Source organism: Pristis pectinata, chromosome 3 (assembly GCF_009764475.1).
Source record: "Pristis pectinata isolate sPriPec2 chromosome 3, sPriPec2.1.pri, whole genome shotgun sequence".
Classification (NCBI taxonomy): Eukaryota; Metazoa; Chordata; class Chondrichthyes; order Rhinopristiformes; family Pristidae; genus Pristis; species Pristis pectinata.
The window spans coordinates 8850544-8973379 of record NC_067407.1 but is presented as its reverse complement, the minus strand read 5'-3'; the positions used below and the strand labels follow the sequence as shown (position 1 = coordinate 8973379).

General features: G+C 42.6%; 2 protein-coding genes across 2 annotated transcripts in view; both read left to right on the top strand.

Annotated features, from left to right (window-relative positions):
• Positions 1-31445: 31445 nt before the first annotated feature.
• Positions 31446-89321, top strand: gipc2 (GIPC PDZ domain containing family, member 2). Its single transcript, XM_052012539.1, is given in 8 exon segments — positions 31446-31802; positions 64875-64955; positions 64957-64992; positions 64994-65062; positions 70386-70566; positions 82463-82572; positions 84585-84666; positions 86984-89321. Coding segments are annotated over 8 exon segments (996 nt in total). The 5' UTR covers positions 31446-31517; the 3' UTR covers positions 87136-89321.
• Positions 89322-98711: 9390 nt separating this feature from the next.
• The window catches only part of LOC127568913 (nucleoplasmin-like), a 24653-nt gene continuing 528 nt past the window's right edge, over positions 98712-122836 (top strand). The window contains exons 1-2 of the mRNA XM_052013168.1: positions 98712-98894; positions 108837-108881. Coding sequence (XP_051869128.1) covers positions 98712-98894; positions 108837-108881 — 228 coding nt within the window. The remainder of the gene's footprint in view (positions 98895-108836; positions 108882-122836) is intronic.

Here is a 122836-nt window from a genome sequence, read left to right as displayed (position 1 = left end):
AGGCCTTGATCTCCAAATACTCTTTTCCTTAATCAACCAGTGCCTGTGTAAGTGCTCTGAAGGTTGTGGCCCTACTCAAATAACACCACCTCAGGAGCAGAGGTACCTCTGAAATCTGCTGAGGATGGGTTAAGTCTTTGAAGGATCATTAGTGTAATCCACAGATTAAATTGCTTGATATAAAATAACATTTTTGCTGCAGTATTTTTAGAGATCAGAATATGAAAAATAAGTTTTCCTTGAAATTAAAGATGTTCCAAGTTGCTATACAGCCAACTGAGTGATTAGGAACCAGAAATATAGAGCAAGAGCAGATAATTTGGTTCCTTAACATTTCTGATAATCTGTGACCTGACTCTAATATCTGCCTTTTCCCTGCTTAGTGCTTATGGTTAAAAAAAATCTTAAATTTGAGTTTAAAATTGGCAATAGATGTAGCATCAATTGCACTTTGTAAGAGCGAGTTCCATATTTTTACCATGCTCCACATATAGAAGCAATAAAGTCAACCACTAATTAGAACATGCCCCTTCGTCTTAGATTCCTCATTGTTGCAACACAGAGAAACATAGCAGCAAATTGGTAAACTATGAAGTCCCCATAAATATCAATAGGGGAATGACCCAACCATCCCAACTTTGTAATGATATTCGCTAAAGAACAAATATTAAACACAACATTGGGTGGAACTTTACCGCTATTCTTTGAATAATGCCATGAGAAGTTTATAAAACAATTTTTCCATGAATATCAAATGAAACAAGGAATTGAACATGGTAATGAAAACAGAAAATGCTGGAAATAATTTGGTTCCTCAAAATTTCTTCCAGTCTGTGACCTGACTCCAATATCTGCCTTTTCCCTACTTAGTGCTTATGGTTTAAAAAAAATCTTAAATTTGAGTTTAAAATTGGCAATAGATTTAGCATCAATTGCAATCTGTAAGAGCGAGTTCCATATTTTTACCATGCTCCACATATAGAAGCAATAAAGTCAACCACTAATTAGAACATGCACCTTCAGCCCAGCTTGCATCTGTGGGAAGAGAAACAGAGTCAACGCTTCAGGTTGGAGACCCTTCGTCAGAACTGGGAAAAAGACAAGAGGCTTGTTAAGCTGCAGTGAGTGTGGAGGAGGAGGGATATCTCTCACTGGGTGACAGTATCTTCTTCCCAGTTCTGATGAAGAGTCTTTAACCCAAAACGTTAACTCTGTTTCTCTTCCCACAGATGCAGTCTGACCTACAGAGTATTTCCAGCATTTTCTGTTTTTATTTTAGATTTTCAGCATCTGTGGTTTTTTTGATATTCACTTATTGAATTCAACATGGTTTCCACTGTTCTGAATGCATGCCATCGAAAGATTGAATTTTTACAGAAGTACATGAGCAGAACTTGAGATGTATTAATCACGTACGGAACTTGACTTTCTTTAACTCCCTGACATAGTTAATGGAGGAATCACAGGGGGATCTTGATCAGTTGGGGAAGTGGGCTGAGGAGTGGCAAATGGATTTCAATACAGGCAAGTGTGAGGTGATGCATTTTGGGAAGTTAAACCAGCATAGGACTTACACTATGAATGGTAGGGCACGAGGGAGTGTAATGGAACAGAGGGACCTAGGAGTACGAGTGAAGCAAAGGACTGCAGATACTGGAATCTAGGTGAAACACAATGATGCTGGAGGAACTCAGCAGGCCAGGCAGCATCCGTACAAGTTCATAGTTTGTTGAAAGCGGCGTCACAGGTAGACAGGGTGGTGAAAAAGGTGTTTAGCATGCTGGCCTTCAGACAGGGCATTGAGTAAAGGATTTGGGACATTATGTGGCAGATGCATCAGTCATTGGTGAGGCAACACTTGGAGTACTGTGGAGAGTTTTGGTCACCCTGTTATAGGAAAGATGTAGTTAAAGTGGAAAGAGCGCAGAAAAGATTTACGAGGATTTTGCCAGGACCAGAGGGCCTGAGTTATAGGGAGAAGTTGGCCTTGGAACAAAGGAAACTGAGGGGCGACCGTATAGAAATGTTTAAAATTATGAAAGGTACAGATAAGGTGGAAGGTAACAGTCTTTTCCCCAGGGTAGAGGAGTCCAAAACTAGGGGGCATAGATTTAGGGTGAGAGGGGAAAGATTTAAAAGGGACCTGAGGGGCAACATTTTCATGCAGAAGGTGGTGAGTATATGGAACGAGCTGCCAGAGGAAGTGGTTGAGGCAGGTACAACACTATCACTTAAGAAGCACTTGGATAGGTACATGGAGGGGTGGGGCTCAGATGAATATGGGCCGAATGAGGAAATTGGGACTAGCTGGGTGGGCACCGTGGTCGGCATGGACTGGATGGGCCGAAGAGCCTGTATCTGTGCCGTATTGCTCTATGACTCTGTAGTTGTCAGTATATGCACATTAAATTCTGATTGTATTTTAAAATGACATTTTCTGACAATCAGCTCTGAAGAACTCAATGTAAAGTACTTCAGGATCTTTGGGACACTGTTGTGGGTCTGTGCCATGAAGTTAAAGATTGATATCAGACAATACACATACTCCCAAGCGTTTTTATCGAGGGGTGGAAATCTCTCTGTATCAGGCAGCTAACATGCTATTGCTGGCTCATGAACTTCACGTTGAGCAATTCCAAGTATAAATGGCAGGAGAGGTGGCTGCATTCTGCACAGGTCACTCTGCCTTGAAATCCAACCCTCCTCGTTGACAGCGATATGAAAGAGCAGAAGTTTCCCTGAATAAAAATTTAGGCCACAACATGCTATGATTAGTGTAAGGGGAATGATTGGCTGGTTAGCTCTCTTACCTTTTCAGTTCTGTTGAGTATCTGCCAGGTTTCCAGAAGATTAATTGTGACTCTTTTGCTATTTTCTGTATTAGATTATTTATCAAAATGCTGCTTTGAGAGTTTCCAACAAGTTCAACGGATAAGAAAATAAAGTGAAAGTGTGCTGCCCTTATAACCAGTGGCCAAGAATTTGCTAATATCTCACAACATGCAAATTTCACATGCCAACCCACAAATTCCCATTAACTTCAGGACTTCAACCACTCAGGCACTGGAAGTACCCAGGGATCAGCCTTAAATGGGCAGGTCAGTTTGGAGGCTAAATATTACAACCAAGCCTCAGACTTCCTGTGGATAACACCATGGGATATGAACATGCAGGGCAAGGCTGGCATTCATGGACCATCCCCAATTACCTGAACTGCGGGAGGCAGTTAAGAGTCAATAATGTTGGTGGGTCAGAGACGATCACCTAAAAATGTAAATTTGAAATACGATTACAATTTTATGTGCAGCTAATTGCATGTATTGACAACTAGGCAACCTAGACAACAGCAATACATACGTCAGGCTGCCATTTATCGATTACAGCTCGATGTTCAACACCATCAGCCCCTCAGTACTAATCAACAAGCTTCAAAACCTGGGCCTCTGTACCTCCCTCCGCAACTTAATCCTTGACTTCCTTATCGGGAGACCATAGTCAGCACATATTGGTAGTAACATCTCCTCCTCGCTGACAATCAACACAGGTTCACCTCAAGGATGCGTGCTTAGCCCACTGCTCTACTCTCTCTACACTCATGACTGTGTGGATAGGCACAGCTCAAATGCCATCAATAAATTCACTGATGACACCATTGTTGTTGACAGAACCTCAGATGGCGATGAGGAGGCGTACAGGAGTGAGATAGGTCAGCTGGCTGAGTGGTGCCACAACAACAACCTCGCACTCAACGTCAGCAAGACCAAGGGATTGATTGTGGACTTCAGGAAGGAGAAGTTGGGAGAACACACATCAGTCCTCATTGAGGGGTCAGCGGTGGAAAGGGTGAGCAGCTTCAAGTTCCTGGGTGTCAACATCTCAGAGGATTTATGCTGGGCCCAACACAATGATGTAATCATGAAGAAGGCATGCCAGTCGCTCTACTTCATTAAGAATTTGAGGAGATTTGGTATGTCACCAAAGACTCTTGCAACTTTCAACAGATGTACGGTGGAGAGCATTCTGACTGGTTGCATCCCAGCCTGGTATGGAGGCTCCAATGTGCAGGATCGAAAGAAGCTGCAGAGGGCTGAAGACTCAGCCAGCTCCATCACCGGCACAACCCTCCCTGCTATCGAGGACATCTTCAAGAGGTGGTGCCTGAAGAAGGTAGCATCCATCACTTTTAAGGACCCTCACCACCCAGAACATGTCCTCTTCATGTTTCTCCCATCGGGGAGGAGGTACAAGAGCTTGAAGACCTACGCTCAACATTTCAGGAACAGCTTCTTCCCCTCCGCCATCACATTTGTGAACGGTCCATGAACCGATGAACACTATCTCATTATTCCTCTTCTGCACTATTTATTTATTTTGTAACTTATAGTAATTTTTATGTCTTTATGTCTTGCACTGACCTGCTGCCACAAAACAACAAATTTCACAACATATGTCAGTGATTCTGATTCTAGGGAAGGGACTTAAAGTGAAGTAAATGTGCGTGTGTGTGTGTGTGTGTGTGCGTGCGTGCGTGCGTGTGTGTGTGTGTGTGTGTGTGTGTGTGTGTGGTCTGTATGTGTCAATGATGTGTGTTTTGATGATATAAGCATGCAGGTCTATTGTGTATGTGTAGGTGATGTGTGTGTGTGCTCTGTGAGTATATGTGTTGTGTTCATTGGAATTGGAAACATTGGTTTATTATTGTCTCACGTACCCAGATACACTGGAAAGCTTTTATTTACGTGCCATCCAGACAGATCAGTCCATACATAATTGAATGTGTGATATATGTGCGATATATGTGTTACATGTTTGAATGTTACTCTCCAGTTAATTGCATTGTAATATTATTATATCTGTCATGATTATTTTCTTTGGGTGAAAACGTTCATTTCCAGAAAAACCTCACTTTTTTATAGAGCCACAGAGAGTCCAGCATGGAAACAAGCCCTTCAGTCCACTGAATCCATACCAACCATCAAGTGTCATTCACAGATCCTACACTAATCCTACTTTATTCTCTCCACATTCCCATCAACCCCCCCCCCCCAGATTCTACCCCCCATCAAAACACTAGGGGCAATTTACAGCGACCAATTAACCAACCGAACGGCAGACCACTCGGCACACTGAGCCTGTGCCAACTCCCATCAATGCCATTGCCTCACTTATTTCCCTCTACCTATTCTATCTCACATTCCCATCAACTGAACCCTAATTCCTACCTACCTACAGTAAGGGTTACTTATTAATAGTGAGGGCTATTTACAGCAGCCAAATCACTTACCAACCAACATGCCTTTGGGATTGGGAGTAAACTGGGAGCACCTGGAAAAAATTCACGCAATCACAGGGAGAATTTGCAAGGTGCACACCAACAGTACTGGAGCTCAGGATTGAACGGGTCTCCGAAGATGTGAGGCAGCTGCCCTACCCGCTGCACCACCGTGCCACCAAAATATTTTGGAAGTACACCAGCAGGGTGGTTAAGTTACTGAATTAGCATTCAGATGCCTGGATTATGGTTCCAAGGACATGAAGTTGAATTCCACCATGGCAGCTGGGAAAATTTAAATTCAATTCCAAAAGCAAGGAGGTTGTGTCTCATATTTCCTTAGACCTTGAAGGAGGCTATGGTAACAAAACTGGTAACCATGAAACTAATGGATTGTTGTAAACATTGATCTGGTCTTTACTGTCTTTCAAGGAAGGGAATTTGGCATGTTGGCTGTTGACGTTGTCTGTCTTATGAGTGACTCCAGATCCATCACTGACTCTTTAATGCAGGGCCTCGACCCGAAATGTCGACTTTCCATTGCCCTCTACAGATGCTGCCTGACCCACTGAGTTCTTCCAGCATCTCGTTTGTTGTTCCAGATTCCAGCATCTGCAGTCTCTTGTGTCTCCAGTTCACTGTCAGCCTTACCCAGCATGTTCACATCCCATGATTAAAAAAATAAAAAATATATTTAATCAAGAAAAGCAGCTTGAAGAATTTAAACTCAATATTGTAAAATAAAGATGCTGTTTGAATTTTAAAGACCATTAAATTCTGTGGGGAAACAAAGTCTGAGAGAAGAAGCAGAAGAGGTTTACCAGGATGCTGCCTGGATTAGAGGGTGTGAGCTAGAAGGAAAGGTTGGACAAACTTGGGTTGTTCTCCCTAGAGCGTCGGAGGCTGAGGGGAGACCTGACAGAGGTTTTTAAAATTATGAGAGGCATAGATAGGGTAGATATCTACCCCAGGGTAGAAATATCAAACACCAGAGGCCATAAAAGCATAAAAGGTTAGAGGGGGTAAGTTTAAAGGTGATGTGAGGGGCAAGTTTTTTGTGCAGAGAGTGGAAAGTGCCTGGAATGGGTCACCAGGGGTAGTAATGGAAGTAGGCAGTTTGGTGGAGCTTAAGAGGCTTTTGGATAGACACATGAATATGAAGGGAACGGAGGGATACGGATGATACACAGGGAAAGGACATTTAGTATAGATTGACGTCAAGATTGGTGCAATATTGTGGGCTGAATGATCTTTCCAGTGCTGAATGGTTCTATGTTCTGTGTAAGCAGCTCCCTGATTTGGATTTTAAAAGCTCTGCCTGCAATTAAAGTACAAGGTTCTTGAGAACGTGCATGTACTCCTAGGGTTGGGTCTCTGCATTTAATTTAACAGGAAATCAAAGAAAGGTTGTGCATTTTATTGTGCTTTTTCATGACCTTAGGACTCCCAAAGTGTTTGCAGCCAATTAAGTACCTTTGAAGAGTGTTCACTTCAGGAGTAAACAGCCAATATACACACAGCAAGATCCCACATAAGACTGTGACATGGATGATTGCATCACTTCTTTTCAAGATGGATACATATTAACCAAGAAGCTGTGGCGAGCTGACAATGCCCTAACTTAGTAGGTCATCCATAACTCAATGCTCTTTCAGCAATCCATTGAAATATTCATCTGTACCTAGGGGTCATCCCTCTGGGGTAAGATGTGAAGGCATCAGAGCTAGGAGTGGTATCATTTGGCTCTTGCTAATATTTGTTGAAAGAGGCAGGTCTATTTAGGACTGAGTTGGCTCCCAAAGGCACAATTGGTAATGCCACCCTCCAGTGGCAAACTCAACAATCCAATATCCGAGCCAGACAGCCGTGCAGTAGCTGGTGGTGCTGTTGACGATTGATCTATTAGAGAGGATCGTTCATAGGACCAGGACTGTAGAGATCCCTTGAACCTCTGAGGTCTTATTGCTTGGATCTACGTTACCCTGCCATTAAAATCCTAATAGTCCAGGTGGTCCATTCTGATCAACCAATGGAAAGCTTAGTATAGTTAGGGCTGAGTTTGGATTCCTTTGTTCTTTGTAAAATGGCACCTCATGTCTGAGGAACGGAAACACAACAAATGCACACTCTTGGACATTAGTCTGGAGTTATGTACGAGAAGTAATGGATTTCCAAATGTGACAACAAACCAACAATTAAAAACAAGTAACACTCAATTCAATGGCTGAATTTCTTTCAAACAATGTTTTGATTCTGGAAAATTCTAAGTAGGTTTCCTTATATAACCCAGACTTGCCTGTGATATCTGTTTATAGACATGTCACAGATTATTATTATCGCGGGGTAGATCAATCTTTATATAAATAGTCCTTGAGTGTGTTTGAAGTAATTTGGAATCCAGTAATGTGATCTTGTTTTTTTCCAAACAGCTTTAGACTATTTTTGTTTTGTATTAATCAGTTATAGTTTTGAAAAAAGAAATATGGATCAGTATATTGCTTGTCCAACTGACAGAAGGGATTGCTAGATCAGACCTTGGGAAATAAAGTGAGTCAAGTGTGTAACATTGGGACCAGATTATCCAACTAGATGTCCACCTATGACACACTGCTGGCTCACGAGCACGATGTGCACCGCTTGCTCTCCACAACTGAACTCCCAACCGAGTCCAACAGGGCAAACCTGCAGCATGCTCAGCATCACTTGGCGATCATTAATGTGCGGGGAAGTCATATGACCAGCGCTCGTGAGCAGTGATGACATCACTTCCTTCGTTTCACAGGTGATTGACCTGGAAAGCCACGAGGAACTTTCTCGATTGCATCTTTCTAGGTGTGGGCGTGGCCTCATACATACCAACTCCTCACCCAAAAAGGACACAACTGAGACACAACAGTACAGGGTTTCATCTCAATCATCTGGGCAGGGAGGGGGGAAGAAGTTAATTATTTTTTTTTAAATAATTCAAACAAAATTAGGGCCAGCTTCTATCTCCATTTAATTATTTGCCTTGTTAGCTGATATTTTGGGCAAATGGTTAAATAGGCAAGGTTCGTCAAGATGACTTTCCCTACTCCCTCCCAGCACAGTGTCACTCCATGGAGACACAAGAGGCTGCAGATGTTGGAATCTGGAGCAACAAACAATCTGCTGGATGAACTCAGCGGATCGAGCAGCAGCCGTGGAGGGAAAAGGGTAGTCGACATTTTGGGTTAAGACCCCACATCCACTCTTTTATCCCACACTTACACTGCATATACAATAGTGCCAAATGCACTGCCTGTGCACCATAGATGAAAAACACATTGAGCTAGAGGGAAAACAATTTGTGTTGTCAAGTATCCATACAAATCAAGGGAGCCAGAGACAGTAATTACCTCCAAATGGATCTGTTAGAGAAAACAGTGAGCACACTGCTGGACACCAGCACATCTGCATCACTTGTGCCAGAGCACATATTTCATTATGATTGTCACTTGTACCGAGGTACAGTGAAAAACTTGTCTTGCAAACCGATCGTACAGGTCAATTCATTACATAGTGCATTGAGTTAGTACAGAGTGCATTGAGGTAGTACAGGGTAAAAACAATAACAGAATACAGAGTAAAGTGTCACAGCTACAGGGAAGTGCACTGCAGGTAGAAAAAAAGGTGCAAGGTCATAACAAGGTAGATTGTGAGGTCAAGTGTCCATCTCATCGAATAAGGGAACCGTTCAATAGTCTTATCACCGTGGGATAGAAACTGTTCTTGAGCCTGGTGGTATGTGTCCTCAGGCACCTGTATCTTCTGCCTGATGGGAGAGGAGAGATATTGACCCATGTGGTTGGGGTCTTTGATTATGCTGGCTGCTTCACCAAAGCAGCGAGAGGTATTGACAGTGTCCACAGAGGGGAGGCTGGTTTCCGTGATGTGCTGAGCTGTGTCCACAACTCTGCAGTTTCTTGCGGTCCCAGGCAGAGCATTTGCCATGCCGAGCCGTGATGCATCCAGATAGGATGCTTTCTATGGTGCATTGATAAAAATTGGTGAGGGTCAAAGGCGACATGCCAAATTTCTTTAGCCTCCTGAGGAAGTAGAGGCGCTGGTGAGCTTTCTTGGCCATGGCGTCTACGTGGTTGGACCAGGACAGTCTATTGGTGATGTTCACTCCTAGGAACATGAAGCTCTCAACCCTCTCGACCTCAGCAGTATTGATGTAGACAGGTGCATGTACACCGCCCCCTTTCCTGAAGTCAATGACCAGCTCTTTTGTTTTGTTGACATTGAGGGAAAGGTTGTTGTCATGACATCATGTCACTAAGCTCTCTATCTCCTTCCTGTACTCCGACTCATCGTTATTTGAGATACGGCCTACTGCGGTGGTATCATCTGCAAACTTGTAGATGGAGTTAGAGCAGAATCTGGCCACAGAGTCATGAGTATATAGGGAGTAGAGTAGAGGGCTGAGTATGCAGCCTTGTGGGGCACCAGTGCTGAGAATAATCAGGATGCTCCTTGCAGATATCTCTTCTCGTGTATTGGTCTTGGGAGCAGCTTGCAGAGAGTCTTCTGACACCATCTTGTACCCAGTATTATATACAGGAGCCAGAATTTCCGTGCAGTATGGCAGCAGTAGTTGGATCCTGCCCCTGGTGGGGGTGAAAGAGAATAGGCCTGTATTATTGGAGTGAAGCTGTCTGGAAAAGATCAAATGGGGAAAGATCTTCAGCTTACTTCGCAACGAGAATGTTCCATGACAGGTGCTGCAGGAAGTTTTGGATCGATATGCATCCACCTTAAGGAGGGATCTGGGAAAATACAGATTTCAGAATGAAGATCCCCGCGGAAGCAGAAGTTATTCCCATCTTCCATAACCCTCACGCTGTGCCCTATGCCTTGAAGGGAGTAGGATTTTAACCCGAAACATCGACAATTCCTTTCCTTCCACAGATGCTGCCTGAACTGCTCAGTTCTTCCGGCAGGAGACACAAGAGATTCTGCAGATACTGGAATCTGGAGCAACACACACAAAACGCTGGAGGAACTCAGCAGGTCAGGCAGCATCTATGGAGGGAAATGAACAGTAGAAGTTTCGGGTCGACCCTTCATCAGGACTGGAACGAAAGAGGGGAGAAGGCAGAATAAAAAGGTTGGGGCAGGGGAGGAGCACAGGCTGGCAGGTGATAGGTGAGTCCAGGTGAGGCGGGGAAGGTAGGTGGGTGGGTGGGGGAGGGTGGATGAAAGGGAGTGATGTGAGAAGCTGAGAGGTGATAGGTAGAAGAGGCAAAGGGCTGAAGATGGAGGAATCCCGTAGGAGAGGACAGTGGACCATGGAATAAAGGGAAGGAGGTGGGGAATAGGAGGGAGGTAGTGGGCAGATCATGAGGGCAGGGGAGGGGAAAGCGAAGGGGTGAAGGGGCCACAGGAATGAGATGCTGCCTGAACTGCTGTGTTCCTCCAGCGTTTTGTGTGAGTTTTCCCGGCAGATGTGCGTTGCTCCAGATTCCAGCATCTGCGGTCTCTTGTGTCTCCTGCAGTTGAGAAAGAACTGGATCACCTAGGATCAACCAGATTAGCAACTGAGCACTTAGCGCCCCCTGGAGAAGAGATTCATATTCTTCCGAAGGTAGGAATTTAGAACATAGAATGTAGAACATTACAGCACAGTACAGGCCCTTCGGCCCAAGATGTTGTACTGACATTTCATCCTGCTCTAACCCGTCCCTCCCACATAGCTCTCCATTTCTCTATCATTCATATCAGCAAACTTACTAACCCACCCATCCACATCCTCATCCAAGTCATTTATAAAAATCACAAAGAGCAGGGGTCCCAGAACAGATCCCTGTGGAACACCACTGGTCACCAACCTCCAGGCAGAATATGGTCCATCTACCACCACCCTCTGTCTTCTATAGGCAAGCCAATTCTGAATCCACACAGCCAAGTCTCCCTGGATCCCATGCCTCCTGACCTTCTGAATGAGCCTTCCATGAGGAACCTTATTAAACGCCTTACTAAAATCCATGTAGACCACATCCACTGCTCTACCTTCATCAATGTGCTTTGTCACATCCTCAAAGAATTCAATCAGGCTCGTGAGGCACGACCTGCCCCTCACAAAGCTATGCTGACTGTCCCTCATCAGCCTATGCTTCTCCAAATGCCCATAAATCCTGTCTCTAAGAATTTTCTCCAGTAATTTGCTCACCACTGAAGTAAGACTCACTGGTCTATAATTCCCAGGGTTACCCCTACTCCCTTTCTTGAACAAAGGAACAACATTTGCCACCCTCCAATTATCTGGCACTACTCCTGTGGCCAGTGAGGACGCAAAGATCATTGCCAAAGGTGCAGCAATCTTTTCCCTTGCTTCCCGTAATAACCTTGGGTATATCCCGTCTGGCCCCGGTGATTTATCTATCCTAATGTTTTTCAATAGTTCCAGCACATCCTCTTTCCTCACGTCGACGTGCCCTGGCATATCAACCTGTCGTACGCCATCCTCACAAACGTCCATGTCTCTCTCTCTCTGGTGAATACTGAAGCAAAGTATTCGTTAAGAACCTCCCCTACCTCTTCCGACTCCAGACACGTTTCCTCTTTTATCCCTGATCGGTCCTGCCGTAACTCTAGTCATCGTCCTATTCTTCACATACGTGTAGAATGCCTTGGGCTTTCCTTGATTCTATTCGCCAAGGACCTAATGCCCCCTTCTAGCTCTCCTAAGTCCATTCTTAAGCTCCCTCCTGGCTACCTTGTAACTCTCCAGAGCCCTGTCTGATCCATGCTTTCTAAATCTCAGGTAAGCTTCTTTCTTCCTCTTCGTAAGATATTCCACATCTCATGTCAACCATGGTTCCTTCACTCTACCATCCTTACCCTGCCTCAATGGGACAAACCTATCCAGAACCTCATGCAAGTACTCCCTAAACAGCCCTAAACAATCTCCTTGTCGCAGTCCTAACTGCCCTATCCTGAGACAATTCCCTCTGGTTGTAGATTCTCCAGCATGAGGAAACAACCTGTCAACTGCTTTCAGAAGCTAATTCATTTCAATGAAACTGGTTGTGACTTTTTTTTAATACACGTAGGGAGTTCTTGTACCTCAGTTAACATTCCTCCCTAACCAATATCATGTAAATAAAGCCAGTTGATTGGTGATTCACTTCAGTACTATCTGTGGGATGTTGTTGGCTGTCATGGCATTTGAAGAAAAAATTCTTGGGACATGAGCATCACAAACAAATGAGCACATAGTGCAAACCTCCAGTTGCCCTTGAGAAGGTGATGACAGATCTTCTGGAACCTCCAGAGCCCGTTTGATGAAGACGAACTCACAGTGCTGTTACATGGGGTATTCCAGAATCCTGACCCAGCATTGCGATATGTTTCCAAGTCAGGATGATGTTCAACTTAGAGGTGACCATTTTCCTTGCGCTATCCTACCCTTGCTGATGGGAGGGTTGGATTTGGTTGACACTGTCAAAGAAGCTTAAGTTTGTGCATTAGCACACAAAACTAGCTGTGTGAAATGCTTTGAAATGTTTCACAGCTTTGATAAAGTGCTTTGAAAAGATGAATTCTTTAATATATATACGTTTTAGGTGGGGCGGGGGGGAAGGAAAGCCATTCAATAAGGTTACCTCAGTAAAATCAGTGCAAGATTGACAGAAATATCCTGTAGATTACAACAGGATATTGACAGAATGCAGAGCTGGTCTGAGAAGTGGCAGATGGAGTTCAGCCCGGATAAGTGTGAAGTGATGCACTTTGGGAGAGCTAAGTTGAAGGCAGAATACACAAGGTTAATGGCAGGACTCTTAGCAGTGTGGAGGAACAGAGAGATCTTGGGGTCCACGTCCATAGATCCCTCAAGGTTGCCACGCAGGTTGATAGAGTTGTTAAGAAGGCGTATGGAGTGTTGGCCTTCATTAGTTGGGGTATTGAGTTCAAGAGCCGCGAGGTGATGTTGCAGCTCTATAGAACTTTGGTCAGACCACACTTGGAGTATTGTGTTCAGTTCTGGTCGCCTCATTATAGAAAGGATGTGGAAACTTTAGAGAGGGTGTAGAGGAGATTTACCAGGATGCTGCCTGGATTGGAGAGCATGTCTTATGAGGATAGGTTGAGTGAGCTGGGGCTCTTCCATTTGGAGAGAAGGAGGATGAGAGGTGACTTGATAGAGGTGTACAAGATGATAAGAGGCATACATCGAGTGGACAGTCAGAGACTTTTTCCCAGGGCGACAATGGCTAACACGAGGGGACATATGTTTAAGGTGATTGGAGGAAGGTATAAGGGGGATGTCAGGGGTAAGTTTTTTAGGCAGAGAGTGGCGGGTGCGTGGAACGCACTGTCAGCAGAGGTTGTGGGGGCAGGTACATTAGGGACATTTAAAAGACTCTTAGATAGACACATGAATGATTGAGACATGGGGGGGCTATGTGGGAGGGAAGGGTTAGATAGATCTTAGAGCAGGATAAAATGTCGGCACAACATTGTGGGCCGAAGGGCCTGTACTGTGCTGTAGTGTTCGATGTTCTACGTTCTATGTTCTAAATCTAATGAAGGGGCTTAAATGGCTATACGCCCCTTTACTCAAAGGTTTTCCCCAAAATAAACTTCACAGAAGTATAATCAGAAATTTGTAAGTATTAAGCCAACTAAAGAGGTATTAGTATAGGGTTAATCAGAAGTTTGGACATGGAGGTGGAAGATCTAAGTGCAAGAGAGGGAAGCAATACAAAGTGGAGGAAGATGTTTGGAAGGGAAGTACTGAAGGAGCTTAGGTGAATGAAGGTGTGGGTACCATTGAAGGACAGGAGCATCCACTAAAGCTGGAGGAATAAAGAGCTCATGCAGAGGGCTGAGGGAGCAGGGTGATGTAAGGCTGAGGAGGTACAGAATCAAGGAGATACAAAGCATCAAATGCGCAGGAACGTAAGAAGCTGCAGAGGGAAGTGGACCCTGGCCAAACATCACGGGCACATCCCTCCCCACTATCGGTAGTATCTACAGGAGGCGCTGCCTCAAGAAGGCAGCATCTATCATCAAAGATCCCCACCATCCGGGCCATGCCATCTTTTCGCTACTACCATCAGGCAGGAGGTACAGAAGCCTGAAGTCAAGAACAGCTACCTCCCTTCAACCATTTGGTTCTTGAACCAACCGGCACAACCCTTATCACTACAGTTTAGCAACACTATGACCACTTTGATCACTTTGCACTAAAGTGGATTTTTTTTATTCTAATTGTGTTCTTTCATGTAAAAATTGTGTATAATTTATGTTTAATTCATGCTTTTCTTGTGAATGCTGCTTATCTGATGCTGTGTGCCTGTGATACTGCTGCAGGTAAGTTTTACATTGCACCTGTGCACACATTTAATGCTGCATATGTCAATAAACTCGACTTTGACTTTGAAGGGAATTAATCACAAGGATAAGAATTTTAAATCAGAGGGCTTGTGGATCCAGGAGCTATAGATCAAAAAGCCCATGGTCGGTATCTTATTGCTGTTTCTGGGATTTTGGTGTGTCTTATTTTGGGGCTGTATTTCCTAAGCTACACCAGGTCTACTTCACATTTATGCTTTACTGGTTGTAAAGTGGTCCAGGATGTCCTCAGGTTGTGAATGACAACACATAATTTTTACTTCCTTGAAAGTATAACCCAAAGAATAACTTTTTCCAGTCTATAAATTACCATCCTGATTATAATAAAAAGAAACTGCAAGATTTCAAAACTCCAGGCAATATTGGATTATGTAGAACACCCAAGGGAAGTGAGTCTTGGCTCAGTAGTAGCATACCAGTCTCTGAGCCACAAACTCATTCCAGCTCAAGGCCCACTTCAAGCCACTCCAGCAAGCAGAGACACGAGTCTGGCCTCTCTACGTAATGTTGACCATCTGTAGGATATTTGCTTTGGGGACTCATTCAGCATAGACTAAGGAAATAGGTGCTTCCGCCCAACTGGTCCATGCCGACCAAGATGCCCATCCAAGCTAGTCCCACTTGCCTGCATTTGGCACGTTATCCTTCTAAACCTTTCCTTTCCATGTACCTGCCCAACTGTCTTTTAAAAGTTGTTATTTAGCATAATGCTGTTACAGTGCCAGCAACCCAGGTTCAATTCCTGCCGCTGTCTGTAAGGAGTTTGTACATTCTCCCCGTGTCTGCGTGGGTTTCCTTCGGGTGCTCCGGTTTTCTCCCACGTACCAAAGACGTACGGGTTAGAAAGTTGTGGGCGTGCTATGTTGGCGCCGGAAGAGTGGCGACACTTGTGGGCTGCCCCCAGCACGTTCTCAGTAATGTAAAAAGACGCATTTCACTGTGTGTTTCAATGTACATGTGACTAATAAATAAATATCTTAATATCTTATATCCCCTGGCAGCTCATTCCATATACATACCAGCCTCTGTGTAAAAAAGTTGCCCCTCAAGTCCCTCTCAAATCTTTCCCTCTCACCATAAACCTATGCCCTCTAGTTCTTTTTTCCTCCAACCCTGGGAAAAAGACCGAGTGCATTCACCACATCTATGCCCCTCATGATTTTATACACCTCTATTTCATCACCCCTGGGTCTTCTATGCTCCAAAGAAAAAGGTCCTAGCCTTCCAACCTCTCCCTATAACTCAGTACTGCTATTGCAGCTGTGGTATGTGAAGCCTATCTTTAAGAATTTGTTTGTATCAGGTAGAATCACTGTGAGGTACCATTGTAATGGAAACTGGTGGGTGTTAATGCCTTCAGTGAAGGGTATTTTATCTATAGTTCTATCTCTATTTATTTGCTTATGCAAGCAGCAACCGAAAGGAATGGCAAATGCTTGAGTCTGAGATGTTGCTATTTGAGTAGTAGGACAGTGATGTGTGAAGGGAATAGGGAAAAGGTTCTTTAATGGGACTATTGATGATGCAGATAGTGGACCTTGTATAGTGCATTGAGTTGTTCGTTAAGGTGAGCATTACTGAGGTCCATGGAGGGTATCTGGAACAGAGGAACACAATGATATTACTGCTGACAGGAGGATCCACGACATGGGAAACATCACAACATGGACTGTGGCTATGATATCTTTGGTGGACATAGTGCTGCCCTTGAAGGAACATTTGGAATGATCTGTATGGGATGAAATGATCTGTATGGATGGCATGCAAAACAAAGATTTTCACTGTACCTTCCATTGGGCAGAAGATACAAGAGCCTGAAAACACGTATCACCTGCCTCAAGGATATCTTCTAACCAGCTGAACAGACCTCTTGTACAATAAAGACGAACTCTTGACCTCACAATCCACCTCGTCATGGTCCTTGCACCTTATTGTCTACCTGCACTGCACTTTCTGTAACACTATATTCTGCATTCTGTTATTGCTTTCTCCTTGTACTACCTCGATATACTTATGTTTTGAAATGATCTGTGTAGATGGTGCGCAAAACAAAGTTTTTCACTGTACCTCAGTATATGTGACAATAGTAAATTAATGACCAATTTCAATCCCATGGTGTCAAATTGTTGAGAGGATTCAGGTGAAGAGGTTTGTTACAGGGTTTCGCTTTGGCAGACATCGGGACTTTGGAGCAGATAAGTTTTTCTTTTTTTTTAATAGGGTTTTTATTACAAGGTTTAGTTTTTATAAGGTTCTTTTTTATAAGTTGTTATATAAGTTTTAATCGGGAATAGCGGGGGCTGGACTGCACAGGCACTTGACGTCAGCAGGTAAGGCGCGGGCAGTTTAAAAAGCAAACCACCATATCCAGTAGGCAGCGTCAGAGCGGGCAGCGGAGTGAGAGGGAGCAGAGTGGTTGGGCTTTGGCTCAAGGGGCTTAGGTGTGAGGGGGCAAGGTGGGTGAGTAGCTGGTAAGTAGGTAAAGGTAAGCTTTTACCTGTTAACTGTTTATAAATTTTTAAGTAGGAAAGACTAAGGGGAAAAAAAAGAATTAGTTCAGATGGAGGACATGGTGGTGTGCTGCAGCTGCTTGATGTGGGAGCTCATGGACCTTGCTGTGGTCCACGATGGCCACATCTGCAGTAAGTGCTTGAGGCTGGAGGAACTTTGGCTCAAACTTGATGAGCTGGAGTTGCAGCTTCAAACACTGCGCAGCATCAGGGAGGGGGAGAGTTATGTAGATACTGTACATCAGGAGACAGTCACCACCCTTAGAGCAGGTACTTCTGGAGTCCAGGAAGTAGATCGAAGGGTGACTGTCAGGGGAGGGAAAAGAAAACGAACAGGCAGATAGAGCAGAGGACCCCGGAGGCTGTTCCCCTCAGTAACAGGTTTTCCGCTTTGGAGGCTGTTGAGGGAGATGACCTGCCGGAGCCTAGCAGCAGTAGCCAGGTCTATGGCACTGGGACCGGTCCTGCTGCTCAGAAGGGAAGGGAGGAGAAGAGGAAGGCAGTAGTGATAGGGGACTCGACAGTCAGGGAAACAGATAGGAGGTTCTGTGGCAGTGAACATGAATCCCGGATGGTATGTTGCCTCCCAGGTGCCGGGGTCCGGGATGTCACTGATCGGGTCCACGGGATTCTAGAGCGGGAGGGAGAACAGCCAGAAGTCGTGGTTCATGTTGGTACCAACGACGTAGGTAAGAAGAGGGATGAGGTCCTGAAAAGTGAGTTTAGCGAGCTAGGCAGAAGGCCGAAGAACAGGACCTCAAGGGAAGCGATCTCGGGATTGCTGCCAGTGCCACGCGATAGTGAAGGTGGGAATAGGAGGAGATGGCAAGTGAATGCATGGCTGAGAAGTTGGTGCAGGAAGGAGGGTTTTAGATTTTTGGATCAGTGGGATCTCTTCTGGGGAAGGTGGGACCTGTACAGAGAGGACGGGTTACACCCGAACCTGAGGGGGGCCAATATCCTTGCAGCCAGGTTTGCTAGGGTGGTTCAGGAGGGTTTAAACTAGATTGCGAGGGGAATGGGAACCAGAGGGGTAGGTCAGAGGGAGAAGGGAATGGGGAAAAGTCAGATCTGACAGGCAGAGAGGCTTTGAGGAAGGAGAAGCAGAGTACAGGCTATAAAAGTAGTAAGGTGGATGGGCTAAAGTGCATTTACTTAAATGCAAGAAGCATCAGGAATAAGGGAGATGAACTGAGAGCTTGGATAAGTACATGGGACTACGATATTGTGGCTATTACAGAGACATGGCTGACATCAGGGCAGGAATGAATATTGAATATTCCTGGTTTTCAGTGTTTTAAAAGGGATGGGGTGGGGAGGAGAGGAGGACGGGTGGCGATACTGGTCAGGGACACTGTTACAGCTGCAGAAAGGGTAGATAATGTAGAAGGATCCTCTCTAGAGTCAATATGGGTGGAAGTTAGTAACAAGAAAGGAGCAGTTACCCTCCTGGGAGTAGTCTATAGGCCCCCCGGTAGCAGTAGGGATACTGGGAGGCAGTTTTTGGAAAGATGCGAAAATAACAGGGTTATTATAATGGGAGACTTCAACTATCCAAATATTGATTGGCACCTACTTAGTGCCAAAGGTTTAGACGGGGCGGAGTTTGTTAAGTGTGTCCAGGACGGATTCCTGACACAGTATGTTGACAGGCTGACTAGAGGGAATGCCATATTAGATCTAGTTTTAGGTAATGAACTGGGACAGGTGACAGATCTATCGGTGGGTGAGCGTTTGGGGGACAGTGACCATTGCTCCCTAACCTTTAGAATTGTCATGGACAAGGATAGGAGCAAAGGGGATGGGAAGATATTTAATTGGGGAAAGGCAAATTATGAGGCTATAAGGCGAGAACTTGGGAGTGTAAATTGGGATGACATTTTTGAAGGGAAATGTACTATGGAGATGTGGTCGATGTTCAGGGATCTTTTGCAGGATGTTAGGGATAAATTTGTCCCGGTGAGGCAGAGAAGGAATGGCAGGGTGAAGGAACCGTGGGTGACAAGAGAGGTGGGACAGCTAGTTAGGAAGAAGAAGGCAGCATACATAAGGTGTAAGCAGCAAGGATCGGACAGGGCTCATGAGGAATATAGAGTAGCAAGGAAGGAACTTAAGAAAGGGCTGAGGAGAGTGAGAAGGAGACATGAAAAGGCTTTGGCGAGTAGGGTTAAGGAGAATCCCAAGGCTTTTTTCTCGTACGTGAAGAGCAAAAGGATGGCTAGAGTAAGGGTAGGTCCGATTAAAGACAAAGGTGGGAGGATGTGCCTGGAAGCTGTGGAAGTGGGTGAGGCTCTCAATGAATACTTCCCTTCAGTATTCACCAAGGAGGGGGGTCTTGATGACGCTGAGAACAGTGTAGGTGAGGGTAATGTTCTGGAGAGAGAGGATGTGTTGGAGTTGTTAGAAAATATTAGGACAGATAAGTCCCCGGGGCCTGACGGAATATTCCCCAGGCTGCTTCGTGAGGCAAGGGAGGAGATTGCTGAACCGTTGGTTAGGATTTTTGAGTCCTCGTTGTCCACGGGGATGGTACCAAAGGATTGGAGGGTGGTGAATGTTGTCCCCTTATTCAAAAAAGGTAGTAGGGATAGTCCAGAGAAGTACAGACCAGTGAGCCTTATGTCTGTGGTGGGTAAGCTGTTAGAAAGGATTCTAAGAGATAGGATCTATGAGCATTTAGAGACTCATGGACTGATTAGGGACAGCCAGCATGGCTTTGTGAAGGGAAGATCTTGCCTCACAAGCCTGATAGGGTTCTTTGAGGAGGTGACCAGGAAGATTGATGAGGGTAGTGCAGTGGATGTGGTCTACATGGATTTTAGTAAGGCATTTGGCAAGGTTCCACATGGTAGGCTTCTTCAGAAGGTCAGAGGCCAAGGCATTCAGGGAGGCTTGGCCGTGTGGATTCAGAATTGGCTTGCCTGCAGAAAGCAGAGGGTTGTGGTGGAGGGAGTGCATTCGGATTGGAGGGCAGTGACTAGTGGTGTCCCACAGGGATCAGTTCTGGGACCTCTACTTTTTGTGATATTTATTAATGACTTAGATGAGGGGGTGGAAGGGTGGGTTAGCAAGTTTGCAGATGACACAAAGATCGGTGGTGTTGTGGATAGTGTGGAGGGCTGTCGAAGCTTGCAGAGGGATATTGATAGGACGCAGAGCTGGGCTGACAAGTGGCAGATGGAGTTCAATCCAGAGAAGTGTGAGGTGGTACACTTTGGAAGGACAAACTCCAAGGCGGAGTACAAGGAAAATGGCAGGATTCTGGGCAGTGTGGAGGAGCAGAGGGATCTGGGGGTTCATATCCACAGATCACTGAAAGTTGCCACACAGGTGGATAGGGTAGTTAAGAAAGCTTATGGGATGTTAGCTTTCATAAATCTTGGGATCAGGTTTAAGAGCCGCGAAGTAATGATGCAGCTTTACAAAACTCTGGTTAGGCCACACTTAGAGTACTGTGTCCACTTCTGGTTGCCTCATTATAGGAAGGATGTGGAGACATTGGAAAGGGTGCAGAGGAGATTTACCAGGATGCTGCCTGGATTAGAAAGTATGGATTATGAAGAGAGACTAAAGGAACTAGGGCTTAACTCATTGGAGAGAAGGAGGATGAGGGGAGACATGATAGAGGTACACAAGATATTGAGAGGAATAGATAAAGTAGACAGCCAGCGCCTCTTTCCCAAGGCACCAATGCTCAAAACAAGAGGACATGGCTTCAAAGTAATGGGTGGGAAGTTCAAGGGAGATGTCAGAGGGAGGTTTTTCACCCAGAGAGTGGTTGGTGCATGGAATGCGCTGCCTGGGGTGGTGGTGGAGGCTGATACGTTGGACAAGTTCAAGAGATTGTTAGATAAGCATATGGAGGAATTTAAGATAGGGGGATATGTGGGAGGAAGGGGTTAGATAGTCTTAGGGTGGTTTGAAGGGCGGCACAACATGATGGGCTGAAGGGCCTGTATTGTGCAGTATTGTTCTATGGTTCTATGGAACCTAATAGTTAAGGAAGCATGCAGGATTGCCCTCGGTATGAACTCGAGAATGTTGATGTTGGGGATGGAATATAAGTATATCTGAGAGAGAAACACAAGGTGGCAGCATAGAGACTGATTTGACTAACGGCATAAATGTTGAGCTGCAGGACGTGATATTTTGCTTCTGTTATAGAATCAAAAATAATTTAACTGTCTGTTGATACTCTTTTGAGCAATATTCATTTTAAGGATCAAGATATTAGTCTTCTCAGTGAGACATAATTTTAAACTCTGCAGTGGAGTTCAGCATATTATCTAGGCTGGCATTTTGGTGGAATGCCACATCTGTGATGTCCTTTGAGAGTGACATGATATTGTTGTCTCATCTGCCTGTACACATGGACTGAAGGAATCCCATACACTTTTCAATGGAAGTGCAGCGAGTTCTTCTGGGGTCATGGTTAACATGGTCCTGACTCAGCAGCAACAGAAAGCAGATGATTCAGTTAATAAGCTAGTTATTGTCTGCAACTTGCATATATCATTTGTTAACATAACAAATAAAACTGGATGCCAAATGTGCTTCATTAATAATAAGGCACCTAGGCAAACCTTGATACTTCCTTTTGGAAATCTATATAAAGTGGATATTTCTTCTCATCTTTCAAACTGCAAGTAGAGGTTTCACTTTCCAGGAATGCGTAGAGAACAAAAAAAGTGTTAATATTGTAATGTTCAACTTCAGGATGTCCCATCTTCTTGTCAGTTATCTTTAACTTGTCTTCCCCCTTGTTCCATAGGCAAAAACAACAACCAATTTATACATGGCAAGGTTCCACAAACAGCCAATGTGACAAAATGATCAATTAATCTGCTTTTGTTGGCAATGGTTAAGGCATGAACGTTGCTAGGTCACAGGATGGATTCTCCAATTTCCTTTAAATACCGCCACAGGATTTTTGCTATTCCCGGAACGATGGTCAAATCAAAGGCTCAGCAGTGTAGTGAAGTATCAGCTGAGGTGATGTGCTCAGATAAATCGGTTTATTATTGTCACGTTTACCAAGGTATGGTGAAAAACTTTGTTTTGCATTCCATCCATAAAGAGCATTTCATCACATCAGTACATCAAGGTAGTACAAGGGAAAACAACAACAGAATGCAGAATAAAGTGTTACAGTTACAGAGAAAGTGGAGTGCGGGCAGACAGTAAGGTGCAAGGTCATAACAAGGTAGATTGTGAGGTCAAGAGTCAACCTTATCATTCTAGGGAACCGTTCAATAGTCTTATAACAGTGGAAGAGAAGATGTCCTTGAGACTGGTGGTACGGGCTTGCAGGCTTTTGTATCTTATGGGGCTTGAAAGAATTGTCGAAGTTTCAGGTCGAAACCCTACATCAGGACTGAGAGTGTGTTGGACCCATGACCTTTTGTTATAAAAACAGAAATAACTTAACGGTTGGATGATACTCCTTTGAGCAACAAATAAAATCAGATCTGCGTTAAAAGTAAAACCAGGGAAGAGCAAAGCTGACTTTAGAAAACAATGAATTGAAGCTGCAGCACATCCCTTGGGTTCGACACCTTACAAGCTTTAAGCCCACTGAGGTTGGACTTCTGCTTTGTGAGCTGAAACAGTTCAAAACGTATATTCTTTGTGAATCTGGATAATCATGCTTGGCAGGTCGTCCTGAATTTGTCAGCTGAAAATGAAGCTCAATGTGGGGACACAGCTGTGAAGGAACAGAGCCCTCTCATGGTAATCAGGGTGCAGATTTGATACCTTGGTTGTCTTGAGTTATAACTCTGATGCTCCCATTCCACTCTTTGCAATTACCAGTCTCAGAGTGATAAAGTGGCATGACCACAATTTTATAAATTTGGTAGAATATAGATGCGATAATATAAGGAATTAGTGTAGTTACCAAAAAACACTAGATATTTGGAGATAAAGAAACCAGATTCTGCTCTAACTCCATCTACAAGTTTGCAGATGATACCACCGTATCTTAAATAATGATGGAAGGAGATAGATAGCTTCATGACATGGCATCATGAGAACAACCTTTCCCTCAATGTCAGCAAAACAAAAGAGTTGGTCATTGACTTCAGGGAAGGGGGCAGTGTACATGCTCTGGTCTACATCAATGGTGCTGAGGTCGAGAGGGTTGAGAGCTTCAATTCCTAGGAGTGAACATCACCAATAGCCTGTCCTGATCCAACCATGTAGACACCACGGCCAAGAAAGCTCACCAGTGCCTCTACTTCCTCAGGAGGCTAAAGAAATTTGGCATGTCCCTTTTGATACTCACCAACTTTTATTGATACACCAAAGAAAGCATTTTATCTGGATGCATCACAGCTTGGTATGGCAACTGCTCTGCCCAGGACCGCAAGAAACTGCAGAGAGTTGTGGACATAGCTCAGCACATCACGGAAACCAGCCTCCCCTCCGTGGACTCTGTCTATACCTCTCGCTGCCTTGGTGAAGCAGCCAGCATCAAAGACCCCACCCACTTGGGCCATTCTCTCTTCTCCCCTCTCCCATCAGGCAGAAGATACAGGAGCCTGAGGGCACGTATCACCTGGCTCAAGGACAGCTTCTATCCCACTGTTATAAGACTATTGAATGGTTCCCCTATACAATAAGATGGACTCTGACCTTACAATCTACCTTGTTATGTCTTTGCACCTTATTGTCTATCTTCACTGCACTTACTCTGTAGTTGTGACACGTAAAGTTATTCTATTATTGTTTTTACCCTGTACCACCTCAATACACTGTGTAATGAATTGATCTGTATGAACGGTATGCAAGACAAGTTTTTCACTGTACCTCGATACAAGTGACAATAATAAACAAATTTCAATAAACAGCAGTAAAGATGAACAAAAGAATTTTGTTTATATCATACCATGTGCAAACATGCACTTTACTGCAAATGACAAAGCTTTTTGAAACACAGTTGCTGTTGGGTATTGGTATTGGTTTAATTATTGTCACTTGTACCGAGGTACAGTGAAAAACTTGTCTTACAAACCGATCGTACAGGTCAATTCATTACACAGTGCAGTTACATTGAGTTAGTACAGAGTGCATTGAGGTAGTACAGGTAAAAACAATAACAGTACAGAGGAAAGTGTCACAGCTACAGAGAAAGTGCAGTGCAATAAGGTGCAAGGTCACAACAAGGTAGATCGTGAGGTCATAGTCCATCTCACTGTATAAATAGTCTTATCACAGTGGGTAGAAGCTGTCCTTAAGTTTGGTGGTATGTGCCCTCAGGCTCCTGGATCTTCTAACCGATGGAAGAGGAGAGAAGAGAGAATGTCCTGGGTGGGTGGGGTCTTTGATTATGCTGGCTGCTACACCAAGCCAACGAGAAGTAAAGACAGAGTCCAAGGAGGGGAGGCTGGTGTCTGTGATGCGCTGGGCTGTGTCCACAACTCCCTGCAGCTTCTTGCGGTCCTGGGCAGAGCAGTTGCCGTACCAAGCCATGATACATCCAGATAGGATGCTTTCTATGGTGCATTGGTAAAAGTTGGTAAAAGTTGGTGAGAGTTAATTGTAAGAAACACAGTAGACAATTTGAACACAGCTGATTCCCACAAATTAATGAGATAAAAATAAGAGATCATATTTCTTAATTGGTTGAATAAAAATATTCCTTCTAAATAGTGGAATGTACAGATTTCAGGGCACGAGAGAGAGCGGACAAGGCTCTAATTCAACATATTTTCTGAGCCAAATAGCACTCTCTCAGTGCTATAATGGAGTGTCTGACTAGATTTTCTCCTCCAATCACAAGGATATCATCTGAACCCACAATCTATTGACACAGTGACATGAATCCTACCTGTTCATTGACACACAATTAGGTTTTACTGATGGTTCAGAGTGATTGTGTCTTCAGTAACCAGACCATACAGACTAGTCATAGCCCAGGGCTTATCCTGCAATTTGTGCAAAATTAACTGATCTTATTTCAACTGGTGATAAAAAAGGTCTAATTACACAGAATTTCCTTGGGCTAGGGAGGGGATAATTGACCAGTTTTCCTGCTCTTTGTTGTAATCCCGTGACCACTGCAAGTCACACGAGTAAAAAAAAAGCTTGGTTCCACTCTGATATCACTTTTAAAACCAAAACCTAACAATGAAATACATTTTGCTCCCATTTCAAGTCAAAAAGAATAAAGATAAAATGTTTTTCTCTTTGTTAACTTGATATGACAAATCTAGCAATTACTACAATAAGATTCTTATTCTGTGAAAGATTAATCCTACTCAGATTTGCTAAATACGTAATTTTATTAATAACATTTGAACTTTGAACAGTTAGGTTATAGAACGTTAGCATCACTGACAAAGCCAACAGTTATCGCCAATCGATAGTTGTCTTTGAGAAACTGGTGGTAATCATAGAACATAGAACAATTACAGCACAATTCAGGCCTTTTGGCCCACAAAGCTGTGCCGAGCATGTCCCTACCCTAGAAATTACTAGGCTTACCCTTAGCCCTCTATTTTACTCATGTATTTAAACTGGTTTGCTGAAGGTAGTTCCACAATGCTGTTCATTGGGCACTTCCAGGATTTTGAACCAGTGATTAAGAAGAATCAGCAATTTATTTCTAAATCAGGATGGTGTGTGACTTGGAGAACTTACAGTGGTAGCTCACCTGCTGTTATTGTTCTTGTAGGCACTAAAGCCATGGGGATAATGTGTTGGGTGGAAGAAGACTTGGCAAGTTTTTTTCATCTTACAGATCATACGACTTGCAGTCATAGTGCAATAGCTGAGGAGAAAGTGGATGCGACAGATGAAATATCATCCCCAATGCATGCTAGCCTCGGGACGGCTGCAGTGGGGAAGAGACGGTCAGCCACTTCTTTGTAGACTATGGATTTGCTAAGAGGGTGTGGAGAAGAATGCAAGGGTCCCAGGGGCACACACTGAGACAGACATCAAGTGCTGCCGGAAGATCACCAACTTGGTAAAAGACGCTCTTTCATCTGCCTGAAACTTGTTGGTCTCCCAGCACAGCGAGATGTCTGTGAGGGAATGCTGCTGACTGGCACATTCCAGGCTGCAGGAGTACGTGCTGAGGGACGCAATGAAGCTGGGTGCAGCCAATGCTAAGGCTCTGTGGGGAAGGGCCACAGTCGAGGCTCCTTCCGCTACCGCACATGGAGGGGCGGTGTTGGGTGGGGAAGCCCCTCAAACATTGCATCAAATGAGTGGCAATGGTGCTACGGTTTAAAAAAAGATAAGTTAACATTACTGAATGTATTGACCAAGAATGTAAAAAGTTTTGCACTGCTTTTTCTTTTTTATATACCTTTTATTATGAATAAAGATTGATCTTATTATGAATAAAGATGAATTTAGATCAACACAACATTGTGGGCCAAATGGCCTGTCCAGTGTTGTACTATTCTATGTTCTAAAGATTACTTCTTAAAAGAAAAAGAAAGTGAATGTCTAAGGTGACAGATGATGCACCAATATAGTGAGCTGCTTTATCCCAAGTAATATTGAGTTTCTTGAGTGATGTTCATACAAGTCAGGGAAATGCATTCTATTATGCTTGTGCACACTTGGGTTGTTAAGAGTGAGTGATTTGCCGTGGAATACCCAGCATTTGACCTTGCAAAGAAGATCAAAGGCAAGCTGTGATTAACACATGCTTCTTACTTTTCATGAACCTAATGGCAGAATTTTGCATTCAATTTCAGGAGGGACACAACTCAGAAAGAAACCAGAGTCCTGAATTAAAAAAGAAAATTACATCGGTAGGAGAGGCAAAAAGGAATAGAGTAAAAGCAGTTTGTTAGTAGATAAACAGTGGTAAATAGTAAAAAAAAAGTTCTCAATGAACAGATTCCTTTGAGGAGAAAACTCTAAGTGAAAAGCATTACATGCAGGCTAACAAATGAGGCTAAGGATGGTACTAGATTAAAAGAGCAGGCTTATAATGTTCTCAAGAATTGGAAGCAGTAATAGATTGTTCAAAACTCTGGAAAAAAAGGTAGAACATGAGAGTAAACAAACATAGCATAGACTGTAGGAGCCTACACAACTCTACGAAAAGAGGATAACGAAGGCAAATCTATGTCCCTTATAATTTTTCCTGTCTTTGATTTTAAGAGAAATAAAGAAAGGCCTGTGGCATTTTTCCTTTTGAGAGATTAAGTAAGATTGGCCTTTCTTCCATGATGTTTGGAAAATTGAGAAGTGATCCCATTGAGATGCGCAAGATTCTAAGAGGTTTTGAAAAGGCAGAGGAATGAGTTGTTTCCTCATTTGGGAACCCAGAACTAAGAGGCACAGTCTCGGGGTAAGAGGCTATTTCGGATGAGTTGAAAAAAATCTCTTTACTCAGAAGGCTGTAAATCTTTGGATTTCTCCATCTGAGGACTGTGAATGCCATTAGGCTCAAGGTCAAGACCAATGGATATGTGGGATCAAGCAGGAATTTAAACTTGAAAATGTATGATTATCCACAATTCACCCACATAAATGCTCTATGTGACAGACGTAAATCGAATGTGGCTTCTCTGACACATATGTTTTGGTCCTGTCCTCTTTTGGAAAGATATTTTTAACATTATCTTAACTGTATTGAATATTGATTTACAACCTCACCCTATCACTGCAATTTTTGGATTACCAAGGATAGAGTCTGGCCATTTATCTGCTTCCGCTAACCGTACGATTGCCTTTGTTACATTAATGGCCAAACGATCCATTTTGCTTAAATGGAAGGATCCAATACCCCCTACTACTTTTCAATGGTTCTCTCAAACTATATCATGTTTAAACTTGGAAAAAATTAGGAGTGGTACTGTTGATCCTTTGCTTAAATTTGAAGACATTTGGAGTCCATTTATTCAATATTTTCATACAATATAGATCCCTTTTCAATAACTTTTCAATTTAGAGGAACGGAGTTGACGACATAATATTGCTCTGTTTCTACTGAGAAATTTCAGTCCAGTCTTTTTTTTTCTTTTTTTTTGAATTTTTTTTGGAAATTTTTCTTTTTAGTTTGGTTTGAGATATTGTTTACATTTTTTTATTGATTTGTTTTTTTTTCCCTTTTCTTTTATATACACAATAAATCTTTCTCTTTCCTTTCTTTTATATTATATTCATTCACTAAGAGATCGTGAGATCTACAGATTTTTTTAATATTTTATCATTCTTTATGATTATCTATGTCATGATTGTTCTCTTGATCTCCTTCTATTACATGTACAAACATCGATGTTATATATTAATCTGTATTAATTTGGAAACTAATAAAAAGATTGAAAAAGAAAGAAAGAAAGAAAATTGGTTCAAATAGAGTGCACAGCAGAGGCTGGAGGTGTTGTACAGAAAAAAAACACAACAAGAATTCCCCATTATGTATCACCTTTAATGTAGAAAAGTAACCCAAGACCAATACCACTGACATCCAGAAGTAGATGATCAAAGGTTTGTTTACAGAGGTCACTTTTTTGGAGTCTCTTGAAGGAGAAAAGAGCAAAAGAAGCAGAGCAGCATTTGGGGAGGGGATTCTAGAAACTTGATTTTCACAGCTGAAGACGCTATGATCTATGATAGAGAGATAAATGTGGGAGAATTCGAGTGGCCAGAATTGAAGGAGTGAAGACATCTCCCAGGGCTATCAGGCTAGGGGAGATTACAGGATTAGAGGGGGTGAAGGTCATGCAAGGGTTTGAATACAAGGATTAGAATTTTAAATACAGACACTCCTTAACTCATTACAGAGGAAATTGGCTCATGTCCTCCAGTAGTTGGATGGTGGTGGAGAAGATAGTTACCAGATGAGTGAACCCGAGACTTGGATTAACAATCGAGAGATGCAAATTCATTTCTCACCAAGGCAGCTGTGGAATTCAAACTGAAACAAAAGTAATCAACATGAGGGATAACCTTGCATGACCTTGTCCTCACAATCCACCTACCCATGAGAACAATAGGACTAGTTATCACTGCATAGTTCTGAGGAGACAAAGTTCTGTCCCCACACCAAAGACCCTCCTCATCATGCTGTGAAGCAATACAATTGTGCTAAATGGAATGGATTCAGCTCAAAATTGGCAGTCTATGAGGTGCCGTTGATTATCCATAGCAACAGCAGAAATTTGCATCACCACAACTTGTAATCTCATGACTCAGCATATCCCCCACTCAATGGTGATTACCAAACCAATGCTGGTTCAAAGAGGAATGCAGAGAGGCTTGCCAGGAGCAGCACTGGGCATACTTACTATGGAGATATCAATCTGAGGTCTACAATATAAGCTAAACAATAAGTTACAGATAAAGCTCAATGATCCCACAGTTAATAGGTCAGATCAAAGCTGTGCAATTCTGCCTCATCTATATATGAATGGTGGTAGGTGGTTAATCAGGTAACAGGAGGAAGCAGAGACTCTAAGAACATTCCTATCTTCAATGAAGTCAGGAGCGTGATGGGATACTCTTCGTTCACCCGGATGAATGTTGCTCCACCAACCATCAAGAAGCTCAGCACCATCCAGGACAAAGCAGCCTGATTGATTGTCTCCCATCTCCAAGTCCAAACTTTTATTCCCTTCACAGTCAGCACACCATAACTGCAAAGGACAACTTCTACCCCACTGTGATAAGACTATTGAATGGTTGCCTTATGTGATGAGATGGACTATGACCTCACGATCTACCTTGTTGTGGCCTTGCACCTTATTGCACTGCACTTTCACTGTAGCTGTGACACTTTACTCTGTACTGTTATTGTCTTTACCTGTACTACCTCAATGCACTCTGTACTAACTCAATGTAACTGCACTGTGTAATGAATTGACCTGTACGATCCGTATGCAAGACAAGTTTTTCACTGTACCTCGGTACAAGTGACAATAATAAACCAATACCAATGTGTACTGTCTACAAACATAATGCAGGTGCTCACCTGCACTATTCCAACAGTAACTCCCAAAGCTGTGACTTTTACCACCAAGGTCAAGTGCAGCAAGTGCATGTGAACGGCAGCATTTGCAACTTCCTCTCCATGTTACAGATCATCCCAGTGTGCAAATATATCACCAGTTTTTAATTGTTGCTGGGTTTAAATCCTGAAATTCTCTACCAAAAAGCATTGTGGAAGTACCTTCACTATTAGGGTGGGTTGCAATGGTTCAGAAAGGTGGCTGATCATAAGCTTAGGGTCATAGAATCATAGAGTAACACAGCATGGCCCAACTCGTCCATGCCGACCATGATGCTCATCTAAGCTAGTCCCATTTGCCCATATTTGGCCCATATCCCTCTAAACTTTTCCTGTCCATGTACTTATCCAAATGTCGTTATTGTGCCTGTCTCAACTAGTTTCTCAACCACATTTAGGTAGGATAAGAATAGCTGGGCTTGCCAGCAATGCCCATATTCTGAAAAACAAAAAAAAAACTGTAAAGGAAGCGAAAGTAGCATAATTATTGTGTTACGCATCTTTGAAGTTTAGAATAAAACGAAAGGAAATCTGTAATCAATCTTCAGTCATCATTTTGTTCTAAATTAAATGTTCAACAACTTTCATTGGTAGGTCGAACATGTTTAACTGCCCGATTGTCCTGAAGCTCAGGACTAATTCAGAGGTTGTTAGGGGTGAAGAAAAGTTTCGGTATTTCAATTAGATATATACGTAAATAGAAGAGGTAACAAAAACACCCTTGTCCAGGTAGCAGCTTCCACGGAAGTTTCCCTTCACTGCTGGAGTTTCACTGTCCCTTCAACCTGTTCCGACGCCCCAGGTGCTCTCACCTGAGATACTATGTCCATGACGTCAGTGCCAACTGATACCTGGCTGTTCAACGCATGCGTCGTGAGTGGTCCACCGCCGGCGCTGTTGCGGCTTGCATAGATCGAGCATGCGTCGTTGCGGCTCGGTGCCGGCTTGCATGGATAGAGCATGCGCAATTTCGGCTTGGTGCCGGCTTGCATGCTGCGGCGGCTTGGTGCCGACTTGCATGGATAGAGCATGCGCCGTGGAGGCGGTGCCGGCTTGCCTGGAGGGAGCATGCGCCGTGGAGGCTTGGTGCCGGCTTGCCTGGAGGGAGCATGCGCCGTGGAGGCTTGGTGCCGGCTTGCCTGGAGGGAGCATGCGCCGTGGAGGCTTGGTGCCGGCTTGCATGGAGGGAGCATGCGCCGTTGAGGCTTGGTGCCGGCTTGCCTAGCCCGAACATGCGCGGTGGGGAGCCCCACCCCTTGAGGCTCCCCGCCCCACCCTCCGGCGTGACCGGTCGGACTGCGCAGGCGCGTTACCTGGGCGGTTGGAGGTATCGGTAACGGCCGAGGAGGCGCCGCCGCCGCTGCTGCTGCGCTGAGGGAAAATGCCGCTGGGTCTGAAGGGCAGGTGGAAGCACAAGTCGCGGGATAGCACCACCTTGGTGGAGAATGAAGGGGGCCCGGGTTGGAGGGGCGGCGGGACCGGGGCGTCCTCTCCCGGCGCGGCCGGCGGAGCCGGGCTGCCCGCGCCGCCGCCTCACGCCCGGCCCAAGCTGGTCTTCCACACGCAGCTGGCGCACGGCAGCCCCACCGGCCGCATCGAGGGCTTCTCCAACGTCCGGGAGCTCTACGCCAAGATCGCCGAGGTGTTCGCCATCCCCGCCTCCGAGGTGAGCGGCTGCTGGGCCAGCGGCGCTGCCCGGGCGCTGGGGGGGAGGAGGCCTCACCACCCCGACCCTATTCCCCCCTCTCCTCCCTCCCCCTCTCCCTCCCCCCCTCCCCCCCTCCCCTCTCCCTCCCCCCCTCCCCCCGCTTCCCTCTCCCTCCCCCCCCTCCCCCCCTCCCCCCCTCCCCCTCTCCCCCCTCTCCCCCCTCTCCCCCTCTCCCCCCTCCCCCTCTCTCCCCCCTCCCCCCCCTCCATCCCCCCTCCCCCCTCTCCCCCCTACCCCCCCCTCCCCCCCCCCCTCCCCCCTCCCTCCCCCCCTCCCTCCCCCCCTCCCTCCCTCCCTCCCTCCTCCCTCCCTCCTCCCCCCTCCCTCCCCCCTCCCTCCCCCCCTCCCTCCCCCTCCCTCCCCCCCTCTCCCCCCTCCCCTCCCCCCCCTCTCCCTCCCCCCCCTCTCCCTCCCCCCCTCCCCCCTCCCTCCCCCCTCCCCCTCCCTCTCCCTCCCCCCCCTCCCCCTCCCTCCCCCCCCGATTACCCTCCGCCCCATTGGCCGCCCCTTCATTGGCCCCCCACCACCCCACCTCTCCCCCTTTCAGATTGACTCCAACCTTTCTTTACACTGTGATGGGGTCCTTTTTATTTTATTCCACCCCTTCCTTTGCTCATTCCAAATGGAATCCTCCATCCCTTTGCCCCCTTTCCAATTGGACATCTACTTTTCCCCCTCTCAGGGCCACTCCTGCCTCCTTTCGTTTCCTCTTCCCATTAATTGCTGCTCTCCTTAACTTTCTCCCTCATCAATTAGCTCTGCTGTTATTGTTCCATCCGTCCCTGCTCATCCATTGCCTTCTCTTTCTCTTCCCAACCCCACTGCCCCTCATCACCCGGTATACAGGGGATTGGCAGTTACCTGACAAATTGTGTTTCTCCAAACATTGATGCTCCTGCTTTGATATTTTGATATTTCATTTGGTTTGTTGGAGAACTTCTATAGTTATCATGTGGGTTTGATGCCATTCGCTGTAATACATCTTTTTTTCACAGTAGAACATAGAACATTACAGCACAATACAGGCCCTTTGGCCCATGAAGTTGTGCCAACATTTTATCCTGCTCTATGGTAGATACACTTATGTTTGTTCCAGACACTGATTCATTCTTACAATTTTGGAATCAGTTTGTTATCCTGACATATGATATGACACTTATTGTTTTGTGGCTAGCAGTATAGGACAAAGACACAAAAATTACCACAAATTACAAAATAAATAATGCAAAAAGAAAAGGAATAATGAGGTAGTGTTCATGGGTTTGTGGACCGTTCAGAAATCTGATTGCAGAGGGGAAGAAACTGTTCCTAAATCATTGAGCGTGGGTCTTCAGGCTCCTGTACCTGCTCCCCGATGGTAGTAACGAGAAGAGGGCATGTCCCGGATGGTGAGGGTCCTTGATGATGGATGCTGCCACCTTGAGGCACTGCATCTTGAAGATGTCCTCGATGGTCGGGAGGATTATGCCTGCGATGGAGCTGGCTGAGTTTACAACCCTCTGCAGCCTCTTGCGATTCTGTGCATTGGAGCCTCCATACCAGGCGGTGATGCAACCAGTCAGAATGCTCTCCACTGTACATCTATAGAAATTTGGAAGAGTCTTTGGTGACATACCAAATCTCCTCAAGTCCTACCAAAGTAGAGCCACTAGCGTGCCTTCTTTGTGATTGCATCAAAATGTTGTGCCCAGGATAGATCTCTGAGATGTTGACGCCCAGGAACTTGAAGCTGCTGACCTGTCAATTAGGACTGGTGTGTGTTCTCCCGACTTCCCCTTCCTAAAGTCCACAATCATTTCCTTGGTCTTGCTAAGATTGTTGTTGCGATACCACTTAACCAACCAATCTGTCTCGTTCCTATATGCCTCTTTGTCGCCATCTGAGATTTTACCAGTAACCGTGATGTTATTTGTGAATTTATAGATGCTGTTTGAGTTGTGCTTAGCCACACAGTCATGAGAGTATAGAGAGTAGAGCAGTGGGCTAAGCACACATCCAATAATCACTTGTTTTTTTTACCTGAACAGTTGCCAGTAGAAAATTCAATAGTGACTTGTAAAAGAGACTATTATGGTATATTTCATGTCCCTTTAAGGGCATTACACACTTCAGAGCAAGTGAAGTAATCACTGCTGTAATAGAGGAAGTACAGCCGCAATTTTCCATGCAGCAAGCTCATAAACAGCAGTGTGATAATGACATGTAAATATTGACAAGGTCATTATGGATAATTACCTTGTTGTTCCTAGACGTTGTACCTAAAGGGCAGGCAGGGCCTAGAAATCTTATCAGGAAGTTGGGACCTTTGTGCAACACTCGCTCAGTACTACACAGGTGATACACTATATTTTTGTGCACATTATGGAATGTGATGCTTGGAATTGAATTTGATGAAGGCTTGAATGGGGACTAGTTAGAGCTTGAGAGAAAGAGCAGGCAGGCTAAATTTGCCAGCTAACTTGCAAAAAGATGTAAAGGCAAGATGAGCTGAAAACCTTTGGTGCTGAGACATTAATGTTAAGTTTATGGCTGACACAATTTACACTATCGCTGACATTCAGCAATAACTAGCGTTTGTATAATGGAGTGAAATAAAATGTTTGCTTTGATAGATAATCAAATACTTTTGAAATGTAATAGCCATTATACTTCAAATTCTCACGGCAATCATTAAAACTTGTACCTTTTAAGTGGCAGAAAATTGGAACACAAAGTGCAAATGCCGGCTATGTGAAACAAAAACAGAGTATTGGAAATGCCAACAGGTCAGGCAGCATCCATGGAGTAAACAGTTGACATTTTGGTTCATCAGAACTGGATGAATGAAAGGACGAGAATGTTTAAAGCTGCAGAGGGGGTTGGGTGAAGGGAAGAGGGGATGGCTAAAGTTGTCAAGGTAACGGTTAATTAAAGAACAAATAGAACACGAGTTGAAACAAAGGTATAGCTGTGGGTAAAAAGGTAGTTTACAAGAAATGGTTAAACTCTGTATTATGTCCAGAGGGTTGTAATGTCCCTAGTTGGGACATGAGATGCTGATCCTCGAGCTTACCTGGGCATCATTGGAGCGTGAAAACAGAAGTTAGAGTGGAAGTGAGATGGAGAATGTGACAGGTGATGGGAAACTCAGATGCCCTTATGGACTGAACTTGGTTGCAAAGAAGTCACCCAATCTGTGTTTGGTTTTTCTGATCTACAGATTACATTGTGAGTGTTAAATGCAATATGCTAAATTGGAGGAAGTATAAGTGAATTGCTTTTTCTTCTGAAAGGACTTTTTGAGCCCTGCATCATGGAAAGGGAAGTGGTAAAAAGGCAGGTGTTACATGAGAGAGTGCACTGAGAAGGGGGGTGGTTGGAGACGTAGCTTGGCACCATGCGCATTCCATTTCTACACCTTTGGCTTGGAGAGTGTGTGGAGTTGAAGGAGTTGTTCATTATAAGAACAAGTTCAGTCAGGCAGTGGAATGAGATAAAGCTTAATTCCTTCCACACCTCCTCCACACTCCAGGATGATCTGAGGTCCTTTCTGTCTATACAGAGATAAACAGAAAATGCTGGAAAGCAGATCTGGCTGCATCTATGGGAAGAGAAACAGAGTTAATATTTCAGGTTGAAGACCCTTCATCAGAATTTTTGACATGAATCATTAACTCTGTTTCTCCCTTCCCCCAACTTTTTATACCGGCTATCTCCCCTCTTTCTTTCTAGTACTGATGAAGGGTTTTGACCGGAAACGTGGACTGTCCATTTCCCTCTGTAAATGCTGCCTGACCTGCTGAGTTTCTTCAGCATTTTTTACATTGCTCTGTTTCTCTTCCCACAGATGTGGCTTGACCTGAGAATTTCCAGCATTTTCTGCTCATGTTTTAGATTTCCAGCATCTCCAGTCTTTTTGATTTTTCACAATGGGAAGAGATGATAGAAAGAGATTGTTTGGGTCAGTATTCAAGAGAGAAGGGACCTCAGGACTATCCTGGAGTGCGGTGGAGGTATGGAAGGATTTAATGTCATTGTGAAGATGAGCCTTTTGGACCTAGAAACTGGAAACTGTCTAAGTGGTGGAGGGTATCTGAGGTATCACGGAGGTAAATGGGTAGGGATGTAAAAAGATATAAGTTTTGTGGGTTTTTAAATGGCTTTGCTTGAGGAGTAACTATTCCATAGGATAGTGGAAAAATTTTCTGGTTCCTGTGCAGACTACTGTAATGGGATCTTTATATCCATCTTGAAGCATGAAAGGGACATCTTGCCTGAAAGACACCTTTTGGTCCATTGAGTCTGTCCCTATTGTATGAAAGAGCAATCCAACTGACCCCACTCCTCCATTGTCTCCCCATAACCCTGCAAATTTTTTCCTTTCAGATGTTTATCCAGCTCTCTCTTGAATGTTACAATTAAATACATCTCCACTGCTACCCTAGCAGTGCATTTCACATCTGAGCTACTCTGATTGTTGGTTTGATAGACGAGTTAGCAATAATGCCACCCAGCGACACTTACTCACTAATACTATATCTGGTCCAGGGTCTGAACTCAGTACAGCCATGATCTAGTCATGGACAGACGAGTTGAATGCCGAAGCAGAACTGAGTCTTTGGCCTTCTCCGATAAGTGTGGCATCAAGGAGACTCTGAAGGGCCCTAGATCTGAAATGTTAACCATTTATCTTATCACAGATACTGCCTGACCTGCAGAAATTTTATGGTATTTTCTGCTCTTTTATTCCAGTTTTCCAGCATTTGCAGGTTTTCTTTTGATTTCTTCGAGGAGACTTGTATGCTGAGTGTTAATGGTCACGTATGTTTTGTTAGAGATCGTCATTCCCCATGACATCAGTGATCTGTGGAGAATTCCATTGATCCAGCCATTTTCAGCTTCTAACCTCTGTAATGGTGCTGTTGCTAATGGTATTTGGCTCCATTGGACTTTTATTTTAGCTCTGGCAAGGACTGCAAGACAGGTATTTTAATGTAAATAATAAACTTGAACTTATGTACATAATATCTCAAAGTACTTTGCATCCAGTTGAAGTTGGAATCATTGTTTTGTAGGCAAATAAAAAACGCCAGTGGAATAAATTACGAGCTTATGATTTGATGGCATTATTTACAGAGAAATTAACCCATCAAGCTTAATGACCAAATGACCATACTGCTGCAAGTAATTGTAGTTGATTAAATACACTTAATTTATGTGTAACTATCCTCCACACAGATTTTTCTGGAGAAATTACCCTGCGTTTATTGGAAAAAGTTGCTCTAGGTTGTGTTCCCCAGCACTTTAAATAGATTAACTTTCTGAGTAATTTTGCTTGTCAGGCAAAAATGTATTTGTAATGCTCTTACTGCACACATTCACTGAAGCTGTTGTCGTCAATAAATTCTGTATGTTTTTACACTGGTTAAAGGAAGGATGTTCCCCAGGCATCTTAATTGGCATGGATGAGTTGGGCTGAAGGGCCTGTTTCTGTGCTGTACAACTATGAATCTGAAAATCAAGGTCAGTGGGAGAATGGTCATTTCTAATTAGTGGGCTAGAGTTCAGAGGCCAGTTCTCTTGATCCAGAGATGTGCCATTGTGAGAGCTAGAATACTTAAACTAAGTTCATTAAATTTGCAATAAATATTTATTAAAATGTTATTCATAAAACTACAGGATCACTGGAAAAATTTGGTTCACAGATTTACTGCCACCCTTACTTGGTCTGACTTGTATCTTACTCCAGACCTACCAATGTGGCAAGTTCAAGTGGCAATTAAGGATGGACAGTAAATGTTGGTTTTAACGTGGATGCTTGCACCCCATGAGGGAATAAAGGAGAGAGTGCCATGAAATTGTTTATGACGTGTTCAACAGGAGCCAGAGACTGATTTAGGATCTCATTTGAAACATCCATGTTCAATAATTATTGCTGCAGTAGTTCAATGAAGTATTGGTAAAATTAGCCTTGTAATGGGCTTGATTCCACAGTCCACTCTTGCAGTTAGTGAAGTGCTGTGAGAGGTGTCAACTTTCAGTTAAGATGTTAAAGTGAGACGGTGGGATCTCTTAAGAGGATGTATAAAATTTCATAGCGCTATTTAAACAGAAGCTATCCTGTTGAATATTAATCTCTCAATGCAAGTCTTTAACGTAGTCCCTTATCTCCTTATTTTTTTGGCACTTTGTGTGTAAGCTGGTTGGTACACTTCCTACATTACAGCAGTGACTTCACTTCCAAAGTACTGTATCACCTGTTAGCTTTGTAAAATGTGTTAAATGTACAAATTTGTTCCTGTAGATTTGAGCTCTTGAAATAGGTCCTGATAATCTTCACTGCTTAAAAATGTCCCTTTAAGTTATTTGGTCACTATCCCTTTGAGGATACTGATATACGCACTTCCTGCATTTCTCTACCACATGATACACTTGAAGAGCAGGCTGTGGGTGTATCTCATATCCTGTCTGGATCTGTAATTTGATCTGGCACATCCAGCCAATAGTACTGTCAATCCTTTTTTCCCTTTTTTGTTTAATTCAAAAGTTTGGATGTAATTATTTACACTGGAGAATTTACTGTGAATAATTATGGTGTTTGTAAAAGCTCTCTCCTGGCTTTATCTGTTAATGAGTTTCTTGAACTTGTCACCATTGAAGAAATGTTCGTGATTGAAACACATTTGGTCTTTAAAATCTGTAATCGTATTGAATTGGAAAGCATACATTGTATTCTAGTCCTCACGGTAGTGATTAGTGTAATTGTGAACTAGCAAGGAGATCTTGGGTGCCATGACAAGCTGTCAGGTGCATGATGAGGGAAATCCTCTACATCCTGTTTCTAAGGAAAATGATTTGGTGCTTGAAGCTTGGACTTGAAGCCTGTGGAAGTTTTTCCTGTATTTGAAATCTATCCACAGAACAACTATAAATGAGTAGTTTCAGACTGCCTTTATTGATGATCTTGTTTCTCAGTACTTTTTAAACTAACACAAGGTATTAAATATTGTTTGATTCACATATGCACTTAACATTCAGGCTTGCTTGTGATTTCCAGTTAAATATGTTTGAGGAGATGGGGAGCAGAAATGCAAATACTGAGGTGAATAAAGCTAATTCACTTTATAAATTCTGATGCCCAGAACGATTATGAAGTAATATTTGAAATAAAAGTGCATTCAACTTTAAATTGTTCATTTTTGCACAATCATCACTCGTAATTTTTTAATGAAAATTTGAATTTGTGTCCCTTTCTGGAAAAGCATTACATAGTGAATAAAAGTTGCACCTGACCAGTGCACAATTTGTGGATCATTTTCGGCTGCATGCCTCAGTTGTGGGCACTTATTGCTGAAGTTTGCATTGTATAATTGGCCATTGATCATATATGAAATTGAATACTGAAAGTGAGAGAGTTATTGGCCATAGCTGAGACAGCTCCCATTCCTTCCCAAGTATTTCGACATTTTCCAGGACTGTAAATGAAAGTGAGAATGGAAGCTGCTGTTTCCTCCTGATTTTTTCCATGGGGGAAGGACAGCTGAAGCCAGCCCATCATCAGTTTACTTTTGTCCTGAACAAACTTTTTAGGGGCTGATGTTTCAAAGCTTCTCCTTTGAGTGAACCATCTGGATAGTGCCTGTAATGCTATAATCCTAAATCTGTTGGGGGTGACAGCTGGTTAACTGGTTCTCTTTCAAGTTCTCAGTACTCTAATTAAATTAATGTGGTCAGGGTGCCTTTTCAAGCCCTATCTTGTGCATGACCTCTGTGAACTAGATGTGGAATTGTTATCTAACAATGAGGTTATTTATGGGTATTTGCCAAGAGTGGCACAACATGAAGGACCTGTTAAGATTAAAAATTATGAATATTGCATACATGGAATGTCATCTTGTTTTGAATGTAAACATGTTTTTAGTTTGTTTTTTAATTGGCATAGTAATAGGCATTGACCCCAGTATATAACTGGATGGAAATGTTTGCACCTGTTTGCTGAGCTGGTTATTTAGTACATCAGTATATTGAAAACTGGGTAAAATTTTCGTTTGGAACCAGCATTTAAACTGGGTGGTTTGCATGTCATTGTTTTTGTATTCCCTTGATTCTGAGAAAATTCAATCATTGTGTTTAAAATAGAGCCTGTCTGCCTGAGCCAAGCCTGTTGGAACCTGTCTATATACAGTACATAGGGTTTGAAATGAGTGAGGGACATGTTCTTATAAAAACATTTGAGTTTGGCTTTAGCTGTGAAGTGCGATCTGGCTCAGTACTTTACCCCATCAGGATGATTTGCTTAGTAATATTGCAAATGTCTGTTCTTGATCAGTATTTGTTTTTTCCATCTCTGACATCTGTTTGATTATTATACTCGTGGCAAAAGTTAAGACAGTTACAGAGAAAAAAAGTGTCTTGACTCTAGTTCGGATAGCCCGTGATCAGGTCGAGTTTTAATTTTATTTCTGAGTCATTTCAAATGATTAGAAGCTGTTCTCTTGTGGGGTTTAATCCAGAGTGAGGGGCCGCAACTAAAAGTCATAAATGGAAGTGAGATCAGGAAGTTTCTGGAGAACTCTTCCCTCTAAAGACAGTTGGTGCTGGGACTGTTGTAGCTTTTAAGACTGAGATCATCCACATAAGTGGCAATGGTGCTATGGTTTTAAAATATAAATTAACACTACTGAATGTATTGACCATGAATGTAAAATTTTGCTCTATTCCTTTTTTTGGTATATATTTTTTGTTATGAATAAAGTTTACTTCTGAAATATAAATAAAATTTGATATTATTAGGCAAAGGTATTTAAGAGTTGAGGTACAACGTGACCAGCCATGATTTAAGTGAACAGTGAGTTAGTCCTAAGAAGGTAAATGGCCACCTCTGCTATATTCCTCAGTTTCATGAGCAGCTGAGCTACTGTCCCAACTGCAGAGGACTAACTGTAGCTGTAATTATGTTGGTGCACATTGACCTGTTAACAAAAACAAACTCTATCTGTAGGTATGCCAGTGCACATTGTCCCTATCTCTTGTTTGAGAAACAGACCTACCAGTCATAGTGCCATACCAGCTTAAAGTGCTCTCCTGGCATAATCTAAACCTATAAACATAGTCTTCCATTGTGTAGCCTGATGTTGGTCACAGTTCCTATGCATGTTGTGTAAATTTTGTGCATACATGGTTCACCTCTTCTGGAATCCCAGTGACATCACTGTGAAGATTGAGTGTGACCAATCTGATTCTGCAATTTTAATTTTAGCAGTTTTACATTATTTCTTCCTCTTGCCACACCCCACACTATCTGCCCTAATGTTATTGCACCATCTCCGTGGAGACCTATTCACTTCGGATGTCACTGAAGTTCAGTTCATATGGCTCCAATTCAGGTTATTGAAGGGAAGGTTTGGAGGGGAAGGGAGAAGAACCTATTTAAAGTTATACAATATTAAGTTGAATAACTGTAGGGCATGAAAAAGGCAGAACTTGTGGATACAATGAAAAAACTAGCTTTGGATTCATTGGAAAATATCTGTCAATTCAAAACTGACACAATCCTCTTCAGTAACCATACTAATCCCTTCCATTTCCCATTAATTACTGAATAAAGATATCTTATCTAGATCATCTATCTATTTATTTATTAGTCACATGTACATCAAAACACAGTGAAATGCATCTTTTGTGTAGAGTGTTCTGGGGGCAGCCCACAAGTGTCGCCATGCTTCCGGCGCCAACATAGCAGCATCCCACAACTTCCTAACCTGTACGTCTTTGGAATATGGGAGGAAACCGGAGCACCTGGAGGAAGCCCATGCAGACACGGGGAGAACGTACAAACTCCTTCAGAGAGTGGCTGGAATTGAACCCGGATTGCTGGCGCTGTAATAGCATTACGCTAACTGCTTTACTACTTGTTCCCTCCATTAGTTCCTTGTATAGCATATCCTTGGATATGCAATCATCTTCCAGTGTTCTCAAATGGCCAAATCATCTTTCTTTAATGTTGGACAGCAAATGTTTGGTAGGAAAACTGCTCAAGTGGATAATCTGATGTAGGGCTGCTTTCATCAGAAAAAAACATTTGGCTACTGGGTTTGGAGAGGACATAGAATAGTAGAAAAACAAGGATCAATTGGATAGATGTTTTTCTTTTGACTTTTGTTTGCTTGTCATGGTGAGATAAGTAAATTGTTTTGTTCATGTGCAGTTAAACGTAAACTGGTTGAACACTTTCTCAGTTTTGATGTAACATCGAATTGGCAGAGTGATTGTCCAGTAAATCAAGGCCATTCTGTGTCCTGGAATTAGTCTCCTGATATCTCTGACCCTTCTTCTGAATCAGAATCAGGTTTATTATCACTGACAGTACGTCGATAAAATTTGTTGTTTTGTGGCAGCGGTACAGTGGCAAGATAGAAAAATTACTATAAGTTACCAAAAAATAAATAAATAGTGCGAAAGAGGAAATAAGGAAGTAGAGTTCATGGACCATTCAGAATCTGATGAGTGAGGGACGAAACTGTTCCTGAAATGTGAGTGTGGGTCTCAGGCTCCTGAACCTCCTCCATGATGGTAGTAATGAGAAGAGGGCATATCCTGGATGGTGAGGGTCCTTGAAGCTGCTCACCCTTTCCACCGCTGGCCCCTCAATGAGGACTGGTGTACTTTCTCCTGACTTCCCTTCCTGAAGTCCACAATCAATCCTTGGTCTCGCTGACACTGAGTGCGAGGTGGTTGTTGTGAACCAGTCAACCAGCTAATCTATCCTGTACACCTTGTTGCAATCTGAGATTCTGCCAACAACAGTGGTGTTATTGGTGAATTTATAGATAGCGTTTGAGCTGTGCATAGCCACACAGTCATGAGTGTAGAGAGAGTAGAAGCAGTGGGCTAAGCACGCATCCTGAGGTGAACCTGTGTTGTCTGTTCAGCAAGGAGGAGATATTATTACTGATCTACACTGACTGTGATCTCCCGATAAGGAAGTCAAGGATCCAGTTGCAGAGGGAGGTACAGAGGTCCAGGTTTTGAAGCTTGTTGATTAGTACTGAGGGGATGATGGTGTTGAACGTCGAGGCTGTAATCGATAACAGTATGTCTGACGTATGTATTGCTGTTGTCTAGGTGCTCCAGAGCCGAGGGAAGAGCTAGTGAGATTGCATCTGCTGTAGACCTGTTGTGGTCGGCAGATTGGCAACGGGTCCAGGTCCTTGCTCAGGCAGGGAGTTAATTCTAGCCATGATCAACCTCTCAAAACACCTCATCAGGAATTTTTATCCTTATTTTCCCCTTAATTATGTGTTAAATTGGCCCTGCTTAGTGCCAATGAACTGGCTTAAGCAGCACATATACATGTTCAGTATTGGCATCAGTAGTTGGTACTGATGGGAATATTTTTAAAATCATTTCTGGGCTGACAGTTTGACGGTGGTGGATTCGGAAGTCTTTTATGTCTTATAGTATCATTGTAGACTATTTATTGTTAACACTTGGTGGCCCTCTGGAGGATTTTGTTGCCTCTGGGTCTTTTGGCATTAGATCCAACCCAGTTAGGACTCTCTGGAAAGTGGTGGATGACATCTGCTTTTCATATATTGGACCTGTGTATTCAATTCACCTATTCAGGCTGCTTCTGGTACTGGAAGTGTTTTCGAGAGATGTTATCTGTGAACTTGACTAGAGTCCTTTCAGAAAGTGCCTTCATAATGTTGAATTGAACCTTTTTGACCAGTTTATTCTGTCTTGGGTAGTAGCCACTTAAGTAAATTACCTTGTTAATTCACACAGTGCAAGAGAAGAGCACCTAGCCTACTGTGTCCCCACCTCATTTAGAGTTGTAGAATCATTTAGCACAGAAACAGGCCCTTTTGGCCCAATGTGTCTGTGCTGGCTGTTAGATACCAATCAATCCTAATCTCATTTTCTAGCACTCTAGTCTGTACCCTTCTATGCCATGAAACTTCAAGTGTTCATCTAAATTCTTATTAAATGTTGTGAGCAAGTCTGCCTCACCACTCCCTCCAGCAGTGTATTCCAGATTTCAACCCTCCTGAATATATTCAAGTCCCCTCTAAATCTTTTTATCTGTTTTCTTAAACTATATCCTCTGCTGAGGGGAAAAGTTTTTTCACTGTCTAGCCTATTTATGCCTCTCATAATTTTGCATACCTCAATTAGGTTCCCCTTCACCCTTCTCTGTTCCAAGGAAAACAAACACTACGCAATGCAGTCTTCCCTCTTCAATACTCCATCCCAGACAATGTCCTGATGAATCAGCTCTGCATTCTCTCCAGTACAATAGTGTGGTGACCAGAACTTGGACACTGTACTCTTGCTGTGGGCCGAACCAATGTTTCATGTAGTTGTGCTACAACATCCCTGCTCTTATATTCTGTGCAGGTTAATGAAGGCAAATATCCTTTGTCTTGGTCACCTTTCTAACTGTGTTGCTACCTTCGGGGATTCTTGGACGTACACCCAGATCCCCTCTGTTTCTCAGTACTTTCTAGGGTCCTATCATTCATTGTCAGCTTATTAGTGCTCCCAATATGTATCATCTCACATTTTTTCAGGATTAAATTCCATCTGCCACTGCTCTCTCCATCTCACCAACTCCTCAGTATCATTATGTAGCCAAAGACTACCCTCTATCAATAACAACTCCAATTTCATGTCAACAAAATCATACCTCCTACGTTCGCATGCAGATCCTTGATTTATATAACAAACAGCAAGGATCCCGGCCATAATCCTTGCTTGTGGATCTTTGGTCACAAGCTTCCAATCACAAAAACAACCCTCTGCTTCCTTTTTTTGTTCCAATTTGCCCTGGCTGTCATGGGCTCTAATCTTTTGGACCAGTCTCCCATATGGGACCTTATCAAAGGCTTTATTGAAGTTCACTCCATCATCTGGACTAACCTCATTGACATACTTGGGTACTCTTTGAAAACTTCAATCAAGTTAGTCAGATAGGATCTCCCATTAACAAAACCATGTTGACAATTTTAGATTAATCCCTGACTGTAGGTGCAGATTAATCATTTTTTCCCAATAATTTCCCTACCATTTAGCATTTTTGTTGGTGTATCACTGTTCTTCATGGTTCTGCATTTGGCGATTGGCAATTCCCACGTCCTAAAAATTAACAATTTAAAAGCCCCACCCAGTAATAGCTTCTGGACCTGAAAAAAGAATGGATGTGAGTTAGAGGAGCTCTTCAGCTAAACATGCCTCGAACTATGGTGGTTTCTTGGTTTGCCTATGTTTGCATACACATGCTAAATATTCTAGCAGATTGTGGCATTGGTAATGTACTCAATGCTGGTAGAGCGGTTTTATCGTGTGGTCCTGCAGAAATGGCAGATGGAAAATGGGTGGTTTGGATTTGCATTGCTATTATTTTGAACTTGCATGCATTTCAATTTGAACTGCTATGTACTGTAACCTCCAACAAGGAATCAATTTAATTGAGTGAAGCTAGATCTCAACGTGAAATAGAGGTGTACATTCAGATCAATTGGTCCTGCCCTGTAAGAATTCTATTACACATGCATTGAAATAAATCAATATATTGCACTTCAGAACTGGTTTGCGCTTTTTAAAAGAAAAATTATTGCTTGGAATGTAATCAGTTTGAGGGTGATGTAGTTGTTGTTCCTGTGGGCTCTGTAAGAGGAATTTAGAGGTCTGGGTTTTTTAATTTCGTTGCAAGGAACCAAATGAGGGAGGGAATGTTTGGTTTGGGGATAGGACATGAGCAACCAGTGCTTTTGAACAAGTTGATGTTTCTGCCAGGTGAAAGGCCAGCAAGGTGTACGTTACAAATTAATAATGATAAAATTAATAATGTATCTCTTCAGCTTTCACTACATCAACCACCTGTGACCGATTCTTAACCACCACAGTATTTGCAGTAGCCCAGTTAGATGGACAGAAGGCCATTGTTTTGCAGTTGGACAGGAATGGTAAATTTATCTACCTTGCAGTTCTCAAGCTGTACTTTAAATTGCTTCTGTTTTCTTTGTACATGTCTGTTTGTATTAAGAGTATAGGAGCAAAAAGGTTGCTGGATATCTTGTTGTTTGATTATGATTTATCCCTAATTGGTCTATGCCATTACTTGGGCAAAAAACTAAAACAGCAGGAGGTTCAAACTGATTTATTTTCTGACCTTTAGTTTCTTCCAGGATCCAATTTGCTGAGATGCATTTTAGATTTGAATTATTTTATTGAATTGACTATGTGAATTGAACAAATTGATCCACTGGGGAAAGGGTAGCAGAGATGCATTGTATAGAATGGTCCACTTGTGGTGCTAATTCTGATATGGAGATTGCATCACCTCATCCAATTTCATTTAGTTTTCAGACCATTGTAGCCCTTCTGCTGAAGGCTCTTGGACCTGAAACATTGACTCTGTTTCTCTTCCCATAGGTGCTGCCTGACGTGGTGAGTATTTACAGCATTTTCTGTTTTTGTTTTAAATTTCTAGCATCTGTAGTTTTTTTTATTGATTTTCATGTAGCTGATTAATTAGTTATTTTCTTCAGTGCAGGAAAACAGTATGTTGCCTGAAGCCTTTTTATGCAGCTATGATTTTAGCCTTATTTTTATAAACCAGTACATGTTTTAAATGGTCTCAATGAAAGGAAATACCGAAGGTTCGATGTAATTGCATAGATTTTCAATCCTGAGTGATTTGTTTCAGCCTGCATAACTAAAATAGCAAGCCGCTGCAGGAGACTGATACAATGTGAAAAATTACAGTTTGCACTCGGATGTGTGAAATTGTTAACAATTGCCATGAAATTGAACCGGTGCAGCTTTGATGGTTGTTTGGTTGTTAGGCATACTGAAGGGACATTGGATCCTGTCACCATCCTCTGGTTAAGAAGCTCGTTTGTCATTTTTCCAGAAACTAATAACAAGTGCAGTTAATGAGTGCACTAAGCTGTACATATCATTTACTTCATGTAATAATACGTGTAGGTTATAGGTTAGCCTCGGTATTTAATACCTGTACATGTCCCTAATTTTCTTGGAACTGAATTTGCTCAGTCCTCCAGAGAGGCAGCTTAAAAAAAATAAGCATGTTTCTGTGTGCTTCACTTCAAAGATGGGCCAGACCACATGAAGTCAGTAGGTTTTGTTATGTGAAGGATATTGATGGGCCTCCTAATGCTCGTGGTTTTTAACTCGGAGCTTTATCCTGGTAAACCATCCATTCCTTTGGAGATAATAAGGAAAGGCACGTTCCTGTCAGCCTTTTTGGAGTTCAGATTGTGGGATGAGCGAGAGCACGAAACTTCAGATTCTGGTTATAATGTTGGGTATCTCTGACTGGGTGAGGCCTATGGCATCAGCATTAAGGAGCAATAAAATGAAGTTGAGCTGCTGCTTATTTTGTAATTGTGAGGAATTGGGAATTTAATATATTTCTCATTTGTAGTGTTCCAAAAGCAAACATCCAGTAGAGTAAGGATAAAGGCATATCCTGGAATGGTAATTACATTAATATGTAGTGGAGATTTGCATAGGATGTTTACCATTGAGATATGGCATCAGAGGTGCTATAATTGTGACCATTTTGAAGAAAGGAAGCAAATCCAAATGCAATAACTATAGAGGGGGGCTGTGTGGTGTCTGCCACTGGGAAAGTTATTGCCAGGGGTGCTCCTCGGTAATCTCCTCCAGTGCCAAAGAACTGCTCTAAATCACAGGGTGGATTCTGCCATCTTGAGCACAGTGGATGTGATCTTCACTGCATGAAATACACTATACACGACTTTCTGTCATCTCACTAATGACTTTGGCTCCCTCAGTTGGGAGGAACTCACATTTGGTTTGCTCGCAGATGTTCATCTCAATCTTATTTTAGCTCCTTGACAGCATGCAAATTACAAACCAACAGGTCTACAACGTAACCTATCTCAGTAAATACTGATGTCAAACAAGGCAGCAGTATTGCCCCAACACTTCTCTCCAGTTCTTCTTGTTAATTGTTGCACCTCAACTCCAACAAACTTCCCATGGGAATGGAGCTGATCTTCAGAACTAATGGGAAACTGTCCAATCTTCTAATGTACTGTGACTACATTCCAGAAACAAGGTATGTGAACTGAAGCGGTCAAGTTGCAGTTTGCGGGTGAACTTGTGTTTGTGCTCGCTTAGAAAGCAAGCTCGAGTAAATTGCCAACTTGTTCACTGAAGTAAACATAGAGGATGGGCCTCAGATTGAATACTCGCAAACCAAGGTCCTCCACCTATCTGCCCCAGTTACACTGCACTGCCCTTTGGCACATCGGTTCATAGTGGAGACCCTGAAAATTGTGAACTACTGACCACATCTTGGGAGCCTTCTTTCGGTTAGGCAGACATCGATGACATAAATGTGCTAGCACAGCTTTTGTCTGAGTGAGGGAAAGACCAAGACCTCAGTCCTGGCACAAAACTTGAAGGTCTACTGGGCAGCAGTGATTCCGGCTCTTGTATATGCTTCTGATACAAGGATTACCTACACCAGGCATCTCCAGTACCACCAAAGCTGTCTCTGCAAAATCCTAATTCACTGGAAGTAAAAAGGAACACAAGTCGGCATCCTTTCCCAGGCCAACATCGAGGACCTAATTACTCTCGGTTGATCATGTATTTGCTTGCCTCACACCAGACCACCCAGAATACCATATTCCTCTCTGTGGGAGAAGTAACCAGGTGGATAGAGAAATTGTTTCAAGGATGTGCTCAAAGCTACTTTGAAGAAACATAACATCCCCACTGACTCCTGGGAACTTCTGGCCCGTAACTGGCCAGAGTGGAGAAGGAGCCTTCAGGACGGTATTGAGAACCTCAAGGCCATTGTGTTGGGAGCGCACAGAAGCCCTGCATAAACAACAGAAGAGGACCCACCCCACAAACTACTCATCAACCTGTCTTGTCAGCTATTTTCTGCCTCATCGGTGAAGGTCTGCGGTTTCCATGTTGGCCTCATTGGCCACCAAATCAGAGTCCTCCTTGATACCAAGCAACTGCTGAAGAAGAACTTCTAATTTCATCTAAGATGTTTAGTGAAGAAGGAAAGTTGCTTGTTATTTTTTTTTAGATTTGTTTTATCTTTTTTTTAGGAAAATGTTGCATCCAAATGACTCTTGACAGCTTATTTGATTGTTGTGGTGTGGCCGGCTCAATATCAGTTTGGTTTAAATGAAGTTTTAATATTACTTCACTGATTTCTATGGATAAATTAGTGGCAAAGAGTCGAAAGCAAATGGAGGAGGAAAAGATATAGATATAGCACAACTGAGTAACTTATTATTTGCACCACTGCTGGTATTGGCAATGCTTTAAGCTTTGTTTATAGTACAAGGTTAAGTGAGCTGGGTCCTAATGAAATAAAGTAGAAATGCTTTCTTTCTTTTGAAACACAAATACCAAATGTTGAGAAGACTGTAGAAAAGAGATTGACACAGTTAGTTTGATCTTACATAAAGTTGGTTTCCAGCAGAAACTCCCAAATGTTTTTGTGCACCAATCTTCAAAGGATTTGGGTTTTTTCCTCTGCCTTACCACTCCCATCCTCCACCAATTTCAGAACCAATTAGAAAGATTGAATAAAATCTTCTTAGCATTGTCTTTCACTTTCTAAACCTACCATGTCCTCACCCCCGACCCAAATTTGAAAATTTAGGTGCTATAGCACAATAGGTCCTAGTTGATGCTCCACTTGATAGTCCGATTAAGTTGGGTGAAGGACAATCAGTTTATGATTTTACTCTGTTCTTATTTCCTGTTGTGTTTCCAATATTACAGCAACAATTACACTTCAGAAGTGGTTCATTAAAGTGCTGTAGCAGAATCAGAGGTTGTTAAAAGCTGCACAAAAATCCCAAGAGTTCGTGCTTCTCCAGTTTCATCTTAAGTTAATTTTGTAAATTTCCCCCAAGTTCTCCTTGTGACCAGAAGTCCCACATTTTTGCGAGTCTTTTTGTAAAGAAGTTTCTTCTGGATTCCTTAATTGGTTTATTGGTGGTTTTAACTCTGGTTTTTGGTTTTCCTATCAGATGGAAATATTTCTATGTCCATTTCAAGGAACCCCTTTCAAATTTTAAAGAACTTGGCTGTTTAATTGAATTTGACCATAATGGCTGTTAGTTTTGTGTTTTAGCTTTGTTTACATTGGTGGAGCTGCACAATTCTCCTGCCGGGTCAGTGAACAAGTCAGAGTGAAGTTATCTTTGAATATTTAGAAATTCTGGAATGCTTGGCGTCACTTGTTTTAGGAGGCTGCCTTGATTATGGCTGACATTGGCTAAAATGTGTGAGTAGTTGTTTAATTTTCAAGGCATTGACAGCTCATTGGAAAGATAGCCTCTGTGGTAGTCTTAAATTTGTAACACATTCAAAATTTCATACCCAAGTTAATAAATTGCTTTCATTTTAGATGAATGCTTTTTGCTTGTTAAGCTGTAAAAGGTTTGCTTTAGAGAATGGAAGTTTTATCTGTGAGCAAGATAAGCACAGTAAAGCAAGCCTCCTGCTGATCTTCCCTGTGGCAGCACACTTTTTTTTAAGTTTCCACAGCACATTATGTGAAATGAGATAGAAAAATGTAAGCCGATTTAGTGCTGAGTTGGGGATAACTGTTGCTGGCTGTTGTTCAAATATCACCTGTGCACTGGATCACTAACTAACTCATGACTTAGCTGCTCCTTTGTGGTTGATTCCTGTCTTGTTTCGTCCTATAGATGGGCTATAGGAAAGTGGTTTGCAAGCAGTCAGCAAGGAGTGGTGAATTAATGACTGAAGTGTTGATGGGAAAGCAGGTGTTGTGGGGTAATCCAGAGTAAAATGAGCAGAGGCTGGTTTATAATTGTGTTCTTGCCAGTTCTTGACCAGAACAACCAACTAGTTCCTTCCCCCAACCTGGCCCTTTCTCCATTGCCTTGCAAATTCTTTATTTATCCAATTCCCTTTGAAAACCATAATGGAACATGCCTCCACCACATCTGCAGGCAGTGCTTTATGGATTTCAACAATATGCTGTGCTTTTTTTTAAAAAAAGCTTTTCTTTGTATCATTCTTAATTCTCTTCTCCTTTAAGTCTGTGATCTCTAGTCCTTGACCACTTCATTGAAGCAAACAGTCTCCTGCTGTCCACTCTGGACCACTCGTAATTTTATATACTTCTATCAACTCTCTCCTCAGCCTCTTTAAAGAAAACTGTTCCAGCTTCTATCCTCATAACTGTAGTTCCTCATCTAGAAAGTATTCTTGTAAGTTTTTTCTGGATCCTTGCAGCCTAGAATTGAACACATTAATTCCAGTTCCTATTTTTGTATGTTTCTATGTAATTTCCATTTTCCTGATGAAAACCTAACAACGTGGGTGTGGGGGCTGTATAGTTAGCAATGCACAAAACACTTTTAAACGTTTTTCATGAAATGAGTGTCTGGAGTGTACTGCCAGGGTTAATATTTGAGGCAGATTTAATTGTAGTGTTGTGAGATTTAATTGTTAGGTCGGTTGTAATTGCCTGCCAAACGTGCAATATGGTGAGTAATCACATACCACAGCTTGTAGCTTTATGCACATCAGTACACACAATTATATGTTACATCTACAGTCTTTACTCAGTTTGTGTTGATCTCTTATGAACTTGTGGTCGTTGCCCAAGCGCACCTGAGTGAGGGTGATAAACAAAATTACTCACCCCCTTAATCTGCTCGGTTCACTGGCCACTAATTGGGACCTTGCTATGGATCCTGCCAACTACATTAATTGTTGTGGTTAAAGAACTGGCGGTATTGTGGAACAAGTCTTTATTCTCTGTACAAATGTTTGCAGGGGAGATCAAGTGCATGAATCTCTCCAAATAACCAAATAGGTCAAAAGTTATACTTTGTAGATACAATGATAATACATTTCAGGTGATTGACTGCCCATTAGATGTGACCATAACTATTTTTGGTGAGGCTGTGTGGCCAGATAGCTCTCCAGGATCCCCCAGTGGTCCTATGGATGAGGTTAAGACAGAATGCATTTATGCTTCAATGGTGCCAAATACCTTAACTCTAAAATCTCTAATGAGCTCAATGCCTGGCACATTCATCTATTGTTTCCCTCTACACCAGATAGGGGCATGGATTCCCTGTGAATAACAAAAAAAGTGGATACTACCAAGGTCCTACCTCCCTTTGTATTTGATACATCTCCCAAACAACCATAAATATGCCCTAAAATGTTTTAAAAGCAATATCATGCATTAACACATTTAGATACCTGAAACAAAAATGATATTGGCTAACAATTTCCAATGAAACTTGCATGCAGAGAACTTTTGAAATCACAAGGTGTAGCTGTGTATGCAAATGCATAGCAGGGAGCCCACTTGGCACAAATGGTTTGGAAACTGATCGTGGTATTTACATAGAACAGTACAGCACAGGAACAGACCCTTCAGTCCATGATGTGCTAAGCTAATTAAAATGGTAATTAAATGCCTAACTAAACTAATCCTTTCTGCCTACACAATGTCCATATCCCTTCATTGTCTGCACATTCATATGCCTATCTAAGAGCTTCTTAGACACCTCTATCATATCTGCCTCTACTACCACCCCTGGCAGTGCATTGCAGACAATGATTGGTTCCTCAATATGTACATATGTATAGATATATCCAAAAAATTTTTGAGATGCGTGGATAGCAAATGAGCAGATAATGAGGACTGAATCTATTAATGGCTGTTCTCAGCCACCAGGTACATTTCACATTGTTCTCCCTTATCTCGATCTATCTGTGTTGTGGCTTTGAGTTTTAATGCGTCTCTCAAGGAGTTGATTGGAATTCCAGTTAATGTAGTCCTTTTGTCTTATTCAACATGCCCATTATGTTCCCGGTGTATTTGGTGCATCATCTTGGAACGCCTCATGGTGATGGCACACTTGCTTTGTTCCAAAAATGAACAAATATGTCTATGTACCTGTACACATCGAGGAACCAGTCACTGTCTGTATAAGCACTGTGGTTGGCTTCCAGAGCACCTGTGTCAAGTGGCTGCGTACTATATTATTTGTAGCTCCTTTTGTAATACAGAGTGCTTTTTATTTTCTAAACTGATCATTGCTTACAAGTATCAATACATCAATGAAAGTAGTTTGAAGGATGATTCATGCTTGTATCAGTGGTTCTAGTACATCCTCTGACACCAGCATTTGAACAGGAGCTTGATAAATATCTGAAAGGAAACAAAATTATGCAGGGAAAGAATTATGGTGTTGTGGGGAGATGGTGGGGAAGTTGGACTCAATGGATTGCTTGTGAAGCTGGTATGTTTTCGATGGGCTGAATGGTGGCCTTCTGTGATGTAACGATTCTTTCATTACACTTCTCAACTATGTCCCTTTTTGGGGTGTAGAGACCTGTGAGGCTGCACTCTACTCCCCAAAGTATGACACAGTTGAGAAACATCATTAAGATTTTCCATGTCAAATGAAAGAAGTGACATTATTAGTAGGAGGGCTATTTATGCGACCATTCCCAGTGCTGCAGTGAATGCCGAGTGGGTCAGGGTCAGTTGATGAACTCAGTTGGGAATTGGACAGCTCATCCTTTGTCAGCACAATGGTACACATTATGGCCTCCACCCTTTGGTGAGTCACAGGTGGACTCTAGACACCTGGCAAACAAAGTAGTTTTCTGCCTGAATCTTTAGATCTGGTAACCAGGATCTCACCAGAAATGCCTGCAACAAATAAATGAAGAATTGAGTATTTTGACTGCCGGTCGTCATCCTCATTCAGTGGACTCCTTCCACACCCAATGTCTGAATGTGTACTTTGACAGATTTCTTTGGATACTGATAAACAAAAATGCAGACAGAAGTTTTTCTTCCTGAATTGACATTGTCCAGGCACAACCCAACAGACCTGTTGAGCTCTCACCAACTGAAACGATAACTGTTTTGCTCTCTCCTCAGATGCTGCCAGACTTGCTGAGTATTTTCAGTATTTCCTGTTTTGATTTAGATTTATTGTACCTACAGTTTTTGCTTCTTTTACCTAATTCGGTACAGGCATACCTACTTTCTTTAGCTCTGTCAGCTAAGGGCACAACTAAAAGTATAGTATGGCTTTGCTTTCTTTATCATTTTGCTTGATCTAGCTGTTGGCTTTTGAAGGATTTTTTTCTGTAATTGGGCAAAGCACAATACAGGAGCAGCCAATGGATTGCAAATTATTCTGCAATCTAATGAAGTAAAACTCTGAAGCCTGTTTCATCATACCTGAATGATAAATAACTGAATCATGTGTTTAGATCCAATGTATGATTAAATATTATATTGCTGTATAGCAAACTTTCAAACAACTTATCACAGTACACTAAGTGCATGTTATTTGCAGTTTGGCTCTTTCATCTCAGGTGGACTGTTTATATTTGGGCTGGAGGTTGGAACACCCAGAAACTGATGTAGTACTGTTGGCTTTTTATCCTAGAAGTTAAGTGAACCCAACTGGTTTTGCATGAAGTGCAGAGGCTTGACAATAAATTGAATTGCTGAAGGAGTAACTGCAGTTTCAGAGCTACTTTTCGATGCGTCATTAAACTGAGGGCCTATCTGTCCTCTTGGAGGAATGTGAAAGTTTCATGGATGCTATTTCAAACACCAGAGGAGTTTTCCCCAATGTTTTAGCTAATGTTTATGCGTCAACCAACACCTGAAACCATCTCTTTGATCTGCAACGTTGCTTTTGTAGGACAAAGCAGAAAATTCTGTCGCATAGAATCTATGGGAACAGAAATAATTTTCTCCCTGCGTTGGCATTGCAGAGTCTAGTCACAAGCCTTGTTCCCAACACAAGTGATGAGATGTCATCAGCCTGTAATGTTAACTGATTTCCTCTCTAACGTTTCAGGCTGAAGACACTATCAGAGCTGGGAAAGTGAGAAAGAAAGTTTAGTTTTAAGTTGCAGAGAGAGGAGGAGTCCCTTCCACTCAACGGAGACCTGATTCCCATGATTATTCTGACTCGCTTATTCCTGTGCTCTCACTCAAACCACTGGGATTCCGGTTCCCGCACTTTTAACTGACCAGGATTCCATTTCCTGCACTTCCTCTAAACTTGCCACATTTACTGGGAAATTTATTATAATACTGTGTAACATCTAAAATGACTAAGTTAAGAATGTGTTGGAGTAGTAATATGAATATCATTCTATAGTCCGGAAAATTTGCCAATCTGGTTCTGCCGAAGTCTTGAGGTGCTGGATTACAGGAGTTTTACTGCACTTGGAAATGATGCTAAATCACATGTTATGTGTTATCATTGTGGACCATTCCTATGTTGGCCAGTTGTCCGGTGGTGTTTGGACTATTGAATTTGAGGATGGAAGACAGGGAATAAATGCAAGGTTTTTGACTGAAAGCATTGACGTACACCCTTTGCCTCCATGGATGTTGCTTGACCTGCTGAGTTCCTTTGTTTTTGTAAGGTTGTTGGTCCTGATTTTTATTCAGTAACACTGCTGGAAAATGTAAGGACATTGGATTGGAAAGTTTCTGCTACTCCTGAGGGTAGATAGCGAGCTGATCTTCCAGGGCTCTACATAAAGAGGCCTTTTGGGTGAAGTTCTTGAGGATACGGGGTATCTAGGACTACACTCCAATAAAGATGGGGTGGGTGCCTTTGTAAAATAATAGTGAGCGAATTCATCAGAGATCCAGGGGTCTCACCTACTGGATTCCTTTCCCAAAGATCTCCTCCTATGTCTCCCCTCTTTTAAGTTGCTTGTTAAGACCAACCTATTTGGCTCAGCCCACATATCCATTAGTTAATTCCATGCTAAGTTTTGTCTGACTACATTCCTTTGACCCTTTCTACTTGGCTAAAGAGTTGAAATTCTATTTCTTCTTGTTGAATTCTCAGTTGTGTGTGATGATCTATGTGGAAATTTTATGCCAAATTCAACAAATTATCTTGAATACATTTTACTGTAATAAGGCACTGATGGAACATGTATTGGACTTGTAAGTTTGGAACCTAGCAAACTGGATATTAAGTTATTCACAGACACCCATTTAATCGCACAATATTGCCTTTCATTACACATGCGCACTTGTTTTTAGAAGCAGTTGTGGCCAAGTTCACTGTTCTTTGGAGCTGTACCATCTGCAGGGGCTTGAGCATCTAGCATTAATGCATATTTAACTCACCAGGTTTTATGAGGTGACATTTCAAACTGATTTTTCTTGGCTGTTGGCTGTAGCAAACTCGGCAAGTTTTCTAAGGGTTGTGGATCTGAATAAGTTAACCTCCAAGTACTTTTTCTTTCTCTTGCCACAGCCTCCTACATTATGGAATGTTTTAAATTGTGTTGCAATGTTCTGGCATCCACATTATTTTGCGCTTTTATTTCCTTATCGTAAAGTGAATGAAATACAATGGTATGGAATTTATGCATCCTTTGTTCTTGTGAGACTTTAGAAAGAAATTACTATTGTTAAGCAGGCATCAGCAGTCAAATTGTGTGCAGCAAGTTCTTAAAAACAGCAGTGTAATGACCAGCTAACTTGTTTTTTGGCTGATGTCGAGTGATATTTAAGGTCCTGTGTATCTGAATGAATTCCTCCCCTTTTCACAAAAGGGCCATTGAATCTTTTTACATTCACTTGAAAGAGCAGATGTGGATTTAGTTTAAAGTGTCATTTAAAAAAAATTCTGGCACCACCACCACTGCAGCATACCCTCGTTACTGCACTGGAGTGTTTGAGGAAAGGGTACTGAAGTAAAAGAATACATCTGAGAGTACTGGATAGATTGAGAGAAATAAGTACAAATTGATAAGGAGCCCCAGAGTGCTGTACCATACACTGTTATGACAAACCAAAAAACGGTACAAAGAAATAATTGGTGAGAAAGCAAACAAGGGTTATAGGAAAAGTATTGCTGCAGGCTATCAAGTACTTGCAAAAAGAGGTCACATTATCCATGACTTAACTAGAAGGTGCTTTTTTTTAAAATGCAGTAGAAATGTAAATTTTAATGAAATACATACCATTTATGTCATTATATCACAATATCCATGCTGCTTGGGTAATTCAGTAAGTTTTTGCATCTGGCAAAAATGTGCTGTTAAGAATTTACTGGAGGAAATTGATACAGTAAAACTCCGATAACCCACCGTCTGACCATTTGAAAATTCTGATGGTTCAGTATTTGACTCACCAGTTGCTGATTCTTGTGCCCCCTTTCACACACCCTGCCCCTGGTTTCATACTTGCCTAGTTCTGTTTTCCATGCACCCTCGAAACTTAAGTGGTCCTTGTTTCTAGTGCTCCCTTTTAACTTACAAAGTTCACTGGAAAATATTATTCTACTATGTAACATCTAAAAAGAAAGTGAATAACATCCAATAGTCAGGAAAATCTAGTCTGGCATCACCATGGTCATGAGCTGCTGGTTTAACAGTACCTCCTGAAAGCTATTTACCATTTATTAGATTACAATCCTTAAACAGAGTTGTCTGAAGCTGCTTGGAGTCTCCATTTTCTGAGCCCTGCAATTGTTAAAGGATATGAATAGTTGATGGATATTTGAGGCAGCCACTTGCTGAGAACAGGAATTCTCTTGGCTTTCATTGAAAGAAATCATAAAACTGAATTCGATCAGTTTCACATAATGTAGTCCATGCCACACTATGACTGGTGAAGAGCTCCCATGTTCATGCCCTCTTCAAAACAAAGGCATTAAGGAGTCCAGAGGATTCCAGGAGCCACTGTGCTTAATGGACAAATTGTGCCTGCCATGAGTGGGGAATGGTCTGGAAGTCCCTCAGTCGGATTGTCTGCTGGATTCATCAAGTGCCTTCAGTGCGGTAAAATTCCTTAAAGCATGTGTTTGGCAATAAGCCACATAGGAATTATTAAAACAGACATCTAAGGGTTGTCCAAAGTGGTAAGTTTTCACGGTCTTATAGGAAGAAAGACTGGGAGGGGCTTAGAGGGGGAAATGTAGAAATTGGATCTTAATCAACTGAAGCACGGATGGCAATGAAGTCCTGAAAATCAGTAATGGACCGAAGAATGCAGATTTGGGAGAGTGTGAAGATGTTGGAAGGTTAAAGAGCAGGTGGAGATCACAGAGACAGGAAAGGGGCGAGACTGGGAGGGAATTAAACTTGAGAATGAGGTTTTGAGTAAAAAAAATTATGGAACTAGGAACCAATGTGAATTGGTGAACATGTGTGATGGTTTAGTCTCTAAGTTTGTGATAATGCAGAAATTGTGAATCCAGAATATTGGATCTTGGCTATTCTGGTGTGGCTTATTTGATCTTGTTCTGCTCAAGGGAATCCCTGATGTCCCTCCTGGGATTTTTGGTCTCCCACTTGGCTACTTCTCCAGCCTCCAACTTGTTTGCTCCTCGGGCCTCTTACCTTCCACTCAGTTGTGCCCAGGGATTGTGGTCTCCAGATTGCCTATTCCTGCAGTAGATGCTGTGAACCAAACCAATCACATCCCTGTATTGAAGCAGTGAACCTGCAGTGCACTAAAAGGCGTGTATTGGAAAACAATGTTAGTTACTAAGGTATAACATGCATGTGACTTAATGGCATGATTCAAATGTTTTAAAGAAATATTAAAAAGTGTTTATGAAGTTTTGATGAAGGATTCTGACCTGAAACGTTAACCTTGTTTCCCTTTTAACTGATGCTGCCCAACTTTCTAAGTGTTTCAAGCAATTTCTATTTTTAATGTAATTTAAATAGCTTTCATTCCCAGAAAACAGTATGCCAAATTGCTTCTGTTTGCATCCTGTGCCTGGACTTACGATTCTCATTCCATCCTGAATGCTCCTGCTTGGCATTAAGCAGTCATAAGCCAGAGATTCCTAGGAGCTGATGAGGAGGTTGCATTGTTACAAGGAGACTTTGAGAATGTCCTTGAATCTTGTCCTCTGCTCCTCCTGGCAATCTTTTCCTGTGACTGTGGCCAGCTCAACAGAACTGATGGAATGTAATTAGCACCTTACGGTGGAGAGATTGGGCTGGGAGGGAATGAAAGGGCCCCTACAATTTCTTCCTTTGCTTCCCACAACACCCTAGGACACACTTTTAGTTCCAGAACGCTCAAAGCAGCTATTTAAAACAGCTCAACAAAAGGATAAAATGCAATTTGGCCTAAGGCAATATATGGTCTATATCAGTATATATTGTAGGCTGCGGCATGTCCTGTTTATCCATTGACTGATACATGGTTGATTACTAGCCTCTTGGGAAGCAAATTATCCATCCACATGACTGGGCCACCGTGGATTTCTCGCAAACCGAGCTGTTGAATTTGCTGTTAAGATAGATATTTCCATTTCTTTGGAAATTGAAATTCCTTAATTTTGAAATGTTACATTGGAGAACACTTGATGTCTTCATGTGTAGGGCTTATTGTTGAGGTTCAGATATGGGAAGTGGGCAGAAATGTGGATATCTGGTGGAGAGTCAGTGGAGTAGGCCTCAAGGACTTTAAATTACATGCTTAGGCCAAAGGGGGGTTTTAATGTTTTGACTGAGGTTACATTACTGCTATCTAAACCAGAAGCCACTGATGTTGATTTTAGTGTTCTGTTTAGATTGAAAAATTGCAGGTGTGATTCCAAAATTTTGAGGAAGGTGGGAGACTCTGTCAGTGGTGGTCCAGTGCAGTGCTTTAGTTATTGGCCTAATAATTTGGAGGCCTGGACCAATAATACAGAGAACCCTGAGTTCAAATCCCTCTACCCACTTGGTACAATTTACATTTGATTAATAGCTGGAATTTGAAAGAGAAATTACCAGATTGTCATAATGTCGCTAATATCCTTCAGAGGAGGAAATCTGTTATCCTTGCAAGTTTGGTCTAAATGTGAGCTGGGCTACCATGTGATTGACTCTGAAGTATCCTCTGAAATGAGCAAGCCTTTCAATTGTATGATAGCTGCTACATTGAAGTGGAGAAAGAATAAAACTAAACAGACAACCTGCTGTCCACCTGGGAATCAATTGCAGATAAGGTGGTGTTGCAGCCAGCCCAGGTCACTTTGCAAAGTCCTCACATCCATTTGGTGTCTAACAAGGAGAACTGTCCCAAAGAGAGTCGAGCAGTAGCCTTACAGAGTTATACCTGACAGAAAATTGTGCCGTCATAATCTCTGTACGCCCTGTCTCATCAGGACTATCCAGCTGGAGTTCTTAGCACTGACTCCAGACCCCATGAAATCTTACATTTTCAGAGCAAACATGGACAAAGAATCCTCTTCCTGATTGCTACCAACCTTCCTCAGCTGGTATATAATGCTCCTATTTCTCAGTGTTTGGAAGAAGAACTGAAAATAGCAAAGGCACAGATTGTATTGTATGTGGGGGACTTCGGTGTCCATCACCAGGAATAGTTTGGAAACACCAAACTGGCTAAGTTCTGAAAGACAAAGCTGCCACATTACTAAGTGAGCCAACACAAAGGAGAACTTAATACTCACCAGTCTAGCTGTGGCAAATGCTTCTGCCCATGATAGAATGGTAGAAGTGACCACCTCACAGTTCTTCTGGAGAAAAAGCATGATCTTAATGCTGATCTTCCATTGTCTTGTTTGGCAGTACGAGGGGATAAACTCGGAGGTCGGACACTTCAAAACTGGACATCCATGTGATGGGCCATCAGCAACAGCAGCAGAAATGTACACCACTACAATTTGAAGTCTCTTGCCTTGATGCCTATATCATTATTACTATCAAGGCAATGGATTAATGAGGAATGCAGAAGGGTATGATAGGAGCAACAGCAGGCGTAGCTAAAACTGAGGTGCCAGCCTGGTGAAGCAGAAACACAGTGCCAAACAGCATGAAATTGTCAGTTAACCAGTTTTGCAACAGTGGATGAGATCAAAGATTTACAGTCCTATGACACCTAGTCATGAATGATGGTGGATAATTAAATAGCTAATGGAATGGGGAGTTTCCAAGAAAATTCCCGTTCACAACAGTTGCAAAGGCAAGGCTGAAGCATTTGCAACTACATTCAGCCAGAAGTGCTGAGTGGATGATCCATCTTGGCTTTCACCTGAGATTCTTACCACCACCGAAAGCCATCTTTAGTCGCTTTGGAGACATGACAGACTGCAGATACTGGAATTCTGGAGCAACACAAAAAGTGCTGGAGGAACTCAGCAGGTCAGGCACTATCAATGGAGGGAAATGAACAGTTGACATTTCGGACTGAGACCCTTCATCAGGACTGGGAAGGAAGAGGGCAGAAGCCAGAATAAAAAGGGAGGGGGAGGAGCATGAGCTGGCAGGTGATAGGCGAGTCAGGGTGAGAGGCGGAAGGTAGGTGGGGGAAGGGTGGGTGAAAGGGAATGATGAGAGAAGCTGGGAGGTGATAGGTGGAGGAGGCAAAGGGCTGAAGAAGAAGGAATCTGATTGGAGAGGACAGTAGATCATGGAATTAAGGAAAAATAGGCAGGTTGTGAGGGCGTGGGGGGGAAAAGAGAAGGGGTGAAAGAGACGGAATGAGGGAAAACGAAGGGAAAGCAAATTGTTTTGATTTGCTCCATGTGATAATGATGCAGGTAAGGCCAAGCAAACAGACAATGCAACTGGAGCACTGAAGACCTGAGCTCTAGATCGAGCCACACGTCTAGTCAAGCTGTTACTGTACAGCCAAGGTGCTGGCATCTACCCAGTGAGGTGGAAAATTGCCTGGGTCACAAAATGCAGAACACGTTTAGTCTAGTTAATTGCTGCCCAATCGGTCTACTCTTAATTATCAGCAAATTGATGGAAGATGTCACATCAATGGTACTGTTAAGTGGCAGTTACTCTACAGTAGCTTGCGTACCATTCGTCAGTTTGGATTTCTTCAGGACCAGTTGGCTCCAGCCCTTCTCGTAGTCTTGGTTCAAATGTGGACTCGAGCTGAATGAATTCCAGAGGTTTGGTGAGAATGATTGTCATTGATGTCAAGACAGCATTTGACTAAGTATGGCATCAAAGACCCCTGGTAAAGCTGGTCAGTTGATATCAAAGGGAAAATACTTTAGTGGTTGGAGTCGTGCCTTGCATGAAGATTGTTGTAGCTGTTGGAAGTCTAGTTTGCAGCTCACAGCAGCAGTTTGCCAGAGCAGTGCACTAGGTAAGCCTAGCCAGTTTCAGGTGTTCCAGCAATGACCTTCTATCATAAGGTCAGAACTGGGGTTGTTTGCTAATTATGCAATGAACAATTCCATTTGCAACTTCTCAGCAAAGCAGTCCACACCTACATGCAGCAAGGCCAAGGCAACATTCAGCGTGTGCTGATAAATGGCAAGTAATATTCATTCCATAAAAGTACCAGACAATGATTTCCCTCCAGCAAGAGGTAATCTATCTATCCTCCATATTCAATGGCATCATTCTGGTGGGTGGTGTCATCATCAATCAGAACTCAATTTGACCAGCTACAATAAGTATTGTGCCTGTAAAATCAGATCAGAGGCTTGCAGTGAATGACTCAACTATGACATCCCAAAACCTTTCCACCATCCACTTTATGTGAACCAGGAGCTTGATGGAATACTTTCTATTTGAGCAAATGAGCGCGGTTTCATTAGTGTCTGGGAAGCTCAACACTATCCAGGATAAAATGGCCCACTTGATCGGTACCCTATCCACCAACCTAAACATTCAGACCCTTTACTACACAAAATGAATTGTACCTACTCGTGTAAGCACTTTGAAAGCAGCTCCCAAACCTTTGACCTCTATCAGCAAGGAGAACCAGTTCTTTGGGTGTTCAGGAGTACCAATACCTGTAGGTTCTCCAAATCACATGACCATCCTGATTTGAAAGTCTTTTGTTGCTGGGTCCAAATCCTAGAACTCCTTGCCCATGAGAACTGAGAGAGAACCTTCACCAGTAGAACTGCAGCTGTTCAAGGAGGGGGTTTGTTGCCCTCTTTTAGGTCAATGAGGAATGAACATAAAATGCTGGTTTTGTTAGAAATGCCTAGATTTCAAAAAAAAATCCTAAGCTAACATATGGTGCAGGAAGATACTGGAATCCTTGCTAAGGATAGAATGACACGGCAGACAAATTTGAGCTGATTCAAGCAAGTTATCTCTCAAAAATATTTCTTGATGTAATCAAACAATAGTTTGTTGTATAACACCTATAATGTAGCCTAAGGGTTTGACAGAATAATGGTGAAATTGCTGGTATAGTAATCCAGAAGCCAGCGTTAATGATTTGGAAACAGTTGGAATCCTCCAGTTATTTAATCTAAAATAAGAAGCTAGTGTCAGTAATGGTGACTGTGAAAGTATTGTTTAAAAAAAATACCATCTAGTTCACTATGTATTTTGGGTCCTTGCCTGGTTTGGACTGTGTGGGCCTACAGAACCACATCAATAAGTTGACTTTTAACGTGCCCTCTAAAATTGTCTGCAAGCTATGCAGTTCAAGGGGCAATTAAGTACAGACAGTAACACTGGCTTTGCCAGTAACACATTCCTTGAAGGAATGGGGGAGATATTAAATGAAGAAACGCATTATTAAACGTGCAAGTTATAAACAAAGGAGTAAAGAGATAGAGGGGTTAAACTGTTTAGGAAGGAAATTCCAGAGGCTTGGACTTTGGTAACTGAAGGCACAGCTGCCAGTGGTAGAGTAATAAAATGTGGGAATAAGCAGTTGTCTGGAGACATCAATGTTTCTGAGGAGGACGAGATTGGGTGGACAATGTCTTGGAGCATTACAATACTGGTGGAGAATCAAGCACAATCAAAGCTGACCGCTCTTTAATGCAGGAATTGGGAATGCTACAATTTGGGGCTGGGGTACATTCGATGAGATACGAAACTAAAGCCTCCTCTGCAGCCTTGGATGGACATTAAAAGATCCTACAGCACTTTTGTGGAAGAGCCTAGAGCTGGCCCCTGGTATTTCCAGGAACCTCTTGAAGGGTCAGAGAATCACAGAATATTTCATGAATAGAAAGAAGACAGAATTGATGTAAGTAGTTTCTATGCTGGGTAGACTCGACAATCATTTTTATGGAAGTGACGTGTATTTTCATAATACATGCAGGAAGCCCATATGTGATGAACAATTGAAGTATTGGCTAGATGATCAGCTGTTTAAAAAAAATTTTATTAAAGAAATGTAGAAAACTACTTGGAAAATCATCCACTCCAGAGATTCGTGCACAAGATTCTATGCTGATATTCCAGTGCTGTGGCGAAGGAGTGTTGCATTGTCATAGGTGCCTATTCTTCAGAGGATGTCTAGGCACTCCCTGGGTTACATAAGCGTTCCATTCCTGAGAGCTGTGCGTAGCCAATTTCTCCATATGTCAGAACTCTCCGTTTTCTGTGGTAACCTATATCATATTGCTGTACATACACTTGCTATAATTCTGTCACTTCATTGAATAATCCTAACACTAACCATAATTAAACTAATGGAATATAGTATCCAGTCACTAATGAATACCAAGAAATATTTTTATTATTATTACTGGCCTGAAGAATGTTTTAAAAAATATATGGCAGAATTTAAGTAAAGTCGGTTTTCGGTAAGTCAGGTCATTCGTAACCTGGAGTGATCTGCATTAAAATGAGTCCCTGTTTGCTCTTTGAATGTGGAAGTAATTACTAAAATTACTGGAAACACTCAGCATCTGTGGAAAGAGAAACAGTCAACATTCGGGTCGAAGACACTACATCCCGACTGGGAAGGAGGAAATGAGTGAAATCTGATGTCTTGTCATTGAACCTCATTAAAAGCTTGGTCAGAAATTTTAAAAAGCACCTTCAAGCTGGAGAGGTTTAAAGTGGTGCTTCTAGAGCTTGAAGTCTCGACAGCCAATGGTGGAGGGAATGTAGTCAGGGAAAGCACATGAATTGAAAGAGCTGGATGAATGGGTTTGGATCTGTTTGGTAACTTCTAATGACGTAAGATGTTGGAAGTAGTTAGTTTGGATACTTCCTGTCATCCCCTAAGACCTCTGTTCTGTATTTACAATCAGTGTTTTTCCTTCCATACAGATTTTGTTCTGCACATTGAATACACACAGAATTGACATGGACAAACTCCTTGGAGGGCAGATTGGTCTGGAAGATTTTATTTTTTGCACACACGAAGGGTCTCAGGAAAGAAGTGGATTGTATTTAAGGCAGAGGAGGCTCTGGGATTAACCATTACCGATAATGGGGCAGGATTTGCTTTCATAAAGGTAGGTCTCGGTTCTGTATCTGAGTAAAGTGCAGAAAATAGCGCTGATTGAGGATTTTGGTTGCCTTTGAACATGAAAGTTTTACTCTTGTTGGTGAAAGTCCAAACTGGTGTTATATGTACCTGGTGTGCCTAGTTCCTTTCATATTGAGTAATTTTAGAACATTAACATTTTTAAACTTTTAATTTAAAATCCTCCAGTTGGTGTTCCTGACAGGCCATCATCAGTGATCCTTCACTGTAACTAAGTTGAAATCCCGAACAGGTTCAATATGGACCTTTTGTGAGGACAACTCGGGCAGATCATGTTACTAAAGTCAGCATTGCTGGCAACACCCACATCCCAAGAACTAATACAGTCAATTAGGTATAATTGCTTCAATCAGCAAGTGAACATGTAAGTGCTCTCTCATTCTGGAAATCCTATCACTTGTCTATGTTTAACCTGCTTTTGGTCTATGTCTTCAACCAAAAATCTTTATGCTTTTGGCTGCTGCTACTACTCTGGATAAAAATTTTGGTTACTTTTTGGGAGACCCTGTGAAGTGGTTTATGGCTAGATTTTGGGATTGACAGGAGTAAGATTTTGCAAGTATAGGCAGGCATAAGGCCACATTATCTGCCAACTGTTTTCTTGCTGTCTTTGCCTTTCCGTCTGTCATGTGTAACCCTGATGGTTTCAAATGGATGTTTATACATATGCAAGGATCAATTGTCTTTATATGGCTCAGTGGTAACCCAACAACAGGCAGTGTTTGTCTCATATGAATGTCAAGCCATTTTTGTTGCCTAGTGCTCAGGAGATGAAAGTGTTTTCTGTAGGTAGCTGCCTAAACCGTGGCTTCATACGGACCAGTGACTGCATTTCAGAAACTGAAATGATAAAATGACAAGAAAAAGGAAAAACCACTTGAGGTAAAAGAACAAAGGATGTTCTTTGAGCATTATTATAATCTGGATCCACCGCTGAAAGGGAAGTAGAAACTGAGTCAATAATTGCTCCCACTTGTAAAAGAATAAATTAGCAGGACTCTTGGGGGTGGGGGGAAGAGGGCCTGTTGGATAACTCTTTTAGGGAGATGGCATATTGGGCGTATTACCTCTGCACTGTAACATTTTGTGATTAATAACCCAAGATTGAAAGGTGAATGTTTTGCTTAATGTAAAATTTTTTAAATGCACTAATGGTTTTGAATGGGGTCTCATTTTTAAAAAAAAATCTATGTATGAAAGAAGGGAGTGGGAATGCAGTGTTAGTTTCCTGTAAGGGGAAGTGTCTGAAGGGGTGAGTATGGGTGTGTGTTTCCAGCAGGCAAATGAACCAGCCAGCTGATTATTGTTACTAAAGTAAACACTGCAAAATGTTGGCAAAGGGAAGGAAGTCATCATTGCTCTGTATTTGTCATGAGTAATGATCCATTTATTTCTGCATTTTTATCAGGAGTGGAAAGAAATCCAAATGGAAAGAAGGCTGTTTTAGTCCTGCAATAGAAAAGATTTATTCTTACATTGAAGAATGAATGTTACTCTATGGAGCAGGTTATTAATTTCACAGATTGGACTATGATAACTACTAGCGAGCAATAATTAAATATGCACTCAACAACAGCTCTTAATGGGCTTTTAAAACTTGAAAATAACTGTTTTGAAGTTGTATTTGCTCTAAAGCAGTTGTGATTATCACACTTGTGCTGGTTCAACATCTGCAGTTTATCAATGCTTTGCGAAGAGAATTTATCAGTTCCTGAGTGCACTATGATTTGAGGGATGGGGAATGGACTTTCTAGAAAGGCACTAGATGACCCAAAACAGCAACTACCTTAGTTCAACTTTCCTTGAAGTTGAGGAAAATCAAATTAGTGGGAGAAATACTGAGTCATTTGGAGCACTGATCAAGCCACTTTGGCCTAACAGTATGCAATGGTTCACTGATCATTGCATGGGGTTGCCTGTGTGGTTGGGTCTGAGACTGACACTGTGTACTGTGGCTATGGGCAATTTGTTTTTGTACATTGCTACCAAAGTGAATGTCACATGGAAATTTGAGTGCAATGTGGTGTAAGTTTGTGTATTTTATAAACTTAATCTCTGTGCTGTGTAACTCGAGCTATCTGTATAAAGCGTACTACAGTGCCATCTAATGGCAGTAAAGTGTCATTAAGGGGTAGTGGTAATTGAATGCTCATAGCTTGCTGACTATTTATTGAAAAACATTGACATTCCTCATGCATGGATCCCAACAATTGGTATTACCATTGCCACCTATGTCTGTAAGATGCTCTTATGACTAAGCCCAATCCTGAGTTTTCCTTTATCGATATTAACTAGTGATGATCAGTGGATTAGACTCAGGACTTGCATCTGGTTTGGTTCCTGCTCAGTCTGCCAGCACCGAGGATCAGAAATAGGCCATTCAACCTGCTTTATTTGCTCTTCCGTTCGGCTAAATCAAAGAATCAAGTTCTCAGAAGGTGGTACTGAGCCCATCAGACCATACCTTTGTTTGAACAGCTGGATTTGTTTTACTCTCCCTGTACTTCCCTCACAATGTATAGTAACTGTGTGATGGCTCTCTCCTTTTCCAGGTTATCGGATAGGGAATGATAGGATTGTGGAATGATGATACCTGGCTGCTGGAGAATTTCAATTTATTTCATGAAACAAACCTAGAATAGAAAGTTGCTATCAAAACTGGTGACCAAGAAAACCATTTACTGATCTGCCAATATAGAACAGGGAGAAAGAAACAGTCTGCTGTAAGACTCAGAGGGTCGAGTAGAATCAGTGGGGGAAAGGAATTGTCAATGTTTGGGGTTGAGACCCTGCATCAGAACTGAGAGTGGAGATGGAAGATAGTCAGTATAATGAGGAGAGGGGGAGGGGTGAGATGGGGCCAGTAGGTGATTTGGTGGACTGGCGGGGGGGGGGGGGGGGGGGGGGGGGGGGGGGGGGCGGGGGGGGGGGGGAGGGGGGGGGGGTGGGGGGGGGGGGCCGCGGGGGGGTAGTGAATGATGGCAGGCAGATGGAGCCAGATGGGAGAAGGGTGGAGTTGGGAGACAGAGGCATGTAGGTGATAGGTGAATATATAACTAAACATGCAACAATATGGTTGATCCTTACCCCTCTGTAATGGCCATTGCAAACCAGTCAGCTGAAAGGGGAATGGGGGAAGGGCAATAAATCCCAGAGGACATCCGTTTAGAGTGAGTGGAGGAAAGTTTAGGGGAAATATCAGAGGTAGGTTTTTTTTGCACAGTGGTGGGTGCCTGGAATGCACTGCCGGGGGTGGTGGTGGAGGCTGATACAATAGGAACATTTACAAGACTTGGAAAGGCACGTGGATGTAAGAAAAATGGAGAGTTATGGGCTGTGTGGGAGGGAAGGGTTAGATTGATCGTGGGGTAAGTTTATATAGTTGGCACAACATCGTGGGCCAAAGGGGCCTGTATTGTTATGCGCTGGCTTTGTCGGTGGTGGCAGATCCTAAGAATGAATTAAAAAGAAAATTCATAATTCCCCTTTAAAAGCTAAGATTGAATTTGCTTCTCCCACCTTTTTCAGGCAGTGCCTTTCTGATTTTGGCAACTCATTTTGTTGGAAGGGAAATGATTACAATTTTTAAAAATTGCTTTGGATGTACATGCTTTTACTCCACATCCTTAATAGATGATGCAACGAGCTCTTTTAATTTCCACTTTGAAATTTTCACTTGATCCAGCCTAGTTTGGGAGAATGAATTGTACCTCTACCTTTGTGTGACTGCTTTCTCAATCTCCCCACGCCCCCATGACCCCTGCCATGTCCTTTCCACTGGAACCAAGGAATTTTTAGATCATTGTAGTCTGAATCCTTTAAGTCTAAATTTGAGCTTTCCTACCCCATTGGGAAGGGCACTAAACGCCATTGCCTGTGTCCGAGGATAATGCACTGGCAGTGTTTTTGCCTCCTGGAACAATGGATAAAACCTAAAGGTCATCATTTACAGGAATAACTGAAAATCCCTGCTGGAGACCATTTGTTAAGCAATGGCTTCCCAGCCTGAAGATTTTGCACAATTTTTTTTTAGCTAAAACAAAATTCTTCTTAACAGTAAAATCTGTTTTGCTAGTAAGATACTTTTTGCCAATAAAACTTCATTGAAACATACAAAGTTCTTGACAAGGTAGATATTGGAAGAATGTTTCCTTTGGCTGAGGAGTCCAGAATTGGGGGTCACAGTCTCAAAATTTAGGGCAAAGATGGGGAAAAATCTCTTCATTCAGAGGAGAGTGAATCTTTGGAATCCTCCACCCCTGAGGCAGCTCAGTCATTGATCAAATGCAGTCTGGATGTTAAAGGTCTTGAAAGATATGGGGATAGGGCCGGAAAGTAGTTGTATAGAGTCATGGATGAATACAGCACAGATACAGGCCCTTCGGCCCAACCAGTCCATGCCGACCACAGTGCCCACCTAACTAGTCCCAATTTCCTGTGTTCGGCCCATATCCCTGCCCTGCCCTCCCCCTCCATCTTCCTATCCAAGTGCTGCTTAAATGATGCTATTGTACCTGTCCCCAAACATTTCTTCTGGCAGCTTGTTCCATATACTCACTACCCTCTGCGTGAAAAAGTTGCCCCTTGGGTCCCTTTTAAATCTTTCCCCTCTCACCCTAAACCTATACCCCCAGGTTTGGGCACCCCTACCCTGGGGAAAAGACTGTTACCATCCATCTTGTCTATGCCTCTCATAATTTTAACTATTTCTGTAAAGTTGCCCCACCTCCTCCTACGTTCCAAGGAATAAAGACCTAGCCTGGCCAACTTCTCCCTTTAACTTAGAAGATCTGTTAATGCAGAACATCAGCTATGATTTTGATGGATGATGGAAGAGACTTGAAGGTCTAAATGGCTACTCCTCCTATTTCTTATACTGTCTCTAATGTAGTAAAGCATTCCTGGATGATTCACAGAACCAAAATCAGGCACTGCACCACATAAGGAGATAGAACAGAAGGTGACCAACATCTGGGTGAAAGAACTGTCTGTAATTTGGAAGGTGGTAGAGGGATTTAGAGGGGGAATTCCAGAGCTTACAGACGAGACAGTTGATGGCATGACTGCTACTTACAGATTGATCAAATTCAGGGATGTGAAAAGGATCAGAACTGATGATGTTGCAGATCTCAGTGGGTCGTATTTCCCATGAAGTAATAGTAATAAGAATAGCTGTAAAAGATGTATCCGATCTGTCGGTGTCCATAAAAGTCATGTTATAGCGTCAGTTCTTTGTGGATCCAAACTCTTATTACTTTGTTCTAATGATGTTCACTCTTCTCTTCTCTTAGCGCATCAAAGAGGGTAGTATCATCGATCAAGTTAAAGTAATTCTTGTCGGTGACCACATCGAGTCAATCAACGGCAAGGGTGTGGTGGGTTGCCGGCACTATGAAGTGGCCAAGATGCTGAAAGAGTTGCCAAAAGGCAAAACCTTCACACTAAAACTGGTAGAAACCACAAAAGCATTTGGTAAGTTCCAAAGGCAACACTGATGCACCGCTGTACAGATCTCACACTTGTCTGCTCCCAACCTTCCTTCCTAGCTCTTATGCAGTGGACTGATTTGTTATCTGTAATGCATGTAAACACGGACCAATGTCATGCCTTTTCTCCAAGCTTGTTCCATTTCCTCTACCACGCTGAAGTAACCCTGAAATTGATTGATTGTCTTTAAAATGACAGTGTGATTGGTTCACTGATATCCTTTAAGTGAAGAAAATCTGCCACCTTTGACCGAATGATGAGTCCCAATTCCACACTGTAAGGAGCTACCCCCTAATGTGACTGAACACTCAGTTGTACGTAACCTATGTGCAGCTGTTAAAGGAGGCAATCCATCATTACCACCTTAAGGCAATAAACGCTGACCTTGCCCACACGTGAGATTATTATTATTCCAATTGGTTGGACTAAAATGAAAATTTGACCCAAAAGAAACTGAACGCATTGTCAAAAAACTCGGAGAGTAGGAAGAGTAAGTGCAAATATTTCTAAATTTAGTTAAATTGGTATATACGTCAAATACATCCATCAATAATTCTAGTAATTGAATTCCTATACTTGAGGTTGGTTGATGAGATTTTAAAAACGGAACTTGACTGTGTCCCTTCTCTTGGCCTGTCTTTAAATCAACTAAATGAACACATTTCAAGCTGCAACTAAATTTGTAACTCATTGTGATAGATAGATTCCTTAATCACTGGAGCTACTTCCTGACTAGGAACTGCGGTATTTGGACCTTACCTGGCTCGTCCACTCCGCTGTAATCTTATTGGTACTGGTTTATTATTGTCACTTGAACCGAGGTACAGTGGGAAAAACTCATCTTACAAACCGATCTTACAGGTCAATTCATTACACAGTGCAGTTACATCAAGTTAGTACAGAGTGCATTGATGTAGTACAAGTAAAAAAAACAATAACAGTACAGAGTAAAGTGTCTTTAAACCATATGCTGGTTTCATACTTGTGTACAAAAAAAAGTTTGTTTCTGATTTTTTTTTCTTGTGGATATTTTCATTATTCAATGGAATTTCAGCTGTAGAAAGTTGCTAGAACATTTGAAAAGAATTGCAACCATCAAATAGAAAAGCAATGGCCCAAACGTAAAATATTTCCAGATGCTGGAAATCTGAAATAAAAACAAATGCTGGAAATACTTGGGAGATCAGGTAGCAACTGTAAAGAGAAGAACTGAGTTAATGTTTCAGGCAAACTGAGTTAATAACAAAATTAATCCTAACCTCCTAATCCCTAACACTAATACTGTTTCTTCCTCCTTCAGTGCTATCTGTTGTCCTTCATATTTTCAGGACTTTCTGTTCTCATTTATCTCTGTACCACTAATATCCAGGTATATTGCAGATTAATTTCTAGTTTCCACTGTTAGAATAACTTGGTTGGAAGGGTGGTAAATACTTCCATTTAGTAATTTTCAGCAAATCTCAAGCATTTTAACTGGAAGAGAACAAGCTTGAATATTATGGGATTTATGATATTTGTAATCAGCCATGCAGTAAGCCTGCTATTATCAATACAGTGGGTGGACACAGGTGAAAACCTGAATTTGGGGAAAACTATTTGAATTATTCACACTAGGGTAAGCACAGAGACAGAATTCTGCATTCAGAAAGAAATAGATTTTCGAATGCTGTTGTAACTTCTCCTTTAACTTGATCTCTGGCAAACATTTTCATTTCTGCCAGTAACTGTAATCTGTTGTTTGGGGAGGTCTCTTGACACTGAGGTGGTTTAAGTAAACCCGTAAGGCATTTTCGTAAATTGCTAAAGTCAATTTGGCTGGTGTGTACAAGTGGTTTTCATTGTGCAACGTTTTGATAGCGACTCCTCCCTAGTAAGCTTGTATAATGACTATGTAACTTGCAACATAATAAACAAGGTGGTGCATGTGATTAGGAAGAAAAAGGAGGCAACATCCTTTTCAGAAAATAAGAGGCTAAGTTGGGTAGAAGAACAAAAATGTAGGGATACTGATTCAAAAATCACTAAGAGTGGAGTTGCAGGATAGTAATGCAGTTTTTAAAGAATAGGTAGAAAAGTTGAGATTCATTTGTAAAGATGTACATGAAAAGCAGAGAAGTTATTTTAAGTGTGTATCCCTCATTGGTCACACCAAGCATGATGTTCAGTTCCAGTCTATTTTATACGAGAGTTATACAGGGATTTGAGAAGGTGCAAGGAAAAAGATTCGCAAGGATGATACCAATGGATAAAACCGGCAGGAACGTCTGGATATGTTTGGGTCTCATTCCTGCAGAAAAGGGAAGACTAAGAGAGAAACTAATAGAAGTCTTTAAAAATTATGAAAAGCCTTGATGGGCTAAAGGTTTGACAAAACATTCCTACGTGCAAGGGAGATTGGAATTTTATGACCCAATGAGTCGTTAGAATGTAGAGCTTACTAACAAAATAGTTGGATTCAATAAATGAAGCTAAATAAACTTGAGGGAGAAAGAACCAGAAGGCTGAGCTGATTTGTCGGGAGGAACCTTGTGTGGAACATAAACACTGACGGGACCAAGATGGGCCATGTGGTTTGTTTCCGTGCCGCAGGCTGGATATGGCCTGATGTGGTTGAGTATGACTCTGCTGCCACTACAGGTATTGGAAGGAACTTGCATTTGCAGGCAAGATTCAGGTAACAGCATCTGAGGTGAACAAGAAGTGATGGGATTTGGGCAGGAAGACCGAGGCAGCAGCTTTGGGAGAGCTGGCACACAGTCATGATGGCTGACTATCTTGATGCTGGACGGGTTGAGAGACAGACGAGAAACGGTTCTGGGTCATAATCACTACCTTGATCTACACTTGTATTTTGAAATGCTGTAGCTGCTTGATGAGTCAGGCAGCACCTGTAGGGAGAGAAGCAGTTAATGGTTGCCCTTTCATCAGAATTAGAGATTGTTAGAGGTGTGACAGGTCTTAAGGAGTGTTTAAGAAGCATTTAGATAGACACATGAACAGGCAGGGAATTGAGGGACATAGACCGTGTGCAGGCAGATGTGCAGTTTAAATTGGCATCGTGGTCAGCACAGACATTGTGGGCCGAAGGGCCTGTTCCTGTGCTGTACTGTTCTATGTTCTAAGGAAGTGCAGGGGTAGGGGTAGTTGGAAGGAAAGGAAGTGGGTTGGAAGGTTTGCTCTTTTCTCCCTTCACCTGACTGTCTCCACTTCTGAGGCAGTCGTTTGGAATTAAGGCTGACTTCCAATCTGGTTTTGTGGGTTCTCAATTGACTGAGGCCAGTGTGGGAACCAGTGACTCTTCCACCATGTGGTTTGTGAGGTGGACTCCTCCTTTCTGTTTACACTGTTTCTGTGCTTCCAACTCATGGACACGGGTCTCTCAAAACCATCTCAAGTGCTCCTTATCAACATTAAGAGGTCATGAGCTAGTAATTCATAGGAGTCTCTGGGGTCTGATTTCCTGAGCTCCCTTTAAATACACCGGGGACTCGTTCACACACTGCCTTTAAACTCACTGGATTTTGTTTCCATGTTCTCTAATAAACTTTCCTGGTTCTCCAATAGTCTGGAAATTCTGTCAATTCACGGTAATTTCATCCTGTGACAGAGCTTGGAATAGACTGACTGATTGTACATGTTCCATCTCTAACATTTTCATGCTTTGACAAAAGGATGCAGACTACACCCACACTGCATGATCTTGTGAGTATTTCTGGCATTTTCTACATTTACATAGAGCCTTCAATGCAGTAAAAGCATCCTAGGGGAGAGTGATCAGGTGTACATTGGCACAGCAGGCTGCATTACCCTGTGAAATTCATCACTTAGTAACAACTCTGGATGGTGCTGCCTGCCTTCTGTTTGCCAAGAGGTCCACTGCTCTTCCCACTGTCAGTTTGCAGAAAGGACTCCCCACTTTATTCGCTGCTGCCGCCATCAACCCCCCCTCCCCCCCCCCCCCCCCCCCCCCCCCCCCCCCCCCCCCCCCCCCCCCCCAACTTTATTGCTGGACCATCCTCCCTTTCTCATTTGACAATGGACAACAGGAACCAAAATTGGCAGTAGATTGTGCAAAGCCCCACCATGTGGCCAAGTGTCACAGTGCAGCTGTTCTAACAACAAAATCCATTCATAGGGCAACAACACATTCTGTTACTGTTTTTTTTCTTTTTACCAACATCACCAGAAACGATTGGATCTTAATCTCATTTTCTGTAGGTGGGGCAAATTTCACAAATAACTCAGTGATAACAAACCTGATTCTAATCCTGAATTGTACGTGAAAATTGGCTGCAGTCTTTTGCATAATTGCCAGCACTTCGACTACTTCTCTTGCATTTTGAGACTTGCTGAGAAAACAAGACCTCCATGTAGCATAAGTTCATGACCTTAAAGGATGTTTCAAAGTGCCTTACAGCCAGTGATGTAGTTTACTGAAGGGTAGTCATTGTTGTGGAAAACTTGGCAGCCAGTTTGTGCACAGCAAGCTCCCATGGGTGTAATTGGGCAACACAGGCTCATTGGGCTGGAAGGGCCTGTTACCATGCTGTGTAAATAAAGTCTATGTTTAAAGTTTTAAAAAAAAATCGGTGATGTGATATTCTGTTCTTGTGATGTTGGTTGAGGGATAAATATTGCCGTGGACGTCAGGGTTAGTTCCCCTGCTGTTTCACATAGTATCAAAGGGTCTTTTGTTTCCGTGTGAGAGAGCAGATGGGGCCTCAGTTCAATGACTCATCCAGAAGTTGGCACCTCCGACAGTGTGCTTCACTGGAGCGTCAGTCTAGATTTTCTTTGTGCTCACTTCTCCGGAACAGAAATTTGAACCCACAACCTTCTGGGAAAACACAAGCACATAATAGGAAAAGTACAACTAATGGAGCTGACATTGTAATGAAGTCATAGCAACATCTGTATGATTGCAAGTTCTTTTCTCCTACTGTAATTGGGTAGAGTGCAGTGCAGCAGATGGTGGTGTAGGCCAGCATTGTGGGGTTGTAGGATGCTAATCAGTCCTCGTACCTGTTGTCATTTGTAAGCTACTTATTGGTGAGCGCTGTGTTCAGCTGATCCGAATCTGCTTTCTATAAAGCTTCACTGTGGAAGCTGATGCAAGCCTGAGGCTTGGAAAGCTGACAGTGGCCAGGTTCAGGCCAGAGTGACTCACGGTTAAAGCAAACCTGCCCAACTGGGATTGATTTGTTTGTTTGGCTATTCTCTATCAGATTTTGGCTCCATCTCTTGCTGCGGTACTGTCCTGGGATGAAATTGGTATCTGCTCCCTGCTTTATTGACATCATTGCACAAATCGCCAAGGAGTTAGATGACTTTTACTCAGTGGGTAATACTCTAGCCTTGAATTTCTAGGCTCGTATCCCATTCCAGAGACTTGAGTACAAACTCCTCTGAGTATAGACTGACTCGCCATCACTCTGAGGGATCATTAGTGGTGCAATTTTGCAGATGAAATGTTAAACTGAGACCTTGTCAACTCTCTTGGGTAAGGCGAGTGATCCCATGGTAATGTTTCAGACAGTTCTTCCACTGTCCAACATTTTATTTATCCCTCAACTTGTATCACTTAAAAAAAATTTATATTAAAATCAAGGTTGCGGTGGAGAGTCAGCCTGCAATATAGGATTTTGTGCTTAAGCCTCTGGCATGGGATATGAACCCACAAATCTGAGGCAAGAGTGTTACCCACTGAGTAAAAGAAGTCATTTATATACCAATCATTAATTGGTGATTTGTGCAGTTTGCAACAGTTATGTCACTTGCATTTCGAAATTGTACACTGGAACAGGCAAAACTGATCACTGATGCCCTCCCAGTTCTGGCTATATGGTGGGGATGTGCGCAATTTCTGCCAACCTCCTGTATCCATGTTCCAATATTTGAAAAAGCAGGAGTATGATTTAAGAAAAGGGAGTAACGAGAGGAACATCATTACCCAAGAACTTTAGTAGGTATTTTCGTGTAATAGTGTCGTAGTATGTCTGATCACATTCCTGTGTCCTGCCTTGAAATGTTTTACCATGTTGAAGTTGTTATACAACTGCAGGTTACTGTCTTATTGGAAGAACCACACAGTGGCTAATTATGTAGATAAATGGGAATGATTGTCTGGTTCTAATGAATGGTCATTTGCCTGAAGGATTTAATTCTGTTTCCCTATCTACCAATGTTGTTTGCCCTGCTCAGTGCAGCATTTTTAGTTTTTATTTCAGATTTCAAATGAGCATAGGTGGAGAAGTGATTGAACGTAGTACAGCAAAGGAACAGGCCCTTTGGCCCATGATGTCCATGCCAATTTAAATTGAACATTTGCTGCATGTGGTCTATATTGCTCAATTCCTAAATGCCGCTTATATGTTACTGTTGTATCTGCTTCTACCACTGCTGCTGGTGGTGCGTTCCAGGCACCTAACACTTTGCGTCAACAAAACAAAAAAACTTGCCTCGCACATCTCCTTTTAAACTTTCCCATCTCGCCACAAAGCTATGCCGTCTAGTATTTGATATTTCCATCCTGGGGAAAAACTCTGACCGTCTGCCTCTCATTAATTTTATTTACTTCTATCAAGTCACCCCTCAGCCTCCAATGCTCCAGAGGAAACAATCCAAGTTTGTCCAACCTCTCCTAGCTAATATCCATCCAGGCAACATCCTGGTGAGCCTTTTCTGCACCCTCTGAAAGCTTCCACATCCTTCCTGTAGTATGGTGACAGTGACCAGAACTACACACAAGTTCTGAACTACGCATTCCAAATGTGGCCTAACCAACATTTTATACAACTGCAACGTGACTTCCTGACTTTTATACTCAACACCACGATCCATGAAAGCAAGCATGCTGTACATCTTCTTTACCAGTCTATCGACTTGTATTGCCAATTTCAGAGAGTAATGGACTGGTAGCCCAACATGCCGCTGTACATCAATGCTCCTAAGGGTCCTGGTATTTACTGAATACTTGTTACATTTGACCTCCCAATAAAGCAACACCTCACACTTGTCCAGATTAAACTCTGCCCATATTTCCAATTGATCTATATCTTGCTGAATTCTTTGACAGCCTTCTTTGCTATCCACAACTCCTCCAATTCTTGTGTTGTTTGCAAACTTACTGATCAGCCCTAGTTTTTCATCCAAAAAAATCACAAACAAGAGATCCCAGCACTGATCCTTGCAGAACACCACTGATCACAGACCTCCAATCAGAATAACACCCCTTCACCACTGTCTTGTCTTCTGTGGCCAAGCCAGTTTTGAATCTAATCTACCAAGTCTCTGTGAATCCCGTGTGCCTTAATCTTCTGAATTGGCCAACCATGATGGATATTGTCTAAAATCCATTATACAACATCCACTTCCCTACCCTCAGCAATCACCTTCATCATCTGCTCAAAAAAATTCAGTCAAGTTTGTAACACGTGACCTGCCCTGCAGAAAGCCGTGCTGAATATCCCTAATAGGTCAATGCTTTTCCAGGTGAAAGTAGATCCTATCCCTAATCTCCAGTAATTTCCCTACCACTGACGTAAGGCTCATTGGTTTATAAATTCCTGGTTTGTCTCTACTGCCCTTCTGAAACAGAGGAAGAACATTTGGTTATTCTCTGGGACCTTGCCTATGACCAAAGAGGATACAAAGATCTCTGTCAAGGCCCCGGCACTCTCCTCTCTTGCCTCTCTCGCCTCTCTCAACAATCTGGGATGGATCCCATCGGCGATTTATTTACTTTATTGCTCTTCAATAGACCCAACCCCCCTCCTGGATATCAACATGCCCTAAATATAAGTATGCCCCTCCCTGTCCTCCGTGCCCTTTTTCTTACTGAATACTGAAGCAAATTACTCGTTTAATACCTCGCCCACTTGCTCTGGCTTGGGTATAAATTCCCTCCTTTGTCATGAGTGGTCCTACCTTATCCCTAGTTATCCTCTTGTGTTTAATATTTGTATAAAATGCCTTGGGATTTTCTTTAATTCTACATACCTAGGACACTTCATGTTCCCTATTAGCCCTACTGGTTCCCGGTTTAAGTTCTTTCCTGCTTCCTCCAAGGCCCTGTCTGATTTCAGCTTCCTAAACCTTGCATATGCGTCTTTTTTCTTTTTGATGATGAGATGTTGCCAATTTAATCAATGGTTCCCGAACCTTGCCATCCTGTCTGTCTTCCTCAGGAACATGTTAGTCCTGAACTCTAACCAGCTGGCCTTTTAAACAACTCCCACATGTCAGATGTGGACTTGCCCAATAACAGCCGCTTCCAATTTACTCTCCCAGCTCCTGTCTAATCCTGTTGCAATAGGATAACATTGCTGGTTTTGATTAGCCCCTCTCTCTGGTGAATTCTTTGGTCTATCACCAGAGTAGGAACATAGAACATCGGACAGCACAGGAACAGGCCCTTCGGCCCATGATGTCTGTGCTGACCATGATGCTAAATTAAACTAAATCCCATCTGCCTGTATGTTGTCCATCTGCTGCTGTTCCCTGCCTGTTCACATGTCTGTCTAAATGGCTCTTAAGCACCATTGTTCTGCCTGCTTCCGCCACCACCCCTGGCAGCACATTCCAGGTACCTACCACTCTCTGTGTAAAAATAATATATAAAAAAAACATCTTACCCCGCACATGTCCTTGAAACTTACCCTTTCTCACTTTAAAGCCATGTCCTCCACTATTTGACATTTCTACCCTGGGAAAAAGACTCTATCTACCCTATTTATGCCCCTTCATCCTTTTATAAATCTCTATTGGGTTGCACTTCAGCCTCCAACACTCCAGAGGGGAAAAAATCCAAGTTTGTCCAACCTCTCCTTATAGCTTGTACCCTCTAATCCAGTTAGTGTCCTGGTAAACTTCCTCTGCACCCTCTTCAAAGCCTCCACATCCTGTAATGGGGTGACCAGATCTGCCACCTCAAGCTTGCTGAGATAATGTGAAGTAAAATTTGAAGCAAGTCTTCTCAATATTTGCAGTGATCAGCTAATCAAGACACATTATCTACAGCAGAGAAGCAGGCCAGTTGGCTCACTGATCTCTGCACACCATCTTCCCACCCTTTTTTCATTCAACCCCATTAACACAACCTACCGAATGAAAATCAACAAACTGCAGAGGCCAGATATCTGAAATAGAATAGAGCCATAAAGTTACACAGTATGGAAACAGGCTTTTTGCCCCATTCATCCTTGCCAACCAAGGTGCCTAACTAAGCTAGTCCCATTTGCCTGCATTAAGCCCATATCCCTCTTAACCTTTCCTATCCATGTAGCTGTCTAAATGTCTTTTAAGTTAAAAACAGAAAATGCTAGAACCATTCAACAAGTTAAACAGCAGCTGTGCAGAAAGAAACTGCGTTAACCTTTCAGGTCAAAGACCGGTGATCAAATGTAATCCTGCTCATTTTTGTCTTGCATGCTCAACTAGCATCCCAACAAATGCATTTGTGCTAATTGTCTGAGCTACTCTTTGGTAGTGGTAAAACTGTTTCTAATGTAATCCTTATTCTATATATTAGTGACTAACTTCTGTTTATGGCTCTAGCTTTGGTCTCACTCATTGTGGAAACAGCTGTGCTTCTACCCTGTGGTCCATCAGATCACCTCTCAGCATTTTCTGTACGTTTCTTTCATTAGGCCAATGGCCCAATGAGTTTGGAAAAAGTTAAGTTTTAAGTTGTGCACTAAAATAGGAGCAACGCACACAATATGCTGGAGGAACTCATCAGGTCAGGCATCATCTATGGACGGAAATGAACAGTCAACATTTCAGATCCCGATGAAAGGTCTCGGCCCGAAACATTGACTGTTCATTTCCCTCCATAGATGCTGCCTGACCTGCTGAGTACCTCCAGCATTTTGTGTGCGTTGCTCCAGATTCCAGCATCTGCAGTCTCTCTCGTGTCTCCAAAGGAAGACTGTGTCATGTCAGTTGTTCATCCAGGAACTGCTGATTTTCTCACAGAGCAGTATTTGTTGCCTATCATCAAATTTTATAAGGGAAGTGGTTTAATAGAGGTGATCTAAAGCAGTGCTTAATGCAAAGTTTCAAATTATAGGAGTCAAGAAGTTGTGATGCATCTCTATAGAACGCTGGTCAGGCCACATTTAGAGTATTGCGTGCAATTCTGGTCACCTCACTCTAGGAAGGATGCCGAGGCTTTAGAGAGGGTGCAGAGGAGGTTTACTAGGATGCTGCCTGGATTAGAGGGCATGTGCTATCGGGAGAGGCTGGACAAACGTGGGCTCTTTTTCTCTGGAGTGGTGGAGGCTGAGGGATGATTTGTTGGAAGTGGTTAAAATTATGAGGGGCATAGATAGGGTGGACAAGCAATATCTTTTTCCCATTATTGAGCGATCCAATACCAGATGGCATTCATTTAAGGTGAGGGGGAGTAGTTTCAGAAGAGAAGTGAGGGGTACGTCTTTTTACTCAGAGTGGTGGATGCCTGGAATGTGTTGCCTGATAGGGTGGTGGAGGCAAATTCATTGGGGGCTTTTAAGAGGGGCTTGGATGGGTGCATGAATGAGAGGAAAATAGAGGGATATGGGCATTCTGTAGGTAGGAGGGATTAGCTATGTCGGCACAACATTGTGGGCCGAAGGGCCTGTTCTGTGCTGTACTGTTCTGTGGGCCTTTGTTCTGTGTAAATAGTCTGCATTTCAACAATGACTTCAAAACTATGAACTTGTTTTGTGAAGGATTTTGGGGTCTCTTGAGACAGTAAGTGTTTTATGTAGATGTGAGCAGACTGGGTCTCATTCTCCTTGAGAAAAGGCTGAGGTGTTAACTATTAGATGCATTTAAAATTATGAATGGTTTCTGTAGAGTAGATACAGAATATTTCTCTTGTGGGGAATAACTGATTCATTGTTATATGATGGTCACCAAGAAATCTAGTCGGGAATTCTGAAGAAACTTTTATTCTGAAAGAGTGATATGAATGTGAAATTCCCTTCTCCAGATGGGGTTGAAGCTAATAGTATGGCTATGTTTAAAGAAAGACATATGAGGGCCACACTGGATTTAGATGAGGAAAAGTGGGAGGAAGTTTAAACATAAATGCACGCATGCCAAATGGCCATACATCCTCAGTTATTCCATGCAGTCTGTTCATTCTCTCTATCAATGCCTTTCATTGTGACCAATCTCCCTTGACATCATATAGAGTATGAAGAGAAAATGAAGAGCGGTGACCTAAATTCACCATGGTCCTGTTGACTCTCACCAGTTTTTATAGATGTACCATAGAAAGCATCCTATTCAGATGCATCACAGTTTGATATGGCAACTACTCTGCCCAAAACTGAAAATTGCAGAGAGCTGTGAACATAGTTCAGTGCATCACGAAAACCAGCCTCCCCTCCATTGACTCCGTTTACATTTCCTCCTGCTTTGGGAAAGCACCCAACATAATCAAAGAACCCTCCCACCCTGGTCATTCTCTCTTCTGCCTCCTTCCTTCAGGCAAAAGATACAAAAGCTTGAAAATGTACCACCAGACTCGGACAGCTTCTATCTTGCCGTTATGAGACTTCAACAGACGTCTTATACAATAAAGATGAACTCTTGATCTCTCAATCTACCGTATCATGGCCCTTCACCTTATTTGTCTATCTACATTGCACTTTCTCTGTAACTGTAACATTATATTCTGCATTCTGTTATTGCTTTTCCCTTTGTACTACCTCAATTTGTGTTTGGAATGATCTGTATGGATGGTATGCAAAAGTTTTTCCATTGTATCTCGGTACATGTGACAATAATAAACCAATTACCAATTATTTGAGAACTCTTAGTTACCCTGTGAGTGGTGCTTCACCATTTTGTGGCATTATAAAATTAAAATTTCTTTTTTTTTCTTTGTCAGATGTAATTGAGCCCCGGTCACGAGGAAAGCCTGGTGGTGAGGGCAAGATTGGCACAGGAAGGGGCACACTACGATTACGTTCAAAGGGACCTGCAACTGTGGAAGAATTGGTAAGTGGAATAGAATGGAGTGAAGTTTTAAGTACTTTAGACCTTCAAGTTCACTTTGAATCAAAACTTTTGCATGTTGTTTTGGCTTGAAATGGAACTCGCAATGCTGCATTAAGCTGCCTGGTCATAGATTGCGAGACAAATGCAAAGCAAAGCTTCTGGTGTCTGTCCTTATTAAAGTAACCCAGCAAGAACCCTAGAGGAGCTTCTGTTTCTGCATCAGTCTGGTGTTTTTGTGTATCTTGTATCATTATCTATTAATGCTGACCAGGGAACAAATTTGAGGTTTAGTCCTGTTTCTGGGAAGAACGTAACTTCTTTGGGAAAAGGAGAGAATTTCACTGGAATATTGTAAACTTTAAGGTTTCCACAAAGTGGAGATGGGGAGCAAAAAACAAACTGCTGGAGGAACTCTGGGTCAAGCTGCATCTGTGGAAGGAAATGGACTGTTGAGATTTCGGGTTGAGACCCTTCATCTGGATTGAAAGACTAGAGGGGGATGTAACTGGTAAAAGAGGTGAGGGGGAGTGTTGGGGCAAGAGCTGGCAAGTGATAGGTGGATCCAGGTGAGGAGGGGTTGATTGGCAGATGGAGTCAGGTGGGGGAGGGAAGGGTGGAGATAGTAACAGGCTGGAAGGTGGAGGCAACAAAGGGCTGCAGATCATGGAGGTTATTTCAATGTGACTGAGTCTAGAACGAGCTGCAACTGAGATGGCCACTAACAAATCAGGTGAAGATTTGAGGAAGAATTTCTTTGCAAACTGAGTGGAACCTGCTGCTACGTGGAGTGCTTGAAGCGGAGAGCATTGATGCATCTCAGGAAGGGGTGATGCATGTGTGAGGGAGAAGTGTTAAAGGAGCAATAAAAACAGGAAGCACCGGAAATACTCAGAGACAAATTCTGCAGATGCTGGAATCTGGAGCAATACACAAAAAGCGCTGGAGGAACTCGGCAGGTCAGGCAGCATCTGTGGAGGGAAATGAACAGTCGAGGTTTTGGGCCAAGACCCTTCATCAGGACTGGAAAGGAAGAGGGCAGAAGCCAGAATAAGAAGGTGGGGGAGGAGTACACGCAGGCAGGGCACAAGTGAGTTCAGGTGATGGGGGGGAAGGTAGGTGGGTGGGGAAGAGGGAGAAGTAATAAGCTGAGAGTTGATCAGTAGAACAGGCAAAGGGCTGAAGAAGGAGGAATCCGGTAAGACAGGGCAGTGGACCATGGAATAAAGGATGGAGGAAGAGAGCAGATGAACAGGTCATCAAGGTGGAGGGAAGGGAGCCACTGGATAAACATGGTGGAGAAAGAAATAAAGATCTATGTTGATTAGTTGAAGGGTGGCGAGAAGAGGCTTGGTGCAGACTATAATGGAACAGCTGAAGAGAGTAATCTGCTGGTGCTGTTCTTAAAAATCCCTGGTTGTTCTTGTGAAGGACAACATTCAGGTTAGGTGTTGTTTTATCTCTCAACCAACACCCAAATTTCCTCAGCATCCCACCCCACTCAAGACCACAAGAAGATAGGAGCAGGAGTAGGACACTCAGCCCCTCGAGCCTATGCCACCTTTCAATGTGATCGTGGCTGGTCTGCCCCAGACCTCTTCTGAGCCAGTTCCCTATAATCCTCAACTCCTTGATCTTTTAAATATTTATCTATCTCCACCACTCAGATTATTGTCATGATTTTACTGGGAGACTTCCTGCACTCTAAAGTCTATGCTTCAAAGATAATTAATTGGCTGTAAAATGCTTTGAGATCTCCTGTGTTCTTGAGAGGTGCTAATGAGAGTAGTTTGTATTTTTGAAAGCACCGACAGAGTGGGTAGATACATCATTGTGGCAAATTTGTTGATTCTGGCTTCTAACCTCTTCCTTTCCAGTCCTGATGAAGGGTCTCGACCTGAAACATCGACAGTTCATTTCTCTCCATAGATGCTAGCTGACCTGCTGAGTTCCTCCAGCATTTTGTGTGTGTTGTTAATTTTCATTCTTGGATAAACTTTTTTTTAAATCAACAGCCTACTGAATTTGAAGAAAAAGCAATCAGTAAAGTTGATGACCTGTTGGAAAGTTATATGGGCATAAGGGACACAGAACTTGGTAAGTTAATTGGTATTTTTCATATCTAAGTGAATAATGATAATGGAGTCATACAGCACGGAAACAGGCCCTTTGGCCCAGGCTGACCGAGATGCCCATCCAAGCTGTTCCCATTTGCCTGTGTTTGGCCCATGACCTTCTAAACCCTTCCAATCCATGTATCTGTCCAGCTGTCTTTTAAAAGTTGTTAATTGTACTTGCCTCAGTCACTTCCTCTGGCAGCTTATTCCACATACATACCACCCATTGTGTAAACAAAAGTTGTCCTTCAAATTCCTATTAAATCTTTCCCCTCCCACCTTAAACCTATGCCCTCTAGTTCTCGATTCCCCAACCCTTGGGGGGAAAAAGACTGTGTGTGTGTGTATTCACCCTATCATGATTTTATACTTTTATACATTATGAAAATAAAAATTGGAAATATGAAATAAGTGCCAAAGTTGCTGATCATCTGAAATATCTGAACTCCTGTCCAGATGGCTGTTAGATGCCTCCTCAGAAGATGAAGTGCTCTTCCTTGAGCTATATTTGGAACAGTGTAGGAGGTGAAGGGACAGAGGTCGGCATGGGAATGAGACCACACATTAAAGTAAAAGATGATTAAAGGGGCAAGTTTGAAGAAAGAAAATTTTTTCCACAAAAAATACTCGAGCAATTCCATGCAATCTGCTTTTAGTCCCCTTGGTATGGAGGAGGTCACATTGTGAGCAGTGACTACTGTGTAGAGGATGGAAGTCTAACCACATTGTTTCTCATCAGCTGCCTACAAAATATTTTCAGACTCATTATCAGGATGCAAGTGTGAATTGTCACACGACAACCAATTAAAAAATAGGAAATGCATTGCAGTATAGATTTTCTAGTTGGCTAGGGGCTTTCGGAGCTGACTTAACACTAAGAGAATAATGTACAAATTCAAGAATATGACACAACATTGTAGCATTATTAGCTGATGCAGATAAAGGTGAGTAACCACTGTTTCTCAACTACAGAAGGATATGCTGAGTGGTCTGGTATCAGGGACAGCCTTAACGAGTGATTCAGTGCTTGGAGCAGACTCCAGGAACTACATGAATATTTTAACTGCTGGATGCGAGATGGCTGCAGAGAGGATCTGTAGGACTTTCAGAGTCATAGAGCCATACAGCACGGAAACAGGCCTTTTGGCCCATCGGGTTCGTGCTGAATGCCAACCACCCAGTTACACTAATCCAGCATTAATCCCTCTTTTCATTCTCCCCACAGTCTCATCAACTCCCCCTGACCCCCTCCCCCAGATTCTGACATTCACCTAGACATTTGGGGCAATTTAGTGGTCAATTAATTTACCACAATGCATGTCTTGGGATGTGGGAGGAAACTGGAGCACCTGGAGGAAACCCAGGGAGAATATGCAAGCTCCACACAAACAGCACTCGAGGTCAGGATTGAACCCAGGTCTCTGGTACTCTGAGGCAGCAGCTCTGCTGGAATGATTGAGCTAAATTGATTGCCTGCCCCCATGGCCATATCCTTTCTCTCTTCTACCTCTGGGACAAGATACAGGAGCTTGAAAGCTCGGATGGCAAGACTCAAGAACAGCTTCTTCCCCACTGCCATCAGACTTCTGAACCAATCAACTCTTTCACATCCCCTTCACAGTGGTGGTGCTGCCATATTCTCGAACCCTTAACTCTACTCCTCTTGGTTATTACAATATTGTCACATTAGCATTTCTTTTCGCACTACTTCAGATTGCACTACAATTTTTGCACCATTCTGTTATTTCGTGCTCATTGTTTTTATTGTTGTATTTATTATTACCATGTATACAGTTTAGTCTGTAAGCTTTACTTGAGCAAGGAATTTCATTGCACCCTGGTACATATGACGGTGAACTATCTGAATCTGGCCTCCATCTCCTCGTGAAGGGCCTGTTGAAGATGCCACACCATTTGATTCATCAGTTGATTCTCTGATATCTCTCTATCAAATGTTACTGGCTGCAACAGTAAATTTGCTTCATCAATCTCTATTGCTGGGTGGTTCAGATGCGCCATCGTAGGCTGAGTCCTGAAGGATCCAGCTGATAACAGACAGTGATGTAGTACAGGACCTTTTACTATGTTAAGGCTTTATACAAATGCATGCCATCAGATTTCTGAATGATCCATTAACACTATCTCATTTCCTTTTTGTTTGCAATATTTATTTTTGTAATTTATAGATTTTTGTCTTTGTGCTGTACTGCTGCTGCAAAACAACAAATTTCACATCACATGTCAGTGATAATAAATCTGGTTCTGATATTAAAACCTTATTTTCCCCCCTTTTTCAGCTGCAACCATGGTTGAGGTTGGAAAGGACAAGAAAAATCCCGATGAATTTGCAGTGGCACTCGATGAAGCCCTGGGTGACTTTGCATTTCCAGATGAGTTTGTTTTTGATATCTGGGGAGCCATAGGTGATGCAAAGAAGGGGAGACTTTAGTGCCAACATTTCAATAGGAATTAATAGGCAGTGTTTTGAAGCTCTTTGTTGATTCTTTTTTTTAAACATCAAATGGACTTTGTAGCCTGAGAGTGGAGTGAGCACATTTTTAATTGATGTGTTCAATTTGCCCTGTGACTTCTCAGGAACATAAGGCCATCGGAAGACTATCCAATAATACACAGAGCACTACCTTCCCATGTTGCAGTAGAGGGCAATCTTGCCTTTATTAATCACACCTTCTTTCTACAGGTCATGATAAATTATTGACGTATTTATCACCTCTGTTTCTCCCCGGTTTCCACTAGAGAGCAGTGCTAGATGCCAACATTAAGGGGGATGAGACACATACAAGCTCAGCCTTCCCAATATAAGGATCTGCAGAAGGCGCAGCACTTGGCACCTCAATAACTATCACTGGGTAAAGTGTAATAAAGGGATTTAAGAGAGGTTAATTTGATGTCTAATTAAATAACATGTACAGTTACAAACATTGCCCTTTCTGACTGGAACTGTGGAAAAATGAGAGTATTTAAAATTTACGACACCCAAGTTAATTTTGGCAAGAGCAGTCTGAGGTGATGAAATAAGAGTACTGTAATTAGTGTTACTCATATTGGCAGTTCCCATCAGAATCCTAAATAAGGCAAGCAACAACATTCATTACTAATTATAAATGGTATTGGACCAAAGATTTTGTAAGAATATTTGTACACTCCCTTAATCCAATGGGTTTTCGTATAATTTTAAACATTTGGACGTAATGTATTTTGGATCAAAATGCGAGGAATGACAAACGAGTAAGTGTTTTTATAACTACAGTCTGGTTTTATAATTTACAAAGCCTTAAATTGATTTACCATGGCGTGCCTAATAATGTTGCACTGTATTTTTATAACCAAATTGTTTGCTAATTTTGTCTGAATCTTTGGTACCAGGGCAGCTGATTAATCAGATATTTGGTAGGATTTCTATTTTAATAATAAATTTAGTACTTCCTGTTTTGGGTTCATTTAATCTGTAAATACACATTGCCTATTGACGTATCTGAATGTAGATTGGAGTTTAATTGTGGTGGTTTAGGTTGGCATTACTTGGGATGATGCCTTCTCTGGAACACCTGCCCCCAACACTCACTAATTCAACAGCACTTCCTTAATCCTCAGTGATGCAGAGAGGCTTGGTAACCAAGACTTCTCACCAGAATCATTTTTGTCTAATCCTTGTTTGAGTCACACTGTACAACTTTTTCCACCCACTGCTTGGAACAGGTTCACTTCACTTTTTAATGTGGTATGTACTGGATATAATTAATGAGATTGCATCATGCATTGGATGTCTATAATCTTCAACATATTTATTTAAGCTCTTTGTTCTACATCCAGATGGATTTGTTGATATTACTATATTTTTCAATGGGGTATTGGTTCTCAATCCATTTTATATAACTGTAACACTACATTTGCTTAAAATGAATCACTTACCTCAGAAACAGTTCTCAGAGAGCATCCAAATTTGGTCTCCATGGGTCCGTGCCACGTAATTTGGGTCTCAGGGGTGTGTGATTTTCTGGAGTGGCCCATGCTACATTACTGTGCCCCAGGCCACATATCTGGGTAGTATATGATCTGGTGTGGCCCACTCTAGTGGGCTGCAGATGTATATGATAGGCTGGGCATGTACCTAGGTCACGGGGATATGTGATGGTGCTACATTAAACCAGAGATATAATTGTATAAACATTCCTATATATGTACATACATCACAAGCGATTAATGCCTGCAAGTTTGTCCACCAATGAGACATCCACTCCACCAAAGCTCTTTCCAAATTTGGACCAAACAAATTAAGAAATGAGAATAGCAAGGAGGTGGGAGGTGATTCATGAATCTAAATCTGGATGCTTCATCTTTATGGGACCAGTTTTCTTTCGGAATACAACCAACTTTCTTCTGCACTTTCAACCAAAGGGAAAATAAATCCTCCCAGTTAAAAAAAAATGACTCTTTAAGCATTGGTTTATTAAGCATGGACAGTTATAACTGGGCTTCACAATGCCATAAAGATTATAATGACTACTTTGCCTAAAGCAATGCATCTGTATTGAACTACTGAAAACAAGAAATGATTTACACTACATGTTAAAATGCCTTCTGTAAAGATTTTTTTCTATTAAAGTTTTTTTCACAAAACCTTCGTCAAATTGTTTTTCTTGTTCTGTGTGAAAGATTTGAGTATTTTACACCAATAGTTAGCACAGCATTGTTTGGTCATACCCCCAAGCAGACTTTAATCCTTGGGAAAACAATCTCTCTGGTACTCTGAAAAATATTCCCTGAGGTACAAGTCGCAAGCCCTTTGTTGATTTTCTGCTGGATTGTGATATACAACCACTCAGAGCAGTACACACCATTGTGTTTTTTCATCCTCAATCAGTATTTGTTACCTCACAAGCAGTAGTTGCATCTCCTCATATCTGGCACTGTTGAGGTAGTTTATCCTGCCCGGGATTGTATCACCATGATGCACTTGTGTCTAAGAAGTTGTGAACTCTTGCCTGAACCCCTTGGCTTACATTCCATCATCTAGAACAGATGCGCTGCTGCATCAGCTCAAGTTCTTAGACCTTGATGTAGTGCAGTGATAATCTGTTCAGAATTTTACATTGATTGTAACTATTTCCCAGCATCCCCTTCCCAACACGTTGTTTGTATGTTTTGTCCCTGTTTGAAACTTGACATTCCTTAAAATTCATTTTAACCCTCTTCCATTTTCCAACAATGTTGCACAGCATGTCTTGTGTTAAAAACATTAATTTGATGATCTGCCTCAGAAATAGTGCTCGTGTGCCTTCAATATTAAATGAATTTTATTATAATTCATCATTACTCTTGCATTCAACACAGTGAATGCTGGTTCTGTTGGGTTCATGTGCAGCATCAAGTATTTCCAGTTATTTATACGAGAAAGCAGAGTAAAATCTTTGCAACAATCTGCTGGAGAAACTCAGCGGGTCGAGCAGCATCTGGGAGGACAAATTGTCGACATTTCGGGTTGAACCCCTGTGTCAGGACTGACAGTGGAGAGGCGGGATGGCCAGCATAGAGAGGAGAAGGAGTGGCAAGAAAGGATTCAGAGGCAATTAGTGGACTGAGGAGGGGTGTAAGGTGATAGGCAGATAGTGCTGAATAGGGGAAGTGAGTGGGGGGTGGAGTTGGCAGACTCGCCTCTCTATGCTGGTCATCTCGCCTCTCCACTCTCAGTCCTGATGCAGGGTTTTGACCTGAAACAACAGTGACAATTTCTTTCCTCCCACAGATGCTGCTCAACCTGCTGAATTCCCCCAGCAGGTTTTTTTTGCTTCAGATTCCAGCATCTGTAGTCTCTTGTGTCTCCAGAGTAAAATCTTTACTATTCCATGCCAGTTGTGTGCAATTCTGGTCGCCCCATTACAGGAAGGACATGGAGGCTTTGGATTAGCGGATATGAGCTATAAAGAGAGGTTGGACAAACTTGGGTTGTTTTCTCTGGAGCGCCAGAGACTGAGGGGAGACCTGATAGAAGTTTTATAAACTTCTGAGAGACATAGATCGGGTAGGCAAATTTTTTTTCCCCAGGGTTGAAATGTCAAATACTGGACATACATTTTAAGGTGAGAGGGGGCAAGTTTAAAGGAGATGTACGGGGCATAGTGGCGCATGTCTGGAACGGGCTGCCAGGCGTAAGGGTAGAAGCAGATTAGGCTAGTAGAGACATGAATATGCAGGGAATATGGATCATCTGCAGGCAGAAGAGATCTAGTTTAATTGGGTATCATGTTTGGCGCAGACATTATGGGCCGAAGGGCTTGTTCATGTGCTGTCCTGTTCTATGTAATAATATACCTCCTCCTACCACTGAGTGGTTCCTAATGCATTAATGAAATGGATTTTCCAGTGTCATTGTCATGCAATATTGGATGAATTTTATACTTGTGTTTTCAATGGTGAAGTGAGCCCAACTTCATGCCCCATGCCACACAATGGGCTTGATGCAAACCAGTAAAAATAACTGGGCATTGATTCACTAAGACCAGAATCTAATTTATTCTAATATTTTGTTTTTGGATAAGAGTTCTTTTATACACCAAAGAACTTCAATAATAATGAGCAGTCACTTAATCAGGCAAGTGTGGAGGGAATTTTCACAGCCAAAATTCCACAATTGAGTTGAATCAGATAATTGCGTCAGTGATTGAAGGATAGATATTGACTGCAATATAGATAGGCCTGCAATCCTTTGCTTTTTGTTTTGGTTCTGTTTAGGGGTATTTCTTTGGTTATTTACCTAAATCAAATAATTTAAATAATTTTTAAAAAATGGGCTGAATTGGATTCTGTAATACCAACCTGGGTGAGAACAATAGTAAACAATACCTTCACATTCAAAATCGTTCATTGTTCTCACTCAGATTAGGTTCTGCCATCCTGAGTCCCCCAGTTGTCACTGATTTATTTATTCTATTGTGTCCAGAGACACAAAGGATTGCCCAGCAGTCTATATGCAATATCTGTATTTTAGAAGCACAATTCTTAAAGCAAAATACATGATTGACATATGCTGACACAGTTAAAGCAAAAATAAATGTTTTAAGTCAGTCATTGGGAATGTTTTCTCAGGTTAAAAAAAAATCAAGCCCTAAATGTGGACAAACTAATGACACGTGATCCTTGCTGCAAGGATCAAGTCATAGTCATAGAGTTGTGCAGCACTGCTAAAGGCCCTTCAGCCTATACTTATCCATTTCCACCAAGATGTATATTCAAGCTAATCCCATTTCCCAGCACTTAGCCCTAAACTCTTGTCATTCCATATACCTGTCCATATACTTCTTAAATGTACCTGCGTCAACCACTCCCTCTGGCAGTTGGTTCCATATATCTACCATCCGCTGTGTTTAAAAAAAAAAGTTGCCCTTCAAGTTCTTATTAAATCTTTCATCTTTAACCATAAATCTATATCCCTAGTTTTTGATTTCTTCCAACCCTGGAAAAAAGACTGCTTACCCTTCTGCACTTTACATTATTTTCTTAATTGTCCAGAATTGAAAGGTGCATGGTGGACTGGCAAATTATCTTATAAAACTGAAGTGAGGGAGATTCATGCAGAAATTTTGCTGTGATTTTTGTAAATTTACATAATTCGGTGAATCGGGATTAAATTTGAACAAACAAATATCCAGTGAGAGTATTACTTGGCACAACTGGAATTTAAATGCCCTTTAGCCATTTACCATTTATGAAGTTTAAGATGGTAGGCTGGGCAAGTTAACAGAATGAAAATGTGAGACATCTGTGAAATGTTATTGTCAAGAGTGAGAATATCTGGTACCTTGTAGTGTCCCTTCAAGCACTCAGACCTTAATCAATGCACACATCATAACCTTGATTAACTTAAGTCTCATTTTCATGTGGAATTTTATTTTGCACAATATCTGAGTCAGTTATGGGACTTCATCCAGTCTGGAAAATACATTTCCAGTTATGAATGTGCCAGCTAGAGATGGGGCTACTTGCCTGGACTGTACATGGTGAATCTGACATACATTTCCCCAGGTTCCCTAGCCTCTTTCTCCTCGGATACCTGGAATGAACTGGTGTTCTTCCAGACAGACCGCATGTTGAGTGTTAAATTGATTAGAGAGGAAAGATTAGATTGGATTTTATTCTGTTCTCACTCTGTGTTTTGCACGCATACTATTCCACTAGGACTGTTTAGACGAACAGAGCCATTAAGAATCTGGATCATACTGTGTTTTATTTCTGGTTGTTTGCAAACAGCAACTTGCTGCTGTTTGCCTCCCAAAGGAGATTAAATCTTTTAAAGGCATATCAAATCAGTAGGCAGCAAATGATCAAAATAGTGATTACTTTAAATGAAAGGGAGCATAACCAACATCACCATTGCTGAGTACGCCACCATCAGTGTTCTCTGGATGTAGGGGTCACTGTCGATCAAAAACTCAACTGGATTAATTACACGTAGGTATTAACTATCAGAGCAGGTCATAGACTGGATATTCTTAGTGGAGTGGCTCACCATGTTGTAATGCAAGATGTCATCACTGGAGCAATTGCTTTCTCTGATTCACAAGGTTTGATCAGTCCTACTCTAGAGACTAGCACAGAAATTTAGAGTGAACTTTTAATGTAATACCTAGAGTCCATACAGCAGTGAAATAGGCCCTCCAACCCAACTCATCTATGCTGACCAAATTGCCTAGCTGAGCTAGTCCCATTTGTGTTTAGCCCATATCCCTATAAGTCTATACTTTTCCCATCTGTGACAGTGTTGCTTTATCAGAAAAGGTGTCTTTCCTGGAAGTTGTGGCCCAAATTTGCTCTTGTAAGAAATCCTTTGGGATTATTTCCAACAAATGCAAAGGAGTAATTTCCAAAATCCTGGTTAAAATGTATCCCTCAATCACCATCATTTGAATGGGTTATTTGGTCAGTACCGGAATGCTCTGTGTGGGTGCATGCTGTGCACAAATTCCTGCAATAAAATAGTGGCCAGCATAAAGAAATTTGTGAAGGAAATCCCACATAAGTGTAAGTCTTCTCTGCTTTATGTTGTCTCTCCTCTCCAAACACACACAAAATGGATGATAAGCTTGGGGTATGTACTAAAGAAGAGATGCTGGTCCATAAAGGGATTTTATCACAAGGCATGGATGAACTAAGGTGCACAATGTTAGGGAGATAGAAGCAGTTGTTCTTTGAATTATAAATTACCCTCAACCAGGACTTTACAAATTGCTCAACCTGAAATGGGGATTAATTCTAGAGCTATTTGCCAAGTCAAACTACTCTTTTGAAATGTAATATTTAATCCCATTTGTTTTGAAGTGCTTTGGAAAAAGCAAAGAACCACGTTCCTATGGCTGATCTATTTTGGGAATTTTTACAAATTTCACCAGGTCCATTGGTAAATGGTGATTGTTATAATCATGTGTACTGAGAAACAGTGAAAAGCTTTTGTTTGCCTTCCATCCATATAGATCATTCCATAGATACTGTCAGTACATCGAGGTTGTACAAAAGCAACACAATAACAGAATGCAGGATATTGTGTTAAAGTTACAGAGAAAGTGCAGTACAGGTAGACAAATAAGGTACAAGGGTCATGATGAGGTAGATTGAGAGATCAAGAGTTCAAGAAGTCCATTTAAGAGTCTTATAACAGTGGGTTGGAAGCTGTCCTTGAGCCTGTTGGTACATGTTTTCAGGCTTTTCTTTCTTCTGCCTGATGGGAGAGGAGAGAGGAATGACTGAATGGGTCCTTGATTATGTTGGCTGCTTTCCCAAGGCAGAGGGAAATGTGGACAGAGTCAATGGAGGGGAGGCTGGTTTGTGTGATGAATTGGGCTGTGTTCACAACTCTGCAATTTTATGTAGTTTTGGGCAGAGCAGTTGCCATACCAAGCCGTGATGCACCCGAGTAGGATGCTTTCAATGATGCATCTGTAAAAATTGATGAAGGTCATTGGGAACATGCCGAATTTCCTTAGCCTTCTGAGTAAGTAGACGTGCCGGTGTGCCTTCTTGGCCATAGCATCTATGTGGCTGGACCAAGAGAAGTCAGGACAACTGCTTTTGGGCAGGTGAGGTCTGAGGTAAAAAAGGTTTAAAAGGACAACTCAATGGCTAAACATCATTGAGCTTTGTGAAATTTTTATTTACCATTTTGAGGAGGTGACCAAGAGGATTGATGAGGGTCGGGCAGTAGATGTTGTCTACTTGGACTTCGACAAGGTCCTGCATGGTTGGCTGATCTGGAAGGTGAGAACACATGGGATTGGGGTCCTAGCTAATTGGCTACAAAGTTGACTTGGTGGTAGGAGGAAGAAGGTGATTGCGGAGGGTTGTTTCTCAGACTGGAGGCCTGTGACCAGTGGTGTGCCACAGAGATCGGTGCTGGGTTCTCTGTTGCTTGTTATCTATATTTATGAGTTGGTTGAGAATGTCGGTGGTATGGTTAGTAAGTTTGCAATGACACCAAAATTGGTTGTATAGTGAACATTTTAAAACATTGAAATTTCCTTAAATAAATAATACAAAAAATAATGTTCTACCTTTCCCCCATGGAGACATAAAGAGTTGCAGCACAGAAGCAGGCCCTTCAGCCCACCGAGTCTGTCCTGACCATCAAGCACCCATCTACGCTCATCCCAATTTTTATTCTCACCACATTCTCGTCAGCGCCCCCACCCCCCAGGTTCTACCACCACACCAGTGGCAATTTGCAGCGGCCAACTAACCAACCAATCCACACGTCTTTGGGACGTGGGAGGAATCCAGAGCACCCAGAGGAAACCCACATGGTCACAGGAAGAAAAAGCGCAAACTCCAAACAGATAACATCAGAGGTCAGGATTGAACCTGGGTCTCTGGTGCTGTGAGGCAATGGGACTACTAGCTGCGCTGTTGTGTCTCTCCAGTAGCCAATTTCCCCGTCTGGGGACCGCCGAGCTTGCACTAGATTTGACCCAGCTAGGCTCAGGGTGGGTTTCCACTGGATCCACTGGAGCAGCAGAGGGATAGTCAGAAGCTGGACAGAAAGCAGAAGATACTATCATCACTAGAGCTGGAAGTCCTCGGCGTGAGTGTTTTCGAGACACTTGTACACAAAACACATGGTGACTTCTCTACTTGTGTAATGGAATAGTCCTTTTTGCCAAGTTGGGTTATAGTTAAAAATAAATTGCATTGAAACGTGGTCACTGCGTCCCATCCAACAATCTGACAATCATGGTGGCTCACTATCATGATTCTACAGAAAACGTGTGAGAAAAAAAAACTTGTAAAGATCCCAAAGTGTGGAACAACCAATTAAACACTTTAGGAGTGTGGTCACTTTACATGACCGGATAATTTGTTTTTCTAGTTGTGTTGAGGAAAAAGGGTAAATGTTAGCCAATTTACCAGAGCAAATCTCCTACTCTTCAAATACAATACTGACATCTCTTAAGTTCATATAGGGGAGAAGAAGAGGTCTTTGGTTCAATACCTCATCCAAAAGATAGTACTTTGCACTGGAGGGTAAGCTGAGGTTTCTGTGTTTGGACCTCTGGAGTGAGACTTGAATGCATATCTAGCACACCCTTGTGTTATGAAAGGGTTGCATTCCCAGAAAACCACCCCTATTGTGATTTTCTGTAGCATGAACCCTTGACAAAAATGGACAAAGTTAGTTGTTTCTTTTACATTTTGTGTCTCACATAAATTCTCTCAAAGCAAATTTTTTAGAAGTAATTTGTGAATTCCTTAAGGGAAAATTTCAGTTACCCGAATTGCTGTGAAGCAGGGGTTCACTACTCCTGAGGCACGAGTGAAATCTATGGTTGATGTCTAATTAGCTGCATAGGTCAGATGGGCAGGCACGGTAGTGTATGGGTAGGCACACTAGTGTAGCGGTTAGCATAACGCTTTACAGCGCCAGAGACCCGGGTTCAATTCCGGCCACTGTCTGTAAGGAGTTTGTACGTTCTTCCCGTGTCTGCATGGGTTTCCTCCGGGTGCTCCCCGTTTCCTCCCACATTCCAAAGACATACAGGTTAGGAAGTTGTGGGCATGCTATGTTGGCGCCGGAAGCGTGGTGACAGTTGCGGGCTGCCACCAGAACACTCTATGCAAAAGATGCATTTCACTGTGTGTTTCAATGTACATGTGACTAATAAAGATCTTCTCAAAGTTTAATTGTGCTTGGATAACTTATCTCAAGCCATGAAGGGGGATTGGGTGTTTTGGTTAGTGTAAACACCTACTGTGTGGAGATGTGCAAAGCATCTGGATTCCTGCTCCTAATGCCCTTCAGAGACGTGTGACTGGAAATCTTGCGTAGGTGAATGTTAATGGTGGTGAATATTGTCCGTGGCTTTGATGGTCCTTCATTACTTAAACACCTACTGTGTGGAGATGTGCAAAGCATCTGGATTCCTGCTCCTAATGCCCTTCAGAGACGTGTGACTGGAAATCTTGCGTAGGTGAATGTTAATGGTGGTGAATATTGTCCGTGGCTTTGATGGTCCTTCATTACCTCATGAGGTTCACTGAAGTAAGATCATTGCTTAAACATGCTTAATGCTCATGCAATCGTGTAATGCCGTGCAGAATCTTTTTGAATTACTGGAAAAACTTAGCCAAAATTAAAACCATGGCTAATTTCAAGAGACGTTGAATTTTTTTTTATTACTTGGCTCCAGGAAACACACATTATTTCTGTGGAACTTTTCCAGGGTCCACAAAAACATCTGAACCTTTTGGTTGGACAACGTCCTTGATGTGCAAAGTGGAGCAATTGAAAATGAAGTGACACCCAAATAAAAAAAACAAACATCAATCCTGTATTTGTTTTTGCTCTAAATCCCGACCTCCACGCTCAGCCAGGGCCCACCTCGCATACTCCAGATACTGCCAGACTCAGAGCTGCCACCACTTAAGCTGCAAGCAACTTTGCCAGGGATTAATTCAGACAGACAGCTGAAATGTTTTGGATTTATATAAAGCCTTTCAAGATTCTGGTAGTACATGTGGCTATTAATACAGACCAATTAAGTGGTTTTTTTAAACTGTGGTAAAGTGAGGTAACTTGTAGTGAAGGAAATTATTTGTTCACCCTTTATTATGTAATTGTGTAACTATATACAGCATAATCATTTTGCCTTATAAATAATACACTGAAGGATGAAGGCTGTAAGTCCATCTTTCCTCCATCTTTCCTGTGTTGGCCTCTGGTAGAATTATCCAATTAATCCCATTCTCCTACAATCCCGTAATATTTTTCCTCTCTGCGTGCATTTAAACAATCTGCTTCCATCTCCATTATATAGGGAGATGAATCTGGACCATAATTCAATGCTAAAAAGCATTTTCCTCATTGCCTCTCTACTTGCTTTACTAGATCCTTATCCTTGGGCTCTCTGCCCTTCTGCCAGTGGAAACAGTTGCTAATTATTCACTGCCAATGCCAGGGCATTAAACAAGAGATGTGGAATAATGCATGATTCTGAGGAGATTGAAGTTGAGCAGTCTAATTCAAAACAAGTCAGTAATGATCCTGTCGCAATCATAATTCATTTGGAAAATATGTATCTTTGGGTCACTGGAAGCTGCAAACATTTCTGCCGATGTAATACCTCATTTCACTCATTCATCATGCTTCACTTGTGCGGTATAGTACACACTTGACAGAAACATCAAAATTTACAGCACAGAGGGAGGCCATTCAGGTCATTGAATGCCAAAAATGAATTTAGGTTAATTTCACTTCCCATCTCTTGGTCTGTCGCCCTGTGGGTTACATCCCTTCAGGTGTTCTTCAAGATACTGCTTTAATGTGGTGACAGTTGCCATTCTCACAACTCTTTCTAGTGGTCATAGTTCATAGAATCATTTGTAGTAATCCCATTTTATTCTCCCCATTAATTCCTCCCTGATTCTACCATTCTCTACACACCAGGGGCAATTTACAGTGGCTAACTCACCTGCCACCTTTCATGTCTTTGGGTTGTGGGAGGAAACCAGAGCACAGAGAAGATGACTTCAAACAGAAGTAAAACGGACAAGCCAGTTGCTGTTCTATGGGGTTGCGAGCTGAATGCCCAACAGAAGACGCAGAAGTTTGAAATTACAGATGATGAGGTCGCTGAACATCATCTGGCCTTGAAGACGATATGTTTGGGCGTTGGTGCTAAGGATGAACTGAACATTGTGGAGATCGTTCCAGAAACAAGCAATATCTTTTTCCTATTATTGAGCAATCCAATACCAGAGGGCATGTATTTAAGGTGAGAGGGGGTAGGTTCAGAACAGACGTGAGGGGTAAGTTTTTTACTCAGAGAGTGGTGGATGCCTGGAATGCGTTGCCTGATAGAGTGGTGGAGACAAACTTATTGGGGGCTTTCAAGAGGGGTTTGGATGGGCACATGAATGAGAGGAAAATAGAGGGATATGGGCAGGAGGGAATAGCTATGTCAGCACAACATTGTGGGTCGAAGGGCCTGTTCTGTGCTCTACTGTTCTATGTTCTATGTTCACCCAGAGGAAACCTACACAGTCACAGCTGGAATGTGCAAACTCCACACAGACAGCTCCCGAGATCAGGATTGAACCCAGGCAGCAGCTATTTTATCGGAAATGCAGTGCAAGCCATGGGTGAGCAGGGCTTCAGCCTCCACATCTGCTGAAGTTACGGCACTGAGGGTGTAATTAGCAGTTCATCTCCACAGGTCGGGATGCCTGGGATTTTAATCCCTGCATGGTCAGGAATGTCCAGGAAAGGCGGTCCTGACTATTGAACTGAATGTGTTCATCAAAAGGCTTTTAAAGCTCCTGATTAATGATTGGTACTATTGGGTAATGAATGTTTCATAACCAGGTTGTCTGCACATCATCTGGAAAACCTCTGCATTGAAATCCATCAAATTCTGATGGTGATCCCAACTAATTCCTTTTGGTTTTCTCTCTCATTGAGTGTTTCCTGCTCTTCGTCTGAGCAGATGCTGCTAACTACAGCCAGCATGCTTGTGAGGGGCAGGTAAAATACCCTGAGGCTCTCTGTATGTAGTCAGTGGATAGGGGGGTGAATATAGTCAAGTCAAGTCAAATTTATTGTCATGTGCACAAGTAAGGTGAGGTGCAGGTACAATGTAAAACTTGCAGCAGCATCACAGGCAGGTAGGTAAAGACAACACACAGAGCATAAGTTATACATAAATTATGCAAGATAATGAAGAAAAAGACCGTGCAAAACAGACATTAGTGCAGAAATACAATTAGAAACAAGTCCATGGTAGTGTATGAGGTGGTCTATAGTGTTCCAATGCTGAAGTAGGGTTAGGATTGTACAGGTCCATTCAAGAACCTGATGGTTGTAAGAAAGTAGCTGTTCCTGAACCTGGTGGTGTGGGACTTCGGGCGTGTGTAGCGGTTAGCGTAACGCTATTACAGCGCCAGCGATCCGGGTTCAATTCCAGCTGCTGTCTGTAAAGAGTTTGTACATTCTCCCCATGACTGCATGGGTTTCCTCCGGGTGCTCCGGTTTCCTCCCACATTCCAAAGACGTACAGGTTAGGAGGTTATGGACATGCTATGTTGGCGCCGGAAGCGTGGTGACACTTGCGGGCTTCCCCCCCAGAACACTCTACGCAAAAGATGCATTTCACTGTGTGTTTCGATGTACATGTGACTAATAAAGATGTCTCACCTCACCTCACCTCACCTCACCTGATGGTAGCAGCGAGTAGAGGGCATGACCTGGATGGTGGGGGTCCTTGATGATAGATGCCGCCTTCTTAAGGCAGTGCCTCCTGTAGATGCTGTCAGTGGTGGGGAGGGCTGTGCCCGTGATGGACTGGGCTGTGTGCACTACTCTCTGTAGCCTCTTGCATTCCTGTACCTTGGAACTGCTGTACCAGGCCGTGATGCAACCAGTCAGGATATTTTCTACAGTGCATCTCTCGATGTTTGTTAGAGCATTTGGTGACCATGTCTGGTTGCCATGGTTGCGAGGGGCAGGCCTCCTTTCAGCATTCCCACCATCTCCATTCCCCCATTTTCCCTGGCTCTCTGCTTGCCTAAAACCTCGAACAACGTTCGGTTCTGATGGAATGTGGTTGACCTGAACTAATAAGTCAGTTTACCTCTCTGCAAATGCTACCTGATCTTACAGTGGAAAATGCTGGAGATGCACAACAGATCAGGCATCATCCTTGGAGAGAGAAATAGCATTTAATGTTATATTTTCGCTCCCTTTGCCCAGGAGTGAGAATATCAGTGATGATACAGGTTATAATGATTTAAGATTTTAAGGTATCTTTATTGGTCACATGTACATTGAAACACACAGTGAAATACATCTTTTTGCATAGAGTGTTCTGGGGGCAGCCCGCAAGTGTTGCCACACTTCCGGCACCAACATAGCATGCCCACAACTTCCTAACCCGTATGTTGTTGGAACGTGGGAGGAAACCGGAGCACCCGGAGGAAACCCACGCAGACACACGGGGAGAATGTACAAACTCCTTACAGACAGTAGCCGGAATTGAACACGGGTTGCTGGTGCTGTAATAGCTACATTACTGTGCCTGATTTACAGAAGTAGGGTGAATTGGAAGTGGGAAGAGTGGGATTGGGGAGGTATTGATCGTCAGAACCAACACAGCTGAGGATTGGGCAAAACATGGGTAAAGTGTGCAGTAATGTAGAACACAGGAGAGAATGTAGAACAAAGGAACAGCAGTGGGCAAACCAGTCCTCAGGGACAGGGCAAGGTAGTGGTGTTGAAGCCAAGATTGGATCAACCACAATCATATTGAATGGTGGAGCAGACTTGAGGGGCTGATTTGCTCACTCCTTTGTTATTATTATTGGTTTATTATTGTCACGTGTACCGAGATACAGTGAAAAGCTTTTGTTTGCGTGCCATTCAGACAGATCGTGCCGTACATTTCAGCAATGATATACGTACTTGTATCAAGTCAGAGGACTTTTACCGATGCACCATAGAAAGCATCCTATCTGGATGTATCATGGCTTGGCATGGCAATTGCTCTGCCCAGGACCGCAAGAAACTGCAGAGAGTTGTGGACACAGCCCATCACATCACGGAAACCAGCCTCCCCTCCATGGACTCTGTCTATACCTCTCGTTGTCTTGGTGTAGCAGCCAGCATAATCAAAGACCCCACCCACCCAGGTCATTCTCTCTTCTCTCCTCTTCCATCAGGCAGAAGATACAGGAGTCTGAGGGCACATACCACCAGACTTAAGGACAGCTTCTACCCCACTGTGGTAAGACTATTGAATGGTTCCCTTATACGATGAGATGGACTCTGACTTCACGATCTACCTTGTTGTGACCTTGCACCTTATTGCACTGCACTTTCTCTGTAGCTGTGACACTTTACTCTGTACTGTTATTGTTTTTACCTGTACTACCTCAATGCACTCTGTACTAACTCAATGTAGCTGCACTGTGTGATGAATTGACCTGTACGATCGGTACGCAAGACAAGTTTTTCACTGTATCTCGATATAAGTGACAATAATAAACCATTACCAATACCAATAGAAGTTGAACAGTTGGGACTTAGAAGTGTGAGGTGATCTTATTAAAACATATAAGAGGGCATCGAGATGGTAAAAAGAAAACAGAATGCTGAATAGAGTGTTGCAGTTACAGAGAAAGTACAGTGCAGGCAGACAAATAAAGTGTGGGGGCCATGGTGAGGTAGATTCGGAGATCAAGAGTTCATCTTTTAGCATATGAGAGGTCCATTCAAGAGTCTAATAACAGTGGGATAGAAGCTGTCCTTGAGCCCAGTGGTACATGCTCTCAGGCTTTTGTATCTTCTGCCCGATGGAAAAGGTGTGAAGAGAGAATGTCCAGGGTGGGAGGGATCCTTGATTCTGTTGGCTGCTTTCCTGAGGCAGCGGGAAGTGTAGTCGGAGCCAATGGAGGGGAGGCTGGTTTGTGTGATGGACTGGGCTGCGTTCACAACTCTCTGCAGTTTCTCATGTTCTGCCATTCAATATAATTGTGGTTGATCCAATCTTGGCCTCAGCACCACCATCTTGTCCTGTCCCCATCTCCCTTTGTAGGTCATTCTCCACCTTGAATACATTCAATGACCCACCTCCACAGCTCAGAAGGGAGAGAATTCTAAAGATTCATGACCTACCGAGAGAAGAAATTCCTTCTCACCTCTATCTCAATGGGTGACCCCCTTATTGCTAAACTTATTCCTCCTTGTTCTAGCCACACCAGCAAGGGCAACCATCCTTTCAGCAATGACCCTCTTATTCCCCCTCAGAATCTTATATGTTTTAATAAGATCACCTCCCATTTCTAAGTCCCAACTGTTCAACCTTTATTCATAAGCCAACCTTTTCAATCAACCTGGTGAACCTCCTCTGAGTGCTGTACAGGTATATCATTGCTGAAATGTGGAGACCAAAACTGTATGCAACACTCCGGGCATAGACTCACCCATAACCTGTAAATTCTTATACTCCCTAGCTCTTGCAATAAAGGCCAGCATTTCATTAATGTTCCTAATCACTTTCTATACCTGTATGGTAACCTCATGTTTCATGTACCAGGATTCTGAGGTCCCTTTGCACCAAAACAATTTGTAGTCTCGCTCTGTTTAACCAATAATTTTCTTTTTCATTCTTCCTTCCAAGGTAGGTAACTCGCATTGTACTGCATCTGCCAAATTCTTGCCCAATCAAGTGATGATGAAGGATGGCAAAATTAACAAGCAAAGGAACAAAAGAAGGGTCTATTGAAGCTGTAAATGATTATCCGAAATCATTGAACTCAGGCTTGGTCAGAATCAGAAGCAGAATCAGGTTTATTATCACTGACATATGACGTGAAGTTTGTTGTTTTGTGGTAGCAGTACAGTGCAAGACATAAAAATCTATAAATTACAAAACGTTGAGCTTGCTCCACCATTCAATAAGATCGTGGCTGATCTGGCCTTGGACTCAGCTCCGCCTGCTTGCCTTTTCCCCATAACCCTTAATTCCCCTACTATGCCAAAATCTATCTAACTGTGTCTTAAATATATTTAATGAGGGAGCCTCCACTGCTTCCCTGGGCAGAGAATTCCACAGATTCACTACTCTCTGGAAAAAGCAGTTTCTCCTCATCTCTGTCCTAAGTCTATTCCCCCGAACCTTGAGGCTATGTCCCCTAGTTCTAGTCTCGCCTACCAGTGGAAACAACCTTCCTGCCTCTATCTTATCTATCCCTTTCATAATTTTATGTGGTTCTATAAGATCCCTTCTCATTCTTCTGAATTCCAGTGAGTATAGTCCCAGGCGACTCAATCTCTCCTCATAGGCTAAACCCTCACCTTCAGAATCAACCTGGTGAACCTCCTCTGCACCACCTCCAAAGCCAGGATATCTTTCCTCAAGTAAGGAGACCAGAACTGCATGCAGTACTCCAGGTGTGGCCTCACCAGTACCCTGTACGGTTGCAGCATAATGTCCCTGCTCTTAACTTCAATCCTTCCAGCAATGAAGGCCAACATTCCATTTGCCTTCTTGATAACCTGTTGCACCTGCAAACCAACCTCTTGTGATTCATGCACACGCACTCCCAAGTCCTTCTGCACAACAACTTGCTGCAATCTTTCACCGTTTAAATAATAATCTGATCTTCTATTTTTCCTTCCAAAGTGGATGACCTCACATTTACTAACAATGTACTCCATTTGCCAGATCCTTGCCCACTCACTTAACCTATCTATATCTCTCTGCAGACTCTCTGCATCCTCTTCACAATTTACTTTTCCACTCAATTTAGTGTTATCAGTAAACTTAGATACGCTACACTTGGTCCCCTCTTCCAAATTGTTAATGTGTATCGTGAACAGTTGCAGGCCCAGCACTGACCCCTGCAGCACCCCACTCACCACTGATTGCCAACCAAAGAAACACCCATTTATCCCAACTCTCTGCCTTCTATTGGTTAACTAATCCTCTATCCATGCTAATACATTACCCCCAACTCCATGCATCCTTATCCTAAGGCTAAGTCTTTTATTATTCTGGGAATCCAAGTATACAACATCCACCTGTTCCCCTCTATCTGCTGCACTCATTATATCCTCACAGAACTCCAGTAAGTTTGTGAAACAGTGTCACGAACCAGCAACAAAAGAAACACACTGAGTCATGATTCGGTGTTAAAAACTATTTTATTAATCACTACTTATGATAATATGTAAAATAAAAGTAAAAATGTCAGTATGTTAGAATTCAAAAATGTTAAACCTTGAACATCAACCCCAAAAACTAAACTCTTCCTGTGTGTGGCAAAGTCCCAAACTCCAAGTTCAGGAATGGTTCTTAAGGTTCAGTTCCGCAAGCCATAAGGTGAAACATGAGCAAAGGCTTCTTCAACAACCACCGTTGTCTGAAGATAAGACGTAGACGTAGAGAAACATAGAGAGAGTAAATACGAAGTCCAAATGTTCCACGATGGAACCCAGACAACACCTCAGTGTTTACTCTGTAGTGACTTCCTCATCCCGAAAAGCATCCGAATCGTGGTCGTCCACACAAATATACCTGTTTCCTTCTACAGGTCAGCAACAAAGTGAACTCCACCGGATTACTTCCAATTTCCATACATGGATTTCAGTGGCAGACACAGTTATTGTTTCTCATCCATCGATAGAGAAACCAGCAGGCTAGTGTCTCTCTCCCTTTTCTCTCTCTCTCTCCCTTTCTTCTGACCTCTTCAACAACGTCATTACGTCCTTTATCTTCTGTTGACGTAAGCACGCCACACACACACACACACACACACACTCACTCTATCTTAAAGGGACTTTCACTGAGTCCGTAACACCTCCCACCTAAAAAGAATTTTTCCTAAGAAAAATTTTAACTGCGCATACAGTTAGTAATGTTAATAATTATCCCGCTACACAATTACAGAATATCAGATTAGTACAGATACATGTTTCCCATTTAACATCGGGAAAGACAATCAGCAATCACATTATCTTTGCCTTTAATGTGAGTTATCATGAGATCAAACTCTTGCAAAATTAAACTCCAGTTTAACAGCCTTCTGTTCTTGTTTTTGACTCGGCTCAGAAACACCAATGGGTTATGATCTGTATACACAGTCAATGGTTTCTGAGTGGTGCAAACATATACACTGAAATGTCGCAAGGCTAAAACAAGCGACAGTAATTCCTTCTCTATGGTGGAATAATTCTTTTGATGCTCACTAAATTTCTTTGAAAAGTAAGCTACCGGATGGTCAATATCATCAAGGTCACCCTTCTGCAACAACACAGCTCCTGCAGCTTCATCACTGGCATCTACTGCTAACGAAAATGGCTTTTCAAAGTCAGGTGTTTTGAGCACAGGATGGTAGCATAAAATGGCTTTCAGCTTCTCAAATGCTTCTTGACAAGAATCTGTCCAAACAAACTTTACTCCCTTCTTCAGAAGATTAGTTAGGGGAAGAGCAATATCAGCAAAATTTTTACAAAATTTTCGATAATATCCAACCATTCCCAAAAATCTTCTAACAGTCCTCGTACCTGTGGGAATAGGGAACTCAGATATTGCTTGAACTTTTGCCTGAACAGGAACTTGCTTGCCTTGACCTACAACATACCCAAGATATGTCACAGTGGCATGGCCAAATTCACTTTTAGCCAAGTTAACTGTAAGGTTAGCCTCGGAAAGTCTTTCAAACAACCTTTCTAACGCAGAGATGTGATCCTCCCAAGTATCATTCCCAGTCACTAAGTCGTCAATGTAGGCATCTGTATGTTTTAACCCATGAATCACTGAATTAATCATTCTTTGAAATGTTGCCGGAGCATTTTTCATTCCAAATGGCAAAACATTGTATTCATACAACCCAGAAGGGGTTACAAAAGCAGATATCTCCCTTCCTCTATCTGTTAATGGAACACACCAGTACCCTTTTAATAGGTCAATCTTTGTAAGAAATTTTGCCTTTCCCACTCTGTCTATGCAATCATCCACCCTAGGAATAGGGTAAGCATCTGACTTCGTTACAGCATTCACTTTCCCGTAATCTGTGCAAAATCTTCCATCAGGTTTAGGCACAATAACACAGGGCGAACTCCAGTTTGAAGTAGAATGTCTAATAATATCACTTTCCAACATGTATTTTATCTCCTGATCAATAAGTTTACTTTTTTCCACATTCATTCGATATGGGTGTTGTTTGATAGGTTTTGCATCCCCAACATCAACATCATGGGTAATTATCGATGTTCTGTTTGGAACATCTGGGAACAGATTTTTAAATTTTACAATTAATTCTCTCATCTGTTGTTTTTGCGAAACTTGTAAATGGTCCAACTTCGTTTCAAGGTTCTCCAGGATATTTTGGTTTTTTAGTTTCGATGGAATAATATTTGGTCTAAATTGGCCTTCCTCAACATCAACATCAGGCATTCTAGAAACAACCTTCATATCATCCACCATGGCCACAACTGAATCTCTTTCATATTAAGGCTTTAGCACGTTTACATGACAGAGTTGTGTTTTCTTGCGTCTATCTGGTGTTTTGATTATATATGTTAAATCAGTCACTCGGGATTCAATAACATAGGGTCCAGAAAAATGAGATTGCAAGGGATTATTTTGGCTAGGGAAAAATACCAACACCTTTTGTCCCACTGCAAATGTCCTAGGCCGAGCACGTCTATCAAAACATGTCTTCATTCTTATCTGGCTGGTTTTCAAATTCTCTCTCGCTAGCTGGCAGACTCTCTCCAACCGAGTTTTAAATTTTTGGACATAGTCCAACAGACTCAAGTGCACTTCTTCATTAACCCATTGCTCTCTTAACAATTCCAAAGGTCCTCACACCCGATGCCCAAATACAAGTTCAAACAGACTAAATCCTAATGACTCCTGGATTGATTCTCTAATGGCAAACAAAAGTAAATGAACGCCCTCGTCCCAATCCTTTGTGTTTTCAAAGCAATAAGTCTTCAGCATATTTTTGAGAGTAGAATTAAATCTCTCCAGAGCTTCCTGAGATTCTGGGTGATATGCAGATGATACAATCTGCTTTGCTCCCAGCTCATAGACTAGTTGCTGAAAAAAATTAGACATAAAATTACTGCCTTGATCAGATTGGATTTCTTTTGGCAAACCAAACAAAGTAAAAAATTTTAAAAGAGCCTTTGACACCGTCTTAGCCTTAATATTTCTAAGGGGTATTGCCTCTGGAAATCTAGAAGTGGCACACATGATGGTTAACAAATACTGATTTCCAGTCTTAGACTTTGGTAATGGGCCAACACAGTCCACAATCACCTTCGAAAAGGGTTCACCAAAAGCAGGAATTGGCTTCAACGGAGCTACAGGGGGTTTTTGATTTGGTTTACCTACCATCTGACATGTGTGACAGGTTCGACAAAACATCACCACATCCTTTCTCAAACCAGGCCAATAGAATTGTTTCAAGATCTTCCCTACAGTTTTATTCACACCAAAGTGACCACCCAAAGGCATACTATGGGCCAGGTTTAAAATCTCATTCCTATAAACTTTTGGAACAACAACCTGATGAATAACTTCCCATTCCTCATTAACAGGGACATGAGGAGGTCTCCATTTCCTCATTAACACTCCATTTTTGACATAATATCCAATTGGCACTTTTTCAATCTCCTCATATGAGAGTGCTTTTTCTTTCAATTCTGTCATCTCAGGGTCCTTTGTCTGTTCCACCATAAAATCCTTCCTCGACAAAGACAAATCTTTAAATTCAGGCTCACTACAAGGATTTTGATCCTCCAGTGAAGACAGAAAAGTCTCAGACAAGGCATCATAATTTTCTTCCTGTTTAGGACTGTCACAGGGAACTACATCAGGCTGCACAGGACTGTCGGCCTTGGCCAATTCTTTAGCTCTAGCTCGAGTCACCGCACATGATGGGTAAACGTCTGGATCATTCTCAGACTCATCAATCCTTGGTTTGGTCGTTAACCGTACCACAGGGACAATTTCTCCATCTGCAAGGTCATTCCCCAATAACAAAGAAACTCCTTCCACTGGTAACCTAGGTCTTATCCCTATCTCAACAGGTCCTTCTACTAACTTTGACTTTAAAATCACCTTGTGTAAAGGGACAGACATGGTGTCACCTGTAACGCCTCGCACTAGATTTACCTCACCAGTGTCAGTTTCTTCACCAAAATTTAAAACACTGTCCAGCAAGAGAGATTGACAAGCCCCAGTATCTCTAAGAATTTTCACTGGCACCTGGGGTGACTCATCGTTCAGTGAAACAAAACCCTCTGATACATAAGAACGGAATTCCTTTCTCACCTCCTCCAATTTGTCAGCTTTTACCTCTTGCAAGGATTGATCTTTAACAGCATCTCCTAAACCTTTTTGATTTTTAATTGCCTGAAAGCAAGCATTGGGCACAGCTTCCTTCCTTTTTTTCAAAAAGGCACAATTAGCTATCACATGGCCAGGTTTCTTACAGTAATAACAAGTATGCTCAACAGGTTTCTCCAGCCCTGGCTTCTTTTCATCCTTCCCTTTTTGATTACCTCCTAATTTAATCTCCGGTTTACCTGGATTGAAAGGTTTTAGGTTGTCCCCATTTGAATTTATGGGTTAAAACATAATCATCTGCCAACCTAGCAGTTTCTTGTAAAGTTTCCACCTCCCTTTCATTTAATTATGTTGTTAATTCAGCCGGAACACATCTTTTAAAGTCTTCCACTAATATCAATTCTTTCAATTTATCAAAATCCCCATCTACATTTTTAGCCATGTACCATCGTTCAAAACATCTTCTTTTTCCATCGGCAAATTTCATATAAGTTTGATCTGCAGATTTCCTCAAGTCTCTAAATTTTTGTCTATAAGCTTCAGGTACCAATTCACAGGCCTTTAACACAGCTTGTTTTACCTTGGTATAATCAGCTGCATCCTCAACAGACAAAGCAGAATAAACTTTTTGAGCTTTACCTTTAATTACACTCTGTAACATAAGAGCCCATCCTTCCTTTGGCCAGTTTGAACTCACAGCAACCTTTTCAAAATGTTGGAAATACTGATCAACCTGATCTTCCTCAAAAAGAGGGACTAATCGAACCTCCCTGCTGGCTAAAAAGCCATCATCAGAATCAGATTCCAAACCCTTTCGCTTCATTTTTAACTCATGCTGCCTCTGTTTCTCCTTCTCCTCTGCCTCAAACTTTAACCGAATTAGTTCCCGTTCCCATTCAGCCTCTAACTTCATCTGAGTTAGCTCTCGTTCAGCCTCTAGTTTCTTTTGTTCGGCCTCTATCTTTTTTTGTCCCAACTCGAACTTCATTCGTGTTTGTTCTAACTCCATCTTTGCTATCTGCACCTGGCTAACAGGAATCTCTGACTCACTCCCAGAAAACTCTTCTAACTGTTCTAATTCTTCCTCCTCCAGATCCTCCAACTCCACTGGTTGAGAAGTCACATCAGAAATCATTGGTTTAATCTCAGGAAACTCAACTACCTCACTCAGCTCAAACACTTCCTTCTCCAAATAATGGTCAACTAGCATTCTATGAATAACTGCTTTTCTCATAGACTGCTTTACTGCTGTAAGGTTTAGCCTTGTAGCAATCTTTACCAAATCATCCTTTTTCGCCACCTCCAATCCCTTTAGGGTTGGTGACTCCAAAAATGCCTTAATATCCATTGCTGCTGGTTTCCACACACACAAGCCAATTAAATAGAATTTATCAGACCTCCCTCAACAATCTTTGGATTGAATCTCGAACGAATCTCGTCAATCTGGGGAACGATCCCAGACGACACTCATTAATCTTTGGGTTGGATCCCGGACGAGCCCCCCAATTTTGTCACGAACCAGCAACAAAAGAAACACACTGAGTCATGATTCAGTGTTAAAAACTATTTTATTAATCACTACTTATGATAAAACGTAAAATAAAAGTAAAAATGTTAGTATGCTGGAATTCAAAAATGTTAAATCTTGAACATTAACCCCAAAAACTAAACTCTTCGTGTGTGTGGCAAAGTCCCAAACTCCAAGTTCAGGAATGGTTCTTAAAGTTCAGTTCCGCAAGCCATAAGGTGAAACATGAGCAAAGGCTTCTTCAACAACCACCGTTGTCTGAAGATAAGACGTAGACGTAGAGAAACATAGAGAGAGTAATTACGAAGTCCAAATGTTCCACGATGGAACCCAGACAACACCTCAGTGTTTACTCTGTAGTGACTTCCTCACCCCGAAAAGCATCCGAATCGTGGTCGTCCACACAAATATACCTGTTTCCTTCTACAGGTCAGCAACAAAGTGAACTCCACCGGATTACTTCCAATTTCCATACATGGATTTCAGTGGCAGACACAGTTATTGTTTCTCATCCATCGATAGAGAAACCAGCAGGCTAGTGTCTCTCTCCCTTTTCTCTCTCTCTCTCCCTTTCTTCTGACCTCTTCAACAACGTCATTACGTCCTTTATCTTCTGTTGACATAAGCACGCCACACACACACACACACACACACACACACACACACACACACACACACACACACACACACACACACACACACACACACACACTCTATCTTAAAGGGACTTTCACCGAGTCTGTAACAACAGGACCTGCCCTTCCTGAATCCATGCTGCATCTGCCTGATGGAACCACTTCTATGCAGGTGTCTCGCTATTACTTCCTTGATGATAGCTTTAAGCATTTTCCTGACTACAGATGTTAAGCTAACTGGCCTATAGTTACCTACATCCTTTTTTAAACAGAGGCATGACATTCGCTGTCTTCCAATACGCGGGACCTGCCCAGAGTCGAGAGAATTTTGGTAAATTATCACAAGTGCTTCTACTATAACTTCCGCCATTTCTTTCAGTACCCTGGGATGCATCCCATCAGGACCAGGGGACTTGTCTACCTTTAGGCCCACTAGTTTGCTCATCACTACCTCTTTAGTGACAGCGATTGTATCGATGTCATCACCTCTCATCGCATCCATAACGTCTCTCTTTGGCACATTAGACGTGTCCTCCACCGTGAAGACCGATACAAAATAGTCATTCAAGGCCTCGGCCATTTCCACATCACCCAATATTAATTGCCCCTTCTCATCTTCCAAGGGACCTACATTCACTTCAGTCACCCTTTTCTGCTTTATATAATTATAAAAACTTTTACTACGTGCTTTTATATTTTGTGCTAGTTTACTTTCATAATCCATCTTCCCTTTCCTTATTGTTTGCTTAGTGGTTCTTTGTTGCTTTTTGAAGTTTTCCCAATCTTACAGTTTCCCACTACTCTTGGCGAATTTGTGTGCATGAGCTTTTAGCTTGATGCCTTCTTTTGTTTCCTTAGTTATCTAAGGCTGGTTCTCCCCACCCTTACTGTCCTTACTTTTAACTGGAATATATTTTTGTTGAGCACTGTGAAAAATCTCTTTGAAAGTTCACTGTTCCTCAACAGTCCCACCCTATAGCCTGTGTTTCCAGTCTACGCTAGCCAACTCCTCCTTCATCCTGTTGTAGTCTCCCTTGTGTAGGCATAATACACTGGTTTTAGATCGAACTATTGCACCTCCATTTGTATGAGAAATTCAGTCATACTATGTCACTCTTTCCAAGAGGATCCCTAACTACAAGATTGTTCATTTTACCTGTCTCATTGCACAGGAGCAGATCTAAGATAGCATCTTCCCTTGTAGGTCCACTAACATGCTGTTCAAGAAAGCTATCACGGATACATTCTATGAAGTCCTTCTCAAGACTGCCCCGACCAACTTGATTTGCCCAATCTATGTGGAAGTTAAAGTCCCCCAGGATAACCGCCCTTCCATTTTTACATGCATCAAATATTTCTCGGTTTATTGCCTGTGCCACCGTAATGTTATTATTCAGTGGCCTATAGCCAACTCCCACCAGTGAGCTTTCCCCTTACTATTCCTAATCTTGACCCAGATGGACTCAACATTCTGCTCCTTAGATCTTATATTGTCTCTCACTTTTGCCCTGATCTCATTCTTAATTAAGAGCGCTGCCCCACTTCCCTTACCTTCCTACCTATCCTTCTGTATTACCTGATACCCTTGGATATTGAATTCCCAACCATCTCCACCCTGCAACCATGTTTCTGTAATGGCCACAAAATCATACCCTTTTGTACTGATTTGTGCTTCAAGTTCACTGACCTTGTTTCGAATACTACGGGCATTTAGATAAAGTGCCCTTACACTCATTGTCCTTTTGGAATCTAACCTTTATGTCCTTTGTGTTTGACTTTTCTGTACTCTACTCTTACTTGTCTCTTTTCTAACTTTTGCTCTGGTCTCTGCTTCCCTCTGTCTTTCTGCATGGATTCCCATCCCCCTCCCAAATTAGTTTAAACCTGCCCCAACAGCATCAGCAAACAATCCCCCGAGGACATTGATCCCAGTCCTGCCCAGTTGTAGACTGTCTGGTTTGTACTGGTCCCACCTCCCCCAGAACAGGTTCCAATACCCCAGGAATCTGAAACCCTCCCTCCTGCACCACTGCTGAAGCCACATATTCATCCTAACTGTGCTGCTATTCCTACTCTGACTGGCACGTGACACAGGTAGTAACCTGAGATTATTACCTTTGAGGTCCTACTTTTTAATCCATCTCCTAACTCCCTAAATTCAGCTTGTAGGACCTTGTCCCGCTTTCTTCCTGTAAATAACTAAATAGTGCAAAAAAGGAATAATGAGGTAGTGTTCATGGGTTCCTGGATCGTTCAGAAATCTGATGGTGGAGGGGAAGAAGCCAAGAGGGGAAGAAGTCACCTTATTTAAAGCTTTGAAAGATGAGGTGCTATTCCCCAGCTGAACTTCATTCCTGCTTGATCTCCTGAGTGGTATTCTATATTTTTATCTCATGTACTAAACTGGTTTACATCAGAGGGTAGGCGCCTGGCTGCTCTGTTTGTGAGGGGTATATCCCACACATTAAGTAAATTTTTCAAGTGTGATTAATGGCTGGCTGCCGTATTTGCGAGGGACGTCTCACACACTCAGCAATTTCAAAGACATGCATACGAAGCTGTCATATTTGTGAGGGCCATGTCTCATTTATTGAACAAATGTGTGTAAAGGAGTAAAAACACAAAGTGCTGGAAATACTCATGTGACCAGCCAGTACTGGTGGAGAGTGAAACTGAGGAACAGACTTAACATTTCAGGTCATGAACCCTTCAGAAGAGTAATACTGTTTTTATTTCAGATTCATTGAAGTGAAATGTTGGCTCGGTTTCTCCGATTCTCTCTCCACCCATGCTGTCCGACCTGCTGAATACTTGCAGCACTTTCTGCTTTAAGTTCAGTTTCTCAGCATCTGTAGCTGTTTGATTTTCAGATACCGTGTGAGGTGATTCACTGTTGACTGCTGCATTTGTGAGGAGGTTTTCACTTACAGCGAACAGGCTTGTGGAAGATCTAGAGGACTGAAGCTATTACCGGTGATCACTATGCAGGAGGAAGGAAACATGGACCAGCTTTGGTATTTTTTGACTCACATGCTGGTGTTTTATTTCATCAGGCAAGTAATAAAAACTGGGTTTATAAAAATGCAGATTGCTAAATTAAAATGACGTGAATCACAGCTGATGTGCTCCCTCACAATATCATGTTTCACCATGCCCTTTGGTGCAAAGGGCAGACTCAGAACCAGAATCAGATTTATTATCACTGACAGATGACGTGAAATCTGGTGTTTTGCAGCAGCAGTACAGTGCAAGGACATAAAAATCTATAAATTACAAAAATAAATAAATAGTGCAAAAAAAAAGGCAGAATGAGGTAGTGTTCATGGTTTCATGGATCGTTCAGAAATCCTAAGGCCTCCTCCACTGACAGGAGAAGTTCAAGCACAAATTGGAGGAACAGCACCTCATTTTCCATCTTGGAACCTTGCAGCCTAACGGCATGAACGTTGGATTCTCCCACTGTAGGTAATCCCCACCCCCTTCCCCACCCCCTTCCCCCCACCCCCACCACCCCACCCTTACCCCCACCCCCTTCCCCACCCGCTTCCCCCCACCCCCTTCCCCACCCCCTTCCCCCCACCCCCACCACCCCCCTTCCCCCCACCCCCTTCCCCACCCCCTTCCCCACCCGCTTCCCCCCACCCCCTTCCCCCCACCCCCCCCCACCACCCCCCCCACCCCCACCATGTTCCTTCTCTTCTTCCCTTTCCTGACATCTTTTTTTCTACCTTTCTTTTCCTTTCCTCTCCTTACCTTTGACCCTCCCCCACATCTGCCTATCACTATCTCTTACTTGTCACCACCTTGTGCTCACTCTGCCTCCCCTCTTTTGTCCACCTATCACTGCTCTGTTTTTCTTTCCTATATATCGGGCTTCCCCTTTTCCAATCTTCAGTCCTGAAGAAGGGTCCCGACCCGAAACGTTGACCGCCTGCTTTTCTCCACGGATGCTGCCTGGCCTGCTGAGTTCTTCCAGCATCATCGTGTTTTTCATCTTTCAGAAATTTGATGACGGAGGGGTAGAAGCTGTTCCTGAACCACTGAGTTTGGGTCTTCAGGCTCCTTAACCTCCTCTCTGATGGTAGTAACGAGAAGAGGGCATGTCCCGGATAGTGAGGGTCCTTAATGATAGATGCTACCTTCTTGAGGCACCGCCTCTTGGAGATGTCCTCAGTGGTGGGGAGGGTTGTGTCTGTGATGGAGCTGGCTGAGCTTACAACCCTCTGCAGCCTCTTGCAGCCTAAATTGCCCATGTGATATCCAGATCCTTTATACAACATCTTATTCTAACTACAGCCCCACTTATGGCAACTTTATGTAAACAGAATTAGTGATTCCTGTGGAAGGATGTGCTCCTGATTAAAAACACTTGTGTTTATCGTGTCTTTTACAACCACAGGATGACTCCAAGTACTTGCAGCCAATGAAATGCTCTCAGAGCATATTCATTGTTTCTAAAGCAGGGAATGTGGTATCCAATTTGTGCAAGGCAAGCTCCCACAAACATCATTGTGACAAGTGATCTGATGATCTGTTTATCAGTTGTGGATTGAGGAATTTTCTTCACCCTCACTTCTTCAAGATGGTGACATTGGATCATTTATATCCACCTGAGAGTGCAAGTGATTTGGGAGTAGCAGGGGCTGGTTGAAAGAGAGCAGAGTGCTCCATTTAATGCCTAATCCGAAACGTGGCCCCTCTCCCAGTACAGCACTCCCTCCATACTGCGCTGGGAACAGCAGCCTAGGTTTTGTGTTCAATAGGATTTACAGCGTTTTGACTCAGAGGTGATAGTCACATTGAGCCACAGAGAGGAGCAGTTAGACCTCTTGCAAAAGCTGCAAATCAGAAGCTAAAATGCAAAATGTCCATCAAAAGGCCAGGCCATCTTCTCGCTGCTACCATCGAGCAGGAGGTACAGAAGCCTGAAGTCCCACACCACCAGGTTCAGGAACAGCTACTTCCCTTCAATCATTCAGTTCTTGAACCAACCGGCAAAACCTAATCACTACAGTTTAGCAACACTATGACCACTTTGCACTAAAATGGATTTTGTTTTTTTTTGTTCTCTTTGTGTTCTTCCTTGTAAAAATTGTGTTTAATTTATATCTAATTTATGTTGATCTTGTGAATGCTGCTTATCTGATGCTATGTGCCTGTGATGCTGCTGCAATAAGATTTTCATGAGAGGCATAGTTAGGATAGACAGCCAGAGTCTGCTGTAAAGGCTTAGTCACTGGGTACAAGATAAGATAAGATTTCTTTATTAGTCACATGGACATTGAAACACACAGTGAAATGCACCTTTTGTGTAGAGTGTTCTGGGGGCAGCCCACAAGTATCGCCACGCTTCCGGCGCCAATATAGCATGCCCACAACTTCCTAACCCGTACGTCTTTGGAATGTGGGAGGAAACTGGAGCACCCGGAGGAAACCCACGCAGACACACGAAGAGAACGTACAAACTCCTTACAGACAGCAGCTGGAATTGAACCCGGGTCACTGGCGCTGTTTTAGTGTCATGCTAACCTGCAATACTACTGTGCCGTGCCTGCTATTCAGGAATCTATCTATAAGCAATCCCTCATGTTAGGCACATTCCTAGAAAGTGGGCCATATCGTGATTTTCCATAACAGAAAGCCGTGCCAGTTAGAAAGGAGTTTTGTGTTGATTTATTTACTTTGTTTCCCCCACATAAATTCCGTGAGAGTGAATTTTATTCTGTATCTCAAATTTTTGGGTAGTGACTTGTGTACTTGGTAAGGGCAGATTCTGTAACCTGAACGGCCGTAATGCGTGTGTCGCCTGTATACTGGTCATACTGCTCCCACTTGCCTGCATTAATTCCTTATCCCTCTGTGCCTTATGCCAGTCCAGATGCCCCTTAAATATTGTTACTGTTCCTGCCTCCGCCACCTCCTCTGGCAGCTCATTCCAGATACATTGTGTGCAAACTTTACCCCTCAGATCCCCTTTAAACCTCCTCCCTCTCACCTTGAACCTATGACACCTAGTTTTCGACTCCCCTGCTGGACGCGTCCTCCCACTCTGCATTTCACAGCTCGCACATTCTTTGGTCTATGTTCTCACTCTCTAACTGTTCCCATTCACTCGTTTACCAGGTAACTTTGTTTACAGCTTATTCCCATAGTTACCCTCCTTTCACCCAATCAGAGATATCCCCTCCCTACCCACATTAACAAGCCTCTTCTGACTCCTTTTAAACTCTGATGAAGGGCCTCCTACATTGCCTCTGTTTCTCGTCCTACAGATGCAGCCTGACCTGCTGAGTATTTCCAGCGTTTTCTGTTTTTATTTTAGATTTCCAGCATCTGCAGTCTTTTTTCTTTATTTTCATTCGGGCTACACTCTCTAGAATTTAGAAAAATAAGAGGTGATTTCCTTGAAACAAACAAAATTCTTAAGGGGCTGGCCAGTTGCAGGGTCTCGACCCGAAATGTCGACAATTCCTTTCCCCTCACAGATGCCACTTGACCTGCTGAGTTTCTCCAGATGGTTTGTGTATTGCTCCAGATTCCATCATCTGCAGTCTCTTGTGTCTCCTTCTTAAGGGGCTTGACAGGGTAGACACAAGGATGATGCTTCCCGTAGCTGGGGTAATTTAGAACTAGGGGTCACAGTCTTAAAGTCAGAGGTTGGTCACTCAGGCAGAGATGAGAGAGAATTTCTTCACCCTGAGACTGGTGAATCTCTGGAGTTGTCTACACAAGATGGATGTGGAAGCTTGGTCACTGAGTGAGCAGTGTAGCGGTTAGCGTAACGCCTTACAGTGCCAGAGACCCGGGTTCAATTCCGGCTGCTGTCTGTAAGGAGTTTGTATGTTCTCCCCGCGTCTGCGTGGGTTTCCTCCGGGTGCTCTGGTTTCCTCCCACATTCCAAAGACGTACAGGTTAGGAAGTTGTGGGCATGCTATGTTGACGCCAGAAGCGTGGTGACATTTGCAGGCTGCCCCCCAGAAGACTCTACGCAAAAGATGTATTTCACTGTGTGTTTTGATGTATGTGTGACTAATAAAGATCTTATCTTTATTCAAGAAAGAGATTGATTTGTGGGTATTAGGAGAATCAGGGGAAATAATAGCCAGGAAAGAATTAGAATCAGAATTATTCTCACTGACTTAAATGACATGAAATTTGTTGTTTTGCGGCAGCAGTACAGTGCGACAACTTTCATTTCATTTAACATAGAACATAGAACATTACAGCACAATACAGGCCCTTTGGCCCACGACGTTGTGCCAACATTTTATCCTGCTCTAATATCTATCTAACCCTTCCCTCCCTCATAGCCCTCCATTTCTCTATCATTCATGTGTCTATCTAGGAATCTCTTAAGTGCCCCTAATGTATCTGCCCCCACAACCTCTGCCAGCAGTGTGTTCCATGCACCCACCACTCTCTGTGTAAAAAAACTTACCCCTGCCATCCCCCTTATACCTTCCTCCAATCACCCTAAAATTATGTCCCCTCGTGTTAGCCATTGTCACCCTGGGAAAAAGTCTCTGACTGTCCACTCGATCTATGCCTCTTATCATCTTGTACACCTCTATTAAGTCACCTCTCATCCTCCTTCTCTCCAAAGAGAAAAGCCCTAGCTCACTCAACCTATCCTCATAAGACATGCTCTCCAATCCAGGCAACATCCTGGTAAATCTCCTCTGCACCCTCTTTAAAGCTTCCACAACCTTCCTAGAATGAGGCGACCAGAACTGAACACAATGCTCAGTGATAATAAAGTAACACTGAGGCGGCAGATCCGCCATGGCACGGCAAACCTGAGGGGCTGAATGGCCAACTCATGCTTCTATTTCTTCTGTTCTTACATTTTATATTTAAGATTATCTGAACCAGATTGCCAAGTGGTATTATGAAAGCAAAATTTTAAGGCCGCTTTAAGTCTGATATGAGATCAGTTATACTCAGCAGGCCAGATAGCGTCTACATAGAAAGGAACAAAGATAACATTTCAGAATGTTGATTAACATTCACAAAGTGCAAATGCCAGGTAATGACCAGCTCCAACAAGAGAGAAGCCAATACCTACCCATGACATTCAATGATATTACCATTGCTGAGTCTCCCACTAATATCGTCAAGGTTACCATTGACCAGGAACTCAGCTGAACCAGCTACATATCTACCCTGGCTATGAGAACAGAACAGAGACTGGGTATGCTGTGGGAAGTGACATCCCAAAGTTTTTCCACCAATAATAAGGGATAAGAAGGAGTGTGATGGCATATTCTCCATCTTCCTGGATCAGTGGAGTTTCAACAATATCACAAGAAGTTTAACATCATCTAGGGCAAAGGATCCCATTTAACTAGCTTCCCCCCCAACACCTAAAATAGTCATTCCCTTTGCTCTCAGCACACAGTGACTGCAGCATGTACCATCTACAAAGTGCAATGCAGTTACTCACCATCTGCTCCCACAGCTGCTACCAAACCCACAATCTCTACCAGCAAGAAGGTCAACAGCATCAGGTACAAGGGAACACCACCATCTTCAGGTTCCATCTTGCAGGCACGGTAGTGTAGTGGTCAGTGTGATGCTGTTACAGCGCCAGCGACCTGGGTTAAATTCCGGCCTCTGTCTGCAAGGAGTTTGTACGTTCTCCCCGTGTCTGCGTGGGTTTCCTTCCACATTCCAAAGACGTACGGGTTAGGAAGTTGTGGGCATGCTATGTTGGCGCCGGAAGCGTGGCAACACTTGCGGGCTGCTCCCAGTACACTCTACACAAAAGATGCATTTCACTGTGTGTTTCGATGTGCATGTGACAAATAAAGTGATCTTATCTTATCTTCAAGTCTTACACCATCCTGGCTTAGAACATAGAACAGTACAGCACAGGAACAGGCCCTTCAGCCCACAATGTCTGTGCTGAACACGATGCCAAATTAAGTTAAATCTCTTCTGCCTGCACGTGATCCATATCCCTCCATTCCCTGCATATTCATGTGTTTATCTAAAAGCCCCTTAAACACCACTATCGTATCTGCTTCCACCACCACCCTTGGCAGCCCATTCCAGGCACCTAACGCTCTCTGTAAAAATAAACTTGTCCTGCACATCTCCCTTAAACTTTCCCCCTCTCACCTCAAAAGCATGTCCTCTGGTGTTTGACAGTTCTACCCCGGGAGAAAGATTCTGACTGTCTCCCCTTTCTATGCCTCTCATAACTTTATAAACACTGACAAGTCTCCCCTCAGATGCCGATGCTCCAGAGAAAATAACCTGATTTTGTCCAACCTCTCCTTACAGCTCATATCCTCTAAGCCAGGCAATCATACTGGTAAATCTCTTCTGTACCTTTTCCAAAGCCTCCATATCCTTCCTGGAATGGGGCAACCAGAATCGCACGCAATACATATCACCGCTGCTGGGTCTAATTCCTGGGACTCCCTCCTCAACAGCACAGTGGGAGTATGTGCAACATCTGGACCGCAGTGGTTCAAGGAGGTGGCATTGCCACCTTTTCAAGGGCAATTAGGATGGGCAATAAATGCTGTCCTTGCCATCGATGCCCTCATCTTGTGACAAAACTGAGAGATGTTCCTGTCTTGGAACCTATTATTTGATGTAATACTAACCTGAAACAGATGTGTGTCTCCCTGAATACAGTGCATTATTCTTGACTCTGTCAATTTGGATCTTGCCAACAATCTCTCTCTCTGTAAACCAGAGTAATCATGTGACATTCATTTTCAGGAATGTAATAGCTTTTAAAACACACTGTTATAATCTAAGGTTTCTACATTTTGGTAAATAGTTTGCAGAATGGGAGAATTCAAAAGGCAATTAGTGGTGATTGGCATAAACTGAGATGAAGATGATTACAGCGAGGTCAAGTTCACTGGACTTCTAGTCTAGTGGAATGTGCTGGGAGCAGATTAAGTGTCAGAATCACTTGGACCCCGACTACTGACAGGAACTGGGAGCTGGGAAAGCTCCCTGCCTCGGACTGAGGAACACTCGGTATTGGGATCTGGAACTTACTGATGAGCTTGGAGAGATGCAGCCATCCTGGGACAGCTCAGCAGCAGAGACGACTACACATGTTGGTCTTCTGCCTTCCAGTGCGTCCAGGGATTGGGCAGGGTGGGGCCAGAGCAACCAGGGGACAGGCGGTGACTGGGAGAACTGAGCAACCGGTCACTTGTTGAGTGACAGTGAAAGGTTACAGATTCCTTCAGGCTGCTGAGGGACCTGAACTGTACAGCACAGGAGCAGGCCCTTCGGCCCACAACCATGTTGATTACGATGCTGAGTCTCTAATGCCTGCACATGACCCACATCCCTCCACTCCCTGTATAGTCAAGCGTCCGCCTAAAGGCCTCTTAATCGCCTCTATTGTAACTGCTTCCACCACCACCGCTGGCAGCCAGTTCCAGGCACCCACCACTCTCTGTGTAAATAACTTGCCCTGCCCGTCTCCTTTAAACTTTCCCCCCCTCCCGTTAATTGCCTGTCCTCCAGTGCTAGATCCTACTTCCTTCATTCTCGTTTTATATTAAATGTCCTTTTGCAACTGCTATCAGCAGTCAAGTCCACTCTTGTGTGGTCTCAAAATGGTCAAGCAATGAGGCTAGATGTCACAAAGAGTTTGTCCGCAAAATCCAGTGACTGACAGCTGTGTGAACTCTACTCACAGCCAATACAACAGCAGCAGCTCGTCAGGGGAGAAGTTGTTCTTGATCAATGTGCAGAGATATAAGATAAGATATCTTTAGTCACATGTACATTAAAACATGTAGTGAAATACATCTTTTGGGTGGAATGTTCTGGGGGCAGCCCGCAAGTGTCGCCACACTTCTGGTGCAATATAGCACGCCCACAACTTCCTAACCCGTACGTCTTTGGAATGTGGAAGGAAACCAGAGCTCCAGGAGGAAACCCACGCAGACACGGGGAGAACGTACAAACTCCTTACAGACAGAGGCCGGAATTGAACCCGGGTCACTGGTGCTGTAATAGCGTCACCCTAACCAGCAACCTGTGTTCAATTCCACACATCCCTCTGTTACTGAAAACATATGGTCTGTAATCATCTTGAATCAATTTGCCTGACATTCAATTAATCAATGAGATTTTATCTTTTTCCACATGTGCTCTTAAGTCAACTGTAGCTTTGCTTTTCTAGTCTTCAGCTGTTGAGAAGAACCTGCATTTCTATGGCACCTTTTACAAGCAAAGATGTTTTGCAGCCAGCCAAGACCTTTTGAAGTGTGCTTACTGCTTGAAGTGCAGATGAGATGGTACCTAAATTACATGCAGCAACCTACAGTAAGAACAGTGTGATAGCAACCAGGTAATCTGGTCTAGTAATGCTAGTTAAGGAATAAATATCAAAATCAGAATCAGAATCAGAATCAGGTTTATTATCACTGACTTATATGTTGTGAAATTTGTTATTTTGTGGCAGCAGTACAGTGCAGGTTACAGATAGATAGATAGATTTCTTTATTAGTCACATGAACATCGAAACACACAGTGAAGTGCATCTTTTGCGTAGAGTGTTCTGGGGGCAGCCCTCAAGTGTCGCCACGCTTCCTGTGCCAACATAGCATGCCCACAACTTCCTAACCTGTATGTCTTTGGAAACCAGAG